This window comes from Clarias gariepinus, chromosome 27, assembly GCF_024256425.1.
Source record: "Clarias gariepinus isolate MV-2021 ecotype Netherlands chromosome 27, CGAR_prim_01v2, whole genome shotgun sequence".
In the NCBI taxonomy this organism is placed as follows: domain Eukaryota; kingdom Metazoa; phylum Chordata; class Actinopteri; order Siluriformes; family Clariidae; genus Clarias; species Clarias gariepinus.
Window position 1 is genome coordinate 14,541,148 of NC_071126.1, and position 144,179 is coordinate 14,685,326.

Consider the following 144,179-nt stretch of genomic DNA (forward strand, 5'->3'; position numbering starts at 1 on the left):
ATTACTCAGGTAATCAAAGACTATGCTAATCTGTGCCTCTATTTGTTTTGCTTTGTTTTATTTGGAGATTGTCCATTATTGATATCTTAACATTTGTTGTGGAAGGGTTAATGCAGGGTTATGAAAAGAATGAGTAACTACTTCATGTGATTCTATAGTGTTTAAATAGTGAGAGCAGTTTACACTTTCTTGGTATTAAGACGAAACAAATTCCAGAGATAGAGATTAGAGAGTTGTCCAGTATGAGGGGCTAGAGCCTACTTAAATTTTTTTTTTTTTTTTTTTTGGCACTACAGAAAGTGGAGCACCAACATACACAACATAAAAAACAACCGTCACTGCACCATGGCTCTTAAGCAGCAGCTGTAGTGTCCAGAGGAAATGTAGACATCTACAATAAGTGGTCCTTTCCTCACCCATGGTGGGTTGTGAGTAAGAAAAAAAAGATGAACGTATAGGCAGTAGAAAATACGTAGTTTCCTCAGCAAGCTTACTCTCGGTAATGGAATAGGATGAGGAGCTCAGCTACTGTACAGAGACTCTTTTTCCAGCAGCATCTGTTTAGATTTGCAAAAGTCCAAAAGTCTTATTATTTGACTCCTTAATTAATATTTATCCATGAGTGTCTTGATTCTGCTGTAATCAGTCCAATCCTGGACTGTTGCTGCACACAGGGACTATTTCAGCTAATCCTGGGTTTAGATGGAGCTCTAGCTGTGCATATTCTTGGGATTAGCAGTGCACAGGGATGCTCAGGTCTTTTCAGCCCATGTGTGGATTCAGTAATTCAGATGGAAGTGCAGTAAGGATATATGAATATAGCGAGATAGTATTTGTATCCTTTTAGAAATGTAGATATTTTCATCAGGTGTATACCCAGATGTTGCTATGCACAATGACCCCCTTGCATCACCACACTCTGCCTTTGTCTCTATATGGAATAGGACTGCCATAATACCAACAATAATCAAATATTACTTGTGTTGCATTCCTTTCAAGAAAACCACAAGTAATACCTTACTTATATTACTGCCAGTCCTATGTCAGACCTATTCAATATACAGACAAGGTAGTGGGTCGAGTATCTCTATACTTGGTTCTTAAAAAGTTCATGCAAACTTAAATGTGGATATGCTACTGGCTCACATAGTAATTCCTTTTAACATGATGGAACCGGTAATGAGGTAGCGTGTCATAAACACGTATATTAAAAAAATACATCAGTGTGTGCACCAGATCTTAGAAAAGCTAAGCTATCTGTCTGTCCAAAAAGCCAGTCCTGGGAATGATTTTTGTTCCAGTAAAATTTCAGTTGTCCAGGGACATCCGTTCACAAGTATATCTCGCTCGAATGAGAGGCCTCTTATTGCTGTACTCTACCCACAGCATCTGCCTCCTATCCAAACATACTGAGAGAGAAAGAGAGAGAGAGAGAGAGAGAGAGAGAGAGAGAGATTGTCTGCGCAAATCAGGCTGGTTAAACATGACACACTTTAACTGCCCCTTCTGTAAATATCTGCTCGGCTCTGCAGTGAAAGCACCTGGAAAATCAATCAGCTTTATTTGCTCTTGTTCTAAAGACCTGAAAGGTGACCAACACTGGGGCAGGAGGGAAGTGAAAATAAATTCCCTTTCAAAACAATTTAAAAATCTTTTTTTTTTCCTGTAGTGATTATAAATATATTCATGTGATTTTACAAGCACAAAGAAAATACAACTGTACATTCCACATACAAGATGCGTTCAAGATGAACTGAGACTTGCAATGACATTTGTCATGATTGAAGGCATAAAACCGATTGACATTTACAAACGACTTCAAGCTCAGTATGGTGATGAGACTCTTAGCCGCAGCGAAACATTTGAATGGTGCAAACGTTTTAAAGAAGGCTGAATGTCTGTGAATGATGATCGCGGCCAAGGTGGCTCAGAGCCCACTGCAGTCATTCCCATGAACATTTGGTGGAACATCTGATGCTTGAAAAACTTGCAGAAGAGGTGCATCTGTCTGTGGGAACTGTACACACAATCATTCACAAACACCACTTGCGTATTATAGGAATTTGTCAGTTTATACAGATTCATACAGGGGATTATATAGAAAAATAAAAATAGTTTTTACTCTCATATTAGTGTTCTGTTATTCCACCCAGTCACACATCCTGGTTTAACTTAAAAGACCTTCATACAATGATTATGCAATTTAGAAATTCCCCAAACCTTATATACCTTAATGATTTCTCTAAAGAAACTGTATTATAAGGCTTGGATTAGAACCTACTGTAGTTATCTGTTATACACTTTGAACAACACACACAAACAGAATCACTTCTATTCACTTTGATTCATTGACTGAAGAAAATCTTTAGTTTTTTCTAATGTGATAACCAGCTCACATACATTGTGTGAAACAAGTAAATTATTTTGACTTGTATTTTGACCATATAGTTAAAATGAGATGGCAAAAAGTAAAGGCTTACTACTTTTTTACTCATCGTCTATACCGTGTTATCCTGTATACGGGGTCAGGTTTGGCCAGGAGCCGATCTTAGGAGACTTAGGGCACAAGGCGGCGTACACCTGGATGGGATGCCAATCTATTGCAGGGCACACACATAACACACTTATTTACACACTACAGGCAATCTGGGAAATCCAATTAGCCTAATCTGCAGGTCTTTGGACAGTGGGAGGAAACAAGAGTACCCAGAGGAAACCCACCAAGCATGGGGAGATCATGCAAACTCCATGCACACAGACCTCATGGCGAGAATCAAACCCGGACCCTGAAGGGTTATTCGGTTTATTTAAATAACTTTTGAATGGCACAATAGATGGACTTATGCTTGAAGCAACCAATCACACAGGAAAAAAGAAGTGCTGATTGTGTGCTGATTTCCTTGTGCCGTTCCATGTCCAGCTTATAGAGAAACAAAAACGACCACTGTGTCTATAACCTATTCCAACTAGTCCATACTAAATGTCCACCCGGTGTCTCAGGATAAGGTCGTGACTTTGTTGGTGTCTGTGACAGGAGGTATGAAAATTCATGTCCCCGGGCGTGTCCATTATCCATCATTCACATCTGCAGCTCGCTTTGAAGCAGCAAATTCATTCATTTTGTTTTGTCCTCTATTAAAAGCTCCTTCCTTAGAGAAATATGAGTGAATTGGGTGAAGGAGCGCACGGAGGCCAGCTGGCCTGGCGCAGACGCCGAGTGCTAATGGTTAATGAATAGGTGTCACCTGCTTCCTTCCCACACAAACCGAGCAGGTTCACATGGGCCCGGGCGAGCCAGCAGTTCTTTGCCAAGGCTGTACAGAGCGCTGCCAGTGTGTGCGCAAGGTGGGACAAATCAAAATGTGTGCAGGCAGTAAGGACTGATCATGTGGTAATAAAGCAGGTAATTGAACTGCCATTATGTTTCTCCCTCAGCCACGGTTTCAAATAGGAGACAAGTGTTGTATGACAAACGGAGCCATTTAGGGTGGCCTGTAGCCAAGCATGTAGAGCCAGTGCCAAACACGAGGGCGAGCTTTACACACACACAGAGAGAGCAGACCTTTGGAGACAGATCCTGAGACAATGTCCATCCAGGTCAAGTTGAAATGCTAAGCATAACACATCCTATAATATGATTGTGGTAACGTATTTAAGGTTATATTGCTGAAAGAGGTGTGGACTCAGAGGGAACACAGGGTTTCATATTATATTCATTGTTATATATGGTCTTATATCACTTACTTTATCTATTGTATTGCGCCTTTTGTATTATATTGCTTTTTTTTCTCACCTAATCACAGTTGCCCTGATTTGAGGAATATCTTACCGGTCTAAGGAAAAAGCATAGATAATAGATAAGCATCTTGTTTGTATGAGTATCGAGACGCAGCCAATTGCGCCACAATAAATAATCACACGCCTAGACATTGCTTATTGTTAAACAATAAATTGCTCTGAGTTTCATATGATCACTGCAAATCAGTACAGTACTTTCAGGGGAGATAAGACAGATGAAAAACTGACACTTGTATGCCACCTAGTGTTGATAGAATGCTAACAGATCAGTGGATTTCTGGCACTTGGAAAGTGAACAGTTTGGAACAAATGTAAAATACCCATGAAACCCAGACAAAGGTGATGATATGGATTGTAGGAAACCATAGGTCACCCTTTGCCATCTCTTTTTAGTGACAATTTCCCCAAGTGCTTTCTGCATGCATGATATAGTGCTACAGTATATCTATCAGATAAGTAGTGTTAAATTACATACGCTACAACATAACACTAAGTTTTTGGTGCTTATGCTCTGTACACACCTAAATACTAGGCCATTAAGACATTTTGATTAAAGTGACAAGAAAGCTAGCATAATGAGTAGCAGTGCACACACCAAAGCATGTGCTCACACCGATATACATGCTGGCTTAACAAAATGACGTTGGACTGCAACTACACTCAACTTTATAACTAGCAAAATGTTCCTTCAATGACACACTTTATTGGCAGTAAAAGTTTATTTTAATGTATAAAAATGCTTTTTTTTTCACTCCTAAATCTCAGATCTTAGGTGTTATTATTTTACTGTTTTATATTTTTATAGTACCAATTTTGAATAAATTCAATTGTATTTATGGACAAAAGAAACACTGAACTTACTCTTACGTAAACTTGAAATCTGATTCAAAGTTTTGTTTACCTTCTTACATTAATAACACAGGTAGGGTACAATAACTGCCATGCCCAATAGAGTGTTACGTTCTCATGGATAACCTGACTCACAATATTTTAAGACATGCCGAGCACTTGCATGAAATTTGGTTGAGATTACTTTCATCTGACATATCTTGGTAACAAAAGTAAAGAAAAAAAAAAAAAACTCTGATAGTCTGAGGACAAAATGCACAATCATGCCACATTTAGACAACGCTAACAGAAAGAGGGTCATCGGAATCTTCAACTTGGTGCAATGCAGACAGACCTTGCCAAACAGGTTGGAGTTACCAGGAATACCATTTCCAGGCTATGGAATAGCTCCCGAACAACTGGTTCCACAGCTGATTAAGTGACAACAACAAGACCAACAGACTAATTCGATATGTAATTTTAAAAATTATAAAGAAAATGCTACTGCTGCTATTCCAGGGTTACACACAATAAATTGTTGGACTACTGTATTCAACAACATTTGGTTGCAGCTGCACTTGCAGAAGGCCGTATCATCCCATAGCAAAATTTTGTTGCTCATGAGACTGAATTAAGCGGTCTCATTACAAGCATGACTTTGTCTTTTCTGTTTTTCCTAAACCACACTTAGGAGAAACAAAGAGACATAAATCAGACACAAAGCGAGACATACTTTTGAGAAACATTTGATACATCTGAGATGTACATGAGAAACAGAACTGCATTTAAAGAAGAAGCAAATGGAGCCAAATATAAGACCATAATGAGATTAAAGTCTGATATAAATGAGATGCATAAACATATTAGAAATATTATATAGTTTTATTGAACATATCAAAAATCCTCAGTTAACAGCATACAGTGTAATACATTTACAATTCTCACAATAAAACAGACACCAGTAAAATCTAGCAAATCAAACACTAAATGTTAAAGTGTCACCCAACCTGACAAAGATATTAAGTGTCACACTGCTCAACTCAAAGTATGATTTATACAGGAGTTACACAAAGTCCACAACATTTTGATAAACTTCCAGTGAAAATTAGTCAAAAAGGAGATGAAAATTTTTAAAGGAAAAGTGTTGTTTGCTTGCTGTATGTAAGGGCTACAAGAACGAGCCAATGCCAGGAAAAGTTCTCTCTCACCGGCTACATCAGTCTTCTCTTATGGTGGATGTCCAACAAGTTTGTCCAAAGTCTGCAAATTAATGGGATTGCTTAGTGTCTAATGGAACAAAAATACATATATTAAAACATTTGAGATTTACCTAAACACCATTCAGCTACTCCATTCCCAACTTTTTGAAGGTAGAGAGATGGGCTTGAGCTTGCTCATGGGCTGGTGCTGACCTGACTGATGATGTGGTGCTGATGGAGACTCCGGAACATTCTCCTGCATTCTTTATCTCCTGAGATGACATGATTCTGAAAATAACCCAGTTAAAGTAAAATGTATATAATTACCGAGATAACAATTTCACAAATAAACATATTGGTCTTTATTTACAGAATATAATTAACGGATGTCTCTAAAGTTACATGTTCTGGTAACTACTGTTAAACCCTGAACACTCTGTAATAAAACTACTGGTTTTCAAAAACTTATCATGAAGAACAAACGTACGCTGTGTAAATTTGAGTTGAGTATACCACAGTTGTTTTTGTTTTGTTTTCACCACAAACTCATTTTTACTCCATGTCAACACTAATTAATTTTAAATTCGGCGCGAAAATGTAAACCGCTTTGACTTCTTGGGCTTTTCTTCATTTTTATCTGCGACAGGCAAAGTACGTGGTGCGCTACCGCCACCTAAAGGTCTGGATAACGTGGTCTTTGCTGTCTTGACACCGAGGCCTGACGATGCGCTGCACATTTCTATTGAGGCCCGTGCAGGGCTTAAATCAAACTTCACTCATGCACACACACATGAAACACTTGCATACACATATATGAAACGGTCACACATACATATATACTACTAACTGCTCAAACAGCTACATATGATATGAGCGCGCGCACACACACACAAACTCTCCGTGAACACACCTATAAGATGCGCGCACATACACAAAAACAAAGGGGAATGTAGCGGTGTAGGGAACGAGTGAACAACGGTTGGAGTGTAAAAAAAATAACTCGAAAAATGATTTATATATTTATTATAATTATTATCGAGGACGACATCATATAAATATGACACAATACTTTAAATCCTTATTATTATATAGGCTACTAATCTGTAAAAAAAACAACAAAAAAAACAATAATAAATACATCGTACATCTTGTAAATCAATCGAATCATTCATTCATAAGTTATAAACGTTTTAATACGTTATATATTTTATACTGAAATCATTTTTTGTTTTAATAAATATTCTATATTTAATGTTTGTAGCGTGAAATTTCCACAGCAGCAGCGACAGGTATCCGATGTGCTTATGTTACCATGGTAACGCATGGAGGAAGTGACGTTGCAGGGTGTTCTGAATGGTGGAATTTTGTAGAGTGAAGTTCCCTTAACAGACATTCCCTGCACATGGAGTAGGGAGTAGTGATTCCAATGTATGTGGATTTTCCGATTCACTCTTCCTGATTAGTAATAGCGTTTTTAAAATATACATTGTTATTTAGGAAATGTATTTAACAGATGATGTGAAAATTGCTTTGGGTTTGAGCTCAATGCTAAATGTTTTGTTGGTTTAAGGACAGTCCACACTCTGAGCACTGACCTTCGCTCCTTTTGCACTTGTTATTGATTAAACACTTCTACAGCTGTAACACATTCTGACTGCGGAATCTTCACCTACACTGCATGCAAGGAAATTACTATTTCAAGCAGGAAATTACAAATAATATTATATTCCAATATAGGTAATTAGAAATCTAAAAATTGCTATCATAGGACTGTAAGGCAGAAGCTTTTCCACAAGCCCAATGGTAAGTTCATTTATAAACCTTACGCCTCTTTAGCATTAAAAGTTTGTGCTAAATTGCTGTAATTGAAAATAGTTATTATAAAAGTTATTTTGAAGCGTACAGTTTCATATAGTTAGTCATTGACAAAAAGTGCAAATGGAGAATACCATGTAAGAAAGAGTGCATTAATATACAGTAAACCTGTGCTTTGCTTCCAGATGGAGCTGCTGTTATGGAAAATTTAAATCTGAATTAAAAATTTATGTAAGCGTACGTTTATATACTGTAGGTCCTGTTGTACTCATATGAGCTGTGAAAGTGTTTCACACTGGAGGTTTTACTGTGAATATTTTATCAGTAAATTCTTCAAGCAGTATGGCAGAAGTATGGTCTGAGGTAAAAAATAAAATAAAATAAATCTGGGCTAGAGACTGGTCTGAGGTAAAAATAATAATAATAATAATTAATTAATTAATCTGGGCTAGGACTGGTCTGAGGTTAAAAAAAATTTGGTCTAGGAACTGGTCTGAGGTAAAGGGTCTGGGCTAGGGACCGGTCTGAGGTAAAGGGTCTGGGCTAGGGACCGGTCTGAGGTAAAGGGTCTGGGCTAGGGACCGGTCTGAGGTAAAGGGTCTGGGCTAGGGACTGGACTGAGGTAAACGGTCTGGGCTAGGGACTGGTCTGAGGTAAAGGGTCTGGGCTAGGGACTGGTCTGAGGTAAACGGTCTGGGCTAGGGACCGGACTGAGGTAAAGGGTCTGGGCTGGGGATCGGTCTGAGGTAAAGGGTCTGGGCTAGGGACCGGTCTGAGGTAAACGGTCTGGGCTAGGGACTGGACTGAGGTAAAGGGTCTGGGCTAGGGACTGGACTGAGGTAAACGGTCTGGGCTAGGGACTGGTCTGAGGTAAAGGGTCTGGGCTAGGGACTGGTCTGAGGTAAACGGTCTGGGCTAGGGACCGGACTGAGGTAAAGGGTCTGGGCTAGGGACCGGTCTGAGGTAAAGGGTCTGGGCTAGGGACTGGACTGAGGTAAACGGTCTGGGCTAGGGACTGGTCTGAGGTAAAGGGTCTGGGCTAGGGACTGGTCTGAGGTAAACGGTCTGGGCTAGGGACCGGACTGAGGTAAAGGGTCTGGGCTAGGGACCGGTCTGAGGTAAAGGGTCTGGGCTAGGGACCGGTCTGAGGTAAAGGGTCTGGGCTAGGGACTGGACTGAGGTCTAGGGTCTAGAGACAATGAAAAAAATGTGATAGATGTACACAGAGTATGAAGAATCATAAAAGATCTAGGGTTTTCATAAAAGAAGGGAAATAGCAGAGGGAAAACTGCAAATGTATATTAAGAACACAATTGCATTGTGGTTACACAATGACAAAGTTTTTGCATCTTCGACCTTGTTGTGTTCTGCAGTCTACAAGTACATAAGTAGATTCTGACATACTCTTATCTATAAAAAAAAATATGCAAAGCTACACAGCAGAGGTAAAAGCCATATAATCAACATGCACATGCTGTACTTTATAATGTAACCTAATATATATAAAAATAGCTTTTTTCAGATATTGCAAGATACTTTAACTATTAGAGAAAATTGTGTGTATTTAATTTCTGATTAAACAATTCTTCTTCACCTGGGATACTGTTTAAATTTAAAATGCTCCAGCTGGCTACTCAGGAGGCCCAGGCCTAAAAAAAAAAAAAAAACGCCCCTCACAGAGCCTACAGGTGTCCACTGTGCCCCTTTGAGCCCCATGAAGAGTTCATTGAAACAGAGAGATAGAGACAGACACAGAAAGACGGTGGTTGTTTGCGCAGCCTATACAGCCAGAGAAACCAGTACGCAGGAGAAATAGAATTAGAGACAAATAAAGACGGGGGAGAGAAAGACACGCTGAATGGATGCGCTGACCCGTGGAATACAAAACACAAACTGTGCGAATGCTCTAGTGGATTCACAGCATGTGGTGTGTAATGAGAAAAGGACACACTGCAGACACCTACTTCTGCTAAAAAATTTCTTTAGCGACGTGTTTGAGTAATTCCAGATCCTCAGCTGCTCCTGTCCAGGATTTACACCTCCCACTGTCTCACTCACTGTCTCACTACAGCTGTGACCCATTCAATAATTAGACTCAATAGACCAGATGTACAGTACCCACACAGGAAGGCACAGCATAAAACATGCTCACAATGTAGCTCATATTTATTTTCAAATAACTAACTAAGGGTTGCTGATTACTTGTTTAACTGCACTTCCAGGTTTGCATTTCTTGTTTCCTATCTTGTCCCTTTGAGGACACAGTAAAAAAGATAGGAGAAGACAACAAAAAGCATACAATATTTTGTTAAATGGGATGTGCTTGCTTAAAGAAATATCACTCGTTAATGACATTGTGGATTCTATTTAAGTTATTGCACATTTAATAAGCATCAGTTAAAGCATTACTGTACATGGACATTACATCTAATACACCATCTTAAATGCAGTTATACATATTATATTTTACTTCAATTCACTTCAACTCAGCTGAATAACCAGGTTATCACATCTTTTGATTTTTTTTCTTCCCTGATGGCACACGCATAAGAACAATTTGCATTTACGTGTCCATCAGCAAACAATTAATAACGTCCATTCAATTCAGTAGTTAAAATTAAAAACAATTCAGAAATTATGCTGATGCTCTCACAAACTGAAACAGATTTATATACACTATGTAATGTTATCTTTCATTTCTGGTGTCAAGCAATATCCTAATGCTTCACAGTTAGGATGGTGTTCCTTGGTCGAACAGTTAAATTATTTTGTATATGGGAACATTCATCCATTTAGTACTCAGTGCGTTCAATTTCCTCCACTGTTATACTGTTCAGTTCAGTTAAAAACTTTTAGACTCTTATTCATTCATACCTTCTTAAATGAAATAGAATTGTTAGATTTGCTCGAAGGGTAGCTTGGTGGTGCAGTGGTTAGCACTGTCACTTTGCACCTCCAGGTGTTCGATTGCCGGCCAGGATCGGTTTTGGCACATTAACCACTTTTATGCATCTTTTACTGAATCTACAGACCACGGCCACGTTACCCCTCTGTGTCTTTCTTTGTTTTTGTGTGTAGACTGCACCAGGCTCATCTCTGAGTGTGTTTGCCCTGCGTCTGGGTCCAGGACAGGAGTTGCTCTCGGCTCTGCAGGCATTTGTGAAGGAGAAGCAGCTCAAAGCCCCGTTTGTCATCACATGTGTGGGCAGCGTGACAAAAGCAACACTACGACTGGCCAACGCAACAGCAGACAACACCAATCAGGTCTATATCAGTCACATGCTTGTTTAACTTTACTTAACATACGAACACAGTTAATCAGTCAGAATGGTGTAAATTCTGTAGCACTGTGCGTATCTAAATCCATAGAAATGTAGTGTAAATTAGTGAGTTTTACATTGTATTAAAATTGTTTGTGTGTTTAGGTGATTCAGCTGCAAGAACGCTTTGAGATAGTGTCTTTAGTTGGCACCCTAAACCCAGAAGCTCATCTGCACATCTGTCTGGCTGATAAGGAAGGCCGGACCGTTGGCGGTCACGTCCTGGGTGACCTGGAAATCTTCACTACAGCAGAAGTTATTATAGGGGAAGCCACAGATCTGTACTTTTCCAGAGAGATGGACAGCAGAACCGGCTTTCCTGAGCTGGTTATTGATAAACGTCAGGAGAAGACATAATGCCTATTAGTGCATGGCTAAGAATGTTGTGTGTACAAAATGTTTAGATATACTTCTTTGAAATGAAAGGACTTCTAGTATTATCAATATCAAACAATAGCTGAAGAATAAACAGTTGCATGAATTAAACTTTAAAAGCTGGACGCATTTGTTTTTAAGAATGGCATTGGGTTTTTTAGTGTGAACAGAAAATTGAGTCTGAATCCTAACAATGATTTCTCAAAAACGAATAGTTTAAGATAATGAATAGGGCAACAGGTGAAAGTTTGATTGGGTGCCATGAGGTATTATGAATGAAGCAGTTAGTGCACTTCTGAGAGCTAAAAAGAGAAAATGCCAGGATGAATCAATACAGTATTAGACAGTATAATATTGTATTACTGAAATGCAATAAAGACGTGATTGTATAATGAGTTGTGTTCAAACTGAGTTCACTCTCCAGCGAGCCCTAAGCAGAACACAGGTACTTCAATCAGGACAGCTTATAAATGAGTGGGTTTCATTAAATGCATCAGGAATTCTGAGCTCTCCATGCACGAATCTTCGCCGTTTCACAATTATGTAATAAGAGAAACCTGTTGGTAATTTCCTGCTCAGTGTGCAAAAGGTAGATCTGTCAAAAACGACCTTGAAATCAGCGAGACTATTATACTGATTATATACATGAGTTCTCCAAAAGAACTGACACTTGTCTTTTAGGCAGCATGATTATGTGACTATCAGATGCCCTGAGTAAAAACAGAGGAGTAAATTTATGGGGGATTAGTTAAAGTCCTGGCTGATTTGCGACTGTTGTCCCGTTGGGATCGTTTAAATGTAAGTGCTCCTTCAGCAGTAACAATGGAAAAATTTAGCTTTTTCTTTATATCGTGCTAAAAATAGCAGCGTAATGACATGATGCCAAAGCCATTCATCAGGCTACAGTTGGTAACTCCAGAAGTATTTGCACTCTTATAATAAAAAAAAAAAATCACAAATTTAAACCGTAGACCAGTTTTATTGTCATAGTACAGTATTTATAACCAATTAAACTAAAAAAGTGGAATAACTTATGTAAAAGAGGTATGTACAAAAATTATAAGCAAAATGAACAAAAAACAGTGCAAAGCAAAATAAAGGAGGGGTATCTCTACAAACATGCTGTGCTTTAACATACAGTATTGTGCTTCATCATGAAGCTGTAACTACTTTTTCCAAATCCAGATATCTGTTGCTTTCTGTAAAAATTGTCTTTAATGTCAGAAACCAAAAAGGTCATCAACATTAAAAAAAAACCCTGTGATATACTGTAAAAAAAATATGTAGTATACGCAAACATTTAGATAAACATCTAAGAATTTTTTTTATTCATTTTTAAGAATACTATCGTTTAATTGTGATGCAAAGCTAAAAGAATAGATCTTATAATGAAAGTGTTCACAAGAACTGGGACTGAGCCACACTCTCCTTACCCAGTGTGCAATGTGGGATGCACAATTTGCCCCCCCCCCCCCAATTTTCCAAAAGCATTTACATATCCCACAATTTTTTATATATATAAGTATATTGTATACCCCCCGATCCGGCCATCCTGCACAGTAAGATGGATGTTAAAGGAATTCCTCTTGTGGTTTGAATACAACAGCTTCCATCTCTCACAATCTCTTTGCTATAAAATCCAACAACAAAACTAGACACTCAGCTTATCTGCGGATCCTTTTCAGACCTTGATCAAGCGTTACGTCTCCCTGCAGACTGGCTCCAGAATCCTTGTTCAATTTTCCTCGCTGATCTCCAGGATCACTGGGAATGTAGAGGATAATCAGTCCCAAAGGGTTAGCGGGGTCAACACTCTCCACCACCAGACTGAGCAAACACACCAAAACAAAAGGCCAAAGATGTCTGCAAAAATGAGCTTTGTGTTGAAACACTTGTGGCCAGCTCCATTGAAGCCTGCATTCGGCAGAATCCTGTTGTTCCCTCAACACACTTCCCTTAATGAGATATTGTGCTCATTAGAAATGTTTGCTTACAAACTATCTCTATGTGACGTTAACTGAGGGCAGATGTTCAGAGTGCAGGACGCCAGGGGTCATGTTAAGCAAAAGTATTTATATACGTGCATGTACAGTAATGGTTATGAGGCAAAAGTGATATATTGTCCTTTTTAATTAATGACAATCAAGATAATAAGAATAATTTGCTATTTTATGCAATTAAATTTCTATACAATAATAAATAACAAAACATAAATAAATAAAAACATCTGCGGTACGTTAGTGTCACTTGCTTGATTGCTTCTTGAAGATAACGCAAGATGAAGATGGTTTCTTGACTGTTACTGACTTCTTCGGAATTGTCCAACAATTGTTTTCTATTGGGTTTAGATTTATTTAGGGTTTATTTTGAAGTGGCTTAAATATGATCATTTTACTCTAACGTGACACAGACCTGGTTTTATTCCAGACCTGTCTGAATCCATAAATCTCAGAAAGCTCATAGTCACTTTTGTACGTGGTCCTAAATCAAATATACACAAAAAGGTCACCATCTCAAAAGGCTCAATTTATTGACCTGCATTAAGTAGCAAAGTAGCAGATTTGAAATTACTGGAATAAGGTTAGGAGGTCAAGGCCTGTGCTGAACCATCAACTTCATGAAAGAAATGTGGTGAGAAAGAAAACATGAATGGAAATCACTTAAACACTTAAAGGTGCATGGTAGAAAACTGACAGTAGAAAGTGCATTTCTACATGCACAATTTGACAAGAACTTAATTGAGACTTTCATGTTAAAAATAACACTTGTTAGTGAAACTAAACAGGAGAAAAAACACTTCATTTTGATCAGCAGCATAAAAATTGGCCTTTGAAGCAATAGAAAAAAGTCATGTGGTCTGATGAGTCCAGATTGGCTATATTCCTGGGAATGGGTTCATTATAGTAAGAAGGAAAACCCATGAAGCAATGCATAGTGCCCACTGTAAAAGTCTCTTGAGGCAGTGTTATGATCTGGGGTTACTTAAGTTGCTCAGGTCTAGTCTCAGCAACATTATGTGGCAAGAAAATGAAGTCAGCTGATGATCCGAATGTCCTGAATGAGCAGGCTATCACATCAGTGGCGTGTTTCTTTTATGATGGCATAGGTATATTACAAAACTCAGCTTGTGAAAGTGTTTCTGGGAGGATGAAGAATAATTTTCACACTTGAATTCACTACCACACTGTGCACCATCATCAAAACTAAGGGCAGTCAATGAAATCTTGGATTGTGCAATTTACTTGCCAGGCAGTGTATATCTGAGGTGTAGTCATGCGACTTGAAGGTCAGATTAAAATTCATACGACTTTTTGCTTTCCTGCATGCATAGGGAACTGACATCATCAGTCTCAACAACATCGGCAGCGCAGTGATTTCACAGTAGTGCTAACAACAGCTGGTAAGACGGCTAAAGCGAGCCATCTGACTTTCTTCCTTTTCAAATATAGCCGATCAGCAATAAACTGCTTGCCATCCTCCAGAGCAAAATTCCAAAAATTTTATTGGTCAAATTGTATCCATTGTTTGAAATGAATGACTCATTCTATATATTTTTGGGTGTTTAGGTGTTCTTTTCTTCTTGGCCATGTCCTCTTTTTGAGTTTGAGCCCCAAAATGATCATATTTAGACAAATCAATTAAACATGACTGACTGAAAGCTTTCCTTCTAACTGAGAGAGCGCCTTCCTGTTTTCTCTTAGAACAATCAGTCAAGTTTAGAATTAGTGATGGAGCTTTGCATGTGGAGGATTGTGCCTATCCGCTCACCTCTTGTGCTGTCTGATTCGTAGGTTTCTCCCTATATTTTCATTCCAGACACCCCTTCAAATCCCTCTCAGCATTGAGAGTCAACTTGTGCCGACTTGTGTTATGAAACTGCGTTTTAAATATGAAGACGTGTCGTCCTCTTTATTTGATGGATCTTCACCAATCTGTGTGGGAGTGCTCTCAAGAAGTTTCATCATTTAACAAAGTCAAAGGTTATTTAAAAGAACAACTTCAGATTAAGTGTGGTGAAAAAAAGCAAGATCATGGGTTCCTTATATACAGTATGGTGTTAATGTAGCTGAAGGAATTAATATGGAAATACACCATTATGTAAATATCAAGATAAACAATGTCAACCTGCGTAAACAGGGTTTTCTTATTTTATATTTACTATGCATTATGGTTACGTTCTTATAACTAACCCTCTAGGTCCATACAGCATGTATTTAATGGAAGATGCACTCTTTTAAGCAAAATAAGGGGGAGGTTTTGGCCACCAAGGTCACCCAGCTGTACAAAGAGGCCATTATGGGTTCTGTATGTAGGTATATTTAATGGACAGAAGAAGGTCAGCTTCACAATTGTTGTTCCATGTAAGCCTTAGGAATAGTTGCTGATGTATAGGAGGAGTTTAGCCTGGTCAGGGGTCATGGTGGATCTGGAAGTGGGTGTAAGGCAGGAATATACCTAGGATGAGATGCATAGGATTAAAACCGTAACTCTGGAGCATAGTTGCCAGTTCCGTTTATTATGCGCAAATTGGAGCTTTTTTTTTTTTTTTCGAAAAGCACCTGAAAATATCACCGGTCTCAGGTCTCATTTTTTGGGGGTTTTAAAAATATGTTTACTTAATAGAAAAATCTGTAAAGCACTAATCAGCACTGTAGTGATGGGTCGTTTATGATCGATTTGTTCTTTTTGAACGAGTCTTTAACATGACTCAGAGGAACGGGTCATCTCATAGAGTGATTCGTTAATTTTTTTGGGGATGTGCATGCGTAAAGCATCACAAACCCTACGTAGGTTATGTGCAGGAAACAGAATTGAGTAGTTATCTTTAAGTCTTCTGGTCCAAGTCATTAGTTCTTTTGTCATGTGACTTCCATAGACGCTACGCAGTGCAATAGAATAAAAAGAACGAACAACTCGGACTAGAAAACTCATGAGAAGAATCTCTCAATTCTGCTCCCTGTGTAATGCACTGCATAGCGTTTATGGGAGTCAGGTGACAAAAGCACAAATTTACCCATGCCATCATGGAAGAAAAAGCTCTGTGGATGTGATAATCTGGTCATTCAATGCATCTAAGGTCATCAGGGGATATAATTTTATAGATCTGATCAACCCAAAGCAACTGCGGATCAAAGATCATAGCACTGCCTCGAGAGGCTTTACAGTGGTCACTCTGTGTGATGGGTACATCGCTGCCTAGGCTTCTTCTCCTACCTTGACACGTTCATCATTCTGGAGTCCAGTCAATCTGGACTCATCACACCACATAACCTTTTTGGAAAGGTTTTAACGTCCAAACTGAAAAGCAAACTGAAGCCTTTTTATGATTAGGCTCAAGTGGTTTTCTTATGGCCACACTAGTTTAGTGTTCTCATCACAACTGTGTGTGCGGAAATGCTCTTACTGTACTTTTGCTGTTAAACATAACTTAGATTTTTGCTGTTTTTTTTTTGTGGCATGCAATATTTTAGTCATCTCTGACTACAGTTGTTCATGCTTTTTCCTAACCACATTTTTTTATGCGAAGTTGACAGTCCATTACTCTGCATCCCGTTTTTAAATTGTAGACAGCTTTTAATCCAATTCCAGTCATTTTAATGTTTTCTTTGCTTGATGCAGGCCAACAATTTATCCCTTCTAAAATAGTGACTTTGTAAAATAGTAAATAAAGCAAGTGATCACTGATCCAGAAAATCACATACGACTGGATGGTATTGTAGCTCCATTATGCCGCTTTTTGTTTAAAGACCAGACCGGTAGTATAAGAATTTTTAAAAGAAGAATAAAAGAATAACATATCACCATTACTAATACCCTTTCATTTGGACTGTCATGTCTTTTGACCAGGCTTCTCCCTTCTTTCTCAGAAACACCACCATAACTCACAGGGTAGCAACAAAACACCAAAGAGCTAAAGTGTAAATTGACACATAACCCTCTCGAAATTATAGGTTTCAGGTTGCAATTGTGATGGCCAGGACCCTCTCATTTGAGGCACTCCTGCTGAAATAGAAAAAGAAAGTCCTAATGGATTTGCTCTCCTTGATCTGCTGTATTCCCCAAGGTTACAACATTGTGAGACGCTGAACTGGTCCACCGGTTCTTGCTGCTCAGCCACAAAAGCCCAGTTGAGCAAATGAGATTTTTTTTTTTGGAGTGGACTGCTGCACTCATCTTTCTGTCCTCACTTGCAGTGCTTCATTTTTGGCTAGAAAAGAGCAGCAAAAGGATGAGCAAATAAATGTGACAATAAGCCAACTTGTTAACATATTTATCGCTAATTCCAAAATTTTAAATGCTTCCACTTTGGAAAACATGAAATTCAATTCCATGCTTATAGATCTTTTTGGGGTAGAAAGAGTGGTTTCAGGTCTTTCATGAATAAGAACCACGCATCATCAGAATCTATGAACAGAACCATAATCTGTAAAATAAATGTGCAATAAAAACATTCATAACTCCAGAAAAAGCATAGCTTGAAAAAAAGGAATGTGCTATTCTTGGAGTAGTTGGAGGTTCCTGGATGGATGGAGATTTGCAACATCACTGCTGTCTGAGTTGCCAATTAAGAACCACAATCCAGAATTCAGTGAGGCATTGATGAATTGGGAGCTGTTAAAATGCAAGACTTCAAATGTGTCTTACATGGTCAAGTACATTCATGGGAAAAGAAAAACTACTTGTTTTTACCAATGCTAACTTTCTATTTCATGTCTGTGGTAGAGTACTGTGTTCCAAAGATCTAAAAGATACAAGTACTCAGTACTCGAAAGTGCTAGAACGAAAGGACAGCAGCTGCCACCAAAACCTACATTCAATTCCAGTTACAGTAGCACTTTCAGCAAGAGAACAAATTTGCTAATGGTACTATATGTTCTTAAACAACATATTGTCTCCTTAAAAATTGATTCTAAGTAATTTACAATTGCTTCTGAAATGTTCATCTTGTGTTTAAATTTTATGGGGTTTGCATGTTCTCCCTGTGCTTGGTGGATTTTATCCAGGTACTCCTGTTCTAATCCTAAATTGCCTGTAGTGAGTGTGCCCTGCTATGATTGGCACCCTGTGTAGAGTGTACCCTGCCTCGTGCTTTAAGCGACCCTGTATACAGGATTAAGCGGTATAGACAATTGTGAGTTCCGATTTTTATATGCTGACAGGTTCATGACTCAAGTCACCGCTTTTTTGAAAGCTAACACAAGGTTAAATCCCAAATCCCGCTCTAACCCCTGAACAAACCCTGGTGTGGAACAAAATATTCCACACGCTACATACTGTAGCACACTAGTTTTCCTTTTTTGCGCTATTTTGGATTCAACCCCGGAAAAGTTTGTTATTTGAGTCTATTCTAAAGCTAAATAATTAGAGACATAAAGAGAAACGTAGGAGACTTACAGGACCTTCATGTTTTTTTTTCCAAAACCTTTTGGCTATACAGTACCAGAAAGAATTAAAAATTACTTTAACCCCTCATATAAGAAAAAGTTACATAGAATGAAAATTTAACCATACCCAGCTAATAAAATTCATTCAAACTGGAATGTAATACCAACCGACGTTTTTTTTTTTTTAAATATATATATAAAAGGTGCTGTAATCGGCATGGCGGCTTAGTGGTTAGCACTGTCGCCTTGCCCCTCCAGGGTTCAGGTTCGATTCCTTGGGGTCTGTAAGTTCTCATGTTCTCCCCGTGCTTGGTAGGTTTCCTTCGGGTACTCCAATTTCCTCCCACAGTCAAAAGACATGCAGATTAGACTAATTGGCATTCCCAAATAGTCTGTAGTGTGTGTGTATGTATGTGCGCCATGTAATAGGATGCCACCCTGTCCAGGGTGTACCCCACCACATGCCAGGGATAGGCTCCAGGCCCCCCTGACCTTTTATGCAGGATAAAGTGGTATAGATAATGAGTGAGTGAGTGATTGACTGAGTGAAATCATAATAAAATCTATATGACCTACAGTATTTGGACCCCTGTTCATCATATCAACTGTATATGTGGTTCTTCCCCAAACTGTTGCAAACTGATGGAAGCCATAATCGTAGAATGGGTTTGCATCCTGTAGCTTTACAGCTTTACAGCTCACAGGAACTAAAAGGCCCAAATTTGTTCCACATAGACAATATCCCAGGGATTTTTTAGCAGGTTACAGAGTCCCAAGATCATAAAAATGGACAAAAATGACCCATGAATGTTTAATAATGACTTTATCCAAATCCAGATCCTAGGAACACTAAATGTGAGGTAGGAATATTCCCTGCATGGGACTTCGTACATACCACAGAACAGCATGTACACACTAGGGGCAAGTTAGCTACTGTTTACTGTCTACTGCAATTTTTTAGATTTTTATTCACTTGAATTTGTTTATCGTCTTTATTTGTTAAATAAAAAAAATAAAAAAAGTATCAGTGCATGCATGTATAAATATGCAGGGCAAAAATAGTAATCACACAATAGTAATAGTAATCATTATTAGTTAATCCATGGCCATGATTTTCTGGTTAGCATGCTCTGAGTGGTAGTTTCACAAAACAATCATAGCCATGAATACAAGGTTAATGTTGCCTATCTATTGAGAGCTCTGCTAAGTTAAATCTGTCCTTTCATAAGTGATACATTTTAGCCAAAGTCTGATCCATTCCTTCCAAAACAAGGGGAAATTGGCTCTCGTACACAGCGCAAATGCCAACGATCGGCCTCAGAAAATAACTGAATCCCACTCCAGCTTGAGGCTAACGGGAGGAAGCACGTTTGTTATTAAAATCCTTTATGCCGGATGCTCATTCTCTGCATTTCCATGCTAATGGGAGGCTAAGGGCCCTCACGCTCTCATATTACGGGCTATATCAGGCCACCCGCCAGCGCGTTGTCTTGCTTTTTACAGAGTGCTTTCAATTCACATCAATTTAGGCCAATTAAACCATGCCGCATCCACCGAGAGTGCTTTAGCGCTGTGTTTCAACCCACTCCTTTCAATTAGGCCAAAGGAAAAAGATCCCAGTTTCCATGATGCAATGAAATTTTGAGACTTTTTTTCTGTTATTTAGATTCTTGAATCTCATTTTAGCTTTCAGTGAGAAGGTCCTGGCATAAAAACAATGGTGGAATTCCTTTCATATGCTCTGTGCGATTTACTTACACTAAGTCTGATGGGTGATCCGAGATGCCTGTTGACAACAGTAGACATGCTTATACTGCTGAAGCATCATCCTATGATACAAGCCTCTAATTATAGTCATGCTTATTAATATCAAGCTAATCAACAATCTTTACCCTGCATGGATTGATTTACAATAATATTTCCACATTCAACCACTTGAGTTTTAGATATTCTAAAAACAATAATTTTGGATATGGACATACACATATGTAAAGATAGACAAACAACCCAAAAACATAATAACAACAACATATTAGAATCAGCGCTTTAATATCACCTGAGATTTGCCCTGCAGTTAGAACTACATGCCAAAGCTGCTATAGAAAATATACTGTACATTACAATATACTATGTACATTCTGACCAACCAGATTTAAGATTTCAACAAGTCTGTATAAGCTAATATACTGTATATTGGGTATAGTCCGTAGCTTCAGCCACCCCGCTCCTCCATGAAAACCTGAATGTTATTCCTGTTCTGTTCTTCAGATGACTGTTCTACATGGTCCCATTATCAGATATTAAATGATCAGATTAATGGACCATAAAAGCCATTTTTGTAGCAAATTGTGGCCGGTTCAGTCTAAGTCAATTACTGGTATTAGTGTACTATTATGTGAAGCACCATAACCATTAGTGGCCATCAAAACAATTTTTTTCATGTCCAGTTTTAGGATTACTCGCATGATGCTGGGTTTGTCTGGATTCCCAAAATATGCTTTTAAATGGAAAATCTTCATTTAATGTGGAACATGGTTCAAACATACAACAACAACAACAACAACAACAATAATAATAATAATAATAATATAGGCAGCCAGTGGCTTAGAAGTTGGTACCATCACTTCACACCTTTTTGTGCATGAAGTTTACATGATCTACATGTGCTTGGTAAAAATTCCTTAAGGTATTCCAACTTCCTCCCACAATTCAAAAATATGCAGTGTAGGTTAGTTGGTGTTTCTAAATTAATAATAATAATAATAATAATAATAATAATAATAATAGTAGTAGTAGTAGTAGTATTTCACTGTCATATTCCATATATTACCTCAGATGTTCTGTGTTGCAATTTTTACCTTACCAAGTGGGTAATTACCAAGGAGTGAGATACTTATGTAAAAGACACTAATTATAACAAGTATAGCAATGATATTTAGCCAAACTTTTACATAATCTCTTCAGCCTTCCTATGGGACTTTTTTGTCTCTCGTTTGTGACAAAATTTTGTCTCTCATTTTCAGCTCAGTCTCTGTACCTGACCAAAGAAAGTTTTTAAGTTTGTTGGGCAGCACATAAAAAACATCTTTAACCCACTTATGGCATAAACCAGTAAGAAACAGGTGCAGATGATAACAGATGGTCAGGCTAGTGATAAGTATCCTGGTGATGCTGAATGATGAGTTTTTGGAATAGACAATAGGGGGAATAAGGTTGCTGCTGAGGTTGTTACATAAATTCTATCTTTTGGCACCTTGCAGCCTGTTGCTGTAAAACATTTGTTCCTGTTTATTTAATTTAATCCACATCGTTGAATATTATTTGATTGAATAGGAATAATAGAGGGTTGACTCAAGACGTTTACACAGTAGTGAAAATGTTCAATATACAATAAAATGTGAAAAGGTTTAAGGGGTGTAAATGCAACACACAAATCACATTTACATCACAGCGCTTTTCAGATCTCATCTAGTTGGTTGGAATATGTTGTTGATTTTATTTTTCAATAAAGACAAGAATGTCAACTGTAAATCACAGGCTTTTACTGGTGCGCTCTGGTACATTATCTATTTATAGTATAAACATGCACAGGAATTTGCCTATTAATACTATACTCTGAAGTTATTTAAAATTAAGCTGTTCCCTTGTGCCAAGAAAACAATAGGTTTCTTGGGAACAAAACTTCATTCTTACTTTCTTTGTCTTTTTGTCAAGACAGATATATAAATAAAAAATACTTAAAGGCTGGGGAGGGAATAAACTTCCCTCATGGATGTTCCATCATAATTTAGCCACAGTGTTACGATGAGGTCAACACCGAATTTCATTGGAAAGGTTTCAGTCAGTTAGGAGTACCTAGCATAGGGTTCCCAAACAAAGGAACATGACCCCATGTGAGGTCTTCAAAATGGGATTGTGAGAGACACTCGTGCCCCTCTTTTTGGTTTTTATTATTATACAAATAAATAATATGAATTAGGGCTGTCTGATTCTTGCTAAAATGTAAATCTCTATTTTTTCTAAAGGAATTGAGTTTTTTTGGCTTTAGTTATATCAATCTCACACTACATTACATAATTTTAATCCATTACAACCCATGAAAAATCGCCAACCAATAAAAGTCTGCAAATGTTTCACATTTTCTTTCAGCTTGATCTATTTCAATTATAATTTTTTTTTTTTTATAATAACTCTCCCATAACATGAGAAACGAGGAATCGTGGACCTTCTTTTCCTATGATGAGATAATGCAGAATCTCTGAGACTGTCAACTAAGCCAACTGTGATTGTATATGAATTTCAGCCCTGGTAGATAATAGTGCTCATTCTCTTTACTCAACAAAGCAGGCTTAAAGAAGGTGCTCTTCAAAGAGGCCCACGGTTCATGACCCTGGCCGAGCTTCGGAGGTGTAAATCGATCTTTTGTGCTATTTGAATTCATCTTAAGCTTTTCATGTTGGGCTTTTCATGCATCCCAAACTGTCACTAATCACAACATAGAAAGAAGGAACATGAAGAACGGTTGGTGTGGATTTTCTGCAAATGAATGAATTTATTTGTTGATTAAAGCAAACGTAATACTGTTTCACGCCTGTTAAACTCATCAACAACCCTTAGAGCTCATCTTTGCTTTGTTTCTTCTTAACATGAAACCAAAAGACACACTGCTGTACTGTACACAAATGAAACAACCCCATTTCCATTAGTCACTTTCTTCAATTAGTAATGAATTTATTCCTTCGTCTATTCATCAGCAGGAATGCTCCCTCAATTGGAAGTGAATACATCACAGGGCATGACACGCCTCGCACACTCATTCATAACTGGAATTTATAATTCATAAAATATTTTTTAATTCACTATGATTACTTTTTGAGCTTTTGTCATGTTAATTCCACACATTATCAATGAACTATATAAATAGCAATAGATTTTTAAAATTCTGCTATACTGCACACTGTACTGTACACTGTTTTAAATACTGGAAGCATTACATTGACATTTACATTAAATTCCTACAAACAACATACTGTATATAGTATTTTAGGTACACTATAATTTCCAAACCAAATGAGGAAGAAAATTAAATGGATTTTATACACAATTAAGATTTAGAAAAAATAAATGATAGGCTAAGGATAAATTATTAATGTAAACTGTTTCCAGTGTAATACAGAATGACCTTGTAAAAGACCTTGTATTCCCTGTATGGAGTAGCAAGAGATTCAGTGCTGTGACCCGAAATAACAAATTCAATTGTTCAGAAAGGTGCTGATTGACAGTACTGTAGTATTAGTTTGTACTAATACCTTATTTGCTTCTGTATGTCACATTCATTGTGGACATTAGCATGATAAAGAATGACACAAACATCTCTTCATGTCACATGTAGTCATGATATTAAGGCCGTGGGTTACTGGGTTACTGATCAGAAGGTCGGGGGTTTCATTTGCTACTGTTGAGACGTTGAGCAAGGCTAACCCTATCTGTTCCAGGGGCGCTGTATCCTGGCTGACCCTGCACTCTGACCCCAGCTCCTTACTAGGATATGTGAAAAGATCATTTCACTGTACATGTGCCAAATAATTTCAAGGTACATATGACAAATAAGTGAATAATAATAATATTAATTTATTTGTGAATAGTATTAATAATAATAATAATTATTATTATTATTATTATTATTATTATTATTATTATTATTATTAATGTTCCCAGTCACACACATGGACATAATAGCCCACCACCCACATTTCTTTTTGTAGACAACATAATCTAATCATTTAAGCAATGTTTGAGGGGCATTCGAGTCAAACCAGGACTTTTGTTTGTACCCAATAACAGAACACAGTTGCAAGAGTAAAAACTGCATTTATTTCTCTATATAATCCCCTCCTATGTTGATGCATTTATCCCAGTGTTTTACTAGTGCCTAGATACAATCAAGTTAGAACGTTTCCATAGTTCACCGTAGCCATAATCTGACTGCCTGCTTGTAAAGCATGTAAAACCCTAGCCTCCCAGGAACTCCTTTAATGGTGCAAACATGTGGAAATGACTGGGAGCAAGGTCAGGACTTTATAAGTTCCTGTAATGTGCGAAGTGGTGTTTGTGAATGATTGTGTGTACAATTCCTACAGACAGATATGTCTTTTCTGCAAGTTGGCGATAAAGTATGTATTCAAGGATCAGGCGTTTCACTCACTAAGAATTCACAGATGTACAACATGCTTTAAAAAGTTTACAGAGTCGTTGTTTTAAAGGGGTCTATTAAAACCATTCAAGACTTTGTCTTAACTAAAGGTTATCTGATCCTGGTCTTGAACATAACTTGGGGTCGATGCTGATCTGAAATACAGTCTACTAATCAAAAGCACCCACCTAACTGCAGACTAACTCACCAGACAACTGGGTCCAAGCATAAACATGCTAAAGGTGAAAATGTTCACTATTACATAAAGATACTTTTAATTTGCTTAGATAATATATTCAATTCCTGTGGATATTTCTACAGTTCACAACAAGAAGTGGACACAATAACGCTAGCCTGTGATGTTGAGCAAATGCATTTACATTCCTCTTTGTGTCATCTCATTATGTGCAAGGCTGATTCATTAAGTAATTGGTCCGTGGTTGTTTACAAGTATTAAGGTTGTCTATTCAGAAGCCTTTGTGAAACACATTCTCCTTGTGTTGCATGTTGTGAATACAAATGAGAGCTGGACCTGATGCTCACGGATATCACAATAGCAGGTATGTTGTCTTAAGATCAGCACCGCTTCTATACGCATATTGATAAAGACAATGTCTGATGGGGGCGTTCTGATCCAGGATCAGTGCTGTATGTGAATGCTGGATGAGCTTGGTGAAAGCTGATTGGTCAGAACTATTTCTCTATTGAATGGCCCTGGATGTGTATCAAGAGCTTGTTCATTGTATTCTCCCTGTACCTTAAAAGAGTGTAGCTTTAATGTATTCAGACTCAATAAAAAAGCGACCATGAGTACATTTATATGGGCTTATTTCCTGATTATTTTTCTGTTGTATTTAAGATCTGACTTAATTGAACATCATGAGCGTGGAGGAAATGGGTGAAAAGATGAATATATATATATATATAAAACTTCAAAGCGATGTTAAATTTGCAGCTTATATACATTATAACTACATATTATGAAAGACACGTTATTTGGGGAAAAAAAGCGAAAAAAATATTATTTATTTATTATCACACATTAACAAACACACAATGACATCTAGGGGAAATTTAGAGTAGAAAGTCAACCTACCTGTTGGATCTGGGAGGAAACCAGCAACCCAGAAGAAACCCATACACACAGAAATGCATAAAGACAGTAACACAAACTCACAATTCAAACACAAACTGTGAAGCAATGAGGCAGAAATGCTACCTACCGCACCAACATGGCTTTCATAATAAACTATATATGCTCGGGCAGTTTTAGATTTATGCCGATCTTTTTCTTTCTGGCAAATTTTAAAATTATTCAAATATTTAAATGCCCTTTTTCTTCAATTCCATTTGGTATTTATATTATGTACAAATGTGTATTTGTAATTGGTATTTTAATACAAATGAATAAAAAATATTTGTTAAAGTTTCTGTTTCAATTTATTTAACTGTTCTCCTAGTAATAGCTAACAAAAAAATACTTGTGTGATTGCTTGCATTTCTTTTAATTCTTCATTCGTCCATATCAATCATTTTGCTAAATTTAGTTCATCAGAAAAAAATCTACTTTCTAATATAAAATTTAATTAAAGTGCTAATGAAAAATTATTTTAGTAAAAAGGTAAGTAGTTTTGCACAGACAAAATTATCACCCTTATGGTAAATACACATAATTTATTGTAGCACATTTACTTTACATTAACTTGCTATTGATTTAATTAGAAGGAACATTTGCACCTATTGTACTTGTCTGCTAAATTTGTGCAAAATTAGAATTTAAGAAACATTTTATATCCTCTCACTTTGATGTCTTGTCCAGCATTATATTGGATATTGTTTAATGCTGAGCTGTAATACATCAAGTTATCATCTGTGCTGTTGTGTGACCCAGTACATGACATATGCAACCAGTTACAGAAACGCAGCACCTTTTTAGTGGATTGTGAACACTGTTTTTGAGATTGAGATCAGCCCAGAGAGCAGATTCTTTATATGATGGTCTGAGGTTTCAATTCAGCTGAATCCTCATGCAGTCTGCTATCAACCATCGACCCTAAAAATTCTCTATGCCACTTTTCTCACTATGATCATGATTGTTTCACTGCTTTCTCTGATGAAAAAATTATTATGGCTACAGATACATGAAAACAGACTTCCATGGAATTGAATTTGCATTGAGAACATTAACGAAAAAAAAATGATGTCTTATGCCAGAATGCATGGCTGATATTTTTTTTGGGGGTATGAGGAGAATGCTTCTTTTACAGATGGAGTTTTCATGCACAAGATATATTTACCTTTTAAAATTTTTGGACTTCTTTCATATGTCCAAAATAAAATAAAATAAGACACATAGGATTATTGGGACAATAAAGGTAACAATCAGGTCAAGATAAAGGTTGCAGACATATAAAAGTTAAGTTTTTATTTTTGTGGAGAAAATATGCATTACTGCATTTGGACAAAACCAGAAGTACTGATGAACAATAATTTATGCAAAATAATGTGAAGTGTATTAAACTCATCTGATCACGACCTTTCAAACCGCTGCTCAACATGAATGCTACTTTAAATTAAAAGGGTTTTCATTCCACTTTATTTCTCTTCTTTGCTAAATCTGCAACTGTTTGTTTGTTGTTTTTTTCATGTTTGTTTTTTTTCAGATATAAGAAAATGTTTCATTAGATCCAGATGTGCATACTGCACAGTATTATTATTATTATTATTATTATTATTATTATTATTACTACTACTACTACTACTACTACAATAACAACAACAACAATAATAATAATAATAATAATAATAATAACCCATAGAGCTGTTATTTTACTTAAGTGGTTAAATATTGTTACTGTAATAAGCACTAATAGCAGTCCAGCAAAACAGCACTTGATGCAAACAAAAAAAGGCAACTCTAAAATCAGATATTGTGTCTATGATATACTGAACCATTTTTATTGTAAGTTCTATTGTAATTGTAGTGGGGGAAAGAGGAAAATTATGAATCTAGAAAAATAATCTATTAAAAATAAATATAAAATAAATATTAAAAAAATGTTTGGACATCAGATGTGTGTGTGTGTTACAGTATCCTTGTTTCCCATGGAAAGGCTCAATGTTTTGAGTTACTTTTTGTGTTTGAAACTTGCTTTTCTGACCCAAACCCTAATTCTAAAACTACCCCAATCTGGCATAATAATTAATAACTAAAAAAGCAGCAGCCAATGTATTCCTTAATTAATTGATTTATTGTCTACTTTTTTAACCACATACTAAAAAAAAAAGCACTGGAAAAAATTATTATTGTATTTTTTAACTCAATAATAATGTATGATTGTAACAAAAATGTGTGCTCGTGCGGATTCCAGCTGGTTAAAAATAAAAACAGCAACAATATGCATTAATGAATACAGTCTTTGGTTAGTGAAAGTAATGTGAGAACAGTGCACAATGTTCAGTTTTAAAGAGAGCATGAAGATAAGAACTGCTCTACTGCATATGTATTAGGCTACATCAAAGCCTCAGCCAAGAGACGAGAACTCTGTATATCACCCAATGCCTGTTATTAGCAAAAGAACAGAAAAAGCAGCCTACTAATATAAGTGCAATTAAAACACATTAACCCCTTGCTGAATGCATAATCATAGCACTGACCTACAGGTGAACTGTTCGTCTGCCTTAATTGGTTTAAGTGTGCAATGAACTCAGCAGCTGAATCATAAATGACAAAACCTCCTTCAGAATAAGATATTCTGCCTTTTTCACACTCTATTAGTCTATACATGTTAAAATAATGCTTCAATACAAAATAGGACTCTTATTTCTTTTCATACTGGAAGGTGAGTGGGCAGAAGCTTTAAAGACAAGCGACCTGTCCATAACCTCACGTACATGTCATGTGATTACGTGAAAATCATGTGAAGGTACATTTTGTGTTTTATCATGTTATGATCAGAAATGACATATTTGGAATTCAAGTATCACTCACTTACTCATCTTCTATACCGTTTTATCCTGTATTCAGAGTCGCGGGGACCTGGAGCCTATCCCAGGAGGCTTAGGGCACGAGGTGGGGTACACCCTGGCCATTTTTTCCATATATAAAAAATGTATCCTAGACGAAAAAAAATTAATATATCCGTTAATCATGCAAAAAAGGATGTGAAAAAATGCATAAAATCCATCCATCAAAAAAAATCCATCAATTTATTAAATATGCCCAGATACACACATACAGAACAGAGCTACAGTAACCACTTACTAAAAACTACCATAAAAACATTCACAATTTCCTTATTTTAGTTCATTTACACATTGCTGTTAAACAGATCAAACTATTTTGCTTAAAATCAATCTGTAAAATAATATGTTACAAAGCTTCTTAATGTAAACAAATTGGTATTTTTTTCCTACTCCATCAACTCAAAATAAGACATTTCTTATCATTTACTCAGTACTCACATGAACCTTCCTTTATATCACTTCCTAATGGCAACTGGCCCAACGGCTAATCCATTAACCCTTTCCCAAGAGTTTCAAAAGTCAACCTGTATGTTCCTAGCTCACTCACTTATCGTCTATACCGCTTTATCCTGTATTCAGGGTCATGCAGGGCCTGGAGCCTATCCCAGGATATTTAAAGCATGAGGCATGGTACACCCTGGGCAGGTTGCCAATCCATCACAGTGCCCATTCACACACTATGGGCAATTTGGGAACGCCAATTAGCCTAATTTTAATGTCTTTGGACTGTAGGAGAAAACCTCCTGGAAGAAAATGCATCAAGCACTGGGAGAACATGCAAGCTCCATGCACACAGAGACAGGAATCAAATCTGGCCAGGAATCGAACCCAGACCTCGGAGGTGCAAAGCGACAGTGCTAACCACCCATGCCGCCTATATTCCCAGCTTTAATCATTAAATTGTTGCATCTTAATGAAGTACATGGAGCAATTCAAGGATTATGGATGGGATCTTTAAACCCATATTTATTTGCAAAATGGTCAGGGGTGTGTACGGAATGGCTGCATGCAGCATGTATGGTACCATGTGCAGAGCGAATCACATCAGCAAGCGTCCATCATTGTTTTTTCTCAGAAAACCATGGACCTAGCCTTCCTTGGAAAAAAAATAATAATTTAAAAAGAAAATATAACCAATTACAGAATATCACTGCTTTCATGAAGATTTACAAACACTATAGTGTATATATATATATTGATATACAATAAAATAAATAGTTAAACTTTTGTTTCCCCAACCCCCCCGAAAATAATACTCTACTGACCTTCCACTAAGAAGAATAATTTTTTATTTTAAAAATGCCTTACCTTATGTAATAGCAATTGCTTTTTCAAAGTTATTAATCAGTATTTCAAAATAATGCAAAATCTCTCTCTCTCTCTCTCTCTCTCTCTCTCTCTCTCCCTGTTTGATACAAACTAAGTGCTGACTTAGTGCCCCAGGATGGTCTCATGTGGATGGCTGAAACATTCCCACTTCCCAAATATGTTTATTATGTTAAAAAAAAATTGTATCCCCATCACTAAACCGCGCTTCATTGAGTAATCTTACCTGGATAGTGTACCAAAGAACAGCTGCTGCAATCATAGAGACTGTCCTGTGCTCATCCCACAATCTGCTCAAACTGAACATTCTTTCCACACATTTCATACAGACTGCCTTTACTCTTCTAAACATATACAGTATAAAGATATACCACATGAGAAACTTTAATATATGCATTAATCATGTAAACATAGCAGGGTACAGGGCTTTGTGCTGAAACTGAACATCATATTGTACAGATTGCCTTTATGTTTTTAAACCTGTATATTGTAATAATTTATCATATTCCTTGCCAACATTGCCTCTAAACCTAAATCTAGATAAATCAATCAATATTTTGCAATAAACCAACTTTTTTTTATTACTGTTATTACCGTAATTTCATATTACTGTTACCTACTGCACCTTCTGTACATCAGTCCCACCCCTGTACACATGGACCCATACCACATTTGTTATTCATTGTAAATAGGCCACTTGTTTATGCACCTCTTGTTACAGTAGATGCTAACTGTATTTCATTGGATCTGTACATGTACTTTGCACAACAACAAAAAAGTTGTATCTAATCTAAGTGAATGTAATCTAATGATTTATGACCTTATGTGCAGTCATTCGATATTCATTTATGAAATACATAACCACGGGCTGCTGCTTTCCCTCTCAGCACTTGTTTAGGCTGAAAGGGGAAGCTTTTAGTTTTATAACACAATTTTGATTTGTATAGATTATTGTATACATGGTACAGGTGTGTTGCAGGAACAGTCTTTGCATGGGTTACTTCCTTTTAATGTCCAAACCCAACAGTTGGGTGTTCTGACTACATAAATTGCCTCTAGTTGTGAATATGTGTGTGCACAGTGCACTACAAATCAACAGCGTCCCATCTGAGGTGAATTCTCCTGCCATATGCGCAGTGTTTACGAGACAGACATTGAAAAAGAGAAAAAAAAAACTCAATGAGGATGGTCGAAAGAACAAACATCGAAAATCATTTTAATTGCTTATGCTCGGCGAAAGAGTGGCTTAGTGGTTAGCACTGTCGCCTTGCACCTCCAGGATCCGGGTTCGAATCCCGTCTGTGTGCATGTGAACGTGATTTGCAAGTGTTTCCCTCTGCTTCCTCCTAAATCATGTCCAAAAACATGCAGGTTAAGTTAATTGGTGTTCCCAGATTGCCACAGTGTGTGAATAAGCATGCAAGTGTGTGTATATGTGTGTGCCCTGTGATGAATCGGCACCTCTTGCCCCAAGTCTCCTGGGATAGGTTAGGCAACCCTGTACACAGAATGAAGCAGTATAGGTGATGATGAGTGAGTAATAAGTGTTCAAGCTAAGTCATGGAAGGGCAGCATGTTGGCTTAATTCAAAGATTCAAATAATTTTATTAATCCCAGAGAGAAATTGCTTATGCTCGGTTACAGGTGCTCACAGTTGTTAACTAAGAAAGGTAATAAAGAATAAAGGTAATAAATAATAATAATAATAATAATCTTAAAAAAAAAAAAAAAGGTCCTAAAACAGTAAGTACCATAAGAATATGACTCAGGGCCACTTGTAAGTATTGCACAGTAATCTATTATTGTTTATGTAGTATTGTATTATTGTATGTAATCTTGTATTACATATTTTATTGGGAAGTAGTATTGCAGTAATTATATTATTAATATGGTAAGGATTAATGTCCTGTTGTGTAACAGTTAGTGAAAAATCCACATACATGTGTGTATGAGTTACAGAGAAGAGTTGTAAATTTTTATGGCCGTTGGGAGAAAGGATCTTCTGTGGCGCTCTGTGGAACACTTGATAGTAATCAGTCTCTGGCTGAAACTGCTCCTCTGTTCAGCGAATACACTGTATAGCGGGTGAGAAGGATTGTTCAAAATGGATTGTACTTTGGATAGAATCCAAATGGTTAGTACTGTCACCTTGCACCTCCAGGGTCCGGGTTTAATTCCCGCGTTGGGGTCTGTATGTGCATGGAAGTTCCATGTTCTCCCTGTGTTTGTTCAGTTTCCTCCCACAGTCCAAAAATATGCAATTCAGCCTAATTGGTGTTCTGGAATTGCCCGTAGCATGTGAATGTTGACCAGAAGTCCTACCATGGTCGTAAAATGGAAATATTTATTTCCATTATATATATATATATACTTATGCTTTGGGAATGCAGTAATATTATTTCCGCCTGTAGGGGGCGCTCGTTTCTTTCCCCTGACTTTTTCAACCTCATCGTGAACCCGGACATGAATCTTGGCAATGCTATAAACGTAGCCGACGCGCTAACCTAATAAACGCATTGCCATTTATTTGTCGTAACGCTGCTTTTTCTTCTTCTTGGGATTGTTAATTGTTTTTAAAGCTTAATCTTTTTTTAAAGGCGTATTTTAACTGAAGATGGGTGTCCCGGCGTTTTTCCGCTGGCTAAGTCGAAAGTATCCGTCCATTATTGTACACTGCGTGGAGGAAAAGGTATGCTAACAGGCTAGCCCAGCTAGCTAGCTCAACAAACACAAACACGATGCGTACGGTCTTACGCCACATACACCTAGACGCTGTTCATTTAACGAGTTATATAACAAAACAGCCTCGCTATCTTATTAGCCTATCCTTTTTCCCCTTCAAAACAGGGATTGAAGCCTTTTTGAGCTCGAGTCTAAAATGACCCTAACTGGGTTTTAACTCGTTTCATGTGCTCTCCGTTATTCTCCTTCATGCTAATGCCAAAATAGTCCTAGTCTAGTCTTATCACAGTTGCTGCCTCTTTCTCTGGGAGAAAGTTGCCAAAGCAACGCTTAAAATGCCGTTAGAAGATGCCCGAATGACGTCACGTTGTAACGTGCACATCAAAAGATTTTCCTGTGAGACTTAGAATAGCGTTTTATCACCATAGCAACATTTGAAAGTCATGATTATAACGTATCACTACGAGCTAATTCAAATATTTTCTATATAAAGAAGCTGTAGTAGGGACTAGGATGTGAAGGAAAACATTTTATTCTGGATTTATTCTATTATACAGACATTCATGAACATAACTTTATTTGAGCATGTTTTTTAACAGGTCTTATTTACTGCACAATGTACTTTAAATTACCATATATAATCAGCGTTCCCCCACAGGTCTGAAATATACTTGCGGGGGTAACCAGCGGAACAGACCAGCATTGGTCTAAAAGTGGTCTACTACATACAACAAACTAATACATATGACACTATTTTGGTTTATTTGATATTTCCATTATTTTCACATTTCAGAGATCAAAGCTACTATTCATTCTCTCTATCTATCCATATGTGAAGACTTGTGATTTGCTAGTCATTCAGCTGCTACTGTCGAGGGGTCGCCACATCGCACCACCCGATCCACACATAACTTGGCCCCAAGTTTTACATTGGATGCCAACCCTCCCATTTTATCCGGGCTTGGGAAAGGGATGCCGAAGTGTCCTGTTAAAAACATGGCACTGTTTATTGGAGCACATAGCCATAAACCCGTAGAGTTCAAGCCGTACGGATTAATGCAGCAACACGCCATTAGCCCCTGACCAATTTAGAAGTCCTACCTGTGTGTTGACATGGGAGGCTTCGGATATCGAACTGCAAATTTGGGTTTTCTTATCCGTCATGATAATGTTATTTCTTTTAAAACATGTCAATTTTAATGCTACTGGGATATGAGAATGTCGCAAAAATATAGAACTCTTACAATGTGCACATTCATATTATTGGACACAGAAACAACCTAAAACAAACATAAGAAATTTATGGAAATGTGTACGAAAAGTGAGAATGAGTATGAGTCAAAATGATCAGATTGTCCCTGATAAGCAACCCGTGGCAATAGGCAAAAACTTTTAGAGGAACCAGACTCAACAGGGAACCCATCCTCATTTGGGTAATGATGGGTAGCAGGAATTTATCCATATTAATGCAAAAAAGTGGCTAAAATGCTCTGGCTAAAATCCTGTCCGATACTAGTCAATCGAACCCCTTTATCGTTGTTCTTCCGGACAGAATTTTAAAAAGGTTGAGCTGTGTGAGAAATGCTGCTGCACTACCTACTGCACTTAATTGAATCTAATTTAAAAGAAGGGAGTAACACAATTATAACACTATAAATATAACCAGGAAGAGAGTTTAAAATAATGCAGAAATGCATAGATTTGTCACTTGAATATTGAAGCATTGAAGACCACGCATAACTAATGAGAACTAATTGTCTGCATTAATACAGACTAAATGAAACGCAGTTGTATGATTATCCTCTCATCCTGTATAGTGTAATGTATGCTTATGAAGCTAATTTTTCCGGCCCTGACTGAAATCGAGGAATCTTCATAAATTTTTTGTGTTTCTTTCAGTCTAAAGAGTGCAATGGGGTCCGGATACCTGTTGATACGACTAAACCCAACCCAAACGAGGTGGAGTTTGATAACCTTTATTTGGACATGAATGGAATCATCCACCCTTGCACACATCCTGAAGACAAGTAAGTATTTTTTTGTACTAGATGTGCCTGCGACTTCCTCAAGTGGAATTTAAATGCACACTCATAAGCGTGTTTTAAAAAATGTCCAGCACCATGTTAAATTTTGGAATGAACTAAAGTTTTACGTGTTACCGTAAAATGCGCGGAATGAAGGTTCTTTGATCTCGGTTATTAAGTAGATTTTAATAACACACCCATATGTACAAAGTAATCTGTTAAATTTTGAGATGAACTTTTTTTTAAATGATGTAAGAGCTTTTTCCGTTTAAAGTAGCTTGTCCTCTCTTTCCGTGGGTCTTCCCCAATGTAATGAAACGAAGCCTATATGTTACCTAAAGCTCGGCCCAATACGCCTGTAAAAACCCAATTAAAATTTGTTCAGTAGTTTTTACATGATGCATGCACAAACAGACAAAAATTCAAAAAGTCATCTTGATGTATTCTATTACTCCTCTTGCATCTCCCCAAATTATTTTTCTGCAAATATCAACATACGGACATGCCAACATTAGTTGTGTTATATGTTTAGATTTTATAATTTTATTTATGTATTATCTAAATTATTGATGCCCCGTAATTTTATTTGCATGAAATAAAATTGCACAGTCATATGCACATTTTAAATAATGTACAGTGCCATCTGTTGAGTTTTAAAATGAACTAAAAAAAATTTAGGTGTTACTGTGGAGTACTCGCAATGAAGGTGTGATATTGTAAAGTTAATTGCACACCTTCACAGTTATAATATATATATATATGGATAGATACTCTAAAGCCATATTTCTCGAGAGTAATTCTATTTTTTTTCCCTTCTTTTCTCCTTCCTCCCCCCTCCCCAGACCTGCACCCAAGAATGAGGATGAAATGATGGTTGCAATTTTTGAGTACATCGACCGGCTTTTCAACATCGTTCGTCCGAGAAGAGTCCTTTACATGGCAATCGATGGAGTTGTAAGTAATCTGGCTCAGCACCATTCAGACAGCTGGGTCAGTTATGTTTAATCAAACTGTTTATATTGTTGTGGGTTGTATGGGGTTGTTGTTTGGGTTTATATTTGGTGGTGGAGGTGGGGTGGACTAGGGTTATTCCAGATTCAACTAATTAGGATTTTAAAATTGACAAGAAAAAAAATTCTATTTTAAACAGATTTCTTAGGTTTCTTGCTTAACCTTTTAGTATTTTGCCAAATTAATGTAGGTTTGTTTTGTATCGAATTGATGTCTTGCAGCATATTTCATGGTAAACAGTACTTCTGGGATTAAATAATTATTATTTTAAAACATATAAAGTGTGTATTGTGCCTGTCATTGCTTATTTTTGAGTTCTGTTCTTTTTCCTTAGGCTCCTCGTGCCAAAATGAACCAGCAGCGATCCAGACGTTTCCGGGCCTCTAAAGAAGGAGTGGAACTTGCAGACGAAAAAAAGAAAATAAGGGAGGAAATTTTTCAGAGAGGTACCGGCCTTGTTTGGTTGCGCCTTATCATTTTGGAGCATCCTTGTGGCTGCTCTTAGTTTGGTCTGTAGTGTGCTTGTCCTTGTTCTTTGTTTGTTACAGTTGTATGTTTGAAATGTATTCAGAGAGAGAGAGAACAAGCTTCATGGATAGAATAAATGTTTTATTTATTTGTTAACTTAATATTGCTTTTCATTTTAACTAGGTGGTTACCTGCCCCCTGACGAAATAAAAGAGCGTTTTGACAGCAACTGCATCACTCCGGTAAGTGTGCTAGTCTAATAATTTAATTATATTTTTGTTTATTCATACATGTTTTATGTTGCTGTAAGACATAACACTTAAACACACATGGGGAAATTTTCTTATTAATCTTTCCTAAAGACAAGGTGTAATACCTTTTTGGAGATAAATCTAGATAAACATCAATATGTGTCTGACTTGTTTCATAATTTGGAGGTACACCTCACGAAAGTAAAAAGGTAAAAAAATCACCGTTCTTTCTCAGTAAAACAAAGTGGTTCACGTTAGTAATTTCCTTTAGTGCAACATGTTTGCAAGCTGCAAAGTTTAACCAGTCAGCATTATTATATTTTTAATATTCATATACACTACTGGATAACATAGTTGAACATTTTCTTAGTTTAACCTATAAATTCAGTGGTAAGACTTTTCTCATTTTTATGAACTTTCACATTACGGTTTTAACTCCATTATTTATTCTAATATAAAGTACAGCGGTATCTCAACATATAAATTTGATTAGTTCTTAAGATGGAAATTTGGATTAAGTAATAAATTATTTGAGTAATTCAATCTCAAATCAACCAGTAGAAGAGAAATTTTCCACCATTTCTTCTCAGATTTTGCAGATTTTTTCACTAATTGTTGGTATTGGCATGAGAACAAAAATCCCCAATTTTTTTGTCCCACATCCCGCTTGTTAAAAAATGGCAGCCATCTTGATTTTTGCCCTCAACGCGAATAAATAAAAACCAGGGGTGTTATGCCCTGTTTTATAGAAATCATCAAAAATTAATTGTCCAGGTTTTGCAACATTTTATGATTTGACACACATATGTACAGCAATATCTGTAGAATACTCATAAAGTCTGCTCTTTCCAAAGTGGAAGTTACCTCAAATTCCTCTGTAATGCATATTTAGTTAAAGACTGATAATGAAGTTATTCATCTCTCTACACTGAAAGGACATCTTAGACTAAAGGGTCTGGTAGCAAAAATCACCAATCACAGTTTTTGTTTCATCACCCTGGGTATCTGATTCTGAATGAACAAAGCCCACAAAATGATTTCATGGAATAAGACCAAAAGGATACATGTAGGAGACCTGTCCAGTTTCAGTGACAAATAATACCAACTAGGAAAGGCATGCACTTTGTAGCTACCAAAGTCATTTTGTTAGGAAATGCCTCCACAAATGCTTGACCACTAAGTGGTTTTAGTCATCTTTGCCTGAAAGTTTTCAAAGCATGCTTCAACGTTCTTGATATCCTCAGCTGGCAATCTGTATTGTTGTCCCATTCCACCTGAGACAGCAGGAACAAAAACTACCGTCAGTATATGGATGAATGGAATTCAGCATTCTTTTTTGCTTTCTGGCCAAAACAGATTGTTCCCAAATGCCCCGCGATGCATAAACCTGACAAAAATGTCCTGATTTTTATCAGATCTTTGGTCAATACAAACAATGTACCACTTGTCATCATAGACTTGTCGTTTAACAGTACCACCTATCCCGTCACAAGGACTCTTTCCATGACTGGTAACAAAAAAATTCCAAGCAGCACTAAGGCCAAAGTTATCAACATGGTCAGCCAAATTTGTATTTTTTTTATACTGGCTGGCTGCACCATCTGAGAAGTAATGCACATGATTTAAATTAGGTAGAAGAACTTTCAGTGGATTCATGAGAATCTCAATAAGCTTGTGAACAATAGCATTGTGTTTCCTTTCTTTACTGACAACACAAAAACTTTTGCAACTTAGTGAACCATCGTTTTCACTACCACCCCTATAGTAAACCACGAAGGGATGCAGAGTGATCTGGGATGTATCCCAATGAAAACCTTGAACTGCATCCTGACAAATGAAAAAATAGTTTTCGGCAAAATCCATGAGGATAACAGCCTCCTCTCCAATGGGAAGTTTCTCTTTCAGTTCTTTCAAATAAGCGGCCTGAGCCTTGGCTGTATAGTGATGAGCTGTGCAGGAGTCACATTTTTCACAAAGTCTCATAATGAAATCAGACACTGACAAAGACGTGTCAGAAATTTTGCCATGGCTTTCATGATTCCACTGCTTAAACTGAACAGTGTCATCTGGGTCCAAATCAGCATTTTCAAATATACCATCAAGATAATCAGATAGTTTTGATTTAGGGGGCACTGCTCACACCTGTGCAACATACAGTCACAAGAATCCAAAGAACAGACAAGCTTTGCCATCAAGTCTTTGTAATCCGATTGTGATTAAGACAACAAACTACTTTGGAAAGATATGATTCATAAATGAAACACACTCACTCATGGAGTTGGAGATAATTCAACTTTCTGATCAGTATGAACCTGAATGGTTCAGTTACGGGATACTGTTTGACAGTGATACATGTATCTTACATGTACCACCATAAAATGACACATTTACTGGTAGATAAGGTGTATTGTGTAGATCCATGTACATTCTCTGTATATAAAATGTGTATCAAATCGTAAAACATTTGCAAAACCTGGACATTAAATTTTTGATTTCTATAAAACAGTGCATAAAACACCCCTGGTTTTTATTTATTTTTTAAGGTGAGGTGATGTGAAGTTACCCCTATTTTTTTGAGTAACATATATACATGCAGACCTTGGGTTCTGGGGGGTTGAAAATGTTTTTTTAGAAATATATCCATAACCGCAAGAGATTTGCAAAATCTGAATCTACATGAGAAATTACATAAATACACCAGGTTATATCTCCATATGGCGTATAGCAAGTGAGTTATCAAAGAAAACAGGGTTTTCAAAAAGGGGAATGGCATGTCTTGAGACGCGTCGAGGCCAAAAATTAAGATGGCTGCCATTTTTTAACGAGCGGGAGTTGGGACAAAAAAAATTAGGGGGTTTTATTCCCATGCCAATACCAACAATTGGTGAAAAAATCAGCAAAATCTGTGATCATGTGGTGGCACCCACTGGTTGATTTGAGATGGAATCACCCATCTGCATTTACATTATTTCCGTAAGAAATAATGTAAATGCGGATAATCTGTTTCACCCAGCCACAAATGTTACCAACATAAAAAAAAAAGGCAACATTTTGTTAACTTTCACGGCAAATAAAACACTTAGGCTCTACATAATGTTTGTGTGATGTAATTTTTTTTCCCCCTCCTCCATTAATGAGTAAATAGGATATTTAGAATATAAATGCTGGCATGGACTTTACCTCAATTAATAGAATTACGTGCATATTTGCTCTTGTCAAAAAAAAGTAGAGTAGTGACTAACCAACTACAACAAATATTCTGATGAATATGTTCGATATACAGTAACCGAAAAGCCATACAAGTTAACAGGGTTGTGTTATTTTGCATTAAAGACAAATATCTTACACAGACAATAGTTAACTCAGGTAGGGGGTGCCTAAAGGGAAGATGACTGAGTAATTAGACATCGATTTCCACTTGATTCTTACTAGGTGTAACCTCTGGTGGCAGATTTCGGCGAGCTATGCTTGCGACACTGTTTTTTATGTAAATTTAAAATACCCCACTTTGTTGCATCACTGTTACTGAAAATTCCATGGTCTTGATGGTTCCAGTGGAGTAGCATTGGTGTAATGGTCGGTCCTCTTTATCGCAGATGCACTTATGCTCTCGTCCAATCAAGTTGAGAACACATCAGCACAGCACGCAAAAAAAGAAAAGAAATTGAGATTACTCTTACTGCACCTCTATTTTTAAAATTAGGACAATTTTGCTTTAGTAAAAATGGATTGGTTTTATTGATTTCTGCTGTTAAATGCACCTTCATATTTTCTGCTCGATTTATTTGAGATCCTCCCATCACAAATAAACTCATTCTAGTGTAGTAAAAAAATTGCTTTTAATTCTTCCAAACATGAATGGATATTATCAATAGAATAAAAGAAATCTGATAAACGTTTTGTGTTTTCACACAGGGCACAGAGTTCATGGACAACTTGGCCAAATGTTTGCGCTACTACGTTGCAGACAGACTGAGCAATGATCCTGGATGGAGGAATGTCACAGTAGGTTACCTTCTGTATTCAGGCTTTAACACTATGCTTTCAGCTCTAGTGTGTCTAAAGTGCCGCCTTTACACATTCTTCTGTAGAATTCAATGAAAGAGGTCTTTGCAGTCACGATTAAACTGAAATACTTGATTTGCAGGTCTTTCTCTCTGATGCTAGTGTTCCCGGAGAAGGTGAACATAAGATTATGGATTTCATCAGGAGACAGAGGGGTAAGTTCCTGCACCGAGCCCTGACTCAAATGCCATAATTATGATCTGATCTACACTTAAGCAATATCACATGAGAGAGAGAGAGCGCTCTTGTACTGAATATCCGCACAGTGTAATGCGGCTGTGGACACAACCATGCTCGTACTGAATACTATAACTCGACCTTGAATGCAGTGTTTTTGTTTTTTTTAAACGACAGTTCCACAAACGCCATCTATCAACAGCAGATTGATTTTGTTTGTAAATAAATCAATTGAAAGTGAATTCAAAAATGCCTACTAAAAAACAGATGTGCAGTGGCTTTTTTTCCTGCTGCTGTTTAAAATTTTCATTTTTGTTCATCAACTTTTCAGTTTCACTGCCTTTTTTTTTTCAGTTACCTTACTTGTCCAATTTTGCTGCTGAATTTTACATTTTCACTTTTGACTAAAAATAAGTATTATATTCTTGTTATATAATTTAATAAGGTTACAGGATTGCATATTAATTGGCCAGCTCATTACATCTCCACTACATTCTCAGGTCAAGTTAACTGGCAGGCTTCTTTTTTTTTTTCTGGATGAAAAATATATAATTTTAGTATTTACTATAAATAGATTTGTTTCTCATCCCCCATATTAAAAAAAAAAGAAAAGGTTTTATAGGATAACTATATTTGTGTATCATTCAATACTTATTTATATGGTATTCATTTATATGGTAAATAATTAAAACAAAATATAAAGTAAAAATATAACCTTTGAAAAGAATCAGCTGTAGTTATTGAGACCAGAGAGAGGAGAGGAGAAAGGGGGCGCTGTGTAGGATGACTTTCTCACACGCATGTGCGAGCACACCAGTTTACCGATAGAGATTCTTACTCAACCAAGCGCATACACGCGCACACACAGACACATGGACCCACATGCACGAATGTTGACTATACGTATGATGCCCGCGCACAGACGTGTGGGCGACAATTAACCACAATTCCGCAGCGCGAGAGAGAATGACCATTATCACAGATGTGATCATGTGATGCTTGGGTGTCAAAACAAGAAGCATATGCGTGCTACATAATGCTTGATTATGTTCGATGATACTTGGTACTCATGTATCAAGGCTTGTTCGTTTTTCAAGTCAAATTATTATTATTATTTTTTTTAAGTTTTGCGTCTGTTAATGATTTTTCAGGATGGAATTAATTTAGTTCATTAAGTCTATACTGATGGACATTTCCTTTCTTAAGCACTTAGCAGCGATGATGGCCTAACTATCCAGATTCAGAGTAATTGTAATTCATTTATTTACTTTTTTTTTTTTTTTTTTGTTCTATGCACAGATTATTAACTCGAAAATAAAAACAACAATAATCTCGTCCTGAGAATGTAGTAAAGATTTAAATTTTTGGCCAATGAGAATGCAGTCCTGTAACTCTTACCCTCAGTACATTTGTTAGAAATGGAAATGTCAAATTCAGAAATGAAACTCAAAAGATAAGGTACGAATGAAAAAAATTTAGCAGCAAGTCTGTAAAACCTTTATAAGCCATGGTGGTGGTGGACAATCATGTAAGTCTCATATTTTAAGTTTTCTCATGAGGTTTTATTCCTTTTAGCCTTAGCTAACTATAGGTTCCCAGGGTTGAATCCCAAATAGCATAAAATGGGTAGCTAGTGCCCTACACAGGCTGTACAATCCCTTGTTCCACGCTCCAAGTAGTGCCCTTGATCTATGGTTAATGATTACAGCAGTGTGAAGCTGTGGAGTGGTGCGTGTGTCTGTATAGTTAAACTTCTATATGGTATTATGCTTTATATCAACAATTGTCCACTGTGGTCACACTGGTAAATTCAATTCGGGTAAATTATATTTGTATAGCACTTTTAACAATTGACATTGTCACAAGACAGCTTTACACAATCAAAAGAATTATTGAAGTTTTTATGAAATGTGTATGACTTAAAATGGTTGCAAAGTAAACGGTAAAGAAACATACAATTTGTTTGCTGCTGTTGTCTTGGTTTAACCATCCTTTGTTTTTGCACTTCAAGTTGACATGACTACCATTTTAATTAATATTGAATTAGACTGTTATCATGGCAAACACTATAATTTTGTCATAGTAAATAGCCTTTTAAAACATCCACTACATTGCAATATTCTTAAACGGTGCACAGTAAATGTTTCCTGCAGTTTTGCTTTGCTCTGTTGCTAAATCAGGCATCAGTAAAATGTTGGATTTTTTTAAAAACCTTTTCTTTTTTTGCTCAGCTCAGCCCAATCACGACCCTAATACACACCACTGTCTCTGCGGTGCTGATGGTAAGTGAATGTTTAATTTTATTTATTTTATTCCCTTAACTATGACACTTGTCAAAGAGAGATGAGCTTTATACAGCGACGTATTGAATTTCCCCCCAGTGTTTGTGTCTACTGCGCCGGACAGAAATTGCTGTAATAAGCTTGTTGGCGCTTGAGAGGACCAAACCATCTAGTGATGCCTAGAACCTGTTATGAATAGAAGCAATTAGCAGCCGTGCAATATAACAATAAGGACTGTAACAATTGGTGGTGTATGATGCTTTTGGAGGACGACAGCGGGAAAAAAATATTGCACCTAGTTAGATGTAAAAAGAACTTGTTGTCTGTTCCTTTTAGCAGCACTAGAGTGTCCCTGTTGCTGCTGTGTTGTGTAAGAACCCCAATTATCAGGTCCGTATGTGACCCATAATTTGGACTAATAAAAATTCAAGTCGGTGAAATGGTTTTATGTACATTTCACTGGCAGTTAAATGGATTCATCCATCTTTGTAGTCTGGCTCTGATGCCTTAATGAATATAATCCTGATAAACACATAACATTTACACGTGATTAAACAAAAGACTCAACCGTGTGGTAAAACTTGACTCATTTATCTGATTGGCAGAAAAAGTTTAATTATAATATAAAATGTTGAACCTTGGGAAAGAAGAGAAATGTGTGATAATGTGTGCAAATGTAGACCTTTACCACTTAAAAAAAAAAAAAAAAAAAAAAAGTGTTTTTTTTTTTCCTTTTGAATTAGATGTTTGTAATTTTGCCTTGACACTTTTTATCTATAATTTTTTAGCCCTTTATTTTTTTTGTTCTTAATAAGTCGAGTCTTCTTTTCACTAGCCGATTTAATTATGCTGGGTCTGGCAACACACGAGCCCAACTTCACCATCATCCGAGAGGAATTCAAGCCTAACAAGCCCAGACCCTGTGCCCTGTGTGGACAGATTGGACATGATATTAAAGAGTGTCAGGGTGTAGCCAGGGAGAAGAAAGGAGAGGTAATGCAGCCACATCTCTGTACTTCAAACGCAGTGTCCTTTTATTCAGCTAATCTGATTGCTTTATTGAAATTCTTCCCCTCAGCACGATGAATTTGCTGACACAGTGCCAGTATCTGAGCAGGAGTTTATATTTATTCGATTGTCAGTACTGCGTGAGGTGAGTATCCATCTGCCGAACAGATGCTGACACAATCACACTTGAGTTTGCAGAAGCTAATCATTATGCATAACTGACTTATTTATTTATTTTGTATTTACTTATTTGGATTATAAAAAAAGCCATCTTGCGGCTTTTCACTGTGTTGCTCATTTTTCCATGAGTTTCAGTATCAGTTCAGGTGTTAAAGATTGTAATTTCTCTGCAGTATCTGGAGCGAGAGCTGACCATGGCCAGTCTGCCTTTTCCCTTTAATTTTGAAAGAAGTGTCGATGACTGGGTTTTCATGTGCTTCTTTGTGGGAAATGATTTTTTGCCCCACTTGCCTTCTTTAGAAATCAGGTATGTCAAGACGGCCTCAAGCCATTTTCTCCATCCTTTACTAGTACAAATGATCACCTATGTGGTTGCGTGACAATCAAGCCATCGTATGCTGAAAATGTTGGAAGTCAAAAATGCGTTTAATGTTGCACTCCTAACGTCCCAAACATCAGCTTAGCGTAACCTACCTTAAATGTGCACTTGCGTTAGAATACACAGTTTATCTTATAATAAAATATATTGTATATTTAAAAATAGTTTTTTAGAAAGGAAACGTGGTACACCGTAAAGTATCGATTTGTTACCAGTGGCAAGGATCACTGGAAGCTATGGCTGACTGTTGCCACCTAGCATTACGAGGTAGTATTACACCATGTCACCCTCATCGTATCTAATTTAATGTGTACAGTCGACCCCAATACTATAATTTAATTTTTTTGTTTAAACCCTAAATATGCCCCAAAACACTTTTTCATTTCAAACTGGGCTTAATGGATTACCCTTATACCTGTATGTACTGTACTGCTGTATCTCCCGCAGTGCTAAAATGTAAAATACATTTGATGTTACCCCTATCCTATATGTACTGCAAGCACTTGCTGCAGGCTAAGTACAGTAATAATTTACCACCCAAGCCGCATTTTTCTCTACGGTTGCCTTGTGTTCTCTCTACAGTGCGAAAACATTTGTACAATGTTTTGTACATTTTATATGGAAATTTACCTGAATTTAACATTTGTGTTACAACATTAATAAATTATGTTCTTAATAGTGTAGCACTAAAACGCATGGAAAACTATATATTGCCTGGAAAACAGCCATAAAAAATTTACAGTTTCCGCAAAATTCCAGGACATTCTGCGAACAATTTTTGTTTAGGTTTTATGGAAAAATCTATTAGCTATTGAACTTTCCAGTGTGTAAACAGTTGCTTAATTTACTTTAAGATCTCATCATGATTTGTATGTGTTACTTTCAGAGAGGGCGCCATTGACCGGCTTGTGGGTATTTACAAAGACGTTGTGCACAAGACTGGGGTAAAAAAAAAAATCCATTATACTTTGGAATCATGATTGTTCCAGGTTTAATAGCTTGTGAGAGAGGTTTTAAAATGGTGGCTTTTTTTTTTTTTCATATAGGGATACCTGACGGAGAATGGTTATGTCAACCTGGAGAGAGTAGAGCTCATCATGCAGGCTGTGGGAGTTGCTGAGGACAACATATTCAAGAAGCGCAAAGAGGATGAGGTACAGTATTCCGCTCTGATGAAGACAAATGACCAAGTCATGATGGCATCACGCCCCCTGCTTGTTTTTCTAGTTGCTTAGTCCTTTCACATGTACTCATGACGTGGTGTTTATGTCGATATGTGATGGTTCGTTTTGTTTCTTGTAGGAAAATTTCAAAAGGAGAACAAAGGAAAAGAAGAAAAGAATGAGGGTGAGTAAAATGCAATTGTTCATTCTTAAATTTACTAGGATTCACATGTTCACTCTTGCTGGTATAGTCCTCTTGCACTCAAGACATGGCCTTAATCATTTCTCACTGTAATGATCACTTATGTGGTGGAATATACATTTGCCTGTGCATTTATTGCTCATGACTTCAATCTCTTTACTCCATGAGTAAAAAGTCTCTTGCCGCTGCTCAATATTGTACAAATTACCAGGAATGGTTATTTGTTTCGCTTTTTCTCTAAACGAACTGTAGGCACATTTCCTAATGAACATGGTCAAACCTAATTTGTCCCATTAAACTATAAATTTCTGTAATGCTTCACATATTGTACTAACAATTATTCAGGTGAGAAGGTTAGTTGGTTATGCTGCCTAACCACAAGTTTTTTTTTTTTTTTGTTTTTTTCCTGTCCTTGTCACCAGTGGAGTATAAAGACCTTTTATATACTTTTCCCTATAATAAGTTTAGTTTTAATATTTCTACATCTAAGGTTTTGCCTGCCCTTTTGTTGGCACAATGATTCAAAGTTCTTTGTACATTTGTAATTTCTTTCTGTGGTGCTTGACTGGGCGTCCAGGCATTTTTTTTTTTTTTTTCTTTTGTGTGGGCAGTAAGTTCACATAGCGATGTTAAAGCACGCAGAGATGCGACATCTATTGAATAATATAATTCTCTTTTTCTTTTTTTTCCCCCAGAAAGAAAAGAGCATGATTCAGTCTTTTGTTTCCATCACTAATGTCTTCCTGCATTGCATTAAAGTTTACTTTATTGACTTTGATTGGTTTGTTTTTGCTGTCTGTTTATAATTTTAGTGAGAAGCCTGTATGATGGGCATGAAATAATTTCTTCTGTTCCCTTGTGAAAAGAAGAATCTTTTTTGCAGTAACTGAGAACATGTACAGCATGATGTGCTCCAGTAGCTGCTAATGTTGTCAGCTTCATTACCAAGTTACATTCTATAAAATAACGTCTATGGACCTTTTTGGCTTTTACCTCACCTTTATTAAACATTATGCATGATTGCACCAGATTTCAAAAAAGGCATTAGATAAATAGCAGGAAAAGTTTGTTTGAGACCAGTTCATTTGGGTAGTTTTACAAATCTCTTAATCGTGTGGCTGGATGTCTTTGTGCATTATAGGCAGAACGGGGTCCGGCATTTGTCACAGGGGGTCAGTTTGCCCCTCATGCGCTGGGAGGAAGAGACCGGCCCATGCCTGTACACAATGCTCGTCATACAGCCTATGATATGAGGATGCAGGGCAACAACTACCAACAGAACAAGGTACATCCCCGTGCATTTACACTGGAGATGACTTGCACATGTACAGTATCTATCTAGTGGTGATCTTAATTATTTCAAACTGTGGTTTGTCATTTTAATAAATTTGTCATTTGTTTCCTGTTATGATTTATTGCTCTTTTACCACCACCCACAGGATGCTGCCAATTCTTTAAAAGCCATGTTGAAGAATGGAGGAAAAGTAAGTAGATCAAGTTTCCTTTTTATCTGCAGTAATTTTTTTTTTTTTATGCAGCTATTATATGATAAAGGTGTTTTTTCTTAAATGTATGTAGTCTTTAGTTGCATGCAGTTTACTAGTCTGTTAAACATTGCAATACTTTTATTTATTGAAACTGACGTGATTTAACACTACCAACCAGTTTTATTTTGCAATCATACTGATCAGTTTTAAAAATGTTGATCTTTTAACGCTACACTACAAACAGCTATTTTTAGCTATTGCTAAACACATTTTTGCTGTTCAGGATTCTGCCGGGCCCAGTGACAGTGCAGACCCTCACGGTGTAAAGAGGAAAGCAGGGGATAGCGACAGCGAGCCCGAGCCTGAGGATAACGTCAGGTGATGATCTGATTGGGGCCCACTATTACGCCTCATTAATCCCCCCCCCCCTCTTCAACCCTCCACCCCCACCCCCCTGCTCAACTCTGGTGGTGGCCTCTTCCACAAGTGCCAGTGATTAATATGGAAAGGGGAATATGCACTGAATATTCCTTTGTGATGCACTTGTCAAAACTGTTAAATCCGTTGGGCTAAATTGGTATTCATAGCAGTATTTCTTGCCCCACTGGGGACACGTTGAGGATCGGCTCGACAGATGCTGCTCATCCTTGATTACATGAGTGGAGTGCTGCTGCATTTTTAGAGTCTACCAAATTTGTGTTTCTGGTCCAGCAGTAATATTTATGAGGGCTTGAATATGCATGGAAGAAACATAATGTTTTTGACACACAAATCCAGTCTAGCTGTGATGAAAATAAAAATACATTAATTCAGTTTTGTTCCCATTATAATTATTCTATTGATCATTGACTTTGTTTTAAGCCTGGTTTTTGTGCATGTAGGTTGGGTGTAGTTTTTCCCCTTTTTTTTTTTTTTCCTCTCTTTAAGGTTGACTGGTAGATGCTTATTTTTTTCCGTCTTGCAGGTTGTGGGAGGCAGGCTGGAAGCAGCGGTACTACAAAACCAAATTTGACGTGGATGAGACTGATCATGAATTTCGTAAGAAAGTGGTCAAGTCTTATGTGGAGGGCCTCTGCTGGGTTCTTAGATACTATTACCAGGTAGGTGACTGAATATGAACCCACTATGATACTGTTATGTTTGTTGCTTGCTGCAATGTTTTATTAATTGCCATATATATTTTCTCCAAGAAATTCAGAAAAAAATTGTATAATATAAATTATATTAATGTATTTGTTTATCTGTGTTTAATAAATGGCCTAACAAATAAAAAATTAAAAGCTCTTTTAAGTAAGCCACCATATAGTGTGAGCAGGGGTATGCTTTGTGTACTGGGGTAGGAATTGGAGTGTGGACATTTTACCCATATACACAAAGGTGAAGAAGAGCTCCGATCTTGATTAACACTGACTTATACTGAAACGGATGGACTTGATGATGATGATGATGATGATGATTATGATAAAATTTATTATTATTATAATAAAAAGGTAATTGTTAAAATTAGTGACAGTAGGATAAACTGCCAACTGGTGAATGGAATAAAACTTTTTAAAACTTTGGTAAAATAAATAATAAAAAAAGTTGTTCAAGTATTGTAATTTGTTTTTGTCATGACCAGAACCTTACGACTCACTTTACAAAGGAGTTTGTTTACATCACCTTAAATTTTCGTAGTCTGATCAATGATTAGTGCCAAGGTGGTGATATTATGGATGTGGTACACTACCATTAAGACAGGAGTTTAATGACATTGAATTAAAAATTTAAACGTGCACGTCTAGTATATGCAGTAGTCCTAAAAACGCATTACCAAAATTCGCTACTCTTTCATTCTTTATTGTTAATGCAGCAAACCAAACAAGCAATCTCATTATTTTGCTAAAAGGTAGATAATTGGTTTCCCGCTGATACCGAGACATAGATTGCCTCTAATCTCTCTGTTCACCTCTTGTATTATATTGCCTTGTCCTTCAAAGACCGTATTATGTAGTCAAATCTAAACCCAGGTCATGATCTTTTAGCTGTAAATTGTATAATTATTTCTTTGCCATCTCCAGCAGATCCCAGTTTGATTAGGGTTCTAGATGAGGGGATTTGTGTGTGTGTGTGTAGTGAATAAGAGCTCATGTACATGCTGTGGCTTGTTTGCCTCCACGTGTCTCACCCCCATGGGACTTGCCGAATAGATTTATTTCGAGTTCCCACTTTTACTGCGCGCGCACACCACACACAGGGCACTGGAAGGTGTATGAGGAATAAATATGGAGGGTAAATATGTACATGGCTTATATTTAACCTTCCACACGTGGAGTTCAGGAGGTTGTACGCTTTTAAAACCTTGGGTTTATTGGTACTTCACGCAATAATTTATTATGCATCGAAACGGTTCGTGGCAGTGTTGGATTTATTTTCCTTTTTTGTGGAATAAGGTAGTCTGTTACAGAGATCAAATCAGCAGGCAATTACATATCCCATATCCTTTAACCTTCTATATTATGAAAAATAACACCTGGTACTATTATCACGGCCATTTTAAAAGCGTTTGGTATAACCTATTGGAAAAGAGACGTCACTTTTTTACATCAAGGTAAAGACACTCTTCTTCAGAATCTTGTTCTTTTCAAAGCAAGTCAATCGTTTCTTCTAACCGTTTTGTCCTTCAAGAAGTTGCCACGGTGTGGGTAATTAACTTCCTGAACCTTTCACAGGGCTGCGCATCCTGGAAGTGGTACTTTCCATTCCACTATGCACCGTTTGCATCCGACTTCAAAGACATCCAGGGCATGTTCACAGACTTCGAAAAAGGGACCAAGCCGGTAAGTTGAACAGGTGTAGTTTTTTGGGGAAAATTTTAATGTTTTTAAAATAAAGCTTTGTTGAGTAATAAGTGCCTGGTGAGATCCTAAAACAAAAAGACTAATGGTTTTGTGTATGGCTACGTTTTTGCCTTTAGTTCAAACCTCTGGAGCAGCTAATGGGAGTGTTTCCTGCTGCCAGTGGGAACTTCCTGCCACAAACATGGAGGGAACTGATGTCCGATCCAGTGAGTCCACTTTAAATGGAATGCTTATGTAGTTTTTACAGTGTCATGGAAAACACCAAAGCTGTTTACTGTTTTGTTTATATTGAATAATTAAACTTGGTATAATTTGTGTTAAACAGGACTCTCCCATCATTGACTTCTATCCTGAAGACTTTGCGATTGATTTGAATGGAAAGAAATATGCCTGGCAGGGTAACCAAAGTTTATTTCCAAATCCATCTACAATTGCCCTTAGTTTATAAAGAAAATCAATAAATGTTTTTAATAATGGCACTTGTCTTGTTGAAGGTGTCGCTTTGTTGCCGTTTGTTGATGAACGCAGGCTGCGGGCAGCCTTAGAAAAGGTTTACCCAGACTTGAGTCCAGATGAAGGTGAGTGCTTGGAGACAGTTTATTCCATTTTGTTTACAAGCCACTAATTTCTAGTGCCATTTATGGGAAACATGGTGACTGAGGGGTGGACAAATCGCAAATTCTTTAACTAGTCCATATAAAAGTTGCAAATGCTCTGAAACGCTATAAAACTAGTCTAAAAAAAATAATTTTTCTGATTTGGTGATTAGTCATAAATGTGTTGCTGGTTTAGTACTTAAAATTGATTTATTACAAGGAACTTAATTTCTTAGGAAATGGCTTTAAAAGGTTATTCGTGTTAATAGTTTCTGTGTTGATGCGTGAGCATGTTGCAAATTGCTATTAATGGACACTTGGTCTCACTTGAGTTAAAGATAAAATGGAGTCAATCTAGGTGGCACGGTGATGTAGTGGTTAGCACTGTCGCCTTGCACCTCCAGGGTCCGTGTTTGACTCCTGGCCATACTCGATCCCCGTCTCTGTGTGCATGGAGTTTGCATGTTCTCCTCGTGCTAGGCGGGTTTCCTCCAGGTACACCGGTTTCCTCCCACAGTCCAAAGATATGCAGGTTAGGCTAATTGGCGTTGTGCCCGTTGCCCGCGGACCTTGACCTTGGATAGGCTCCAGGTCAAGGTGCGCGACCTTTATTCAAGGTCCGCGACTTTGAATAAAAGGGGTATAGATGTGTAAGTGGAATCAATCAAAATGTGATTTAGTGATTTTTACCTGTGCTTTTGTGTTTCCCTTTTAGCCAGAAGGAATAGTCTGGGCAGCGACATGGTTTTTGTGTCGAAGTCCCACCCTCTGTGTGACTTTATACAAGAACTCTATGGATCAGCATCTCAGGATGTATGTCATTTTGAAGTTGGTTATTTTAAAATTGGGCTAGGAAAAAAAAATGGTTGCATGAAGAAAAATTTTGAAAGCAAGTAAAAAAAGCTCAATCTAGAGAACCTGTATAGCTGTATTCTTGTTGCTCTTAAGCCTGAATACAGAGCTAAGCTTAATGTTTATCAATGTGTGCTGTAAGGTATACAGTCCTGATGAGGTTTTTTCTTATTTATTTTTTCTAAATCTTTACTCAGAGCACTGAAATTCCTCCTGAGCTGTGCTTTGGGATTCAAGGTGCATTATCTCTTGATGAAGATCCTATTCTACCTGACAGGTAATCAGCAGATGCTTTATCCTCAATTTCCAACACCTTTTTTTTTTTTTTTTTTTGGTAAATTGAATCAAATGGGCCCCCCCATTCTGTCTTTTTCAGACCCGTGGAATCTCCAATTCCCATGCTAAGGGATATTCCATGCAGCAGTGCAGTCGGGTAAGCTTGTCTGTTTAATTAAGCACTGTAGGATATTTGTGTGCACACTACAGATCTGTACAAGTCTGTCTGGGTCACTTAAAAATGCTAGTAGTGTATTTAGGGCTGTGTATGTGTTTTCTAAGATGGGTAGATGGAGTACTATGCTCCAAGTTTTAGGCAGGTTTGGAAAAATGCTATAATGTAGTACTGCTTTTAAAATAGGAGTGTTCAATAGTTGTTTGCACTAGCTTATTTTTATCAATTAATAAAGTTAAGTGTTTGGTGTGACCACCCTTTGTCTGCAAAACCAGATTTCCTATCAATTCCTCCAGGTACACTTGCACACAGTTTTTGAAACCAACTCTTTGAAAACTAACGGATGTTTTGTGGATGCAGGCTACCTCTATCTTTATGTAATCCAAGAAGGAATTGACGGTTTGGCCCACACAGAGCCCTGATCCAATCACTTCCAGGCATTCTTGTTCTTTTCTACGCTGAAGATGATTCTTAATGGCATTGGCTGTATTTTGGGGTCGTCATGCTGCAGAATAAATTTGATGCCAATCAGACACTTGTCTGATGGATAAGTATCTGCCTGTATTTCTCAGCATTGAGGACACCATTAATCTTGACCAAGTCACCAACACCATTTGCAGAAATGCAGCCCCAAATTTGTAAGGAATTTCCACCATGACACACTGTCGCTTGCAGACATTGATCATTGTCTTCAACCCTTCAGCAAACAACCTGCCTCCTGCTACAGTACAGTATTTAAAATTTTTACTCATCAGTCCAGAGCACCTGCTGCCATTTTCCCGGTTCCTTCTGCCTTATTTTCATGTTGAAGGTTTGGCTTTTGGGTTGCAATTCTTCCATGAAAACCATTTCTGGCTAGTCTTCTCTGGAAATTAGATGGGTGCAGCTTGGTTCAACTGATTCTTGTTGGACATCTTTTGATGTCGAAGAGAAGTAAGCATAATGTGCATTTCTTCTGCTGCATTACGTTTCCTTGGCCAAACCCTGTGTCTTCAGTCCTCAATGCTGATTGTTTTTTTGTGCTTCTTCAAAATAGCCTGAAAAGCACATCCTGAAACCCAAGTCTGCTTTGAAATCAATGCCTGGAAGAGACCATGCTGATACTGTATAACTACATTTTATCTTGTTGCTGTGACAGTCTTGCCATGGTGTATGACCTGTGATGTGAAACCATCTTCCACACTCACATTAGTTGCAGAGTTTTGCTGTTCCTCATTCAGTCTTAAGCCTCCTATACAATTGTGTAAAGTTTGACGGTGTTTTAAAAAAAAAAATGTAAACTGTATTTTGATGCTTTTGTATTTTGAGTAGGTTTCAGTAGAGTTGCATGAGTGGGATCAAATCCATGGTGCTTGGTTTACATGGAATAATTGCCCAGTTGCATTCAGTCCTTCTAAATTTAACCTGATTTTTATCTTTAGTCTTATTGATTTGGTTTTGCATTCTAACCAAGTGGTAGTGACCATTTATTTCAGCACACAATATAATTAAATAAATGAATAATAAACAAAGTTAGATCAATAAAATTATCAGCTGTCTCTACAGGTAAAAAGTATTTAAACTGTGTGTTTCCCCAAGGAATTTATCTGAATGCCTTTTCAGTTTTTGTGAAGTCTAGTCTAGGTTGTTTGTTTTTTGCAACATAAAAATATCAAAATATTTAATCATGTATTTCTGTTTTTCAGAATTAAATTCAAAGATCCGCAGTATGAAGACGATTATGTGTTCAAGGCTGTCGTCCTTCCTGGGGCAAAGTATGTACAGACTTTCATCTAAAGAAATTATAGATAACCTTAAGATATATATTTAAAACTTTGCAGGGTTTTTTTACGTTTTGTACATTACATGTCCTTTGCTTTAGTTACTTTCCTTGTCCCCTTGTACATTTTTACAAAGGTATTTTTGAAGTTAAAATGATGCAGACAGTATTGACTGTCTGCTCTTGATTGAGACTTGTGTTGTGGTGATACCAAAACGGACACCATTTATAGTATTGTAGTAGTCATATTTATTTTTCTGCAACATTGCTATGTTTTAGTGAATGTCTTTTTATTGTATTGTAAGTTTGTACCGCTTGTCTATGGCTCCTTGCAAATAGCAAAACAAACAAAAAAAAAAAAAGGACTCTTTTATAGCAAGTCGACCATAATAATTTTCATTTTTCCCTTCGCAAATCTATTTATTTCCAGGATTCCCCAAAAAGTGTTAAAGCCTGGTGACTGGGAAAGGTCTAACCATCAACCATGGAGACCCCAGCTGGGCTTTAATCCCAACCGCCAACAGATGCGCATGGACCAGTCTGCCTTCAGGACACTGGGGTAGGTGTGATGCACTACAGAATATTGCATTAACAGATTTATATTTTTAAAAAGTCCTGTATGTAACAGAGCAGTCTGGTTATAGGAAAGTAGTTTTCTATAACAGCATGTCTGTGACAGCATTGCAGCCTGAAATTTGTAATTAAATTTTCATTAATTTAATAATACTCTAATATAATATGTAATAATAATTTTGTGTGTTTTGTGGTGACCACATATTTATAGGGACTTTAGTGAAATCTAAAATTTATTTAAAAAAATAAATAAATAAAAACATTTCTTGTTGACTTTTCCAAATGCTTTTGAGGAAAATGGGTTTCCAGTTTCTTTAATCAAAAGAGATTACTATGAGGGAGTAACTGTTTATAGCTGCTAAAAATGTGAAACTACTATGAAATATAATTAGAACTTTATTGTATACTTGGATACTTTACGGCATTTGACATTTTGTAATATACACCAAGTACAGTATGGCACGCAGAGAAATGCTTTTATGTTCATTATCTAAAATAGTTACTCTTTAAAAAGGAATTGACCTAGGAATTTTTACAGTAGAAAATACAATGAAACAAAAAATTTAACCTGCTAATGAAGTTCTTAAATTAAATGGAAATAAAGAAGAAATTTTATTGGACAGCAACAAGATCTACAATGTGCAATCTATGTAGTGTCGAATATTGAAAGCAGTATGATTTGAGACTGGAAATATTAAATGATGCATATCAGCCGCACTGATGTGGTGTGGCTTAAACTGCCAGACAGTTTTCTTTAATATACAGTTAAACAGCATAACAAGGTTTTTATTAATATAAAATGAATATATTTGCTGTAGTCTGTGTGGTATATGAGGAATAAGCAGACCTGCTGTTTATAATAAAATCATCTCCATTTCTCAATGGGCCACGTATCACTACTTTTTATTTATTTATTTATTTTTTTAATTAACAGCATATGCATTGTTCTTACTTTTATGCCAAAATAATTGATCAGCTGTTACATTTTATTTACCTATGTATTTTTTTCCTTTCTACCTTAAATGTTTAGGCAAAAAAATACTTGTGTTGCTAAGAAACAAATATATAGCAACAATATTGTACTTATTGGAAGTTGATCGTGTTTGCATTTATACATGGAATCATGGAATATGGGTGTGTGTGTATATATAAAAAATAATAGAGATCGAGTTTTTGTGCCCTGCTTTAGTATGATCATTCAGATCAATTTTCGCCCTGTTTCAGGGAAACTAGAACGGCTGCTTAAAAACTTAATTGAACATCTGGCAGATTCATCAGGCCTGTGTGCGAAATGATGAATTATGCATCACGTCAAGCAAGCATGGTTCAGGCAGTTTTTTGCTTGCCGAAGCTTTAATCTCTTAATGAAAGCCATCATTAGGTTTGATTAGACCAAGCAGACAGGTGCTCACGGCGTTTTATTGCAGAACAAGGAGCGAGAGTTTTAAATCCTGCTGCTGAACATGTTTTGTGTGTAGAAGGTTGTGTAGGAATGCTTGTTGAACTTGTTTTTTCCTCCCTGCCTTCAATCAGCCATCATATCAACAGTCATCAAGGAGGTGGGCAGCGTGACCACAGGCCCCCCCGAGCTGCCCCGAATATGGGTGGGATGTACAGCAATGCTCCACCCCCTTCCACGTATCACCAGGGGAACTATCGGCCACCTCTGCTAGACCACCAGCGTGAGTTACACACACTTTACCTACATGTGGAACAGTATTTTAGTCAAAAACTGAGGTCTGAATACAGAATTGCTTCAAGGTATGTGGCAGTGTAAACTGTTTTTGGCCCATTATTTTGTAATTTTCATAACTTGAAATGTTGAAGTCAGAAGGGTCATATGAAGTTTAAATCACTACTAAAAACAACCTATAAATTACTGTCTTAGTGGTTTAGTTTGTTTAAACCTGCAACTCTAAAGAAGCAAACATTTTATAGAGTTTAAATGTGCTTTGAATTTTTCGTCGAGTCAGTCAATCAAAGGGGGAAAAAATTAAAGAAGGATGCAGCTAGAATAAGTATAGAAGGATAAAGCATGTGTAAGTATTTTTGTCAGCATACTTGGTTGGGACGATAGTGATTTTCGAATCGGCATGCAGTGAGTTATGTGTCGATTCGAAGCAAGTCCAAAATCTCTTATTATTGCTACATAGAAAAAGGTCAAATGCATCATACAGCACCCATAATTATTGTACAGATGAATTAAAGCAGCTGATGGTAACCGTATGTTACATAATACTGAATTCTGAATATCACTTGATGTCGCAGTGTCTGAGAAGCTGCCACAAAGTCAGTGCGCGCCATTAAGTGACCTGGGTTCGAGGAAGTAATGTGGCTTGAGCACAGTAACAGGCCCTGCTCTGGTCTTGCCTTAGTCTTTCTTCTCCCTACTCACGATGTTGCATTATTTGCAAGTTGATGAATAATCTCATCTAGTGGCTGATATATTCTGTGCAAGCCGAGATCTAGCACTTAATGCAAATGCGGTTATGTCGAGTTGTAGGTGTATAGAGAGACCTACGTCTTTCCTTGACCTTTTGTTTCTGCTTCTCATTGGCAACTGCTCAGTGCACCATCCACCACATTTTATTACTATAAGGCATAGCAATTGAAGGGGCTACTGTCCGTTTCCCCTACCACCCTACACCCATTCCCCCACCCCATTTGTTGCAATTGATATCGCTGATGAAGTTCCAGTTTGATTAGCATTTTTAAAATGGCACGCTTCTGCTAATTTATTAAGCCAAGATAATGTGTATTAAGATTAGTGTCAGATTAAGGTTTTCAGTTTGCTCAGTTCCTAACTAAAGGCTACAGGCTTTGCTTCATTATCCTTGTAAGTGCAGTGTAAAATTTTGTACGCTTTAGACGGGTGGATAAAACGCTAACCCAAGCACTATAATGCAACCCCAATGCATGTCTGGGCCATGAGGTGTTTTTGTGTTGCCTGCCTGCGAGGAATAGGCCAAACATGGTGATCATGATCTGTTGGCTCTTGGCATTTGTCACACTTTTATTCTATTAACAACTCTTAAACTATTTATGGGAATTTAACCATACCTTCACATAGCTTTTACTAAGACGGATAGACGTGCATTAGCGATCTTTTTCAGAAGTAGCACATTCACTGGGCAGGTGTGATGAATGCCTTCCTTGGAAAATCCTTGATATCTTTTATTGATTTTTGCCTCGATTAGCAGATATGTTGCTCAGTGTTTTGTAGGTATAATTAATAGTGGGTATACTTTGAAGTAAGGGAAGTAAAAAAGAAGAAAATGGATATATTATACATAAAGTACAAATTGCCTTTTTTCCCCCCTCCCATAACTCCTCCTGTGCATGCACCCTGGTCATCATTTTAAGAAAAATACTAAGTAATTTGATGCAAAATGCAAAACCAGCTATTTCAACTATTGTGGAGAGGGATGGGGCCATGATTTCATTATACTAATTTTTAGTAGGTTTTTATGCATTTTCTAAATATCTAGCTTCTGTGACATTTTCTTCCCTGCTGGAAAAAAATCTAGGGTAATTTTTAACTGCATTTAGTCTAACTGGGATCATGTCCACACTTGACTACTTTTTACTTGATTTATTGGTTTAATTAAACAGTTTTGGCACAAACATACAATATAGTGGCGGGGAAGGGGATGAGTTTCTATTTTATTATCAGTAACGTCAGGTTTTAAACATACAAAATGTGAATTATCATTAGACATAGCAGGGGCTTTTAAGTACGCGTTTCTCAAGCCTTGACCTCCGACTCAATCAGCAGGGCTTTAAGCTTCCTCACTTCTGAGAGCAGCCATTATCTTTGTGAACCATCATTGCACACAGCGGGTGTGTGGGGGATGCCGTGTCTCTGATGGAGCATGTTTGAGTACTGCTATGAGAGGGGTAAAACCCTAGTTAACTTTCCCTTTTCACTGGACCGTCACCTCCTGTGGAGCCGGCTCAGTGTGGAGTTTCAGACCGACTGCCGGCTTTTACTGAATTTAATTGAAACAGCTGGTGGTAAAGTACTGACTTACAGTCGGTTGGTTCTGTCATAATCATATAATGTTATGCTGATAGTAGCATTATTTATTATCATTCTGTGCTGAACTGGACCTTGGGTTTAATATGTTTGATATTGACATTTGATATGTGAAAGAACGTTGACAGAACAGTGGTGAGATGTATGATGCACTGTAAGGTTTGCATAGATTTTTATAATATTGGGTCACAGCAGCCATAAAACCAGGATTCTAAACATCCGAATGTGGATTTAAAAAATTTTTTTGCCAAATAATAACAGTGGTTAACTCATCAAGCCAGTCCTGTTATCTGCTAATGTGTACAAATTTCACCAAATTTTAATGGTTGTCAAGTTGCATTGGCATACACTGAAAAGGTGGCTTTGTTCAGGTTAATTATTTTATTGGAAAGTCTGCGGTGTGTTCAAAAGCATGTCGTAGTTTCATCTTTTGGATGACCATAAGCGCTAGCTTAACTGTATCATCTGTGGGGGAAAATGGTTAGGATGCGAAGTAGATAAGATTCATGAAGTTAATTATAAAAAGTTCTAGCGAAATCTTATAAAACAGTTGTGTATTGGTAGGGTTATATAGGATTATTCTTGCTTCATGATTGATTGACTGCCGGTGGTTTTGTGCCATTTGTTAAAATAAATTAACACATCTGCTACCATCATCAGTATTTTGTTTTATGTTTTGTTTTTTAACCTCCTCACGTCAGCTTGAGGGGCGTATCCCTTTATATTGTGGAAGAATTAAGTTTTTGTATGACTACTTGCTTTTATTTGACTTTTTTTTTTTTTGATGATTTCTTCTTCTTAAATGAATCAGCAATCAGAAATTGTGAAACTGTTTCCTTCAGTGTGTAACTGAGACACTAGAAGAGGTCTTGCCATGGTGTGGGTCTATTAAAAAGCAGGCAGTATGTCAGTATTTACAAGATGTGCATTGGGACAGTGTAATCCCTGTGTTAATGCAAAGACAGTTTACAGAGGATTGCTGATGTAATCCTATTTGTCACCTCGCGTTCAGATCCTTTCTTGCTCGTCTGTCCCAAGTCTAGTCGGGGTTTATTATGGGTGAATTGATTAACACCGTCTTTAGGATGTATACAGAGCTCAGCCGGCGACCCAGGGGAAACAAGATAATTGGGCTAAAAGTGGGTGGTCTCTTTTGTTTTTCCCCTCCTTCTGGTCAGTATACGTGAGAATCGGATGGCATCTTTGCTATTTTGGATGCAAATGACAGCGTTAAGACTATAGCAAACGGTCCATTTGCAGGTGTAACTGATTACAAATTATTTTTTTCTCCTTCCCTCCTCCTTCCCCCAGAACAGATTGTAGCCCATGTTTATAAATGACAGCTGAAGTTCTTGTCTTTCCTCCCTACTTCCCCCTACACCTCTCTCTCGATCGATGTCCGTCTTGCACACAGTCTCTCTCACACATGCACTCTCTTCCTTCTCTGTCCATCTCTGCCACTCACCAAGCCTTCCACTATAAAACAAACAAGTCTGAGCTCTGCAGCTGGTTATTGCCTTGGCAACGGGAGATTGGGTCGAAGCCACTCGCTACTTTTTTTTGAAAGTGTGCCTTTGTCGAGGGGTTTGCCTCGCTGGAACTAGAGCACTTGAGCCCGGCACAATGTCGCCAGATGAATGCTTAGTTCATTTTGTTAGGGAAGAAATGCAAATGCAAAACGCACACCCCCCACCCCCCCTTCCCCACTTCTAGTTTCTCCCCTCCACCACCTCAGGTACCGCCGTCATTCGAATCGCTCCTGCTTAATTGCATCACTGAAACCATTTTGTTTTCACTATTTCGATTGCATCTGGTAAATCTAAACCTAACTGCCCCATTCAGATTAAGTAGAATAGGAAGATTATTTCTTGTATACCATTATATAGGAAACAATCATTCATGACCTTGTGCTTCCTATAAATAATACACATTTTTCTTCCTTAATAGACTCCAGGCAGCAGGGGTTTCCGAGAAATGCCGTGCCACCTCATCCACAGCAGTACCCACGGTAAGTTTACAGCTTTTGTCTAAATGTTCTGTTTAACATATTTACACAAACCCTGTACTGTAGCCAGTTGTATACTTTTTTTTTTTTAGTTTTTTTAGTCTCTAGTTTTTTTTTTTTATCTTGTACATTATTTAGCATGCATGTGATCTCTGTGCATGTTGCTTTTACATATGCAGTAGGCACTTCATGAATTGATCAGAATGTCTTGCAAAGAGATTTTCTTTTAAATCTAGAATTTTTTTTTTCTTTTCCTGGAATGACTCTTTCTACTGTTCCTATCTGCTGTGGGAGGGCTTAGCATGGAATTGGTTATTTTGCACAGGCTAAATAAATTTTCTCCTGAAGAGGTTTGCAGGACTTAATGAGGCAGCACTAATTCTGTTGGTCCAATATCGCCTCAGAGGTTGGGCCACTGCGGTCACACAGACCAGCCATTGATTCTGGCTCCAGACCTCTTCAGGCACTAATCAGCTTCTTTTGGGTTCAACTTTTTAGGCCTGCCAGGCCTATTGTAGGCCTGTGTCACCTTAGGTCAGTAGTTATTAGTGGCGACTGTGCGCATTTCCTTTAAGCACTCACGGCAGACACGAATGAAATGCATAAAGGAACCTGGAGGAGGGATTATGGATTCCACAGTTGTTTGCTAAGGCAGGCGTTGGGAAGGCTGTGACATGGTTGAGTAATGAGGGATGGTTAGGATTCCTCTTTTCTTTCTCTGCCCTTATAGAACTTGGATTAGGGGTAGCATGGGTGTCCCGCTTCATGGATTGCCACATGTTGCAGATCTGCTGTTCATAGAAACCACTGTTTTGAGCTCAGCAGGAAATGACTAGAGTGTTTGGGAATTAAATGAATCTGGCTTTTTGTTTTTTATCTTTATTTTATTGTGCACCCACTTTTATGCGTCGTCACAAGTCATTGTCTAGTTCCTCACTCTAAACATATATTTTTTAGCTTTATTATGCACATTATGTTTTACTATCCTCCATGTATGTTTTGCCAGCTATGGAAAACAAAAACAAAAAATTTAATTGGGAAATGACACATTTTGTGACTTATGTTTCACTTGGTTTGTAAGTCATTTTTGCTCACATGGTCAGTTTTGACCTTGTCTGTTTGTTTGAGTATGGGCTTTGTAGTCCTCCTGCCAGTGTTGCAGATCATGAAAAGAAAAATGCTTTTCTTTTAAAGCTGTTATAATGTTTGAACAAGAGGAACCAAAAAGCTGTGAATATGCTTTTGGATGTTCCTCAATTTTATTGTTTTATTTTGTTGTTTATCGAACGAACTGCTTGGAATAAAAAGAATTTTTTCGTTCCCCAACTCTGTTCAGGTTCTTGCTAGGGCCATGTCTACTCAGCAATGACATTTATTGCGGTCAGGATTGATTAACCCATACAACTGTTAGCACAAGTCTAATGATGACTGAAGTTAGAACCAGCTATGGACATGTCCAAAATTCAGCAACAATATCCCAAAAGAGCTTTTTAGAGTTCCACTCCAGCAGTTCTTTAACTTGGCTTGTTTTATGTCCTTTAAGAATTGACCTCGTTACTAACACGTTTTTCTAATTATCTATATCACATTTTTTTATTATAGTACATTCCAAGACTAAACTTGTTCAATAATCAATTATTTTATTAATTAATTATTAGTTTCATAATTCAGAATGTGTACTGTAGCTTCAACTATTGCTTGGAGTTTTTTTTTTTTCTTTTTTTTTTTTTTTCCACACAATATACCTGAAACAATTTTAAGAAACCCATCTTTAAATGAATTTTAATACTTCTTTTTTTGTTTATATAATAACATTTGCAACATATTAATATTTCAGTTTTAAAGAAGAAAACGAATTGAGAACTTCATGTCCACAAACTCTTATTCATTAACTTCCAATAGACTTAAAAACGTCAGAAAATGTCTGGCTTGCATCTGCACATCAGTCTACAGCTATTAATTGTATATTGCATGTCACATGAATTTCTTTTTTTTTTTTTTTTTTTGCCCCCCATAAAATTTACCACCCAACGATGTTTAAGCTATGAGCTATGGACAAATCACAAAACGTGCACACTTGCATAATATTTTCCTTGACCAAAACTCCAGTTTTTACACCAAAATGTATATGTTTATAAAAGTATTTTGTTTTATTAAAAAAAAAATGCTGGCAAGTTGTCTTCTTTGTAAAAGTACTTTTCCTCAAACTTTTCCTTTTGTTTTCTATTTATCTTCTTCCTGCTCTAATATCTGATTTGTTGTTTTTGGCTTGCGTTGCATCAGTGCCATCTCAAGATAAAATTATTGTAGAATAAAAAGAAATTAAAATAAAGGGGGCTCCCCACCCCATCGAAGCATTTCTAAAATGGCACACTTAAATATTGTAGTATGTATGCACATCATGCATTAGTGTCTGTTAATGTAAAGTTTGTTTCATCACATTATGGCTCATGTTTGCTCTGAATATTCACTACAAATATTATAATCCGGGCTTAAATTATTAATTTTTATTGGATTCATTTCCTTGGGTGTGAGAGAACTTGGTTCTTTGTGTTTCTTCATCCAGGCCTCCACACAGTGCTCATGGATGGAATCGGGCGATGCAGTCTCAAGCCTCTGCGTATCAGCATAACATGCAGAGAGGTCATGGAGGAGCAGGTGGTTTTCAGCAGCACATGCAACGTCGTGATGATCGCCAACCACAGGAGGTACACACATTCATTTATTTGTTTCAGTTCTTAGTCTAGGTGGTCTGTCTTTTTGCATTATAAATGTGATGGCACTTTTAAAGCTGAATTTGAAGTGTTTAAATTCCACCACCTAAACAGAAACTTATTTTTCCACCCCAGGGTTATAATTCATCAAGGAGTTATGGCTTGCCTCCACCTGCTAGGCGCTACAACTGGAACTGAATCAATGGCCCTATTTAAAGGAGATCTGTCTGTCTTCTTTTTTTCTTTTTTTTCCCAAACTTGTCTTTGGTGGGCTGTTCATTTGTTTTAGCGAAAAAAAGAAGGGGGGGGGGGAACTCTGGTTTTACTCAGCATAAAACTTTTTATGTACTGATTTTGTAATTCCTGTTAAATTTATGAAATACACAAGAATCAAATGCATATTACTTGTTTGTGGTTTGTATTTTTATATACAAGTATTCCAGGTTAATCTGAATATTTTAGATCCAGATTAAAAAAATATTTCGACCGATGCCAGTGTGTCTGGAAAAATTTGATCTAAGCAGATTTTCACTTGAGGGCTTTTACAATATGTTTATCCAAATTCAAAGCTGAATATTCATAAGTTTCACATAATGGACAATTACAAATGTAGATATATGAGCCAAAACACTCTCTTAAATGAGAAGAGAATAATTTGGTTATTGGACAATAGTCTTGATCTGAATTCAGAGGCGTCTCCACATTCAGCTGTCAAAATCACTTAATTTCTCTTAACTTCAACAATTGACTTAATTGTCTTTCAAATAGGGATTTTTTTTAAATAAGATTTTAAATGTTTAATTACTTTATTACCATGCCCTCAAATATGTTAAGTCTAATATCCTAGTTTTCCCCTATAAACTATTTACCTTATACACAACTTGTTGGATAAATGTTAGAATTTTTTAATAACGCAATAGTGGAATGGTACATTTGTCAGATATCCTACAGTGCAATTAGTGTTTCTTGTAGAAATCAGTTTATTTATTTATATATATATATATATATATATATATAATATATATATAATGGAGCCAAATGCTGCAGTTCCTCAATCTATGGACCAAGACTGAGCCAAAGAAATCTGTGATTCACCGAACAGTTAATTCTTTGTTTTTGTTTACTTACATGGAAAATAATTATAAACATAAAAATTTCAGCCCATTTGAAATTTTGTATGCACAAGCTAGGAGAAGAGCAAACAACTGAAGAACTGTACCCAAAGCAGCAATATACATTTTAACCTCAAAAATATTAACAAATTCAAAATGTAATAAATCGGTTGCATAATGAACATTTATTGAAACCTGTACTATAAATCTTAAACTAGATAAATCTTCCAAAATAATAGATCGATTTTCTTGGTGCCTTGTAAAAAGCAGTAAATTTTTCAGGAGGTTTAATTGGTACATTTTTAATTTTTAAAAGTTTCAGAAGACTTTTCTTAAATTACAAAAACAAATTGCCAACAGCATAAAATCTGGTCAGATGTGTCCTTTTAATACTTTGCATCATTGAGTCCATCTAAAAAGTTGAAGAAAATTTTACAAAAAAAAAAAAAGCTTTATGAGTAGTAGCGGATGTGGAAAACGAGTAGCTTTTCTTCCCCTCATCCAAACCATTCAACAGTTACAAACTCCGAGCGTCAGGTTTTCTTTCTGGGTGGATATCATCGGATAAAATCCCCGCGTCTGTACATGTTTGTTTCAGTTCGCTTTCTTTCCTAAAACCAAACGTTTACCAAGTTCTGCCGTACAGCAGGTTCGAGCCTGCCATGTTGTACTCCAGGAGGGCGGAGTCCAGGTGAGACAGACCGCTCAGGTGAGCTCCGTGCAGCGCGTGCGGGCTCGGCGCCATGTCGTCCAGCTCGTCCACTGCGTTTGCTAAAGACTCCACGGTCTGGCTTCGCTGCTGAGGCGGAACCGCAGCCATGGCGACGACGTTTTGGCCTGAAGTCTGTGTGTCCGTTCCGTTCTGACACGGTTTGCCGTCTTTGACGAGCACAGGCACGCTGACGCGCCGCGGTGAGTGCTGCTGACACGACTCGCCTCCGTCCTGCTGTTGCGGCTCGCGCACCGACTTGTCCTTGGCCTGCCGTTTCATTTTGTAGCGGTGGTTCTGAAACCAGATCTTCACCTGGTTTGGCGTCAGGTGGATGAGACTGGCCAGGTGCTCGCGCTCGGGCGCGGACAGGTAGCGCTGCTGCTTAAACCTGCGCTCGAGCTCGTACACCTGCGCCTGAGAGAAAAGCACGCGACGCTTGCGGCGAGGAGCCGCGTGCAGAGTAACCATGGACTTGGCGTCCATTCCTGCGAGCGCGCCCATGTTCATGTTCATAGCAGTGGTGGAGCCCATGAATCTGGGAACTGCAAAAAGAGACACACAAATGTGTTTATTGGTTTAACGTTAAATAAATTAAGACAAATTTTTGATTGGTAAAAAAAAAGTACATATCAGTCATTTTTTTTTTTTTTTACAAATGCTAATCTGATGTTAAAACGATTAAAAGAAATTAATTTTAAGTCAAATCCCACTCACGGTCATTTAGATATAGCCTACTGTATTCCCCTTCTGGAAAGAATATAATTGTTGGTAGTTTAATTTGCTTACTTTAAGCTCGCGTATTAAATACATTTTATGTATAATCCTTTTGAGACCCGAATGTTCTCATTGGTAGAAAATGTCATGTCCTTCTATTTCATCGACTGTTTTGGACGGTTGGGTATAATTTTTTTTCTACAAACTTTTTCCTGGTTGAAGACATTTAATTATCTGCCAGAATATAGACATTTAATTATTTACCAGGATATATACAGTATATCCTGGTAAATAATTAAATGTATATGACTGGTACATATGCTACTATTCTGTTTAGTTTTAATAAATCTTTTACACCACAACGAATAAAAACTGTTCAGAATTTGTTTTTGTTTATTAGGTTTGTAAAACAAGATAGAGAATGTGTATCGCCTGCCATGCTGTAGTTCTGCACAGGCCCACTGAACACAAAACTAAAACTTGTAGTCACAAATGTCAAATTGTAGTTGTGAACTAGCCATACATATAAATATGCGGAATATTTAAGCATGTTTTTAAACATAAAAAAAAGTTACTTTTTCATGTAAAGTTACTTTTTCATGTATTAATTGTTTTTAAATGTTTACGTGTTACGCGAACATGCACTTTGTAATAAAAGCTATAAATACAACGTGCATCTCTGTGCAAAAATAGGATGTGTTGGGACATATTTTATAATATTTACATATTATTATTATTATTATTATTATTATTGTGCTGATGAAATAGCTGTTTGCGCGTTTTCCAGAGGTAGTTTAACAACCAATGTAGAATAATCCTGCATTGCTTTTTCTATTAAACAGCAGTGCTAAGATGAACTCACGTGCTGCGTAACGCGGTTCCGGGTTTGCTCCGTACCAAGTCGCTGTGGCTGCGCTGCTCCTGACGCTCTCCTGGTAAGTGGGCAGTTCCGCCACGCCGCCCAGGCTCCCGTTACAGTATCCCGCAACGGCCGCGTGGGAAAACTGTGACATGCCGTGCGGCACGTGATACGCTCCGTGGCTCACTCCGTGCTGCTGCTGCGGTTGCTGTTGGTGCTGGTGGTGCTGATGCTGGTGCTGATGCTGCGCGCTCTGCGCAGAAGGATGTGGCTGCCGATAAGCGCCCTCCATGCACGCAAACTTCTTAAAGCAGCTTTCCTCCAGCGGGCTCAGGATGTCGCTCACGGAGAAAGGCGTGGAGTGTTTCGGGCTCAGGGACATGATGCAGCCCCTGCGCGCGCAGAGATTAGGATGCGCGCCGACAGCTCGGCACAACAATAAATAAATAATAATAAAAATAAAACAAATTAAAAGAAAATTCTCTCAGCGATGGAGATGTTGGCGCTCTGTGTTGTCACTCGACTGCGCGATTTAAAAAATGCTCCAAGAGAATCTGCGCGCGGAGAAAAACACCCGTCTTTATCCCACTGCTGTAGGTTCGTAACTGCGCGCGAGCCTTACGACAAACACAGGAGGCGGAGCAACAGGAAGTGTAAAAAAAAAAAAAGGGGGGGGGGGGGACTGGAACTATCCTGCAAACCCCCAGCTGCATCATCAACCCCCAAGAATTGTGTGCGTCCTAGTTCGTGCAGTTTGTTAAATTTAGGCCATATTCTTTTATGTTTGGTAAGGTTGCCGTACCAAAGTTTTTTAATTTATTTTTTTTATTCTGGCTGTTCTTTAACACGCTCGGAGTTTACTGCTCACCCTCATCTGATATACATTGCAGATCTAACCAAACTTTCAGAGTTCAGTCTTCTTTACAAAATTATTGACATGTTTACTATTTACTTCACATATTAGTAAAAATTATATTTACTCAATATGTAAGTTACATGTTTAAGCGTGTAACTAGCGTTGAGTAAATAATATTTGCTCCAGTTACATGCTTATTTACTCCACGTTACTTATTTTATACTCATCGTTAGTTACACGCTTATTTACTCCACACGTTAGTTACTTGCTTATTATTTACTCCACATGTTAGTTACGTGCTTTTTATTTACTCCATATGTTAGTTACATGCTTATTATTTACCATGATTAATAGTGTTAAATCATACATTCTTAAATCAGAGATGGTTTTGATGCTAAAGCAAGTCTATCAATCTTTCTCCTATTAAAAGTTTCTGTGGCTTTTTATTTTATACGTCTAAAAATTTTTTTTTTTTTTGTCTACAAATTACTGCTTCAAAAATAACTTCAGTGTATAGTGCAAATAATCTTCGCTTCATCCCTGAAAAAAATAAGTGGTCTACTTAATAATAATAATAATAATAATAATAATAATGTTTTAACAAACGGTTTGACATTTTACACTATATTCCACTGCAATCCTAATTTCTATAGATCAGAAAATGTAATAGGTTAAAGATGCTTCTTAATAACTATTCATTCCATTTTATTTTCGTATTTTTATAAGGTGTAACAATTGTAAACATCGTTAGGCAAATAAATAATAATGTAGTTAATTCATTAATCACGGCTGACCTTTTTAATTGGTAAAATGTACAGGACAGTAAATAAGATCTTGTTATTTGGTGTCAAATAAAATATGAAACATTGATGCTTTGAGTTTTCTGGAGTGGTTCTTTTTTAACTAAGCCACAGTTTAAGTGTATTTTAATATTATACAAACACTACAAATTAAAGAAATGGTTAAATAAATAAGTTTAAATGTTTAGTGCATTGTAGCGTATTTATGTAATAACTTGCTTGACTCATAAGTCACTTGCTTGAAAGAATGCAAGCTTTTAAGTTGTAGGCTATGGAAATGTTTGAGACGGTTAAGTGTAGTGTTGGGCGGTGCGCTCTACCGAACACGCACACGCACGCACGCGCGCGCACCGCACTGCCCGACGGCGTGGCATTTAGGTCTTCATACACTGCGCAACAAAACCATGACGAATTTGAGTGTTTGTTGGTGTGTTATATATCGTTAGTCCGCAGGAAAGACGCTGGGTGGATTGGAAAAAAAAAAAATCTGTCAGGTACTTACGCCTTTTACTCATGTCTTGCTAGTTCTGAGCTGTTGATAAGGAAAGGAATTCGATTTTTAAAACTTAATTTACAACCCATATGCCTATAAAACAGTCTTAATGTATGCCAAACTTAAGGTGTAATTAAAAAACATAGCTAGTGGAATTGTTGAGCCATTTATAGTTTGTATTGTGTCCTGCTGGATAAACTAATGCACGTAATTCAACCCTCAAAAAATGCTCTGGCTGGGCTTTTAAATAGTTCGCTTTTCTCGTTGCAATAAATTGCGCAAATTTGTTCTAGCCCATAAAATATTGGAAACTACTATTCTGACATCTTGTGTATTTAATCACACTCGAGGTTGTTGGCCATCTGAACGAATCCTGGAAATAACTAAATGTGTTTCTGTTAGAAGAAAATAAATGCTTTCAATTCTTAATACTTGATTTTTCCCCCTTTTAACTAAGCGTGTATGCATATCGAGTATTTATTTATCTGCCGATGAATTAATTGATTTTTATGTTAATCAGCAACTCTAGCGTAACAGTTTGGTTACTGATAAAATATCGTACTCCCTTCAGAATACTATTAAATTCTCATTGACCATGCAGCATTACAGGACTGCATGCGTTGTAATTGTAATTAAATATATTAGATTTACCATTATGATTGCAAACAGTAGGTTGGTGAAGTGCAGAGTAAGAAATACTAATAATAATGTATATAGTAAAACAATATGTAGTGCGATAGATGGGCGTATAGCGATGTACCTTATAGATGTGTATATAAATGTCTAAAATAGTGCAAAGTGCAATTGTGGCGACTGTAGGCCTACTGGAATTTCACACTAAACGCAGATTTCGTTATCTAACGTTTTTAATAGAATATATATGCATATTATATTAACGTTAGATAACGAAATAAATATATATATAAAACAGTATGATGTATAATGCTACAGATGTATAGTAGGGATAGAGGTTGAATAATAAAAATAAGTTTAAGAAGTAAAATTTGTGGGGGGAAGGTAAAAGTTTTGCTTGATGTTAAAAAATTTTTTAAAAAAAAAGAGAAACAATATAAATGTTACGCAGATTCTTGTTTCATAAATAGGGGAATTAATTTTTTCTACTGTGTATATGGATATTGTATTAGCCTGTTAAGGCAATATTTGTTTGTTTTAACGTTTTATTGGCTTTATCATCTCTTTTGTCTTGATTAGCGACTTAAAGAATATGGTACCTGTAAGATCTTTTTCCAGAAGGGGATCGTCTAGATATTTTTAATTATTTGCACGAACCATTTGATTTGTTTATGTTTAAGTTAGCAAATTACAGTATATAGATTATATTATCGTTACAGATTTCCTTTAGTCTGACGTAGTGTTAGATTAAAAACTAACTGATTCTTGTAGTTTTTTTTATGAATTCAATTTTTGAAAATGAAATTTAGTTTGATTACAGATTTTAAATGGATCATTTGGACACTAGCATATGATGGGGGTTAAACTGAGCTAGATTTTCGTTCTTGAGCTCCATTAGATCATTTAATTGCTGATGGATATGTGTGTCCTTGTGCTCCATACACCATACACTTCAAATGTCTTTTTTGCCCTTTTTTCCGTGTGTGTGTGTGTGTGTGTGTGTGTGTGTGTGTTTGTTGTGAAAGTGCCCAGGTGGGCTTCATCTCTCTCTGATGGGGGTGAAAAGGTCGAGCGCGCGCATGTCCGCCACTTCAGAGCGCCTTTTTTATCTTTTCCTTTCTCCTCCTTTTCTCCAGCAGTTAATGTGATTTAAGGATCGAGTCTGATGCTAATGGAATCGCAAAAAAACGAGATTTTTTTGGATTTTGGGGGTTTCTGGTCTCTGGGATTTTAGTATCGAAATTTTAGCAACATTTTATAGATACAGGATTTACACCTATCAGAGTGTAAGATAAAATGATTTTCTTTTAAAAAAAAAATCGCCAAACGTACTGTTCATTACTTATCCGGGTTATTATATTGTCTAGCCAAGCTATATTCATCCATAAAATGTGTAAATACTTATTTTAGTCTTCATATATATATATATAATTGAATTGTTTGATAAGGCTCATAACATTGAAATATAACACAGAAACACACCAATAAGCCTGTTTTTGATTATTTATCATTTTGAATTTAATGTACTTGACACATGTGCCTGTCGTTAAATAAACATTTAGAAACATACATTAAAAAATACATCGTAGACTTCCTATTTGCAAGAATTTTTCAAGTCTGGTCAAGATTGTGCAAATTTGCAAAAAATGTTTTATAAGTTATCATTTACTTTTTGTATATAAACAAAACACCACTTGTGCACAAATCTTTTCACTCCTTTTAGATTTAATCATCATTTCCACTAACCACTTTGAATGACCACAGTCTACAAAACAAATAGGAACTAGCCAACAGATTAATCCCCAGTTTTCTATAGGAACTATACTGCCAGGCCAACAAAAGTCTAAATCCATGATTTTGCTTGGCGGCCATCAGCTTTGATTATGGCATATGCTTCCACAATCGTTTTTGGGTCCTGGAACATGGCCATTAGGGAAGAAAAACAAAAATTGATTTGATAACCTGGTCATTGAGTACATTCAGATGACTCAGTTTTATTGCCACATACCATTGCTGAGCCTATACCTGGCCAGCTGAAGCAACCCCAGATCATAACACTACCTTAAGAGGCTTAGTGGGCACTATACATTTAGACATTTGGCAGACGCCCTTAGCCAGAGCGACTTACATTTTTCATTATGCATTTGAGGGTCAAAGACCTTGCTCAAGGGCCCAACAGGGGCAACTTGTTAGTCATGGAATTTGAACTTTAGACCTTCCAAACCATAGTCCAATGTCCATGTACCCAGCTACATGATGGGTACATCACTTCATGTGCTTCCCTTCTTACCCTGACACAAAATAGCTCTGGAATAGGGTCAATCCGGCCTCATCAGAGCTTGTACAAATGCTGCAATACTCCAATATTTATGCTCCCTAGCAAATTGAAACCTTTTTTTCCCTATTACTCTCACTAACAAATGATTGTATCGTGAATTGTTATTCATGTTTTTTTCTGGTCATATTTTTTTCCAGGTTTTAATATTTACAGCCCTTCACCCAATTTCAATAATTTTATGCATGATGGTGGATCACGTCAGGCATTTCTCTTCTCCCTAGTGTGCATATCTGGACTCATCAGACTACATGCTCCTTAGAAGCTTTTTCCTGATCACTTTCTCTAATAAGAACTTTTCCTATGAGCACCTTTTTATTCCCAATCTTGTGATTTCTTGTCACTGTATGTGTGCGCACACGTGAAAATGCTCTTATTTTTACTAGTAAACAGAGCCATGATTTCTACTGTAAAGTTTTTTTGTGATGCAGCTTCACCAAGTATTTAAGATATTTCTATTCAGAATTTTATTTCTGGCCAAAATTCTTCCACAAAGTTGATGGGTTAACACTATCCCAGCATTCAGGCATTTCAAATCTCTTTAATTGTTTTCTTTGCTTGATGCAGGCCAATAATTTGGCTCTTTTATAATGGCCAGTTGAGCACTACGTCTGCTTATCCAGCTGTTATTGAACTTATTTTTTTGTGCAGTATATCCTCCTAATGGGTTTATATGGGTAAAATGGAATTTTGAGACAAGTTTCTGAGAAGCAGCAATGTTTTTTTTTCCCCTAACATTTTTTATAGAAATGTTTCATTAAGTGAATGTTTAGAACTTGCTTGACAACAAACCCTGAGCCATAAGTGTTTGCCACCCCATTTGGCTAAATCCTGAATTAATTTCTTAAACCCCAATAACCACCTGAACAATGTATACACAGAAAGTCCACAGATGACTTAAAAGGGCTAATATAATTAGCCTATTTAATGGATTGCATTGAATACTAAATATGATCATCTTAATATTCAAAATAATTGTAATGTACAATTAAATAAATATTGAAATGTAGTAGGGTTTGTATGGTTCATATGGCTTTTCTTCCTTATTTTGGCTAATGAATTATTATTCTATCCTACTTCTTTAAAAACACATTGCATTGTAATAAATGTTCAGTGTTTCTAACAGCATTGTAGATATGCTCAACATAACATTAAAATTGTTTCCTGTCCATGTAAACATAGCTTATATATTATGTATCTAATTAAATGTTATTAATGAAAACTGTTTAAGACTTGATTAAAGAGCAGGTAGTAATATTACAACTATTTTAGAAAGAAATTAAAGTGAACATTTACTGTTAATTATGTTTGTAGGTTTAATGTTACCCATTTAAGCTTGCTTTATCTTTGATTGTCTATATTTAATAGAGGCCGGATCTTTGCTCCAATAAATGTATTATTTAATTTTTGATACATCTGTCACTTTTATTTTGCTCTTTTTTTTCCTGCCTCAGTCACTAATTAATCTCTCTCTCTCTCTCTCTCTCTCTCTCTCTCTCTCTCTCTCGCTTTTTCTCTCCCTCTTCTATCTGTTTTCCCCGTTACTGGCCCCCATGCTGAAAGTTTAATCCAGCGCACTTGTGAAGTGCACTAGGCCAAGCAGCTGTGTTTCCCTTGAACCCACTCAGTCCTTTTTAGAGTTGAGACCACCTGTTTGCCCGCAGATGACAAAAATAACTAATTTATTTACTTGGGGATTAGACTGAAAAAATGTCAAAAATCAAATGGAAAAAACAGTTTGGCTTACTTGTTAATTTTGGCGAGGAATTCTAAATCAGTGGTTAAGCCTATGTGTGGAAGGTTTTGCATTTAAATCCTACAACCATGTACTAGTATAAAAAAAAATAATCAATGACAGTGGACAGAGTAATAAGTGCTGGGATACAGTTACTATACCAAGGTAATTTTTTTTCCAATAACCAACACTCCTAAAGTTTTTTTTTTTTTTTTTTACATAATACAGCAGTTTGCCATCAGTTAATTGAAGACACATCATAATTTAATGTGTAACAAAACAAGGTATTGTATGAATTATAGCCAAGAACAGCCACTCCCTCATCGTTTTTCTTTATAAAGTAATAAATAATAGTCATGTTATTGTAAAACTTGTCTGGAACATTCTTTATGGCTATTACAAAGCACTGACACTGGAGACGCCTTTTAAAATGTGAATATTAATTGTTACTTAATAAAAATGTTAATATAAAAATGTTAAACATGCAGCAGCCTGGTGGTATAGTGGCCTTGCACCACCAGGGTTGAAGGCCCGTCTTTGGACTGTGTGCATGGAGTTTGCATGTTTTCCCCCAAACTTGGTGGGCTTTCTCTGGGTACTCAGGTTTCCTCCCACAGTGCAAAGACATGCAGATTGGGTTACTTTTAGATTAGGCATTCCCAATTTGTATGTGGCATTCCCAATTTGTATTCCAATCTGCGATGGAATGTCACCCTGTCCATGGTGTATCCTGCCCTGTGCCCAAAGTCTCCTGGTATAGGTCGCAGGCCCCCGTGACAGGATAAGTTGTATAAAAGATGAATAAATGCATAAATTATTCTATCAACATTTGTTCATTGCTCATGTAAAATATACAACACAGCAGGAGATGGTGTTAAAAAAAATGTCAATTAAAGGTTGTTGTGATGCAGCCTACCTTAAAGCAGTGGAAGCATCCAAATGTTTATTATTTTCAAAAATTAAATTGTCAAGTATTTTATTCCACTTATATCCCAGCAGTTTGCAAACTATTCTAATTACATTATTTAATGTTGTGAAGTGTCCAAGACACAAGTTAGTTTCTGTTGTCATGTACATTCAGCTATTAACAGTATACTCTTAACATCCGTTTCACCTTTTATGATTTTTCTATATTTGTTTGATTCTAACTATTGGTTGTTTCAGGAAGCCAGAAAGATTTTCCCGTTGCTTTTTTGACATATGCAATTAATAAATGTATCTGTATCTATGTAGAACTGTTTGTTTTTTAACATGAATGTCTGTATTAATTACTGTACTATTATAGTCATTTATAATTTTATTATTGTTGTTGTTGTGCCTTTAAATATAAATGTCCCAGAGTCACATCATAAAACACAAGTAGAATCACATCATAAAACACTTATGTAAGAAATTGTGCTTTAATGCAATTCTGAAGTATTTTACAGAGATAAATATTTACTCTGTAATCCATAAACCAGCATTCTTGATGTGATGCCTCTTTAGAGAACGTGTGGAAAGTAAAATGGTGCTGCATGTAGATTATTAGTAATAATGTTTAGCAAACATCTACACTGAAATAAACATGCTTATCAAGATATGTAAATTTAAGATTTAGAACAACAATAAATAATTATTAAGTAAAGTATAAACTAACTCTATAATAAAATTAAGTATTGTGTCCTAAAACACAATATTATGCTATAATATTATTATATGATAATAAAGAAATCAGATTTTGTGCAAAGTTTCTACAATATTGTACTTATCTTGCTAAGGAGCAAGAATATGAGAAAATGGTATACACTGTTTTGATAAACTGAAAGCCTGGAATAATCCTCTTTGTTAGCATTTTAACCCTTATTTAAATACTTGGAAATTCAAAATTTCAATATTTTTCAAATAATTTTTATATTTTTAAAAATCGTATAATATTAAATGCACCTTTATTTAATTTATTCTTAAAAAATAGATATTAAGATCAGATATAGTGATTTTCGGTTGGATTTTTATTGTGGTACACCCCATATGTTGTCGTTGGTCTTTAGGCTGCTTCCAGCAAGTGGTCGCCTCAGCGGACTATCTGGTCTGCACACGAGCTTGGCATAGGTTTTTACACCGGATGCTCTTCCTAACACAACCCTCCCATTTTATCCGGGCTTGAGACCGGCACTGCATCCAGTGGCTGGGAATCTAACCCGGGCCTTCCCCATGGCAGGTGAAACACCTACCACTGAGCCACCAATGTCTTTAGAAAACGCTTTTTAAGCTTAAATGGTTTTTCTGTGTGTTTGTTTGGGGAAGCTTTAAAGTTTAATGTGGAATTGTATATAGTTTTAATGCAGGATTGTATTTATATTATATTTCAGTACAGTATGTTTATTTATATTAATATAATTGCTATAAAGAAAAAGCTTATTTGATGGAGTGTCCACATTTATGGAGAATGAATTTAAGGCTGTTTGTGAGAAAATATAAGATGTAAATGATCTCCAAACCACTTAATATCACCATTTGAGATTACTGTAATATAACAATTATGTAATTATTTAATAATTAATTATGCTCATTCTATTGCTCTCTAAAATATTTACCCTTTTATTAACTCTTTTGGTTCCTATTTGTGTACATTTGTATTTAAAACTGTTCATTTATTTATCACTTATATCTTAATAAAAATGTTTTAAAAAATTATTTGTCCATGACAGGATCAAAAACACAAAAGAAAATTTCCTCTTTTTACTTATTCAAGAAACAACATATTTGATTATGCAACGTGTCAGTTGGAAAAAAATCTCAACATAGAGAAATCAAATTCTTGCGCTTTCAAAAGAAAATGTACCAACCTGTTATTTTCTTTGTTGCTGGGGTGGTACAATCGATTTGTTGTATCTTTCTGCTAGAAATGTGGATATAATGTATGACATGTCTTGGATGATTTGTTGTTTATACATGGACAATGCTTTTTAAATTAATTTAAAGATGTACTATATATCCAATATATCTTTTAAAGACACATACTAAAGGTAAAAAAAATGTATGGTACCACACCTTTTTTTGTACAGAGTGTATGCATATACAAAGCTTTAAACGTTTAATAAAGAAAATTATAATATTCCAATCAATTAATATTCCAAAATGTATATACACTCTTCACGACTTTTTACGACGTTAGTGTCTCTCTAACTTGAATACACCCGTATCGTTTTACAGCACGTATATAATGTGGAGTGTTATAGTGAAGAAAGTCTGGTGGCGATTCTTGCTCTACACGGAACAATCTGAATATTAAACTTTGCTTCCATCACGTGGTGAGTCTTAGTATTGACAGATATATTTTCCTGTCTGGATTATATTTCCTGTCTGGATTATTATATTCAGGCTAATTTAATTTCATATATTTGCAAAGTGACCTGTCCTAAAGATCATCAAATTTATAATATAATATAATATAATATAATATAATATAATATAATATAATATAATATAATATAATATAATATAATATAATATAATATAATATAATATAATAAGATTGCCAATTGTTGGCCTGTGATGTGTTGGGACCCCATCCAAGATGTAGAGTTGAGAGAATAGCCCCCACCAAATCTACACAGAATAAGTTGTAAGTAAGAATAATAAGTTATAGACAATGCAATACAATATACAGTAGATACTGTGCTTGCATTGTATTTAATCATATAGATAGTATTACCATAAATTTACCCAGATTTCATATATAGCAATATCAACATTTAGATGCATACTTTGTATAATTTCAATATATTTGTAATTTCTAAGAAATGCAAGAACAGCTTAATTGAAATTAAATTCTTGTTATGCCTTGTAATACAGTATATGACAGTCTAGTCAGTCTTTGATGTTTCTTAATAAAAACATTCATTTTTAAAATGCAGACATAATTAAATAAAAAACATTTATTTAATCAGTCACTGGCTTCTTATAGAGTTATTTTTATTCATATTTAATCCATATATCATATTCATATCTTTTTGCAAAGATATTGGTAATAAAAATTGTGCACATTTTCCTAAGCCTTATCTCACAACATGTACAGGATATATGCCGGAAGAGGTTTAAGTGGATGGATGGATGGATGGATGGAGGGAGGGATGGATGGAGTTTATTTCTACAATAACCTCCACTCTTCTGGGAAGGCTTTACATTGGACAGAGCTGAAAGGATTTGTGAGGTCAGGCATTGAAGTCAGAGGTCTGGGGCTCAGCTGGCGTTCCAGTTCATCCCAAAGGTGTTCAATGGATTTGAGGTCAGGGTCTGTTCAGGCCATTTAAGTTTTTCCACTTCAGCCTTAGCAAATCTTTTCAGGCAAATCTTTTCTTTGTGCATAGAAGCATTGTCATGCTGAGACAGGTTTATGCTTTTTAGTTTAAGTGATGGGAAATTGTAATTATACAGCATACAAAGATGTTATAAATAATTGTTTGGTTCTAACAGTTTGGGGAGGCCCCACATATGAGTGTAATGATCAGGTGTCAACAGACTTTCGACCATATATACTGTATTTCTAGATCTAATCTTGAATCCAGAAGCCTGGCTTGTGTTCAATCTGAAGGTCATCCTTGTTGTTTTGCAGTTGTTTTCTCTCAAATAAATTCCTAAAGCTGCCTTTTAGTAATGTTAAAGCTATACTTGTCTACCAAAACAAAACATTGACCAGCTCCTTACACATTATACCAGTTTATACAGCAGCCAGTTTATTCAGTTTTTTTTTTTTTTTTTTTTTGTTAAAACTTAAATTTGATAGGGGAACAGCATATCAATACTAGGGCCCTTGCCCCATTTAAAGGGGTCTATGCAACTCTATGCCCTGACTCACCCTGACTGACAAAGACAACACAAGCGTCCAGAATTTTCTCTACTCTCACCAGGTGGTGGATTGAACAACTGAAGCTACTTTGAATGCAATACCGATGTGTACCACTAATCAAAATTGCTTAAAAATGCAGTCTAATGGGTCTAATAACTTTAGACTAGTTTTACCAAATTTGGACAATTATCTCTCAGTCTCTCTTTCTGGTCAAGTGTGTTAAATTTAATCTGGCCCCTTTCTGTGAAACAGCACAACAACAAAAATGCACGACATCAATCTATCCACACGAGGGCGCAGTTGGATAAGGCAGGGCCTCGTCGTGTTTGTTCAAGCATGATCGGTTACTATGTAAACACTGTGTAGTGCGAATGCACACACAGCGCCCTGGCTAAACTAAAGTATTCCAAGACCAAGGCCAGATGACTTTAGCATATACATATGCACAAAAGACATATAGACTTTTTTTTAATCTCTGTTGAGGCTTTTGTTGCTCAAAGATTAGGTCATGAATCTTGAACACACCTTAATCCCCACCAGTAAACACATAAATGCATACTGTACATTTACATTTACATTTAGGCATTTGGCAGACGCTCTTATCCAGAGCGACTTACATTTTGATCTCATTACACATCTGAGCAGTTGAGGGTTAAGGGCCTTGCTCAAGAGCCCAACAGCGGCAACTTGGTGGTTGTGGGGTTTGAACCTGGGATTTTCTGAACCGTAGTCCAATGCCTTAACCACTGAGCTACACCTGGCCCCTGGCTACTGTACGAATGGTGGCTGTAAGAAAAGGTATGTGTATTGCTCAAAGTGGTGCACAAACAAGGAAACATGGCCCTCATCAACTGTGCAGCGCAAAGTGCTTTCACGGTTCTGCATTAGTAAGAGACAGTGCTTTTTAGATCTTTATCATCCCCTATATAAGGATAAACATACATACAACAAACGATAAATAAATAGATTTTAGATTTTTAATGTATATTTAATCAATAACCAACAACCTGGAGATTCAAGTTTGTCTATTTGTTCCCAAAATGTAATCGACCTTTTGTAGAGAATGAAACGTGATATCTTGTCCAAAATGAATTAAAGCTGTCTATACAACGGGGACAGGCGTCACATCAAAAGCAGGGATACATCAGGAATTCATATCGCAGAGAGGTGTAAGGGGTTTTCTTTAAAGTGCACTTTATCTGAAACAACTAACTAAATGCTTGATGTGCATACTAAATGCAGCCCATTTCTAGCAATGATATAAAATATTTTTTATGATATTTAATTCATATATTGACACATATTGTTGGTTTTAATTAAACATATTATATATATATATATATATGAAAAAATACGAATTACCCCATACCTCTTATTTAAGTATATAAGACTTTAATGTCTTATACTGTCCAATATTTTCCCTGATTTATGTATGAATATAATAAGAGCGTTGATATAAGCTATGGAATTAAAATAAAGGCTGGTTTATATGGTTTATATTACCACGTCGTTTTGTATTTAATAATGAATTATCACAACAACAACAACAATATTAATTAAAAAATATATTATGATTATTATGATTATTATAGTAGTAGTAGTAGTAACTTCATCAAATTGTGTGAAAATTGTAACAAGATATTAAAATTGTAGAAATCAAAACTGTATAACAAATATGTATTATTAACATGAACGCAAGCAACCCGACACCCCCACCCCTGCCACCCACACCCCACCTCTACCCCCACAAAAAGATTAAAGTTTCTTGAATAAAAAAATGCTAATAAACATAATAAAACGTAAAAAAATAAAAAATAAAAAAAATAAATAACGGCTAACATCGGCCTTGTTAATATGAATTAGTCTGGAACGTGTAGCATTTAAATGGTGGTCTGTCTCCTTATCGTCTATAGACAAACTGTACAATATTTGATATTATATTCGCATTATTTTAGTGAAAACAGTATCTAAATAAATAGTGCGATTTAATAAATTAAAGAACTGGATATTTATTTTTTTTTATTAAAGATAAATTGTAGTTCCGCTTTCTGTCAGAGGGAGGCAAAAACCTAACAACTACACAACTTTTAGTAAAACAAGTTTTCTATAATTCTGCCTCGCTTTTCATACAATTTCAATATTACAACATGGTCAATCAATACTTCAAGTTTAAGCAATCAACACTCCGACAAGTTTCTTATTTGCAGGATAAGGACAGCATTTTGTGAGCCACGCATGCGCACTAGACGAATTCGCGACAGGTATTCTGGTTTATGTGCGTATGGCCTCTGTATTAACTGGCTGCACTATCGAGTTTGATGATAAAAAAAAAAACACTGATTTAATATAAAACAAAAACAGATATGTTACATGTTAAAGTTACTATTTGTAAAGGTTTAAAGCGTATTAATATTGAGTATAATGGTCAACAACTTTACCATTTACAACAAGAGCAGAAAAATGAATCTGATTAAACCAGTTAATCAGAACGTTGTCTCATATAAAAAAAAAAAGAATGATTAAGATGCTTTGTCTAATTGGAAAAAAAATTACAAACAAGGCCTAATTACCAAGCATGAATAATTTCTCTATTTTTATTTGAGGAAAAAAATCTTTCGTCCCTTCCCTTACTGCTGCTGATGTATGAACCTATGCTTTTTTGGAGCAGCAGGAGTGTAAAAGGAAGTGAGATGATGGGCTTAAGTTAAGGGAGGAGTTTAATCCACCACGCGAACACACACCGGCCATTGTGCTAGGAGATGTGTTCAGTTCCTCTGTACTCTGATTAAAGTTTCAGTGGAAAGTAGACGTCAGCTTTAAACAGGAGACAAGGAGAAGCTGCTTTTCCAATGTGGACAAGGTCAGAATAAAGAGTGAATACCGTAAAGCCTCTGCAAATGGGTAAGTGTGTCTTATATTTCATTCAAAATGTAGAGATGAAAATGAAAAGTATCACAAAAGTATTTTAGCTGAGACTGTTTACAACAGACAATGCAAGTTGTTAATAATAATAATAATAATAATAATAATAATAATAATAATGCTACACATTCTGTGTTATACAGTTCAGTTTACATATATGCTTCAGTTTAGATATATGCTAACAGTGCTGACAGGCTTTCTGTTTCGTTAAACTGCAAAGTATTTTTTTAACAGAACAAAATTTGCTTGCTGAATATATCACTTTCATTTTTTCATTTTTTTAATAAAGAAAAGTGCATATTTTTGTGCAGCGTAGTCTTCCATTAAAAATATTATTGTAAATAAATGATGGTTTCAGTTTTTCCGTGTTTGTAAATATGAAAATGCATTATTTTCTACTTTTAAGGCATATGATTATTATAGTCACTCTACTAATTTGCAACTTAAGATAGTATAATAGGTACTGAACTAATTATATTCATATATTAGTATAGTAATAATCTACAGTATCAAGTTGATTTCTAAATGAAGTATGAAGCCAATGTTGATTATTATTATTATTATTATTATTACAGAGCAGCCATCATACGGTGAGGTGAATCAGCTAGGCGGGGTGTTTGTGAACGGGCGGCCTCTTCCCAACGCCATCCGAGTGCGCATCGTGGAGCTCGCGCAGCTCGGTATTCGCCCGTGCGACATCAGCCGCCAGCTGCGCGTGTCTCACGGCTGCGTGAGTAAGATCCTGGCGCGCTACCACGAGACGGGCTCCGTGCTTCCAGGCGCCATCGGCGGCAGCAAGCCGCGCGTGACAACACCAAACGTGGTGAAAAGCATACGGGAGTATAAGCGCGCGGACCCGGGCATGTTCGCGTGGGAGATTCGGGACCGGCTGCTGGCTGACGGTGTCTGCGACAAGTATAACGTGCCGTCGGTGAGCTCCATCAGTCGCATTTTGAGGAATAAGATTGGGAACCTGTCACAGCCTGGACACCACGAGACCGGCGGCATTAAGTCTCCCGCGCCGCCAATTCCGTACAGTCCGGTGTGTGCTTACTCGTACCCCAACGCCATCTCACCGACCGGAGCTAAACTCAGCGGGCCTCCTGGCGTCGGAGTCGGTCTGTCCCGGGCCTGGCCATCTGTACACACTGTCAGCAACATCTTAGGGATTCGAGCTTTCATGGACCCCTCAGGTAAGCTGGCCTAACCCACCTAGTTTTTATGTTGATTCATTTTTTAAACAGGGATTAAACCTGTTAGACGGAAGCAAAATGCAGAAAATCTAAACACATTTGCCCAAAAAAGGACAAATACAAAAGAAATGGACAAATATGTAAATGTAATACAATATAAAACAAAGTTAAGAGAATATGATAATTGACACATTTTCATTGACAAATTTGTAAAATTTAATGTAGGCTTTTATTATTATTATTATTATTATTATTATTATTATTATTAACAGTAGTAGTAGTAGTAGTAGTAGTAGCTCTTAAACTATCACTCTGCAGTATTGTAAAAAGGAAGTTATGTAAAAAGGAAGGGTATGTTGTAAAAAGCTATTTTAATCAGTATGTTAAACTAATTTGGAACAGTGGCTAGTAATAATTGCAAGAACATGTACGATTAATAGTAGAGAGTGTTGATTAGCTATTGGCAATGTAATAATAGGAAAAGCGTGTAATAGTGTAGGGAAGTTCTAGAGAACAGTGTATTTGGTTATAAGAGACTGTGGTAATTTGTTATACGCTTGTTAAAACATACAGTAAGTTAATATAGGACACTGTGTATAAGCAATTAATTGGTAATACAGTAATTAAATTAATATAACGTGCAGTAATGTGTTGAAGTAACAGGGCAAATTCCGTAGGTGTGTGTGGTGTTCTTCAACAGATTAGCGCTGTACCTATTTCCACCTCATGCCCACTGTTTCCGGGTGGGCTTCATGATCCACAACTATGACCCGGATACACCGCTTAATGATGATGACTGAGTAAATGTTAGTTAGTTAGTTCTGTTAAAAAAAAAAGGACCGTGTGTTCGATAGCTACGTAGACAGTGCGTTAAATCAAATATGGAAATATATTCCACTCACAAGAACATTTTATTATGTTATTATTTCCTTTCATAATTGTTTCATTTAGGCCCACCCTTATTACCCTGCTTTGTTTAAAAGTAAAAACTAATAAGCGTCAAAGAAAACTTCAAAGAAAAACGTCAGAGAAACTAAAGCTTCTTGCTCTTGGATTTATCTGATGGTAAATAATAGCTCGTAATCAAGTCACCCTTAAACGGTTTAAGTAATTATGCTTATCTCATAATAATAATAATAATAATAATAATAATAATAATAATAATAATGAGTAAATGATTTAATATTTTTTCTTTTGATAAACAAAATTTATTTTTCTTTTCTTTTCTTTGAAAATTTTCTACAATTCATGCAATAAATATAATAAATGTACCAAAATAATTTTAATATAAATAATACTGTTAATAAGAGTAACACCTATTAAAATAATGTGATGACATTATTATTATTATTATTATTATTATTATTATTATTAATAGTAGTAGTAGTATCGTAATTAATTATTACCTATTAATCTTATCAATGATTACTATGTTTTTCTTAGAACTAGTTTATGTTAATGTATATATTTAAACGGTTTTATTCATTTTTTTATTAGTAGCAAATACGTGTATCATTAATATTGTTATTTGTTGTTGCTTTCGTTGTTGTCTCCGCCAGTAACAGGTACCAAAATGAATAAGAAATAGGTTACAATAATATGTTTTCTCTAATTACATATCGCTGGCTATGTATGATTTAATTAAACTTGTTTCCCGATTCTCCCTATAGCCATCGCTGGACCTGATGGATACCAGCAGAAAATGGAGGAGTGGCCATGTGTGAACAGAACTTCCTTTTCCTCCCATGCGGTTAATGGTATTGACAGATCATCTATAGACACGGATATCAAATACAATCAGGTAATTCATGCACTGGATTATGCCTTCATCTTTCTATTCTCTATTTGTTTGATTGTCCTGTGCATAGAGGAACAACCCCAAGCCAAGTTTACGGCAAAGAATTGCGAGACTCTTAAGAAAATAAAGGTCTGAACGTAGAATGTTGGCTGTAAAAACATTGCGGTATGGAAATTGCAAAAAAAAAAGAAAAAAAAAAGAAAAAAAGGAGTCAACAATAAAAATTATTACTGTTAGTTTTGCTGTTTAAAGAAGAATTTCAATGTAAGGTTAAAATGTGTCATTCTAATCTTCATATTCAGAGAATTTGTTTAAATAAAATAAATAAAACTATGAGGGTTATAATTTAGAAATCACATGCTCATTTGTTTTTTCATGAATCTTGTGACAGAAAGGAAGTAAGCTGTAGAGAAAAAAATTACACGCACAGATTGTGTTGATCCCTGTATTGCTGATTTGGGTCAAAACTTAAATTCAATTAGGTATTAATTGAGTAAATGTTAATCCAGTACTATAAACGTTCCAGGATCCAGTTACAAATGTTTGGTTTGTGTTGTAAAATTAAGACGGGAAACGATATACGCTTATTCGTGTTGTCCTCACGTATAAGCCATGATACAAGTTATTACTGAAGTGTAGTAGTAATAAATCAAGGTTTGATTTGGGGAAAATCCAGATGATTGTCTTACTAGACCTGTAGACTTGTATAAACATAAATGCATGCCCCAACTTTACACATATCTAGACCTATCATCATTTTCATTTTCTTTAACCCATTAGTGTAGTGTGTCAGTAGGCTACTTAGGCTAAATTGCTAAACTCTCTAATAGTTTCTCCTTCTCACCTACATTCATGATCACGTCTAGATTTTTTTAAGTTTCTAAACTCGAACTAATGGTATATTCATGTCCTCTGACAGTCTCCTTCGAGTCTTAGCGGATATATGCCCCCCTGCCCCTATTCTTCCCCCAGTCAGTGCGGGGTGTACGGGGGAAACTATGGGCATCACTGGCAGCCTCAGGGAACAGGCCTGACGCACAACGAGTCACATCTTCACACTGCCATGAACTTCAAACATCCATCAGATGGTAAGTTCTTACACCACTGGTTTGTTTGGACAGCATTTAGTGTTAAATGTACTTCTTGATTTTAAAATGGAATAAAATATATTGTCAAAAATATTGTGCTTGGTTTAGACAAAAATGAAAATTATAAAATTAAAGGCTTATTTATTTCTCTAACTTCACCCTCTTTTGACTTTCAGTGGCAGATAGAAAACCTCCCAGTCCTCTGATCAAGCAGCAGCAGCAGCATGAGGCACTGAGCGGCGTTCACAACCTGGCCTTACCCACCTCAGCATCATAAAGCTCGCACAGGGCAAATCAGCTGTCACATCTGCTGTTTTGATAATTTAAATAGACAGTAAAACTGTGCCGATCTCCAGTGAAACTCTAAAATCTTACATATGAACACGAGCGCTGGTGATTGTAAAAGCTAATACGCGCAATCCACTTCTCCTGAAATGACAAACGAGCACCATGACCATGCTCACCTCACTCATTTCTATTTGTATACCGGGGGAAACAAGCATGTACATTATTTAAATGCTATTACGTCATCCAAGTTAAATAGTACCGTATATTGCGAACATGGAATGCTTTGAGAAAATGCGCAATGCGTAGAACAAAATGAGTAAATTTATCGAGTTATCTACGTCAGTTTATCTTAATGTTTAGAATGGCCTTACTTGGAAACCTTGTGATACGCAACAAAACGTTAGCTAACTAGGTATTTCTCTACAGTATTCATTTGAGCTAGTTGCTGCTAATCACTTGTCCCAAAATGAAAACAAGCCAAGCTTTTAAAAAGGCATACGATACTAGAGAACAGACTATCCTTTTCAGCCGTGTAAAAGAAGCGTGACGTTTCATGTCTGTCTGGTGTCTGGTGTATATTGGACATAACAAACAGGTTTTGACAACCTAAAGTGTTATTGTTAGAATGTGGAATGTGTTAAACCTTCTGGAGAAGCAGACAATTTGCAAGGTTGTCAAATTCACCTCCAACCAACTGGCATCGCTTTTAAATAACGTTGGGTTTGCAAGAAACCGCAGTAACACTGCAGCTACAGTTTAATTGCTTTAATTGATTATTCATGGTTTTTGCACTTGTCTCTTTGGATGCTATCGAACATTCAAACATTTGGTTTATTTTACCATGGAACCCCTGTTTCTGTCTTTATCAAGGAAATTTTCAGGATATCATCAGAAAGTGGATTATTATAGCCCAATCATACTGGTGTTAAATGCGTAAAATCGGTAATTAATTTAATTTTCATAGCTTGAACTGTGGACCACAGGTGATTTCTGCAATATTTGCAGCAAATTTTGTTTCTTTGGACATTGTAATGACATTTAATTTTATAATGACAATAATGAAATATGAATGATAAACATAATAAATACAGTGAGGGGGTAATTAATTTGGTAAATGTATGAAAGTTTTGTCTTGTAAATATGGATAGTTTTCTTGATTTGTATGAAACAAAATATTATTAATTATACAATTGATCATAATTATACATACCGCTAATAGTTGAAGGCTGAATAGAATGATGTGATAAAAAAGTGAAACTTTTTATTGTGATGGCCACAACGAAATCCTAGTCATATTATTTATAGTCAAAATTCATTTGTGTCTAATAAACGCATGTTCAAAAGAAATTGACCTGTGTGTGTGTGTGTGTGTGTGTGCGTGTGTGTGTGTGTGTGTGTGTTTTGTTTTGTCCACTTTGGAAATTATCCATGGAAAAAGTTTGTACCAGGACACTATTTAGTTTAAAAAACAAAAAACTAAATAGTAAAATTGCTACAAACGTATTTTATGCAGTACAAGTAGTCTAGTATTCAGCATAATATTTACTATTTAAGATAATAATAATAATAATAATAATAATAATAATAATAATAATAATTAATGTTTTTTTTAAGAAATGACAACTTACCTTGATTTTTGGTAAGCAGTGGAATCCTTATATTTAAAATATATAGATATCTTACCCAATAAAGATGTTAAGTGTTAAGTTAAAAATGTAAAATATCTTTAATACCAGACAGAAAAAGTTAGCCAAATGTATAATGTATATTTATTAAGTCGTTTATAATAATAATAATAATAATAATAATAATAATAATAATAGTAATAATAATACGAGGAAGTAATAGAATTTGTTTTACATTTGTTTGTTCGGCTTTTTTTCGAGTTATTAATTTTAAAAACTTGCACTAATAATAGGTTGTTTTATCGTGTCTTTCCCACTAGAACATATAAATAGTTGAATAGTTTGTTGATTTATTAATGTATTTGATTTTGTAAAATGTAGAAATTCATGGCGTGCTCTTCAGGATCCCCTTTTTTGTCGCTTTTGGGAAATTGTTTTTCTTCGATCTGACTATGTTTAAATAAGAATCAGTTGTTTTACAAATGGTCATGCAAGTGCTTTTACACACAGAGAGGAATGAGATGAGTGGAGGATTTAATAGTGAGAACACACGCACATACACACATATTCAGGCACGCAAGCGCACTCACACGCACTCTCAAATTGTGCGTCGAAAAACATAAATAGAGAGACAGTGTATGCAGGCTTTATTTAGCAAATCTGATAAGAAGCCTTCAATTAGGCTTAAACACTTGTAAACACTAGGCTTTAATCTTGGAATTGTCTTGACTTCACACAGCAAATACATTCCTAGCATAAATTATTTAAATGGTTACATTCAGAATAACTAAACAGAACATTAAATAGAACTATTTAGAATTGAAAATAAATATTGAGTTTATATAAATAAGAAAAAATAAAGTCATACAATTTAACGTATAAATATTTTGACATATGCTTAAGTACACGTGGTAAAACGTAAAAACATATTTTGTACAGTAATGTGAATAAAATGTGTAATAAATACAATACCAGTTAAAAGTTTTAACACACCTTCCAATTCAAGGGTTTTTCTTTATTTTCACTTTTTTCAACAAAACAAAACCAAAGACAGCAATACTGTGAAATAACACATCTGGAATTATGTTGTAAACAAAAAAATGTTTTAAATGTTTCATTATTTTAGATTCTTCAAAGTAGCCACTGTTTACTTTGATGACAGCTTTTCACACTACTGGTAGCCAACAAGTGCTGAACATATATGGGCACTCCCTCCTTTAAGCCTGTTGGAAAATCACTACCTCATGAAGCTGAATGATAGAATACAAAAAGTCTCCAACCTGTCATCACAACCAAAGGCTTCAATAAAAAAAGAAGAGAAATATAAAACATTTTGATTCATTTTATGACATTTTTATTTTATTTATTATTATTTTTTCACTTGCTACATGAGTTGAGGTGTGTCATTTCAAAGTGTTGATGCATTCAGTACAGTTCTACAATGTAATGGAAAGTAAAATATAATAATAAAAAATTTAATTAGGAGCTGTGACTAAACTTTTGACTGGTCAGCTTTACTGATCAGTCATAGCATTAAATCCCACCGCCTAATACTGCATAGTGTAGCTCCCTCTTGTGCCACCAATATAGCTCTGGCCCAGACTTCACAAAACTCATTAAGGTTTTCTGTGGCATCACGCACTAATATCTTAGCATCAGCTCCTGTAAGTTAAAAGGTGGGGCAGTATTAGACTTGTTTATCAAGTACTTTCCACAGATGTTAGACCAGATTGATATCTGAGGAATTTAAAGGCCAAATCAACTCCGTGAACTCTTTGTCATGTTCCTCAAACCAGTCCTTAACATTTTTTGCAGCGTGGCATGACATATCATCTGCTAAAAGAGCCTACTGCCATTCTGGTACCATAAAGAGGAGAGCTTAGTCTGCAATAATATTTAGGTAGGCTGTCTCCTTCTCATAGTGCACCCTGGTGCCATCTCCACCCCTGGTAAGAGGTGCACACACCCAGACATCCACATGATGTAAACAAAAACATGATTCAACAGACCAGACATTTTCTTCCCTTACTCCATGATACAGGTCTGATGCTCATGAAGTAGGCACTTTTGACAGTGGACAGGAGTCAGCATGTATATTCTTACACCTTTCTATCATAGACAGCCATAACTTTTTGTACAACAATCGGTCTTTTATGAGATTTGATCAGAAGAGCTAACTTTCACTTGACACACAGATCAATGTGTGATGGGTGCCCATACCCTGTAAACATATGGTTGCCCTTTCTTGAACCACTTAATAGGTACTTATTGTCGCATACAAGAAACAACCCAAAAGTTCTGCTGTTTTAGGGGTGCTCTGACCCAATCATCTAGTCATCAAAATTAAGGGTCTTTGCAAAGTTGCTCAGATTCTAGCATTGCCCATTTTTTTTTTAATTCCAATACATCAACTTCAAAGACTGATTTTTCACTTTCTTCTTAATATATTCCATGTCTTGACAGGTGGTATTATACCAATCTTATTCATATAAAAAAATGCACTGTTTTAGAAGGGTCAACTTTTTAGCCTGCATCAAGCAAAGAAACTGTAAAAATAAAATATTTGTCAGAGAAAAAAAATAATAACCATGATAAGAGACACTTAAATATGTGGTCAAATTGCATCATAAAAAAAATTAAAAGTGAAATTAGTACTTACTAAACAGCTCTATTGTCATAATGTTTTTAGTGTATCTAATGAGGGGGAAAAGGCTCCAATTTGCTAGGGATCATAAATATCGGACTTTGGAGCAATGGAAAAGGGTTGTGCGGCCCGATGAATCCAGATTGACCCTATTCCACAGAGATGGATGCGTCATGGGAAGAACGAAATAACATGAAGCGATGCATGACCATTATGCATAGTGCCCACTGTACAATCCTCTGGAGGCAGTGTTATGATCTGGGGTTGCTTCAGTTGGTCAGGACTAGGCTCAGCAACATTAGGTTGCAATAAAATAAAGTCAGCTGATGACCTACATGTAGTGAATGATCAGGCATTTACATCAGTAGAGGTTTTGTACTCCTTAATGGCACAGCCATATTCTGAGAAAATGTGAAAGAGTGGTTCTAGGGGCATGAGGAGTCATTTTCACATATGAATTGGCCACCACACTGCTTTATCATTAAACTAAAGGCTGTCAAACTAAACATTTGAGTGTGCAACTTTTGTTAAGTCAGGCAATGTACAATTTATATAGTGAAGTAAATATGTAATATGCATTTAATGTTTGTGACATTATTGAAATACCAGCAATATTTGCCTTCTTACATGTATAGTCCTCACGTTTAGTCTAAACATTATAAGCATTAGTCAAATTGAACAGCACTACTGAAAGGTCATATATCATAATATGACATGAAAAACACTTTAGACTGAGTTTGTTTACCTGCACAGGAGGAAGTATGTCTGCAAGTCCTATTCTTCAGGTTCTTAAAGGTCAACTGTGTGTTTGTTCTGACATCTCTGGTAGCCTATAGCTAATGGAAGGTGTAAACTGACCCAAGAGTAAACAGCTCTAACTGAACAGGGGGACATGCCTTCACAGGGCAAAGTAAGCTCAGGTAAATAAACTTAAAATAGGAAAAAAGCACAATGGCTTACAACCAAGGCAGATTATGCTTTTTTTTTTAGTCACAATGCTAATAACTGCAGAGTGGCTTAGAATGCAGAGCATGATACACCTTATAATATAGTATTATCAGAAGGTTTGTCTCTATTTGGTGCTTGAAAGCACCCACAACGTTTAAAATTCTGTATATTCCGCAATGTGTAAAATATTATTAATGCAGTGGTTTTGCTTCATTATTTTTTAATCAGGGTTTGTCTGCAAAAGCTAAAGCACCCTTCAGGAAAATGTTTAGTGTTGAAGAAGTGATCAACAAGTGCTGTTGCATCTTGACATATAAAACATGAAGTTTGCCTGAATTGTTTAGACTTTTCATGCATTTTTTTTTCATGCATGTAACTTTCTAAGAGTGTAGGTGTGCTCTTTTTCCTGGAAGTATTATGTCACTTACAAAAAACTCATATTTTCAAAACAAGTCCTAAGTGACTTTAAAATTTAGTCAGGAGCCTCATCTTGACCTGGAATATATCTATTAATTATTATTATTATTATTATTATTATTATTATTATTATTATTATTTTTACTATTTTAATGCTATTTTCATGCTTCATTTCAAACAGTGTATAAATTATAAATACACATAATTCTGTTCCTGTGTAATTTATATATCTCTATTTAAATTCTACTTTATTTTGTAACTTAAATTTCAGCCTAATATTTTATAGCAAATTCTATATTTAGTTTAATTATATTTTCTAGTGCAATGTTTTCAATGTAGTGCACAACTGATAGTATATAGTACAAGTCAAAAAAAGTCATCATTATAGTCAAAGTTAATTAAATTTCAGCTACAATGCTAACAAGCGAAATTAATCAGTCAGGATCGATTCGAGAGATATAGCCAGTCAGCTACACATTGTTGGAAAGTGCTGGAGATTTACTGTAGCAGAAAAATAAAAGGTAGATCTGGGTTTTATGAGGTGCATAATTCTGCTGTTTTCGAATATTGTTTTATAATTTTGTCATTTATTATTTAACAGAAAGTATAAAATCATTTTGAAAATGTTTTTTGAAAACACTGCTTTAAGGATAAATTGATTACATAAAAATAAGTTCAGAGTTTAGATAAATAGACATTCAAATATCTGTTTCCCTATGGATACATTTCCTGAGTATGGTTAAAAGAATGTTATCGCAAATTAAAATGCAGAAGTTTTAGAGTCCTGTAAAATACAAAAATCAGTACACTTATTTGTATAATTTGTATGACCATAAATATGACATTAAGGCTTTTTATTTACAAGCATCAGTGCTGTTTGTATATAATGTTTGAATGATATGATCATAACATTGAGCAATAAAGTGATATAATCACAACATTGGGCCTCATTTATTAAGCTGGATATGACCAAATATAAATATCAAAGGAGCATTGTACTTACTTAAAAAGCTTACATAGCCTACTTAAAAATCCTGTAATTGCAGAAAAAAAATCATATCCTGGTTGTGCTCCTAAATGTTTTTAAATGTTAGATTTAGTAAAATAGCCAATGTAAACATGGCTAATTGGCTTTAAAAATATCATTATAATAGACTCTTGTCATTTTTTTTTATAAATCACACTGTCAAAATTAAATAGCTTGTGTATTTCATTTGTACACAATATTAAATTAATATTTTGTCAAAGTCATTTCATATGAATCATATTAACTGAAACATTATTAAGTATGTGAAAAAAAATAAAGCAAGGTAAAATACATTCAAAAATCAAACTATTTAATTAAGAAGAAATGCCACAATATAAAACTAACATAAGCTGCAATAGCGTAGTGTGTGAGTGAGTTCTGTTTACCCTGACATCTTTTTTAATGCTGATCAAAGCATCATTAGACCCACAGGCATGGTACTCACGGGGACATGCCATCACATGACAAAGAAAAAATAATAAGGTAAATAATGACCTTCTATATAGGAAACAGCACATGTTTAGTGTTGACCAAGTGATCAACAAGTATTGTTGCATCTTGACATATAAAACATGCAGTTTGCCTGAATTGTTTGGCTTTTTCATGCATTTTTTTTCATGCATGTAACTTTCTAAGAGTGTAAGTGTGTCCCTTTTCTTGGAAGTATTATGTCATTTGCAAAAAAAAATACGATATTTTCAAAACAAGTCCTGACTGACTTTTAAATGTAGTCACGAGTCTGTCTCTTGACCTGGCACATCAATTTAATAATATCATATATATATATATATATATATATATATATATATATATATATATATATATATATGATTCTGCTATTTTTTCATACAGTTACAATTACAAAATTCATACAGATTTTAATGATCATTCTTTAATGATCAATTTTAATAAAAAAAAATACCTCAAGAGAATTTATCATTGCCTTTGTCTGGTATCTGGTATACTGTGTGTTCTTACAAGATTTTCAGTCCTGTAAGGTAATGCTAAAAACCTAATGGAATTACCTCCACCCCATTAAACCATTTTAAGAAAAACTCGAACATAAAAACACTTTCGCAAGCAAAGTCAGCCAAGGGTATGATTAACTCCATAATAATGCCCATGCTTGTAGAAAGAGATGTACTGTGGTCAGATGTTTGTCAGGATTTTTGTCCATAAATTGTAGCTAGAGATCATGTGTTTTGCATCCATGTGCTCATTCAAGAGAATTCAAACTTCTCTTTATGGTTTTCGTAATGGTGGACTATGTCGAACGAAAAGAAAAATTAGGAAAACTACCACACCTATTTTTACTGTCTGGCTTTTGCCCCAAATCCATGAGCATGTCACATTTATCAGTTTTAATAGTACTGATCATGTGGTGAATCTATTTAGCATATTTCCTCATCCCTTTATGTAAATAAATTCTAGCTATTTCATGGTTGGTCACACAGTGCCTATGCACACTGCTGAAAAACGCGTTTTTAGTAGAATGGTTCCATTTTGCTAAATGTCATTTTTCAACTGAAACATTTTGACACTTTCTTGCATGCTTGTTTTTACTTAAGGACTAAACAATAATTAAATTTTCCTGTTATACTCCAACCCTGAGGTTGCCCTATCTTCCTATTCAGTTCAACACGATTCTACACAAATTCCACAACAGTCACGATTTCATCAATGGATTGAGAAAACAGGTTGAAGGTTAAGAACTGCAGCCAGTGTGAAAGCGTTGATCTCCTTAATACCAGTTTTGTAGTGAACTGGTTTAGTCTTAGTCGGTCTGAAAGAGAGCTGTCATTTTTACACCCAGTAATGATTAATGATCAACAATAGAACGAGCTGACGGTGCATCAACAAGGATGATGTGCCACTGAAAGACAGATAAATTGTGGGGTATTACAGCATGCATGCTGTTGTTGATGACTGCCCACACCATTGAAGTTGCATGTGTTTAATCATAGCCAATTCAAACATGATTAAATGTAACAAACAGTGTCATTTACGGACGTGTGAAGGCAGTGTGTCAGACAGAGGGGAGCAGACTGTGGGCGCCGTGTGATACACAACAGACAGAACGTGAAACCACAGGGTCATTTCCCCACCCCACCGCTCATCCTGTGGATTCAGCTATCATACACACACTTGCGTTTAACTTTCCCCAAATGAATGCATGTATACCTGTAGAACATTTGACATGGAAGATTATTTCTGCTGCTACACCAACAAGGATACTACACTAAACTCCCGTATCACCGGTGAAAAGAAAAAAAGAATAAGTATATTGTCGGATTTCAGACACTAATATGAAGAGAACAAATAGTATGATACTTACGGCCGCACAGAAGCATTCCATTTCTGAATGGAACAAGGAACTCTTCTTGACTGCAACCCTACTCAATCCAAGCTAACTAATGTAGCTAGCTAATGCGCTTCTTTTAAAATCAACTATAGCTAAAACACTTGAACATGTATGTGTCGGCCGTTTTATTGCCATCTACGAATTTGCATGCAGCAGACCATGCTGTTTATCATTCATGCTCATTTGCACTTTCTCTTCCACATAAAACACCCATGCACCATTTAAGGTGGTTTTCTATGACAACTATATGCTCTTTTCTAAACATATAAGACATAAAACATATTTAAAAAAAATACAGCATTTGACTGAATGCAATGTAATAAGTGGGAATCATTAGTGGAAAAGCAGCGCAGGTATCTTGCCTACATAAGTCTGGGTGGCAGGTGTGTGTTTGTGTGTTTCTGTGTGTGTGAGTAAGTAACTAAGTGTGAGAAGGGGAGGTAGAGTTAGTTGGAAGAGTTGTCAACAGTAACAAGATTATTTTCATTCAAATAAAAATAAGAATTCTGTGTAATTGAATTCAATAGAAATGAACTGTTTTGTGTTTGAAAGAAACAGCAAAAGTGCATGTGGGTGCATCTTGGATAAACCTGGCGTGACTAAACGCAGTGTTCCAGCTTAATGCATGAGTTCTCGACAGGTTTGCAGCAACTGACACACACACACACACACACACACACACACACACACGCACAAAGGAATAATAATTGAAAGCCAAAGTGAAATGACAAAAAAAGTTTCACAACTACTATACTTTAGTAACATGCCATTGTAATGTGTAGTTGTGTAGTTACAAAGGGAACTACACACTATCATGGGTCACGGTCTGTCTCCACTTCTATTTTCTTTTTCTTTATTTCTATGCAATAGTATCTTAAAAAGGTGTTTGACTACTTTATGCAATCATAAATGGCTTCAGAGCTCCTTGGGAATGTGTAAGTTTCTTGACCTGTTCCAGAGGGACCATTCTTCCGAAAGATGTTTGACGATGGCATAGAGAACAGGAAATGAAAAAAAAAAATGTTGTAGGCAATTTATTCTGAATTTAGCTTATTTGGGGTTATTTAATGACTAACAATGTTACACATTTCCATACGAGAGGGTATAGAGAATAAGTTAGCAATTTCTCCCTGACATTCTTTCCTTTGCATTTAACATGAATTCACTTGAAAAGAAATGTGCAAATATAACCTGTAAACAGATCAGCTTCTGTGTAGTCACAGTAGGCCCGTGGGATGGTAAACAAATTAATAAACAGTTTTGAACCTAATTTCTTCATAGTTGTTCTTTCTTCTGAAACAAAGCAACATCTTTTTTCACAAATTGTTGCCAGTATAACAATCACTGTTTAAGTATTTGTATGTATCAGTCCATATCAACAGACAGTCACCAGCATGTTTAAAGGAAGTGGGTTTAAAAAAAAAGAAAAGAAAAGAGGGAAAACCAGCTGCTTGCCCAATCCCACATTCACATCCAGTGAGTAGCACTTAACACAGTAAGAAAACACATCTGATAATTCCATGCCATTTTAAACAACACTTCTTGTTGTCTCCTTAGTAATCACTTCTAAGTCGTTCCATGTATGCCTAAGTTGAGCTACAAAGCTAACTAGCTTCTAACTCAAGGTTGAACCCCAAATCCCTCTCTAAACCCTAATCAAGGGCACTACTTGTGGTGTGGATCAAGGGATTTTACAGTTTTTCAGTTAATACTGATTTGTATTTCACCTTGCAACCTGGAAGTTGATATTCAAAATAAATAACATATAAAATGAAACCAACGAAAAAGTTCAACTACTTTAACCTCTGCTAGTTACACTGACTGAATGTCGCTCAGTGCCAGTCACCAGTCGTGGTTAGTTACTTCTGCCAGTTGCAGAGCATATGAGTTGGCGGAGCAAAATAACTGGTTAAACAAGAAATAAATCATAATTGGAGTTTGTGGAACTGTTGTATAAAAGCAGTTTAATACACAAGGTCTGCACCCATATGCCTACGGCCGCATCACAGCCGTGATAAAATCCATCCAAGACAACAGCACTCCCTGTCGTGTGATATCGCTTGAATGTAAAACATCTAATATGTAGTTTAGCAGGAAAATGATCCTTCACTTGACTCGGCAATTACTCCATTTCAGTTAAAGGATATTTGATTTCTCCTAGCGTCAAAAGTTCTTGGAATAAAATTACAACGCACCTGGCAGTTTGGAAACGTTACACAGACAACAATAATCATAGTAAGGATTTATTATTTTATAGACATAGGCAAAGTCAAAACAAGTTTGTGTCAGCAGAAAAAAGTCAGCAAGAAGGAAGTTTGCTTTATTTACATACAAATACAGAAGATTTTTTTCCATGATAGCCAACTCAACGAGTCAGTCACATGAGCGCCGATGAGTTTCCTCCTCATCCACGGTACTGACTTCTCCCTGACCTTTTGGAAGTGTTTGACTAGCTCAGCAGCTGTTTCAGATGCTCAGCAGCTGCCATCACGACCAAGTCAGACTAGTTTTTCCTCCACAATGACATCAGGAAGTCTCATGTCTCTTTGTTCGCTCAGCTCTTCCCCCTCGTCTGCAGAAAGAAAGAGAAGAAAAAGTGAGGAGTCTGAAAGGACTGAGACGTTCGACTCATTGATCTTGTCGTGGTGAATGCTGCTGAAAGAGATGTGCGAATGCCGCTGGCAGTCGATAACATCTTTATTGAATAGCTGCATGTTGCTGACTGATTGTCATCATCCAGAGCTGCGAGAGAGTTCAAGTCCTGACGGCAATCTCAAATTCCATCTCGAACTTCTGGTTCTCGGGCAAAATGCTTGACTAAGGTGGCCAATATAGAATAGTTTCAGAGAACCACCCAGGTTGTGTAGGAGTCAGAGGACCAGCACGCAAAGAATCAATGGGCCAATTAACACACACACACACACACACACACATACACACACACACACACACACACACACAAACAGATGCTGCAGTCAACCCACGCTCTAGCCAAAGGCAGATAAACCTGACAGCATCCCCTAAACCGAAACGTTAATAAGAATGTATTTGTAATGATCCAAATAAACCGAGGTGAATGTGTGTGGGAGGGATTGAGCTTGTGTCTTGCCTTGCCTTTTCTGCTTTACAGACTTGCAATACTGATGGCAAAGAGTGATAGCATGCAGTACTTTGTGAAAGCCTGGCCCCCCAGGAAAAAGATCGCAGATCCATGGCTGTTATATACACACACCAATCTGCTGCTGACAAAGCACACACACTATTTTCCCAGCGGACTCTAAGAAAAGGACTGTGGACAATTACCTAAAACACTAAAACTAGCTCAATTAGCTTTGCATCAGCATTCCCAAATCCTGTGCTGGGCAGGTTTGCCAAAACATTAGTGTTGTAATCAATACAAAGATCAGCGTTGGCTAGCACCAGCAGTTCTTTATTTACCTGTGCATTTGCAAAAGCTGCATGCTTATCTCCATGCTTCCTTGCAAAAACACACTGTAGCTTTTTTTTTTTCACAGAAAGCAGAGATAATTATCTGCGTGTCTTATCCTTTTCATCTGTGTTGAACTGAAGGCTGATTTAGTCTTAAACACATAGGCGTGTGAAGTCTGGGATGATGTGGAGAAGTGGTTTCCTCCAGAAGAACATGTGAATGCAGAGAAGGTGTTCGGTGCCAGATGCCGAGGAAAAACAACATGACAGCGAGTAATGGTTAATGTAAAAATTATAATGTACAAATCAGATATAAATCAATCAAAAATAATGAGCACACAATGTTCCCTTTACACATTAGAGTCAGTTAGCCAAAACATTTGCTTGGCATTTTAGTTTTGCAATGGATGGAATAATAAAATACCTTTCTGCAAATACTTGTCTCAAACTGCAACTAAATATTGACAACGGGCATGTTTGAATCAGATTCAGAATGCATATACAGTAAGAGCATATGCATTACAGTAAGTTGATGCACCTATAGTAATTGTACTGAAAAAGTAAAAGAAAGGTGATTACAATGTACATTATTAGAATATACTTTATATTAGGCAAATAAGGCTTTATCATTTCAAGCTTTCACAAGCTTTCAGATTGTTTGCTACTTAAAAAACAACTGTTTTGCTTTTCAACAGATTGAATTTATCCACCAAGAAGGTCCAGGCTTCATGTCATTCACCCCGTCTGATTTTCTCCTTAATACTTCCTTCCTCTGATGACTGCATTTTTGATAAATGCACTATCCGCCCATCCACTTGCATGATCACAGACGCCCATGAACGCTAGTTTTGCTATGATTGATGTGTGAGTTTAAGTATGCCGTCTCTAGCCCCCTGAGAGAGCTTGGCCAACCTGTTCTTTCTAGGCTGCCGGCTGTAGTATCACCTGGAAATCAAACTTGTGATCTCTGGATGATAGGGTGAACAAACTTGGAATTTGATACTGTTTTTTGTTTGTTTATTTGTTTGTTTGTTTTGACAAGAAGAAGTTTGCTCTTCACTTAATACATTAGATTTTTACTTACTATATTAAAAACATTTACCAACTATGCCTGGAAGTACAGCCTCTGTGTATGTGGACAGTCATGCTGATTAGGGTTTTAGAGGCTGGCTCACAGGAACTCGGTTGCTTTTTAAACTACTAGTAAAGATGTCAGCTTTAAGCATGTCATCAGATTGATTTGGGTATGATAGATTTACCATCACCAAGCACATGAGCATTCCCATCCAGGTCTTAACAGCCACAGCAGTGCTGAATAGTAGGAGCGGAACTGAATGCTGCACACATTAGGGTTCAATTTAAATAATAGTTTGTGGTTTTATGCTAAAAATGACTTTTTAAGAAATTTGTGATGACAACAAATTTGTGGCCACAAGAAATTGTCTTAAAATGCAATCCCACTTTGTTGTAATGTTAGCTCCACTGTTCCCAAAAAGTTTTCCACTAGATTTTAGATTGTGGCTGTAAAGTTTTCTGCATACAGGCCATACAAGAGCATTAGTGAGATCAGGCACTGCTGTTGAGTGATGTGTAGTGGTTATTCAAACATATCCTAAAGGTGTTCAGAGAGGTTGAGGTCAGGGCTCGGTGCAGGCCACTTGAGGTCTTCCACTCCACTCTTGACAGACCATGTCTTAATGGAGTTTGTTTTTTGCACAAGGACATTATCTGAAACAGGTTTGGGTTAGATCCAGTGATGGGAAATGCCAAAGCTACAACATAAAAAGGTAAATAAAAGACAGTTACTGTACATGCATCCAACTTGACAATAGTTTGGAGAAGGCCCACATATGGGTGTGATGTACAGGTCTCCACATACATTTGACCATATCATATACATTATTTTCATTCTCATCAAACTATTCTTATATTCTGACATGGATGATTTCATCCTAAAAAAAAAACTATTCACTTGAGGATAGAAATGTTTCACTTTGGTGATAATTTTGGTATTGATTTCCAGTGACTGCTTTCCTAGGGGACCCAGATCTTGGAAAAATCCCTCCTTTTGACCTTTTCCCTTTTTTTGTCATGTGGCCAATTTAAATAAAAATAAATAAATAAAAAAACATCAAGGATCAGGGGTTTAATTCCCACTTTGGGTCTGCGTGCATGGAGTTTGCATGTTCTCCCCATGCTTGGTGGGTTACCTCTAGGGGTTCCGGTTTCCTCCCACAGTCCAAAGACATATGGATTAGGCAATAGTCTGTGAATAAGTATGTAAATGAATTGTGAATGTGAATGAATTGGCGCCCTGTCCAGGATGTACCCCGCCTTGTGCCCTAAGTCCCCTGCGATAGGCTCCAGGCCCCTTGCAACCCTGTATACAGATTAAAGCGGTAAAGACAATGAATGAGTGAAAATTGTTTGATTTTTGTTGAACTATGCATTGAAGATCCCGTTATATAAGGCAAACAAAAGTACTTCTAACGCATTTTTATAGCAAATGATAAAGTTGACCCTTTTGTGTGTAGTTGGTGTCTCTCCAATGTTTTTACAACAAGCATGTACAGACTACCACATTGCACTGGTTAACTAGTTTCCATATCTCTCATAGAGCACTGTTAAAAATCATGATTATTTGCATTTGAAGAGGAAAGAACCCATATAAAGCTATGTAACCTGAGATGATTGTTTTAATGGAACAAGTAGTGTAAGTAAGCCACTCTTGCTTTTCAGAGTAACTTTAAAAGTCTCTCATTAAGCCTAAAACAAATACTCTTATAAGATTATTTTGTCTGTTGATGCATGTGGAGCTCAGGCTCTCTGAACACTGTAACAGATCAGCAGTCTCACGTGTGTAGTGTTAAAAAGGTCAAGAAGGCTATTATACACGTTGTATCTAGAGAAAAAGCAGGAGCTTTACACTAAGTTAGTGATTTCCCTTGAAGTTAACTAGTTCTGGGTAACGTTTGCTTTCTCCCAAAGCATATTTATTTTATGACCATATTTTTATACCTATATGAGATATTAAAAGCTGTGTTTGATAAGTTGGTGTTTTTAGTGACAGCTTGTCTCCACTGGCCATGTGTTTACATTTAGGGATATGAATCACAACTGAAAAAAAAAAAAAAAAAAAAACAGAGTGAGCGATATCCAGAATTCACCATCCACGCTGATGGTGCTGTCATTTTCCCCCCAGGGTGAAAAGTACAGGTAAAGTTAACACCATGACATGCAAGTCAAGCATTAGCTCTCAAATCCCACCTTTTTTTTACTGGGTTCCTCCTAGGCCAAGGATCAAGACAAATTCCTGATACAGTAAGGGATTGAACCCATTATGGCTCGGCACCTGGAATTTTCCTTAGGTCTTTTACAATTGGTAAATATTTATAGTAACGTTCAATATGCAGTCCAAAGATGTGCTTATGCAATTAAACGTGGTCATCACTAGGATAAAAATTCCAAATCAGCCGCTCCGAGAGATTGCGAAATTGCAACAAGAGCATTATTGATGATTTGACTGCTGATAGAAGTAGCAGGATAAAATTTAAAGTGTATCAAACAGTACTTCAGTTAAATGCTGCAAAACTGATAGGCCAGTGCTGCACAAAATAAATGTATAATGGTCAAAAATACCTCGCAAAAATAACCCAAAACAATGGATTGGAGGAGGCTCATTGGTCAAAGGTGTTTACCTGACATCAGCTCAACTGAGCATGCTTTTCACTTACAAGGGACAAAACTGCAGGACAGAAAGAACAAAAACAAGCAGCTACTCAAGGTGGAGGCAGTACAGACCTGGCAAAGCATCTCAAAGGAAGGAAACGCAACATTTAGTGATGTCCATCACTATGGGATCTAGATTTCAGGCAGTGACTGGCTGCAAGGTTTTTGCCTCTTTTGCAAATTTACATTAAAACGGCTTTCATTTTAACACATTGTGATGGTGTACTTAGACATAAACACAAAGTTTTGTCGCTGGTAAAATACTTATAGGCCTACATATATTTATGTGGACACATCCACTGCAGGTGTAATAGTGAATACAAATATAGATAATTGTATACTAGAGATACAAACAGTGGCACTGTGTTACAACCTTAGTATTGGAGGAACATCTTGTTTAAGAGAAAAGTTTCAGGTTGGTCACACTAACTCAGCTTTTTGTTCAGCCGTATCAAACCATGGCATTATTTATTGTGTTCTAAAATAAGCATTTGATGTGTTTTATTCCTTACATCACTGCTTAAAATATAGTTTTTACTATAGCTTAGCATTAGCATAAAAAGTATAACACTATTTTAACAAGATGGCACGTAGAACAAAAAAATTGCCGTGTTTTTATTTAATAAATTGTTAGTTTGAGCATAACTTGTAGGTGGCATGCTGACTTAGTGGTTAGCACTGTTGCCTTATACCTCCAGAATCCAGGTTCGATTCCCATCCCTGTGTGTGCCTGGAATTGCAGGTTCTCCCCGTCCTTGTTGGGTTTACTTTGGTTTCTTTCTACAGTCTATAATGTTTAACCCTCAGCAGCAACCTCATTTCCCCTCTCGTCTGTTCCAACCACTCAGCATTCAGCATTAACAGTTTTCTAATCAGCGGCCTGATCATCTGCATCTGTTTCTCACTAGCTCAGTTAAATGTTCTTAAACAATTCATAGGTCACTGTGTGGCTTAACAAACAAACAAAAAAAGTCTGTCTCGTTTGATGCAAAATATGCATGAGGAAATAAAGGATCGCTCAAGACTTTTGCCCAGTACTGTATACATGACGTTCATTGGTTTCCCCACACAGGTCTATACAGAACACATAGTGACCTTCACATTGATGATTGGTATCGCTTTTGCCATTCCTGACTCGTCCCACAGTCCCACAAGCAATCACGGACAAGCATGCGAAATGAAAAGGGTTTGAAGTAAGCAGCAATATATTTTTAAATGTGACCAAGCAGCAAGACTAAGAGTATGAGAGAAAGCTCAGGAGATGAAGTGGAAATAACCACAACAGCAATCATGGTGAAGAAATCAGGAAATGGAGGCAAGGCTGGCAGGAGCACAAAGGCTTATTTCCTGTTAATTCTGCAAGTCTGAAGTCTCTCCTCCGACATTTATAGTTCGAAAAATCTCTTACATTTGTGTTTCTGCATAATTTAGGTCTGAGTTTATTTGTGTAGTGTATGCACTGTTGCATTAACTAGACAACACATTTCAAGGAATAAAAGTGTTTTGAGAAGTGCAGCGATTCTGGGATATTGAAAACTGGTATGTACGAGACATTACTCAAGCTATTTGTACAAGTATATCATAGCTTCTGTGAATAGATAATGATCTATGTGGGTACAACAAACATTGCTAAATCATCTCTTAAATAACTGGCTCCACCCAGCCAGGGCTATTTTCTGAGGGAAATTAGTACATAAGCCTTTTTAGGTGAATAAAGCTTTTTTTTGTGACAGAAAATAAGCTCTCATCTACTGTGTGTGTTAATAACCAGGAAGGACAAAACTGACTGTAGATAAGATGTGTTATGGGCTTGAAAAGGCTTTGTGTGCACACTGGCATGAGGAAGATTTATCTTAATGTTGGTGCATTCATAACGTGCAGTGGAGGAGGACACTTGCAGCCCCATGCCAGCCCTTCTGGGTGGCACAGTGAGAAAGCTCTGATATGATAGCATTGTTCTCCTGAACAGAAAGTGTGTTAATAAAAAGCCAGAAGGAAGTGGGAGAGAGAGTGTGGGCCGGAGAAATGTGGGCTGGCAAGAACTGGTACTAAGATTAGTCCTGAACTTACTAAAAAGATAGATATTAAGACTAAAAACATTCTTGCATTTTAAATAGGATGCTACTATTGGTATAGTACTGAATATTGTAAATTATGTAGATGGAATGATGCAAAGTGCCTAAAGATACAAGAATTTATAAATTGGTTGTTTACGTAACATTACCCCTCTTGTCTGTTCCAACCACTCAGCATTCAGCATCAATCACCGGCCTGATCATCTATCATCATCTAAACCTGTTTCTCACCGATTCGTGTCTTAAGATAGATGAGTTTTTTTATGCTTAAAGGATTTATAGGTCACTGAGCCCTAACGTACAAAAATATTCCTCTGAAACTAGTCAGGTATCAGGACTGGACTAAAAATGAGAGCCAAAAAAGTCCTTCAGCAAGCCTGGAGAACTCTATATCAAGACTACTTAAAAAAGACAAAATGTTTTTAATGTCTATTTAAAAGCAAAATGTAGGATTTAAGGAGTGGTTTAAGACTTTTGCACAGTACTGTACAACTGTGCTTTCTGTTTTTTTACGTCTTTACTAGCATTGTTTAAAATTTAATAAAATAACATTTAAAATGTATTTAATAATTTTCATTGGTTCATTCTTATATCTCCTGTTGTGGTATTGTGCTATTGTACATATTTCAAGTATTGTAACTGGTAAAAAACCATTCATAAAATAAGGATTAAAATTAGGATTACTCAAATGAAATTATTAGTTATTGGATCTATTAAAAGACTTAGTGTTTTTTTTTTTTTTTTTACATATGGTGATTTGTCTTATTTCCTTGCCATTTTACACAGTTTTTATAATTATGGACTTTCAAGATAAATAATTTTATTGCTTTGTTGCTCGACTTTACAATAGATTTATTTTTCTACGTTTTCAAATGTTACTAATTAGATTCTAAGTGCCTACTTATTCTGAATGCCTATTATTTCTTGTGCCTATTTATGTCCTTAATATGAAATTAAATAATGCCATATCTTGCCAAACTATAAATAATTCAAAGCAAGTGTTCTTTTCAAATTGTTGTATCTGTCAATCATCTCCTTAATTTGAACACTTGTCAATCACCACCCACTGGTCAGGCCATCCCTACTGTATACCATCTATCACCTGGGGATGAATCACACATGCGTCCTCTGACAGGTTTTCTGTCCAGTTGATATGAACTCCTGGCTATATGGCTGTCACTAGGTCAGCACCATCATGTTTTTGACACCTCCAACTTTGCTTGAAAGAAGAAAAAAAGAAGAACTCTAAGCCAAATGCAAATGTTTGTGGACCAAAACGAACCAGTGTAATCACATTCATCTCTTCAGCAAACTTTATACAGGTTCCTCAAGCTCTAGTAATCCCTGATTTGCAGCTTACGACAGACTTAACCAGCTGCAGATGTTTACTGTAAACGCCCCAACGACCCACAATGCCTCTGCTAGTGCCAGCAGGCAAGCAGGGACAGGCAAATCCTTCTCAACCACACTGGGGATAAAATTCATGCTCTGAGTGATATATAGCATGAGCGGGCACTTCATGACTGTTATATGTGAAGGCAATGTCCAAATAAACCATTGAATGTGCCTGTGTTTTGGTTTAGCATTCAAAACTAGGAATAGCATTATTTTTGTTTTCCTTCTGCTCCCTTCTTCCCTGGTCTGTGGTCTACCAAAATAAGACTAATCCATCAACACACATCCATAAACATGATATGTACTGTATGTGCTGTTTGGATTTTTTTTTTTTAAACAAGGAAGTAATGCATTGATAAATCTTTAATTATTTATTCGGAGATTTCCATAGCAATGATGACATGCTTTGGGTTTTGGATGTTTTCAATTAGTAATTAATATTAGCTTGGTGGCAATGTAGAAAATCACATTTTAGATTTTTTAAATTTAATCAATTGTTAGTTTTTCCACAAGTAGGAGAAAAACATAATTTTATAAGGTTTTTTAATTTTTATAATTTTTGTACATTCAAAATTTTTGTACATTGTTTTTCTATTATACAATAAAAAGATATAAATTATAATATTCCTCTGATTTTTTTTTTATTATTATTTATTTTTAATCAGGTCTAATCACTATGGTAAGAGGAGGAGTGGGTGTCTGATGTTGCATGTTGTAGCCAAAATTTTAAGCCAATTCAGCATCTGTGCCAAATAATGTATGACTGAACTAAAATGAAAACATTTCCCCTCTAACAGGCCTTTTAAAATGTGCCTCCATTAGCAGTTGGATCAAGACACCAAGCTGCTATATAAAGCTTTGTGTGTACAGTTTGTGGAGAGATTTTTTTCTACCTGAATCTTCCTCAAGCTGTCAAATTATGTGTTTAATTTATTATGTCAATCTCCTTCATCAAATTATGTAATTGCTTTTGGAAACATGTAAGCTGAGTATGCAATTTTATTTATAAAGAATGCACCATTGGAATTTTTACTTATACGATATTTTATATTTTTCTTTTTACATTGCCTTATATATGACAATACACACACAATGTGTTGTATTGTGGGTAACATTTGTTTACATCCCTTTCCGTTAGTCAGTTGGAGGCAGTGGTTAGATTTTCTGATGTGATTCTGAAAACCATTGCCACGGTAGGTCAGTGCTACTGCATGTCACTGGTTTTGTGGCACAACTGGATATGCAAATGGAATGGGCTCTACCCAGAAGTGGGCAAAGTACACAAATCCTGTACTTGACTAAAATTTACATCTGTACTTAAGTAAAAGTACAAAAGTACTCACCTTTAAACCTACTCACCTACCAAAAATACAGGTCTTGTACTAGCTTACATTAGCCTTTTTCATAGTCTCTCTCTCTCTCTCTCTCTCTCCCTCTCTTTCTCTGCATCCTGATTGTAAATGTTCTTATGTTGTTTTCATTGCTGCCTTCAACCAGCTCTGCTTCTGATTGCAAACAGCACAATAGTTATGTAACGCAATGCCATGCAGAAATGTAATCAAGTAGGAGTACAGACTTTTGCTGTAGTGGAGTAAAAGTAAGTATCCTCTAATAAAACTAATTAAATACAGTAACAAATTAAATGTACACAGTTATCTCCCATCTCTGTTTTTTGCATGACATTTGATATTTTATATTGCATTCAAGTCGAGCCAGGACGTTTGATTGTGCAGAATAACAAAACAAAATTATGAGAGTAAAAACTACCTTTATTTTTCTATGTAATCGCCTGCTATGGCAAAAATAATTTGATCACAAGTCCCGGTTTGATTTAAACACCCCTCGTATACTGACAAGTCATACCATTACTTAAGGTGAAAACTGGAGAGTGGATTTTTATTAGAATTTTATTAGAATGCATTATACATTATTAGAAGCAAAAAGGGAAAGCAAATTCCTTTAAACTTGTATACATGCTGTTTTAACAAAGTACAAAATGGCTGATGATTGCAGATTTGTATTATTTAAATAAAGTATACATTTTGTCAAAATACAATATAATATTTTGGCTCTATAACTATGGAGTGTATAAAGAGAATGTTTTCTATGTGAACTGCATCTATAATTAGCTAAACAGGCCAATTTCATATACAGTATAACACACTAGATACCTGCTTTTTCAATGCAAGGCTGATAACTGTTTTGGGGCGTGAAAGAGACTAATATTTAGCATTCTACGATGGGAAGATTGCAGCAATCCGCCAGTTATTCGCTCCCAACCAAACTCCTACGGCAGAACCTCAGGACCTTCCCTTCCCTCCCTTAGCAGAATTCTCCAACCTGTCATCTGATGAGATTCAGCAGATCATCTCGTCATCTAACCCCACCACCTGTTCATTAGACCCAATCCCTTCCACAATGCTCCAGGCCATCTCACGAGACCTTCTTCCCTTCACCACAACCATCATCAACCATTCCATATCATTTGGTCATGTTCCTGCTGCTTTTAAGAAGGCAAGGGTTATCCCCATCCTCAAGAAACCCTGCCTGGACCCATAAGAAGTTAACAACTATCGCCCGGTATCATTTCTCTCTTTTATTTCCAAAATTCTTGAAAGAACTGTTTATAACCAAATGTCTCTTTATCTCTCACAGAACAACCTTAATGATCCCAACCAATCTGGATTCAAAGTGGCACATTCTACAGAAACTGCCCTTCTGTCAGTCACTGAGAAGCTCCATGCTACTAGATCTGCTAAACTGTCATCTGTCCTCATCCTCCTGGACCTGTCAGCTGCATTTGACACGGTAAACCACAAGATTCTATTATCTATTCTTACAAGCCTTGGAATTTGTGGAACAGCGTGGCAATGGTTTGCTTCTTACCTAGAAGATAGGTCATATGAGGTAACATGGAGGGGATCTACATCTGCCCCACGTAGACTCTCTACTGGTGTCCAGCAACCACTTACCTCTCTGCTCTAATCGCACCACGTTCCCTCCGATCCTCCAGCACTGCTCGCCTCATTCCACCATCTCTCAGGGATCGAGGGCGGCATTCATCCAGGCTCTTTTCTGTTCTGGCACCTAGGTGGTGGAATGAACTTCCTCTAGATGTCCGTACAGCAGAGACTTTGACTATCTTTAAACGACGACTTAAGACACATCTGTTTCTCCAGTACTTATTTATTGCTATCAAATGCAAATAATTTCTAATATATTACAAATGTATTTAGCTGAAAGTATAAAATTACTTTAATGAATTTAGTTAAAAGAAGAAAAATACATCTAGGTAACATTAGTATTCTCATGGCTTTTTAATGAGAGTTCCAAAGTTGCATCATAGACTTAAAAGGGTTTAAAATAAACCTATTGGCCACAGTCTGTCCATCAAAAGTTCTGAAAAGATAATAAAAATGTCTTAGCTACAATAAAAAGCTACAGTTACGCTCATTAGTTAAAATGAAACAGAAAATTCAAGAAAAAGTGACCTGGTGGTTTATTCATTTTCTTTCATTGAACTTCCTTTTTTTCCATTCCAAGTTAATCAGCATTTGCTCTTTCAGGAGGTTCATGGTTGACCAAAAGCAGTCACTTAATTGGTTTGGACAGTTTGTGTAAATGCTCTATTGTATAATATGGAAACTGCAGGAAATACAAAAGTAATATTTGAGGATATTTCTTTGAGACTCTTGTATCTACAGTAGTGCACCACTGATGATGTTATTAGTAATGCATTTTATTCTAAATAAAATATGTTGTGTCATTTTTTTGGTTTCGGGATTACTCTTTTGTTGTTATCCAGTTTAAACTTATGTATAAAAACAACTTGGTACTATTTTGATGAAGGTACAAGAATAAAGAGTTACTTATTAGAGTAATAATTACCACAAAAGAGCCATAAAAAATATTTAAATGAGTTAAACATGAGTACAAAATCATTCCAAATATGCTTAAGACTACTAACAATATTAGATGAACAATTTTAAGCAAATTTTCAATGATATAAAATATTCAAGTATGAAGATAAAGACATTACTTAGACTCCAGTTTCCCAGTTGTCCAACTGTCAACAAGAAAACTAACTAGTTCTTTTGCCATATTGCTACTTCTAGACAAACTGGATATAAAAAAAACATGCCCCTTTTAAAATTCCTTGTTGCAAAACACTTTGTTTAAACACCTTTTGTTTGTAATGCTGTGCTTGGTCTTTTGTGGGTAAGAGTCTACCAATTTAGCATATTTTGATTTGACAATTTGAATCCGCTCCTCCTTGCAAAAATGCTCCAAATCTGTTACAGTGTGATTGGATCTCTTGTATAGGGCACTCTTCAAGTAATTGTAAAAGGTTTTTAACTGGATTTATATGTGGGCTTTGACCGGATAATTTCTAATCTGGGTCGTTATTGTGCTTCATGGTGATTTTTTCCCCCTCATTTCCATCAGTAATAGAAGCCTGTATGTGTTTTGCTAAAATAGAGTGATATATAGCTATTCATGCTCCCTTCTTATTCATGATGTTGACTAGAGCCCCAGTTTTTAGCTGAAGGAAAGTAGCTGCTGCCATCACCATATTTCACCGTAGGTATGATGTATTTTTGGTAATAAGCAGTCTTGAAATGGGTGGTTTTTTGTTTTGTTTTGTTTTTTGTTTAGGGTTTTTTATCCACCCTAGCAAATATAGAAGCCCAGACATTTAAAAGGTACAAGGAAAAACTAAACAATACTAAAAACTTTGGCAAGCTAAAGTGGTTACAGTATGTCTAAAATGGTCATATGTTCAAGTAACATCATCAACCAGCTCATTCTGCACACTTAGGCCTAGAGCTTAACTGACTGTCAGATGAACTGCAGTCGACCCATTCAGAGGTGTAGGTAGTAATATCTCTGGATAGGTTTTAAACACAGAGGCTGATCAACTGCAGCTGAGATAAATAACACTTTTTGTATGTACAGTACAGTGGCTTTGGCTTTATACAGGCCTGAGAAATGGCGCCACTGTACATATAAAACAGTACTTTACATACCTAATATTGCATTTACACTAGAACAATGGCAAGGCATTTCCAAAAAGAGAGAGATGCTATAGCTGTCATATTTTTATGGTTTGTATTTGTATTTAGATTTCACTTTAGGAGAAGATATTTTGAACCTTGAAACATCAGTAAAATGTATAATTCACAATAATGAAAGCATGGCAATGTTTTAGAAAACTTTAATTATCCAGTGGTATACAGTACAACAGTCTGTTTAACAGATACATACCATGATCATAGAAACTAAAGGTAGCATGACAAGTTTGTCCTCACAGGCAAAATATTCTGAATTACCTAATATTATAAATATACCCTTAGTTGGATGAATTCATGATTGAGCAGCAATTTGTGTCGCACAGATATTACACTTATAAAAATAATAATAACAATAATAATAATAATAATAATAATAATAATAATAATAATACATTTGTAAATCATTAGAATGTCCTTAATGCTTTTGTGTCACTTGGATGCTGGCTAATTAAATATTATTTAGCATTTACATAAAAAAAAAACAATGTGCTTATTTGTACAAAAGTATGACACTAATTTTAAGTGAATTTTGAAGAAAAATTCATTACAGTATTGCCATGACTATTGCATTAATGGTCTAAAAGAACATAAAATGACAATTTGCAAGAAATCATGGAGAATTTTACACTGACCCGTCATTATTCATATATTTTTTGTTTATTTATGTGTCATTTATGACCTCTTATATAATCTATTATACTCATTCTATAAATACATCAATTACAATATGTTTTTGCCATTACTAATCTTTGCTACAAGGCTTGTTATCTTCTTTGCCCATTTATAGGACACACAGCCCTGTAATGTCTTAGATTCAAAGGCGGACCACCCACCCCTCCACTGTTGGAATAGAGTCCATAGAGGGCAATTAAGCTGTTTCCCCAGGTCACTCTAGGCTCACTCGTTAAATCCGCATGAAGGCAGGGGAGAAGAGGAGAGGGGGTCTTACCCATCTGGCATGTAGCCAAAAGCATTAGCTCGATACTGACAAAGTTTCTGCACCAACACTATGTCTGTTGAGAAATGAAGCCAGCACAGATCACAGAGTGATTCACTAATGGGCTACAGCTCATTAATCAGTCCTCTACCATGTGTGTAGGTTCATGTGTGAAAAATCGTCTGTCATAGTGTGAATTGCATTAAGGAGATGTTTCACATGTGAACCTATGTTTCATCAGAAATAAGATATTTACAGTAATAGACCCCAAAAGGAGAATCATACTGTCTATACTTGTTACATGTTACAGATTTAGGCCAGGTCTCATACCAGGTTTTGTGGTATGTTATATAAGCAAATGAAATGAATTTTTTATCATGATATTTTGGGGGAAAGAAAACTGTTATAAGAATAAAAGCTACCTTTAGTTTCTATATAATCCCCTTCTACATTAATGTACTTATCCCAGAGTTTCACTTGTGCTTGGATGTCATCAAGGTAGAAAATTTTTCAGTATGCATCTGCTTTATGTCTGAAATCTTGGCTTCCCAGGAACTCTGTTGATAAAAAATGTGTCCACAAAACGTGGAAATTACTTGGCGTGAAGTCAGAACTGTACAGGGGATGTGGCAAAAACTCTCAAATGAGTTTCTACATGGTGAAAGTGGTGCAGTGGGCAGTAGGAGTTCATGCAGTCCTGCAGAAACAGAATACATTTGGTGATCAAACCAGGCTGTTTTTGCCTGAAAGCATTCAACTAGATGAATGTCCATGTGAACACCTCTAGACACTCTGAGCCACCTCAGCTGGGATCGTCATTCAAGGACATATGGCCTTCTTTAAAATGTTTGCACCATTTCATGAGTCTCATCACTTGACTGTACTTAAAGCCTTCTTTGATGTCAATTAGTTTTATGGCTTTATTAATAAGCAATTTTATAAGTAATAAAAAAAAAATTCCTGGTCTGACTTGAACGGCCTTCATATAGAAAAGTGATATACTTTCAAGTAGCAAAACAACAAAGTCATAGTTTAGAACTAGATATTACACAAAAAGAGCATAGCAAGGTTTTATATATGTTTTTGTAGGAAAAAGTTCTGATGTCACACAAAAGGCTGTTTAAATTATACAATAACTGCACACAATAATAATTACACAATAATACAATAATTGCACACAAATAATAATTAAATATTTATTCTCTATAAGAAATTGCCACAAATAGCTGGACACTAAATCTCTTTTAGCCCCATTTTACCTGAAATGCTCAGTTCACCTAAATATAAATACTCTTGAGCTAGATTTAGAGGTTTATCCTCACTCTTATTGTAACACAGCAAAAATGTCTAGGTAATGCCAACTACAAATTGCAAGTCATTTAGAGTGTTTAGAACACCCTTAAACCAAACCTGACAGGGGTTTTACCTTTCCATAAATAATTTTTTTCAACTTTTATTGTTAATTTTCAAAATTCAAAAGTAGACTCAAGACGCATCTCTTTAATCTGGCATACGCGTAACTCATCCCATAACCTCATACTTCAGTACACCTATCCTGAATGGCAACTACGCTAATTCTCTCCATCTTTTTTGTATTTTTCTACCCATCCTGAGACATCTGGAGATTGTGCCAGCTTCAGTAGACAAAGGCCAACCCTGCAAGGTTTCTAAGGCATCTTGAGAAGGACCTGCTCCAGCTAGATTCTGCTTTATGATGGCTGGAGCTACACATCCTGCTCCTGTGCTTCCAGTGATCTGACCCCATCTGCCCTCTGCACCTACTGCTGAACTGAATCTACACAACTTCTGATATATTGAACTTTCACCTGCACAACACACTTGATGTTATTTCTATCTGTTATCACCCAGATGAGGATGGGTTCCCTGTTGAGTCTGGTTCCTCTCAAGGTTTCTTCCTATTGCCATCTCAGGGAGTTTTTCCTTGCCACTGTCGCCGTCACCCTTGGCTTGCTCATCAGAGACATTTCATTCATCATTAATTCATTTAATTATTATCCAGACACATTTTTCTCACACATACACACTTCCAAATATTTTCCTTTCTTAAAAAAAAATTTTTTTTTACAATCTTTAATTTTTTTTTTTTTTTGTGAAGCTGCTTTGGGACAATGACCATTGTTAAAAGCGCTATATAAATAAAATTGAATTGAATTGAATTGAATTTCTTTTACTGGGTTGGACGAGGCTAATAAGCGTATAGCCTCTAATTTAATTATCTGCTTATTCATGAATGATGGAAGACACAAGCATGAGACAGGTATCGAGTTACAGGCAGTGGTCTGAAATATTATCACAATTTGTGAATGAAGTTGTATGTTTACTAGTCAGTCTGCACCTCTAACTACATCTGTAGTCATGTGTTATGGGTAGCAACTGAAAGATTGTGGTCTTAAATGCAGTTGTTAGAGATTGCTAGGTTTAATCTATGTAATAGGGTACAGAGCTTGACAATACAGGAAAGCACCAAAGTCAAGCCTTCAAGTCCTTCAAATCGTGATGAACCAACTTACAAATTGCTTTCCTGGTTGGCTCCTTCTGCTTGAAGTAGGTCCGACTGTGTGGAGACCCCCCACTGGAGAGATTGTATCTTGTAGTTAGCTTGGGAATATGTGGGAGAATCCCCTGGTACGAGCTAAAATCTGTGGCTGTGGATAGAGACGTCTGGGCCAAACTTCCATGCCACTTTGACCCCCACCGGGAAAAGTGGAAGAAAAATAAATGAATGAATGATTTTGGCTATGTCTTAGATAACCATTTGTCCATTTTAGGTTATACAGAGCTCCAGTGTGTACACAGATGTACACATAGATGTACTCAATGTTGTAATGTGACTTTTCATCACATTAAGTGGAACGTTTCACCTCAAGTGTCAGAAGATGCATGCAGTAGTACCTGCTGAGTTCTGGAAGGACATTCTTGCATTCTCATCTTACAGAATGTTTACTCCTTTCAACTCCTTGTGTGTTCGCATTTCTTTATTTAGATGGATTTATATAAGGTTACATACCCTTTTAACTTCTTTTTGGGGTAAATTAAGTACTATATCTCATCTGTCCTACGTGATTCATGACAACAAAAACATCTCTATTCTCTCACTCTCTCATTAAAGCTGCACTCTTTCTAAATAGTTCAATTATCAGGTTATATAACATGAGATTGCCAGATTTTTCTTTAGCTTTCTTTTGATACATTTATGGCTAAAAGCTTCACAATTTTCAAAGCTTCAGTTGAATTAAATTTTTGGATCATATAAAGTAGTTTGGCTTTCATTAAGCACAAAAAATTTTGGAATTGTAGAATTTTGACAACTGCGTTTCCTCCAGTGTTTCCGGAATAGGTTCTGACCAGGATAAAATGGTTACAGAAGATAAATAAATGAAGAAATTAATGAGTATTTTTTCTCATCATTATATGATTGCATATAGTACGGACCACTAACGTTCATCTCATCAAATGGAACAAAGTCTATGCAGCATTTAACTGGGGTAGGGTTACTTGGCGGACACTTGCATGTCCAGACATTTTCCTCCATTTATGTGGTATAGGATCCATCATCAGTTGTCTGCTAGTGCCCCTGAATACTATACTATTCCCATGGGAGTAAGGTAGTTAGGATATCGGCTTTTTTTACTGATACATTTTGTTATAATAAAATGAACACCTAAATTTCCTTTTTGTCGGATTTCACACTTTTGCTTAGGCCGTATTAGCAGAACTGGATGCTAACTGGAGATGTTAGATGACTTGTAGTACGCGGTTGTTTCACATTAAGTGTTAAAATGTAATTTTAAAAAGTGAGAGAGACAATGCTGTCAGTATAAATACAGTGAATCAAATCTGTAAGGTTAAACGTCTACAAAGGTGATGACAACTTCTGTCAATGAGTTCATGTGGCTAACAAGAAATCAAGTGAAAGATTAAGGGATATAGATTTTCACATCCTGTTTAATTTTCACACCAGTTTCCCCTAAATGCAAGAGTGATTTCTTATCGTTCCTCTGTGGAAAGAAAATGAGACAGATGCTCAGGATTACAGAATATCTGGCCGTGTTTCCTCACTTGTCCAGTGGAATAAAAATACGTGGGTGGTTTTGGAAATGATCTTTATGACAGAGACACAGAACGATTTTACAGATGAAAACGTCTTTTGGCAACACATAATTGTATATAATTTCTTGCATGATATTTTCCAGCCATATGCTGCGACTGGTGTATTTGCAATTGACTGTGCTGTTTGGCAGGCAAGTATTATTAGATGCTGAAATGACCCAAGATGAAAGATGGTACACAAAACCTGACAGTTAAAATGTAAAAACCTCAATGACCCCATCTTTCCACTTAAACAACATGCTCATATCATGTCATCATCAATGCAAAGCAAGGTCAAGTGTGTTAGCTGCTGAACTGTAGGAGCTGTCACGTTGAGTGTCAGCACTTAAAAGGAAACATGTGGATCATCTGCATATATTTGCTTGTAGCAAACATATTATACACTGTTATTCAACTGTTTTGGCCTGCTAATTTAATTGCATGTGCAGCATTCTAACAGGATCTTTCATTGTTTGTCATCTGCTGCATAAAATATTAAATCTCCTAGGTCAAGCCAGACATTTGCTATATAAATTTTTATGAATATAACTTTTCACTTAAAATACAAAAGCTTTACAGTTAAAAAAATAATAATAATAAAGAAGAAGAAAAAAACTCCAATTTCACCAGAAGCACCTTAAACCAGAATGTGATAAAAGATCATCGTGATCTAGCTAGCCAACATGCTGTAAAATGAGTGTGGTTTCTTTGGGAGCTGGGAGAAAATATAAACAAGAGATTGATCCACCCTGTGTTGAAAATATAATTTTGTTGACATTAAATTTTTTTATTATTATTCAATACAATGGCACTTTTTTATTGTATCGGTAGTCCATGGTTTGAATGGTCAGCTTTTCCAAGCATCCCAACCTCAATGTGTCCAGACATTGCCCTCTCTACATCATTCGCTTGGATAATTCTTTTACATCAGTGGGTCCTGCTTCACCTTGTGACACTTATATGGGCATCTGGTTAAGGGCCTTGCCCAAAGGCCCAACAGTTGCAACCCAGCAGTGATGAGGCTCAAACCCCCTTCGATCAGCAATGAAGAGCCTCAATCAATGGCATGCAGGCAATATTACTTAATTAATACTGTGAATTAATTATGTTCTAAACAATATTTTACATATAAGAAGAGGTTTAAAAAATACTATACTCCATGCATAACAACATTTTGTTTAATTTATTAATTATCGTGTCTAATTTTGTCTCATTTGTCTATTTTTTTCTGCCATTGCTTTCTTAATCATGAGATTCTCACTACAGACATTCACTTTATACTTCTTACTTTTGTTAATTTTAAAAGACTCATTACAAATCTCAAAGTTATCTTTGCTCATCTACACAGTGACGGTAAGCTGTATATAAGTAAAAAAAAATAAAAAAGCCCAGTTTAGCAATTAAACATTTAGCATTCAAACAGATCAAAAATATCTAATTTTTTAATTTTTTAAAGAAGCTGTACAGCACTGAAACTAACCATGTAAATTTTGAATACAGAAAGCCAATGGACTGCTGCGTGGAGCTTGAGGAGGATTTTTCAATATGCTGGAGTAAGAAATGAGAGTGAGATGTCCCCTTTGTCTAACTGGAACACTTTCTGTAACTATGATTTGTACTGAAGGTGTGTTGAGGTAAGATGCAAATTTGCTTACAATAACTGGTTATTTTTAATGAGGTTAGCCTGTTTTATTTGCTAATGCCAGCCTTGACTGGCAATAATTTAGTAACCAACGTAACCAGCTACAGTAGGTTCTATCTAGGCAGTTGTTAAAAGTGATTTTTCTTTTTGATGATTTAATTAATAAATTTATTCCCCTATTCTAATGTTCATAGTAAAAGTCTTTACCTGAGTCTACATGATTTAATTAAGTGATGCCAAAAGATTGGCTGACTGAATAATATGCATATACATCATATGCATGTGCAGGTCTTAAGTAAAGTCGATAAATAAATAGTCGTTAATTGTATCTGGTCTTCATATAAAGTCTTGCATAATTATTTGTCTTTAAATAATACATGATCGTACAAATATTTCCAATATTTTTATGCTTTTTTTTTGGACAGTGTTCACAGTTAACTTTGCTGTTTGGGCAAAGAGTGCAAACTGAAATTTAAACCACTACCACTACCACCACCACACCTAAAAAAAAAAAAAAAAAAAACAATAAATGGAGTTATGCAGGAACTGAGGGTTTAGCCGCTTCTCAATATGTGTGTTTTTTTAAGACGCAGCCCGCAGCTAACAAAGAGGTGATGACATGATGTAACTCTGCTCCTCCTCCTGGTGAGATGGTGAGAAAACCCAATGCCCTCATTCTGTTGCCATGTCTGAGAGATTATCAGGCCATGAGAGCTGAGGGTCTTCATACATTATTTAGACATGTGGGTGATAAAGCCTGTCATAACTACCTCTAGTCCAGCATCTGGGTTTAACAAAGTTTAATGCACATGAGTTTGTCTTATCAGAACAGATCTGGATTTGGTTGATTTCAAGGTAAAGATTTTTTTTTAATTGTTCATTTTGAATGTTGAAACTCAGGAAATAACATGTGCATGCATGTTTGTTTATGTGCTACTACCCAGGTACTGCATGAAAATTTTAAAATATGTTTAAAAAAATAAAACACACCTGTAGAATAAAAGTCTGAATGTCAGAATTAATTACTATGTATGTACTACTACAGCACAACATTGTGCACAGCTATTAAGTACAGTACTTGATAAATGGCACCTAAAACTGTCCAAATCCAAAAGCAACTCCACCCAAAGCAGAAAGTACTTTATCTTCCTTTTAACTCATTGCAGATCTTTAAACAAAATGGTACCCCCTAGAAAGACTGCTGATACAGATAGAAAAACAGCTTACTCAGATTTTTCTAACTGCTTTAGTGTAATAGCTGGAGACTGAGTGATAGCATCTCACCTCACTCAAGAAAAAAACAAGACTCAGGCTTTGAATAATTTTGCTATCAGGATCAGGTCAAACTAAATCTGATGTTGGTTTAGAGAGATTCTAATATAGCTTGCTGGAAAGTGTTGGGACTTTAACACTAAATTCATAAATGCTCCTGTAAAGGACATGAACATTTGTTTGGTTTTAAAGCATGCATATAATGTAAAGATGCCTTATATGTAATATATACTGTAGATACTTATATACGTAAAATTTCTTTAATTCAAGTAATGGCATGAATATGACAAATTACAAACTAATAATAATGATAATTTTAAAACAAATTTTAAACTTTTACTTTAGTTAGTATGTATGCAATGCATTCTTGTACTAGGACAAGATAATATTATTATATCATATGTAGAGACTAATTATAAAAAAAAAACATTCCTACAGTACATTCCTAGGGGCGTATGCAGTTTTATTTCACCTCCAAGCACAAAATTGTTAAGCCTGTAGTGTGCAGAGCTGTTAACATTCATTTTAAATCTGAGACACCAACCATTTAATGGCGATGTAATAATTTTATATAAGGCACACCAGGTCTGGGGTTGGTTTGGAAATTCTGCATGTGATCACTTTCACCCACATTGTGAAGAATGCATGGCATATAACACATCAAGAGATATGAAAGACTGAGGCAGGAGATTGAGAGAGATAAAAGGGAATTTCTATCCTTTTGGGAATTCTTGCCATTTTGGAGACACACCACATGTTGATTTTACCCTAGAGTTTTTTGTTTGACCTTCACCCAAGGTCTTTTAAGTTCACCTGGATTTCCTCTAGGTTCTCCAATTGCATACCACATCCCAAAATCATGCTGGTAGGTGGATTGGCTACTCTGAATTGTCCCTAGGTGTGAATGACACAGCAGAATGTGTGTTCCTGCCTTAAGGCTATGCTCCAGCTCTGAATTGCCTACCAGAATAAAGCTGGTGCTCACAATAAATGAATTAATTTGATGGATAAAAATGTAAAAAAAAAAAACAATTTAAATACTAAGCCTTTTAATTTTTTTATTTATTTCACACATAAATCCTGTCGCCGTCACCCTTGGCTTGCTCATCAGAGAAATTTTATTCATTCATCTCATTATTATTACTAGACACATTACATTTTTACTAGACACATTTTTCTCACACATACACAATTTATTATTATTATTATTATTATTATTTTATTATTATATATATATATTATTATTAACTATTATTTTTTAATGAATTTCTTTCATTTTTGTGAAGCTGCTTTGAGACAATAACCATTGTTAAAAGCGCTATATAAATAAAATTGAATTGAATTGAATAAATGTTTTTTTTTCTACAAACTGACTTTTTTTCAATCGTTACATTTAACATGTTAATTTCATTTTTTAAATAGGATAGTTGGTGAAATTCAACTGTATTCAATATATTTTTTAGCCTAAGGATATTAGGTTTACTAGTTATTCTAGCTGGTCAATACAATTCCATATGTACAGTATGTAAAGAAGTAATTACAGAATAATACATGTTTTCTTTAATGTAAAAATTGTTATAGAATTACATTTACCACACCAGAAGTGATTATTTATTATTCTTAAACCACTTGCCAACTATCACTCACTTGCTCACTCACTTATCATCTATCCTGCTTCATCCTGTATGCAGGGTTGCAGGGGGGCCTGGTGTCTATCCCAGGAGACGTAGGGCACGAGGCAGGGTGCACCCTGGACAGGGTGCCAATCTGTTCCCGGGCATATTTGCCAACTATCTTTTTTTTTAATGAAAGAATGACCCATATTTTTGTAGTTGCATTTAATATTGTATCACTTACAGCAATTAAGCAATCTTGTTATCAGTGATGTTACTGCAACTATAAAAAGTCATTCCCTCACCAGTCCTTTGAATTTAATTACACAATTCAGCATTTTATGTAACTGAAAGCCACGACGCCTGTCTTCCTGAAACCTTTCCTGTGGATAAAAACTTAAACAGCCTTACTAGTGACTGTTACAAGGCTCAAATATCAGACACTCCTTCCATAATTGCTGAAGACGCATCATCTTAGAAAAAATTTCACCATACAGTATAAATGATTACACAAATTCTTTTTATGTGTAGTGTCTATCATACAAGTTCCTGTAAATGAGCTGATACTTAACCTGTGATTTGCCTTACTGTTAGAAACAATGTCTAAGTTGTGCTGTAGTAAAAAAAAAACAAAAAAAAAAACTGTTTAAACTTGACAAGACTTAATGAGCTCTGGTGCATTTTGAAGAACACAGAAAGAAAATAATTTCAGTAAGTTTATACAAAATCGTGTATAAATGAAGTATCATGTATCATAAAATTGTAACTTTGTTGTAACTCATATCTTTACATTTCTCCAAAATGGGCTAGTATACGTTGAAAGCTTTTTTTTCACCAGCCATCAAAGCAAAGCCATGCTCCTCTTTTGTTTGTCCATCTGATGTTAGACCAGTCACCATCAGTAAATACAGGCTTATCAAAAACCATCCAGGAAATTCCCAATTTTACATCTGAGGCCCATCTCCAAGTATGGTTGTTGAGCTTGGCTGAGCGGACGTGAATTCCCAGTAGCCATAGACCGTTGGAGAGGCAGTGATGCACACCACTAGAATACATCATTTGCTCTTGAGCTCACACACAGATGGGGAAATGACAGGATGAGTCAAACTAGGGGGAATAATGGGTTTCCTGAAGGCTGAAAGGATCTGATCTACTTTGCTACTGTTTCTCCACTTAAAGTGATGGTTCAGGCAGAAACTGAAATGCACACAGCTTTTCCCTAGCCCAAATGTGGTTAATCAGCCAAGGCACGTATAGGCACGTATGGTTACCAAAGTTTACTTCTAGCTGGAACGTCATTTCAGCCAACAACCTTTTCCGTGAAGAAAGACTCAAATGTGCAATCTTTGATTAAAATTTGAATTATATTATGTTCAGAATCACTTCTTTGCAAATCACCTTAACTTTGAGACACTCCTCCAACCTAGGACTGATGCTGGTGTGGATCAAACCAAAATTCAATTCGTGGTGAGAAAAAAAGTGCTTTTGGCTTCATCTATTAAAGTAAAAAGGAAAGGGGCAAAAAGCACCAAAGCAGATCTGTTTGAGGTACTGCATAACTCATTTGAGAAAAGTTTAGGATTCTGGGAGGAATTTCAGCAAGCAGGCTACAAGCTTCCTACCTAGAGTAAAAATGTGGACACCAAGCTTTCATCAGGTAACTTTCTGTTCCAGCTAAAGATGGAAGTGCTTGTTCATGATGGTCCATGATGGTTGGTGGTTCCAAAATGTTAATTCATGTTAAATATTTAAGTAAATCTGTGCAGAAAAAGAGCAATTTTCTCCTCATTTTATTATCAGATGGGACAAAAAATAGAGCACTTGATGTTTATTAGTGTAAAAGTCTACATCTGTGATCTGGAGTCCTGGGTCTCCTGGGACTTACTCCAGCTACTGTACCGAATGCTGCAGGGGCTTTCCAGTTGTTTTGGCCTTGTTTACTTAACCTCGGCAACCATTAGTTTAGTAGCCAGCCTGTTGGTTACAGCACTTTAGCAATGTAGTCCTTTTAATTTAATCGTGTTAATGGGAGGCTGTTTGAAGGTTCTGTTTGCTTTAAGTAAAGCCTTATCAAAAGCTTTGAGAGTAATTATGGTCTGATGTAGATTTGAAACAACTGCAGCAATTAGGAAACATACCAAAGGGTTGAACTGGTTTTCATAACCCTGGGTGGCACAATTTTAAAAGTTGAAACCACAGCAAGAGGTTCTGTAGAAGTAGTCTTATTCTTTTATAAGATTAAATGTAATAACATTTGGGGTATTTTATGCTTTCTGACATTATCAACTTTTTTTTAATTGACATATAAATAACAGAAGTTCAAAGAACAGTGATCATAAATGTGCCTCTATTTTTATTTTTTTTATTTTATATATATATATATATATATATATATATATATATATATATATATATATATATATATATATATATATATATATATATATCTGAAAGCAGTGCTTGGTCTGGTGCTGATTTAGAGATTCTGTTTGAGATTAGCTTCACCCACCTGCACAAAATATACACCATACACACTATGTATGTACATGAGCTCAAATCAGGAATTTAGGACCATGATTTAAGACATTATTTAGTTTCAAATAAGTAATCTGATTGGACGAGAGGTATTTCACGAGCGATGATATAGAGTGGAACAGGATTAGGATGTTTAACCATATGTATCACTTCTCGTCACAGGTGTTCTAACAATCTTAAAATGACACCAACTGTCAGTCGCCAGCATGGGTAAAAGTAGGTCAGTACAGTCTGCAGTACTAGAAAGAGGAGAAAAGGCGGATGACTGTCAAAACCCACATTCAAAACTGGTCACAGAAGCACCTTCCAAGTTGCTTTTAACACAAGGCTGAATTCTAAATTTATTTCTAACCCCTGATCAAACGCAACACTTGGTATGTGGAACAAGGGACTGTACACCTTAGCATACTAGCTTTCCATTTTACACTATGTGATTTAATCCCAAAATTCCAGAAGTTAGCTAATACTTTAAAACTACATTAATGGTAATATAAAGTATATCTTGTGAAGTTCTTAGGACTGTCCACCACCTCCCAGGTTTATTTGATTCACCATTTGGCTGCATAATACTGTGAGAATTTAAAGCTACTTTCACGCCTGTTACTTACACTTACTGGTTGCTAAAGCTAGTTTTTCCAGTTGCAAAAACATACATGGTGTGGAGTGAAATGTTATTTGTCTGATGTTCAATACAATTCAAAACAGCATGACCTTGAATATGATATTTCTCAAATATAACATGTTTCCTTTATTTTAATATATTGCTGTGTGAATGCAAGCATCTATAAAACAACTGTTTTTAACAAAAGCATATAGTTTCCTAAACATGATCACATGCTTACCTCAAAATATTTTTGGGGGGTCAGGAATATCATTTGTACAGAGAAAATTAGATAAAATCACAGAACAGTTTTGTATAAAATAAAATTGACCAATTTAGTCAGATATGTGGCCTAGATTATTACAATGCTTGTACTCTATTTCTTTATTAAAAAAAACTTTTTAGAAACCATTTAATCCATTCATGTCTGTCTGGGGCTGTAAGCATCCCATATTTGTTAGTATATTAGCGTCATACCAAGAAGCAGAAAGAAGAAGCAAAAAGAAAAGAATCAAGCATCTGACACAAATATGACTTGGCTGTAAAATAAAAAGTGTAATAAAATGTGTAAGTACTGTACATGTACCTTTGTTTTCACTTAACTATTGCTAAAATATGAAATGTATACTGTATGTAATACTGTATGTAGGAAATGGTCTAAATGTAACTGTTGAATAAAGCTCAGTTATCAGGGTGAATATTAATGTTTATTTGTATTTTTATACAAGAGTATTTACACAATAAATGAAATAATAATAATAATAATAATAATAATAATAATAATAATAATAATTGGTGGGTTTCCTCCAGGTACTCTGGTTTCCTTGCACAGTCCAAAGACATGTAGATTAGGCTAATTAACATTCCCAAATTTACCTGTAGTGTGTAAATGAGTGTGTGAATTGGCACCCAATCCAGAGGGTACCCTTGTCCACTAAGTCTCCTGAGATAAGCTCCAGGCCCCCTGCAACCTGTATACAGGATAAAGTGTTATAGGCAATGAGTAAGTAATTGTATCAAGAGCTTTTAAAAAAGTTTAGATATACTGTAAGGAGTCGGATTCATGTATACCTTCACTAATAATTATAATTGGGAATAAGTTTCTGCAAATATATCCACAAATTATCTTATAAGCATGAGTGTTTTGGGATTGAGTGGTATATCGGTTTCACTGTATACCATGGTATGAAAATTGATGGTTATCATACCGTGTATATTTGCTTATTATTATTATTATTATTATTATTATTATTATTATTATTATTATTATTATTGTTGAAAAAAAAGCAACAGAACATGCCACCTGCCCATGTGCATCTCCTTACCTCCTCAGGTGCCTGTTAGACTCAGTGACTGGCCCCAGACAGACAGCGATAATAGCAGGGAGACTTGCAGCAGAGATAATGGCAGGGAGACATGTCTCTTAGAGAGTAAAAACTAAACAAATATGTCTCCCAATCATAGAGAACACCATCGCTTCATGCAAATAACACTATAGGACTCGTTAACTTTAATCCCTAACAACAACAAAAAAAAGGGGGGGGGTTATCTTTAACATGCACTGCTGAAATAATTTTCTACATTCCCTTGGCTGTCCCTTCAAATAAGATCTGACTAGTGTGTAGGCTTGCAAGTTTCGCACTTTTTTCAGACTTTATATGACACATTGATGATCATTAGTTGCTAAATCATTTATAACTAATGATAACCAGACACACATTTTTTTTTTTTTAGTTTTATTTAACTAGTTTTAGCCGGCAATCTTTTTTTTTTCATGACAGAGCTCTTGGTAAAATAAAGATGATAAAAGGGGAACAGGACTGTAAGATGGAAACAACAATCTGGAGTCCACGAAAAAAATAACGGCAACCTAAGTTATTAGTAAGCATGTAAGGGGCCTGGCTAATTAGGAAAGGTAAGCTAGCGTTATCATACAGCGGGGTTGTCAAGGTCAGACTATGAAGTTCCCACTGCGTCCTACAAATATTAAAGAACAAATATTGGGGTCAAAATGGTAAAAAGTTCATTTATCAAGTTCATACACTTTCCAGGTCACATTCCTGTCAGGTTCCAAATGCGTCCATCATGTTGCCACTAATTTCCTATCACACACATGATCATATGCTTACCAAGTCTGATGAAATCAAACGAAGTTATTACTATGTCCGATAAGATCGCAACCACGCTCTTACCGCTCTTATCAGGCTTTAACTCCAGGGGGTTGGAGTAAATACCATGACACACAGTGTTTTTCATCGCAAAGTGATGGAGTGAGGAATTGGATCCAGTATTTATATTACATTCTCTGACCAGGACATAGACTGATGACCTTTAGCCACGAATGTGGTAAACACTACTAAAACATAATATGACCTTAATGTACGTTGGACAGTACAACGTGGCATGGACCTACCATGGTCACAGCACAAGCCTGAAAAGGTTGTTGACATAGCAACAATGTAGCGACATCCTAACTTAGTCAGAAGACCATGCAATAATTCACATCTGTGACATCATTGTAGTTACTTTTATAAGTCTTTGGTGTTAGTTACAATGTTATCTCCTGGATACCTCGATTACTTGTTCCTTATTAGTTCTTACTATGTCTTGCTTAAACCACGTCCTCACATGACCTTTTCGCAGATGTATTGGAACGTGGGTTGATAAGCCTTAAGCACCCTGCACATAGCTGCTGATCCTGCACAAGTAGACACTGTATCTCACCTCAGAATTCAAGACTGAGCCCTGAAAATGTCAACATGCTTACATTTCCTTATCGTAACCTGTCTTGAAAAGAAATTAAGAAAGACGCACAGCTATTTTTTTTATTTCTTCTGCCTATGTTGTTCATTTATTCCTGAAAATTATTTTTTTTCTTTTGCTCCTTCTGAATAAGAAGCTTTCTTTCGATTTTATTTATTTTTAGAAGGGAAACTTTTGATATATACTAGTAAGTTCTGGCTCATTAGAGCTTACTAGTTTATTTAAAGAACTATCTAGTAAAAAGACATATTGCTATGCCAGCATTTCTGGCTTAAAATTCATATGAGATTTATTGTTATGCAGTATATTTTAACTGTGTTTCATGAGACTTCATGAAGCAGTTCAAATTTTCAAAGGCAAAAGAATTTCCAAGTTTTAGTAAAACTGTGCTCTTTATGATCATCATATGGGTTGGCTGCACTTTTAAGGCAGTTTTAAATGTGAAAAGAGATCTGGAATTGTATTCCCATTGTGCAGTATGAGAAAAGCATAGGAACAAAGAGTAAAAAGTAGGAAGAAGAATGGCTTTGTGCAGTCAGCTGAATTAGAACAAATAAGGCATTTCAGCAATTTCATTAGTCTTTAAAGTTGCAGAGGCTCTAATGATTTCCTCTTTAAGATTTGTGGATAGAAAAAGACAGATATAGGGAGAGAAATAATTTTCTTTATTGGCTTAGTTCATATTAATTTATTTTCTCATACTTTTTATATAATAATATATATAAGTTGCCCCTGCAACTTTATTCAAGTAGCAGTATGAACCCCAAAATTCTACAACCAAATAAAAATGATTATGTAATTTGTTATAGTGTTATATTAAGATGAAAAAGGGAAATGAAAAAGTGAATTTATTTCACCTAAATAATGTATTTGTTAATATTATTGTACTATTGTATTGTGTCTGATTGTTATATCACCTAAGTTTATGAAAGAGCACCAATTTTAGTAGGATATCATTCAGGATACATTATATGTTTTATAGAGGAATACACATAATGACATTATTAATTTTTATACATTATACATTTTACATTGCTATTTTACATTGTTTATGAATTAGATAATACCGTACCTAATTACATGTAACTTACAAGGTTAGTGAAATCCTACTACATTAGTTCACTTCTTTTAGTTGTGCTTGGTTATTATTATTTTGCAATATTTACTGTTTGCCTTAAAGTATTAATGATTGTCCATTGGTGTCAAATAATGTTTATTGTATAAATTGACTCTGTTAAATTTTTGAATGTAAAAAGTGCAACCTTTCTCAGAGTTCTCAGGATGTGTCAAGGGAGCTTCTTGAAGTGTTTGAGGAAAATAAAGTTTAGAATATTTAATTTTACCAAACCTATTTACAACTTATTGTTACAGAGGCAAAGCTCACAGTGGCAGTGATGGTGTTCTCAAATCAGGCCTAAACATAAGGAAGGTAGTGAAAAAAAAACACCAAAAGATGCTGCTGTTTAACTAACGTAACTTTCCTATGATACTTCCTTATATTGCATGTCATGAAAGATCCTCAAAACAGTGGTCTTGGCCCACCTCGGACTTCATGTAAGCTTTTTTTTTAACTCTTTGCAGTTTTCTTATTAATCACAGGTCTAGTATTTTATTCTTCATAAGTAATTTATTCATAGCAAAAGGCCCAATCCTATTTATATCACCAACAAAACCATGAGAACTATTCGAGTTCTCAAGTACATTCAACACCACCCTAATGTTCTTGCAAGGTGACAAGATGGATAGAATGTAAGCCAACACATACAAGATCCTGACTCACATACAGACCTCAGTTCTGGAGAGCCCCCTTTTTGGGCAGCTACAGAGCAGCCCCGGAGCCCAGAGGGAAATGTGCTAACCCTCCAGATTTCCCTACAGACTTTCAGTATAATTAAGATCTCTTGTCACTTTTTCTGCAGAAATGATTCTGTAATGGTTATATGCATAAGGAAGAGGAGTATGGGGACCGTCATAGACAAAATTGGTTAGTGGTATAGAAAGAACTGTCTACTCTTTAATGAGGCCAAGACTAAGAAAATGATGGTCTTACAAACCAATAAACATCATTTAACAGACTGACAACAGTCTGAAGTGTAAAGTTATCAGGCAGGGTGGAAACAGAGAAAGATGCTGCTGTTTAACCAAGGTAACTTTCCTATGAAATGCCCTGATACTGCATGTGATAAAGGTCCTTGAAAGACTGGTCTTGAGTGCAAGATTACCAGGCAGGGTATAAAGCAGGAAAGCTCAACAAGCTGAGTAGGAAGGCTGACTCTGTCCTGGGAAGTTCCCTGGACAGTGCTGATGTGGTCATGGGAAGGAGGACAATGTACAGTGTCATATTCCCTCACTGATTTTGTTGGTCCTACAGTGGAGCACATTCAGCAACAGAGACATTCACATCTCTGCATTAAGGAACAGGACAGGAGGCCTTCCTTTGCAGCAGTGAGCACTCTGTATAGCAGTTTATCCCTGAGCTGGGACAGTATGGTGCATTGGAGCCTATTCTTGGAAATAAGCTAATCTGGAATCTGTTTGTGTTTTTGCACATGGTGGCATTCTGTTTTGTACATTTCTGCTAAATCACAATATAATTACACTAAACAACTTACTGAAGTTGCTGATCATATCAACTGCGTCTGCCATGACTACTCTCATTTACTTTATTTTTCTACTATTTACTGTATCATCTTACTGAATATGTTTATTTTATTACTTTTTACTGCAAACACTATGCTTTGCAGTAAAAAAAATACTCTCTGATGCTGCTATGTTTATCTATCTGTCTATCTATCTATCTATCTATCTATCTATCTATCTATCTATCTATCTATCTATTAGGATAGGTAATGATCAATGCATTAGCATTTTTATAAGTTTTGCTGATTGTTTTTTTTCTTTTTCCTCTAACAGAAGTCACAAGTTTGGGAAGTTAAAAAACTAATTAAAATGCTACAAAATAAAGACAGATAATCTAATACCAATGAAGCATGAAATGTTTAAAAAAGAATAAGTGAGTGAAGAAATTATTAATTAGCTGATTTGCAGCAAAATAGAATACTAGGTTGTGTAGTAAACTGTTCATAAGATAGTAATATATAGTTTACAAGTTAATGATTGAACAAAATCTTTCTTAATATATTACTAACCTTAATATATTACTAACCTTTATATATATGTTGAGAAGCCTTAAATCATTAAAGGTTGAGGTTTAAATAATAATAATAATAATAATAATAATAATAATAATAATAATAATAATAATAATAATAAACCATTATGTCCATTCTGTAGGCTTATGTCTGTTTATTCCTTAACACTGATTGTTCAGATAGTAATTTCAATCAACAGAAGTTCTGAAAATAGTGCTACCAGCAAGACAAATCATGGGTTCATATTAAAGCAATAATTTTAACTGATTCTTATTCATATAGTAATAATGTACGCTGAGGCTTAGATTCTTTATAGCCATGCTCCACAAAGTCTGGTAAAATAATGGCTGCTTATATCTGACATAAATTATAAAAGAAACAAATATATATGTTTACTGGATATTACATAACATTAAATCAAACTTTATAATGGACATACTTATATAACTTTTAATTATATAATGGACACACTTATATAACTTTTAACTTAAAATAAAAAAAAAATATGTTGTTTCTATAAATAAATCTAAAATTACGAAGTTGATGGTCAATGTCTGTGTAAGAGCAGTAAAATGGGAATACATTAAAATATATATCCATATATACGGTCCTAACTCCTTATATAGCAGACTGACATATTTTACTCCTTAATTAATAATTTATACTTTAATCAGTAATAAATAAAATAGCTACTATAAAAATGATTGAACTTGCTGTACTTCTTGTCTCAAGGATTAAAATTGCTGACACTGTCCTACAACAACATCGCCCCCTACTGACTAAGACTTTGTTGTGAGTCTTTGAACTTTGTAAAGGGCTGAAGAAGATGTACTTATGAACATTTTGTGTGTGTGTGTGTGTGTGTGTGTCTGTGTGCATATGCATACTGTGTTATGCCATATTGTTCATATTCATCGCTTATACTGTACATGGTATAATAGCGACGCACAGGAGGTTCACTCAGGAGAGCTACCCAGGTGAGCACTGATTTGTTCAGACACAGCAAATTTCCTCACAGACCTCACAGTTCTAGAGAGCGTATTGCTGCTGCTTTACCAAAGCATCTCGTAAGTTCACAAGATAACCATCAGCAGAATTATGACAAAAAGGAAGTTGAGCACAATTTAGACACATTAATGGATGACTTTAGTGGATTATTTCACCTGGATTCTGTAGATTTGTACCAAAAACCTTCATCTGTAATAATAAAGTCTTTTCTGTAGGTTTTTCAGAAATTGTTTAAAAACGATTCGCTCATTCTTTATTGTCTTTTCATCATCATTTCTTCTCCCTGTTTCTTCTGGTCTAATGGTTTATAAATGTATGAATGTATATCTACAGGATATATATTTGTAAATCTGCCTACTGTATACAAATACCGTTCAATTGAATTGATTTAATAGAGCACAAAAGTCTGTATTTCTCATATATTAAATGTTAATAATAGTAATATGAATATTTTAGGTTGTATATGTATCTTGTGTGACTTTTTTTGTTTAAAATCTCAAAAATATTTTTCTTTGTAAAACAAAAAGATATTTGTGCATGTTTTTGTTATTTTATGAATTCAATGATAATATGTTTTAATTATTATTATTTAACTGCTTTTCTCTTTAAATTTATTGTTATGACTGTAGTAACCTATTTTTTATTTTACTTTTTATTATTTGCTTATTTATTGCTCCTGTTTTGCATTTAAATGCAGCTGCAGTTTTACTGTATAAAAAGTGCCAAATCATTGATGCTGTCCTCAAAGATCCTCACAAAAAAAAAGTTCACCCTCAAAGAGAATTTTTTTTAAAGGTAAAATGGCAATAAAACTACAAATCTGTCCATCACACTGTGTTGGAAAGCACCTGTGGTAATGGCAGGAGTGTTTGTGTTTTTTTTGCAGAAGATCATCTTGTGAGGCCGGTATAGCCTTTCTTCACATGGAGCTAAACGATTGGTAAGGGAATTAAATGGAAGTTGTAAAAATAGATGGGAGAAAAAAGAATCAGCTGTGACGGTGGTCTGCTCTCAGTCCCACGTGTATATTCTACAGCTGAAATCACTAAAGATGTTTGTGTTTAGAGGGAAAATTTCACATCTATCATTCAGCTGAGGGCTAACAGTTGACATACCCTTCGATTGAGAATGAGGAAAAGGTAGTAGACCTTTAGATGCTTGGTTTTGAATTGGCTTTTTTTCAGCCCAGACTCATTCACTCAGTATTGCTTTTACTGACATTTCGGTCATTTGATTTTATTCCACTAAAGTGGCCACAGCAGTGACTAAACCCCAACCTGTGGAACACAGGATTAAACAGATGTTAAAAGGGGAACCCCCAGTCCAAAGCATTGTAAAGTGTGTTAGCACTCACTTTGGGAATAGACAGTAATACTGAGAGATAAAATGCAAATGACTTCATGTTCTACATTATTGAAATGCCAACCCTAACAATGACATCATATAATTATGATCCATTCCCTTTTTGCTGCCTAGGTGGTTTGGGTGCTGTGGATTTAATGAATGGGTTCAGCTCCTATAAACGAGGTGATTAATCTTAAGATGTTCACGCCAAAGTATTAATCATTTGATCCAAAGTGAGATAAACTTTGTCGTACTGTTTCGGACTGAAATACTGATGACCATTTCCTGTACTATAGATATCCTTTATCAGATTTTCACAGCTGGTTGGACATCTCTCTGGTTGCTCTCATTTCGGTATCAGGATTGAGTTATGCCTCATTTGCACACTTCATTTAAATGACTTTTGTAAATGTAGAACAAACATTTAAAGATTGATGAAAAATAAACATAAACATTTTAATAACTGGACTTGAGAGTTTTACTCTGGGAGCATGTTTGAATAGACAAAATAATCTTAAAAATGAAACAAAACAGAAAATGCCTATTCAGTCCTTCAGTAAATATTAATAAAAACAATGACAAGTATTTACAACTCTGATATGAAACCTGATACAGAACTCAGTATTCTCAGTGCTTTTTTTTTTTTTTAACATGGAGTCACTTTACTAGCACATATACCGTATATTCTGTCTGTCACTCTGCTTTGATACACATATGGTAGTAAATTCATTTAATGTTTAAAGCTAGTCTTTATACAGTTTAGTTTTTTGTTTGTGCAAAAAATAAAAAAAACAGTTAATTAATAAATTAATCTGATTTTGAGCTAAAATTCAGGCTACCAGATAAGGCTATCAGATTAATATTTAATCTTAAATGTCATAGTTTGATAATAATAATAATAATAATAATAATAATAATAATAATAATAATAATAATAATAATAATAATAATAATAATATGGTGGCAAATTAACTCCAAAAGTTTGCTTAATTTCTTTTAAGCCAACAAATCTGTTCGCTAGGAAGTTTCCAACATCTATATCCACCATTTCCGACAACATCCACTCTAATCCATGTGGCTTGCCTCACTCAGTGTCTAATTACAAATAAATGCTTTGAGATCTCACAGGGAAAACACGCAGCCATGCACACAAATAACTCGCCTGCAACCCAGGCGACTCCATTTGTATATTTTGGTTGGCGGCATACAGAGCCTCCAGTCAAATCCATGTGTCTTTTAGTACCATTTAATGTAGAGACTCCAAAACCCACAAATGCAGTATAACCCAGTGGAATGTTCTGAATACATACCGATATGCCAAATGTGTGATATATCCTCGCTTCTCCTGAAGCAATGATGGAGCGCTCTGGATTGATGGGTATATCCAGGCCCTGTGTTTCAGCTGGAGATTGCTTCACTTCCTCCTGTTTTTCTGTGTGTTGGTGGCCCGAGCCCTAATCGGCCCAAGATCCCTCAGTGGCTATAAATTGCTCAGATGCGATGAAGTCCTTGTGTTCCTTCCTCAAGCTGCTGGATGAAATCCGCAGAGCCGTGTTTTGACAGCCTGAGGCCTTAAATCACTGTTTTATGATGGACGGAGAAAAAGAAAATGTGTCCATGTTTCTAGTGCTGATTTATGCTCATTGGAGTCTGGAGAGTTTGATCATTTGGCCCAAGCAGATGGATAGAGAGATACCACAGGGCTTCTCTGTCCTCTGTGTTCTCACCACACAGAGCACAAATGGGGTCCACATGCTGGAGGAAGGGCTCCTTTCTGCAACATCTCTGTTCACTTCTTTGCATGACACACAAGCAGCTGGCAACATCTTCTTCTCACTCAGTGATATCAGCTTTCAAAGATATCTTGCACTGAACCACAGCAAACGCTGTAAATGCAGTCATTAAAAGAAAAAGGAAAACAACGCCTGACAAAACACCAACTTATACTTCTTTTTTTTACAGGCTTGTACAGATAAAATTTGACTGTACAAAGAAAAAAACAACATGGGTAAAGCCTTCCTGACTTTACTTAAGTTAAACAAATCAGCACAAGAAAGGTCTCTGTGTTTGTTTCTTGTCAAGAGTTATTTTTTGTGTGTGATTTTTTTTGTTCACATTTTCTTAAATATTTAAAATAATAATAATAATAATAATAATAATAAAAATAATAATAAAAATAATAATATAAATATATAAATAATAAAATAAATAAATAAAAAAGACACAACTATGACTATAAAAATGTACCAAAGATTGTCTTAATAAATGAATGAATGGATAGATAAATTTATATGTGAATTTGCACATTATATGGTGTACTGCTTTTAAGAGTTGGTGTCGCCACAAGTCAGCTTAAGCAAGATGGAGTAAAGTATCCTGACAGTCTCCTCAATAAATGTACAATACATATTCTATAAGAAAGTAAGAAAGAAAGAAAGAAAGAAAGAAAGAAAGAAAGAAAGAAAGAACTAGTATCTGTTAATCCACCAGGGGGCAAAATTGAATAATAAACCCAGGGTGCTGTGACCATGACATCTAATAATCCTAAATAATAAAAGATATACGATAATCTCCTTTGAACAGTTGATATTGAGATGTGTCTGCTTTTTATGCTTTATAAAGCCTTTATAACGGCTCTGTGAGTGTGTGTGTGTGTGTGTGTACTGGTAGAACTGTATTTTGCACCCTGTCTCAAGAATAACATAAATAGTCGATTGAAGACAATAGGAGACATAACTTATGGTGTGTTTTAATAAATGGCATTACGGTGTAGAAAGCCTTTTGCATGCTGGTAGTGGATGAAAGCTGCATGCTCCGTAGCAATGATATAAGCACATTCCTCTCCAACCTGCATACAGAGATGATTTACACGGGGTGAGAAGTTGGCAGTCAGCTGCATCATCATTTCCATTCTCTTTTATTCCTTTTCATAACTACCAGGAAAATTGTTTGATTTAGGTCTAGACACAAATATGGAGCAACTTTTATCACCTTTCAAAACATCAGTGCCTGCTAGGCATTTGCAAAATATATTCACCTAAATGTAGTCTTAAGAGGTTAAGAACTTGTTGAGCTGTAATTGCTGCTTCTTCCATGCACTAGATGATTATGCACAGAACGGAGACTCATGTGGATGTAACGTGTCGGAGGTCACGGCCCATCTCTCGGACAGTGGTGGTCTGACCTCAGGGACACAGGATGCCTAAACCACACTGACATTTTACTTTTCCAGAAAGCTCAGCTTCGCAGGAAGCCAAGAAAACTAAACAATGTTTCGGGTCATAAGTTAGCAGATGGTAAATTGAAAAAGAATTGATTCCTGGGTTTTTTAACAGCAATGACAGTTTTTTACCCTGTGGGAAATTCATCTTAAATTGTTCTTGGTGTTTATTATATTGCATAGATTTTCATTGGAAGACCTAAACATGAAATCAGTTCAATTATGATAAGAATGGCCTTGCCCTGTTCCAGTGAAGATATTTAGAGTTATGAAAATATGTTTCGAGGGGCACTGGTGGAACCTCTTGATTCCAAGCAGAGGTAAAGTTACTAGTAGCTTTGAATATTTACAGTACATTTAAAGTCAATATGATGTTCCTTGTAATATGAACAAAAACATGCATGGGCTAATTTGATACCATGCCTAATGGTTAATATTCTTGGTCCTCAGTTTAGCTCAGTGAGCAAGGTGTTAGATTAATGACTGGAAGGTCCAGGGTTAAACCCTGGGACTGCCAAGCTACCACTATATCTCAACTGCTCAAATGTATCACGAGATAAAACTGTAAGTTGCTCTGGATAAGGGGTCTACAGTACAAAAAGCATGGCATACCAAAAGTATCATCCTACTTATTTATCATTTATAGAATTATTTTCTCGGTTTTGTTACCACCAGGGGAGGGGGGGGGGGTATAAGGATCATGAAATGTACAAAATGAACAAAGAAGCTGTTGGATGCATCTACATGTTATTTTTCTCCCAGTTTTGTTTCCCTTCCCATTTTTCACTGTATTTTAGAATTTATTTTCTTGTTGAAATGTGCATCTTTTTCCAAGTTACCAATGAGATTAAATTCACATTTAATATGCACCAGTAACTTTCCCATTCATGTTTTTTTTAAAGCACCAGAGATGCAGCTCCGACATTTTCTCTTACACTCCTCATGATTACACCTTTCCTCTTTCTCTAAATTTCTATATTTGTTTCATCTGACCAGAGTACAGTATATTCTTCCAAAAGAGTTTTGAGTTGTCCTTATGCTTTTGGACATGCATCTCTTATCAGCAGAGGATTTTTGCATGATTTTGTTATAGTTTGTTTTAATAAGGAATACTCTTTTCAATGATGCATACAATAATATCCTTTAAAAACAATTATATTTATTTTATACTCCTTATTTCATGATCTCCAACGCCAAAATGCCTTCAGATATCAAGACATGAACAAAATATTAAATTCTCCTGATGCGGGAGCAGAAAGCACAGTAGCAAATCCAATATAGAAAACTACAGGCACATCAACTGTGGTCATAGTCAAAATAAATACTGAACCATATAGTTCTCGTGTGTATTGCTTATGACTTCGCAAGCACAGTTAAGAGAGATTCCATGTCTATCCTTGATTGTTAAAACTGTCCAAACAACCCACTGAAATGGAATTAAAGCTTTGTGCTGACTGAGCACTCACTGTGGTGCTTTTCATCACATGTGTGCAGCATTCCCTGGCGCTTTCCCACACTGCCTAGTGCACAAGACCACAGCATGGAAAACCATTTCAGAAGTAGACACGGCTTCGCTGGTGGTCACATATGTGGTCCTTTGAGCCCTTTACCTCTTTTCCTGCAGATGAGGATTCCTTTCCCAATAGCTTGCAGTTTCAATCTGACTGTTTAACACAAACATATAAACCAACTTTTCAAAAGTTGGCATAAGAATATGTTACTCATGTACAGTATCTAAATGTTATTTCATTTACTTAGCTATTATTGTTTAAAATATTATGAAGGGGAGCAACATTTCAACATCAAACAAGTTCCCTTTATCATGTCCTCTAACTTGTTAGCCTTCTTAAGCAAATGTATTTGAAATGATGTTTTTACATTCAGGTCCCCTAACATTTAAAGAACAGATGGATGATTAGCTAAGCCTACTCAATCAATGTTTTTACTCAATCCTAAACACTATGATTATGTAGGACAAACTACACAAAACACCTCAACTGCCAAAATCTTTTACCTCATACATTTTATTTACAGTATATAGTAAACAAATATATTTTTGTTAGTGTCAAATTATGTACTTTATATGGTGTCCCACAAGTTTCAGTTCTATGCCCCCTTTCGTTCCTAACATAAATTTTAGAATGCACAGAAGCATCCACTTTTCTGAATTATTCTGCATATTATCATTTAGGAACCATATTCAAAATATGATTTATGACATTTCTTATCCTATAGTATTGAATTATTATACCATGGATAAGCTGGGGTACTTCAGAATATAGCTAGTCCTCCAGTCCCACAGAAAAGCCAACGTAGCATAACCCACTGAAAACAGTGCTGGCTATGGTAGAAAGACACCAGAACAGAACACCCAGTTCACCAATCAGAACACCCAGTTCACCACAGCCTGCCACAGGGCCCATATACAGTATATATGATTTTGAATGACATCTCTTCTGGGCAGAAGGCCCCTGCCTTGCATTCAGCATTCCTGAGAATGGCTTGCAACCATCATAGATGTTCTGTATTTAGAAGATTCTCCTTTAATGTGGCTATTATAGTAATATTTGAATAACCAGTTAAAATTAACCATGAAAATAAAAATAAATAATAAAACATGATATTTGTATTTAAATGTAAAGTTAAATACTAGGCTGCATTTATTAAAATAAAATAAAAAGTCAACCACGGGTTGCCAGATTTTGAATATAACTTCAGCATTGTTTTATTAAATATATGATCAATGATCCCATTGATTGGATCTTTGGTTTGATCCTGTGTTTATAGAAACAGTCTCGATAATTCTTAAAATAGCATTTCTATATTGATATTTTAAATGATTCTCCGTATTAATTAAGGATATTGCCTGACAATTTAGTTTTATAATTGCACTTTTATACAAGCAAACATTACTTATTAGTGAGTTGTTTTGGTCTACCTTTTCCACAGTTTATCAATGGTTTATATACCAAAGACAGCTTACAGCTTCTAACCAGCAGGTGGAGCCACAGTATAAGAAAATAAAGCTGAAAACATACCCAGGGTAATATTTTGCAGTAGTAATAGTTATAATATGCATAGTATCTCACATTATTCTATTGTGATTAAATTTAGATAGATCAGTGTGTGTAGGATTGATATATGTATGCATGTACATGCATAGAAGCACTGGGTGTGTGTATGCATGATGGCCTATTTTGAGCCAGGGTCTATCCCAGGGTTCCTGGGGTTAATATTAGGACAAGCACTGTGCTCATGACCATGCTGTTAGAATAACTGAAGATGAATGAATGAATTAATGAATGAATAAATGAATTTATTCATTCATTCATTCATTCATTTATTCATTCCTTTATTGTTGTCTTTTATTTATCCGATTTGTTTTACTGATATATGAAATGATAATGATGATGATGATTATTATTATTTTAATTATTATTATTAATGTTGTTGTTGTTGTTATAAATATTATTATTATTATTATTATTATTATTATTATTGGAGAATTAGGTTTGTTTGCAAACCAATTCAGCTGACTGAGTAACAAACACAATGCATCAAGTAAACAGTACCAAAACACTTAAATCCACAAAACATTTTATAACACAATACCACTTTATTTTTGTCAGATATATAACATTTCATACGATTATTTTAAGCAAAGTCATCAAAACCTCAGCCTAGAGATCCAGACTATTTTAGCACATTTATCCATTTACACTTTGATCGCTGAGCCTCTTTACTTCACCTGTCGAGATAAAAGCCGAGTCTTGATAAGCATGCCTGAACCTGACAGAGAGAGAGAAATCAATTGTTTACAAACTGTAATTGCTGGGTTTTGTGTTAGTCTGTCCTTTCAGTTCGCTTTTTAATCATTGTCTGTTATGAACAGCTTTGTTCAGCTTTAATCATCAGCTGACCCTCAAGATACAAAAAAACACCCAATGTTTGCACAGGCTGTGTGTGTGTGAAGCTGATATGAAAAAGCAGCCTTTTCTTTAACCAAACACCCTGATTCAGTGCACACACACACACACACACACACACACACACACACATTATCTTTAATATTAGATTTTCTTTTTATATTTTGTGCATAAACAGTCTTTTTTGCAAAAAGTAAAAAGTATATATAGGTCTACACAAATTATTATAATTATTATTATTATTATTATTATTATCATTTTTAATAAAATAAAAATAACACATCTCTGTGTAAACTCTAGAGCTTGTTGGGCAAACATTTGCATCCTGCATCCTGCATCATTTAACATGCTTAAAACAAAACAGTGTTTCTGAAATAAGCAACTGACATCCTTCCTGGTAAACTCACTGAGATCAGATGGGTGCATTTAGCTTTGCTAAACTGTATCTGTCATATTTTTATGCATTGCATAGCTACCACATCACAAATCATCAGCCATTTACAGATATATAAAGTTTTTAATATTATACAATATAATAGATACATAACTTCCATCTATTAATATGTCCTTCACAAAATAAATTACAAATGTTTTAATGAGAGAAAGAGGATCTCCAGCTTCCAAGAAGTTGCCAATCTGAGTCTTCTGGTGTTGCACTTTCATTTCATACTTCTTCCGCCTGCAAATCACTCGGATGAAAATGGTAGCCCCTCCTCTCGCCTCTCAATCACCTTGCATACTTCTCCTTTTCGTTCCTCTTTCCTGTCTTTCACAGGAGACGTCACACTCGCTGTTTGCTTTGCACGAGTAAACAGATTGTAAAGCTGCTGATAATTTTTTGGCCCTGACCATGTCATTTACAGCTGTCACCTGCACCGCTCAGCTCTGTTTGCTCAATTAAATTATGAGGAGAATAGCCGTCAGTTTGCATATTAAAAATCATCTCAGTCCATTTCCAATTCCCGCTTATCTGAAATTCATAGGGAGGCAAACACAGGCTGCTCTGCCGTCACCATGTACAACTAGAGATGAAGAGAATGTAAAATTTCTACAAGAAGGAATCAAGGTTTATTATTAAAGTTCCTCAAAGTTTATTTGTGGTAGTATTACGATGTTCATTCGTAGATTTAGGCCTTTTTTTTAAACTTCCAATTAAAATGTGTTCATATTGAAATGATATCTATGCCTTTAGAATTTCATAAATTAACAGATTATTACTGATTCACAGAATATTGCTGTTGCTATTAGATCAGAGCATTTCAGTCAAGATGGAATCTGCTTAGACTGGTCATTAATATGGACTCACCCTTCCTATTTAATTTTCCAGCCTTGGGATAATTACATTTTAATTCTGAGGAAACCATTTTCCCATGTGTTTGTGTGTATTAAATGTTACATGACTTCTGTAATGTAATGTTTATTTCTGGCCAGAACATAGCCTCCATACAGGAAAACCGCAGAACTGTAACCCTTTTCACTTATAGGTTAGAAATATTTGTAACGGTAACTATATGTATGTAAAATAAATCATTTATGCCCAAAAGTACTTTTAGTTGAACTTATACTGTCACTGTAAAATTACCATATAATCCAGTGTTTCAGTTTTTAATACATACAGTAGGGTAATTATACAGTGACGGTATACGTTCAGCTAAAATTGCATTGTGGGCATTATTTTAGATACATATAGTTACTGTTACACATGGAAACATGTAGAGATAAACACACATATACACATACACACACATGTAATTAACAGTGATACCTTTGGGGAATGTCCATAAAACAAGTAATTACATATAACATTCACAAACATCTCTCTCTCTCCTTTCTTTCATCTGAATAAGGTAATGGATGGATGATGGATGGATGGAACACTTCTTTGTGATTCAGTGCTTAGATTTGTTTTAAAGCTTCCATGTTGACATTTACTTTTACATAACCTCAATAGAATTTCCATTTCCAATTATGTTATCAGATATTATTACTGTATATCATGAAATTCCTAACAGAATTCAAGTAAGGACAGTAATATCACCAGGAAGTTAATACTGTAATGTTGTTATGTACTGCATATTGAAAGAGAATGAAAGTTGCAGCTTTGTTGGACTAATCACTTAAGCGTCTGATGTCTGATGTCGCTCCCCGAAGACCTTGATGTGTTAAAGAACATGCAGGCACATGTGAAAGCGGCTGTGTATTGCTGCTTTATTTCGGCTTCCAAGAACCGGCTAAACCTAGTCCCATATAAAAGAAAATCATTTGTTGTTTTTGCGCACAGGTGGCAGAGGCTTTATGAAAACCACTGTCTGCTCATCACAGGACTTTATACATTGTGCTTTCACTAGTTCCGCTCCAGCAATACATCAATGTCCCAGTGTGTAAGTTGCTTTTATTGTGTTATCTTCCCCAGTTGAGCCTTTTTGTCAGGATCAACTGTAGCCTAGAGCCCTGTCATAGTAGACTTAGTGTGCTAAATGAAGGCTTAAGGGTGTTTGAGGGAGGGGGCATTACAAAAGCTAAGGCCACCCAGGCTTTCCTGGGGCTGTGCAATTGCATGATGCTTTGCAGCTTTGACTGATATAAGACCTGTTTAGTGGAGTGGCTTAAAAGGGTAAGTGTTAGGATTTGCTGAGAGAAAGCTGTTCTCAGATCAGATCAACATGAAAAAAGGTTCCAGGCTCAATGCAAATGAATGACAGAAATCTGGCTGAATGAATCCAGTCATAATGTACTGACTGGAACATGGTCTTGCATGAGAAGATATTAATTCAAATAGGAATAATTGAAAAAGTATTAATAAAGTGCAAGTTATACACTTAAAATGTAGCTTGATGTGTTTTACAATGCGAAGTACAAAAAAAAAGCTATAAAAAAACAAAATGGTAGTCAGTGAAGTTCACTACAATATTAATATATAGATATGTTTAATATAGGAAAGTTAATATTTCTCATTATTGACAACGATAATAATAATAATAATAATAATAATAATAATAATATTAATGCAAATAAAACAATTACAGAAAAAAAAACAGTGAAAAAATAGTGTAAAGTATAATTATATTACAGAAAGTACTGTACTTACTCACTTACTTAAAATACTGTTACGGTTATAATTCTAGCTCAGTGATCATGCTTGACAACATCTTAATTCTGTTTTTGTAAGATCAAATGACCAGATCTCTAAGGGCACACAGTGAAATTATGTTACATAACTACTTGTTATCGCAAACAAAATAAAACTTTTGTCATGGATACCTGCAAAATAATCGTCTTGCAAACGCATGGACCCACAGATCCACCAATAACAAAGGCTTATTGTGTTGCACCGATATTTTGTGCATCTACAAAAATGCAATTTATCTAAAAATAATAAATAAGCTGATGCTCGATTTTTATTATTATTGATGTTGAGCTTACAATGTCTGACCAGATCTCTGAGTGATTTGATTGACATATGTCAGGACACTGAGAGAGAGAGTTTTGTGGAAAGAACATATATAATATATAACAAAAATAAGAAAGTAACTGGACCAGTTTAAATGATGTTTGAGTTTTTAGCAAACCCTTCTTTGTATGAAACAGCACTGATTAATGATGTAAGCAGAACATAGTAATTTTCTTTAAAATCATTATGAAATATCTATTATATATTCTAATATACGTTTCCTGGCCAGATAAAAGGTCACACACTCTAATACTTTGGTTGCATCTTTAATAGCTTTGATAACGGTGCACAATGTGGTGGCCAATTCATAATACCTCATGCTCCTAGAACAATCTTTTTTTTTACCATTGGAATCTGCCAGTGCCATCAGGACAGATAAACTCCATAAATGTGATAACCTGGTCATTCAGTACATTCAGGTCTTCAGCTGACTTCGTTTTATTGCCACATAACGCCTAGACCTGACCAACAAGTAACCCCAGATCATAACATTCCCAATCCTGTAAGTTCTGCTCAAATTATTTTTGAGAATAATTTAAAATAATTTAAAAATGATTTAAAATGTTGTTCTTTTTTTAGGGGGATCCATTTTAGCTAAACTGGAGATGAGGTTATGCAAACACACGCAGAGGGGAGACTTTGCAGTGTTCATGTAATGTGTGATACACTCACTCAATGCCCATACCACTTTATTCTGTATTCAGGGTCACAGGGACCTGGAGCCTATCCCAGAAGCCTTGGAGCACGAGGCAGGGTACACCCTCGACGGGGTCCCAATCCATCTAAGGGCACACACACACATTCACACACTCTTTCAAACACGGTTAATTTGGAAACGCCAATTAGCCTAACCTGCATATCTTTGGACTGTGGGAGGAAACCGGAGTACCTGGAGGAAACCCACCAAGCACGAGGAGAACATGCTAACACCATGCACACAGAGACGGGAATTGAACCCAGACCCTGGAGGTGCAAGGTGACAGTGCTAACCACTACACCACCGTGCAGCCTGTGTGATACAGATGTATCAATAATTATGACATTTGCTGAACAAGAGTAATGGCAACTGTATTCTGTATTGTCTTTGAGGCATGAGATTCTTCCCTTCTTAGTCATCAAGTGTTTAAGATTTTCTGTGAGGTTTATTGAAGAATTCTTCCCTTGCGACATTCACAGGTGGAAATGCGCCTGGATAAGATTCCAGGCTAAAATACACGCACACACTTCCTGGAGCTGCAATGCACCATACCTAATTCTATTTCTATAGAACTCTTGGAAAAAGCTAACTGAAACTTGCCTTGTTTTCTGAGCATATATCTATCAGTTAAACTGTGTAAACCATGACATGTGGATGGTCGTGTTCCTTTTATTTACAGTGTACTTTATCAGAACCTGAAAGTCTTCCAGGACAAACTCTAAGGAAAGGAAAACATTTGGAAGGGAGTGTAAGCCAACAGACATTTAGCACGGATCTGTTTGTTAATGCGCACTTTTACACTGTAAAAAACTCTTATGTGCTATCTACTTAAAAAAAAAAATATGGTAACAATATTGTACATATTTTTAAGCAGTTTTTAAGGCTTGATTCTTTTAAAAGAAGAATTTACTTGAATAAATCATGTAAAACATCCTAAATTATTTAGCCAGACACATGATGATTTTAACATTAGTGGAATAATTTTTTTTGTTTAAGCAGATAAAACAAAAGGTACTCATGCATTAAGGAAAATTACTTAATATAAAAAAATATATATATATATAATGAAATAAATACAATGCATTTTGGTGTTAAAAATGCTTTTATTTCATGTTTTAAGGGTATCAAAATATTAAACACTGTAAAATAGTGTAACACTTACAGCCATTTTAATATCTAAAACAATTTGTAAAACTGTTTGTAACTGACAATTTGTCACGTTCCGCTAGGTGTTGGACTGTAGGCATGGTGTGGCAGGCATAGACGCAGAGGGGGATGATGTTGAAACAAAGTCTTTTAATAAACAAACCAAACAAGAACAAAGGGAGTTGGCTTGAACTTGGGAGCAT

General features: G+C 35.9%; 4 protein-coding genes across 8 annotated transcripts; 3 read left to right on the forward strand and 1 right to left on the reverse strand.

Moving 5' to 3' along the window:
• The first annotated feature begins 7,095 nt into the window (after window positions 1-7,095).
• On the forward strand, window positions 7,096-11,707 carry LOC128515338 (bifunctional protein GlmU-like). 2 transcript variants are annotated; one of them, XM_053489484.1, is made up of 4 exons: window positions 7,096-7,253; window positions 7,563-7,628; window positions 10,719-10,904; window positions 11,066-11,707. In XM_053489484.1, the coding sequence occupies exons 2-4, from the start codon at window positions 7,626-7,628 to the stop codon at window positions 11,315-11,317; spliced, it is 441 nt and encodes a 146-aa protein (XP_053345459.1). In that variant the 5' UTR covers window positions 7,096-7,253; window positions 7,563-7,625; the 3' UTR covers window positions 11,318-11,707. The 2 variants fall into 2 exon arrangements, with proteins under 2 accessions (XP_053345459.1, XP_053345458.1); XM_053489483.1 differs by lacking the exon at window positions 7,096-7,253 and having other exon boundaries at window positions 7,354-7,628.
• A 21,027-nt stretch (window positions 11,708-32,734) lies between these two features.
• xrn2 (5'-3' exoribonuclease 2) lies at window positions 32,735-63,869 on the forward strand. The gene is made up of 31 exons (XM_053489252.1): window positions 32,735-32,954; window positions 34,847-34,974; window positions 35,814-35,925; window positions 36,317-36,428; window positions 36,634-36,692; window positions 40,617-40,706; window positions 40,849-40,921; window positions 43,175-43,225; window positions 44,061-44,218; window positions 44,304-44,378; window positions 44,587-44,720; window positions 45,679-45,736; window positions 45,839-45,946; window positions 46,095-46,139; window positions 47,299-47,442; window positions 47,597-47,641; window positions 47,928-48,022; window positions 48,609-48,744; window positions 50,356-50,463; window positions 50,601-50,690; window positions 50,810-50,882; window positions 50,979-51,062; window positions 51,796-51,893; window positions 52,130-52,209; window positions 52,309-52,365; window positions 54,069-54,137; window positions 54,573-54,701; window positions 56,249-56,397; window positions 60,699-60,759; window positions 63,323-63,464; window positions 63,606-63,869. The coding sequence occupies exons 1-31, from the start codon at window positions 32,880-32,882 to the stop codon at window positions 63,666-63,668; spliced, it is 2,901 nt and encodes a 966-aa protein (XP_053345227.1). The 5' UTR covers window positions 32,735-32,879; the 3' UTR covers window positions 63,669-63,869.
• Window positions 63,870-64,928: 1,059 nt separating this feature from the next.
• On the reverse strand, window positions 64,929-67,320 carry nkx2.4b (NK2 homeobox 4b). The gene is made up of 2 exons (XM_053489227.1): window positions 66,871-67,320; window positions 64,929-65,836 (listed from the first exon to the last, which is right to left on the reverse strand). The coding sequence occupies exons 1-2, from the start codon at window positions 67,247-67,249 to the stop codon at window positions 65,208-65,210; spliced, it is 1,008 nt and encodes a 335-aa protein (XP_053345202.1). The 5' UTR covers window positions 67,250-67,320; the 3' UTR covers window positions 64,929-65,207.
• A 13,992-nt stretch (window positions 67,321-81,312) lies between these two features.
• pax1b (paired box 1b) lies at window positions 81,313-87,183 on the forward strand. 4 transcript variants are annotated; one of them, XM_053489170.1, is made up of 5 exons: window positions 81,313-81,448; window positions 82,045-82,662; window positions 84,333-84,463; window positions 85,380-85,548; window positions 85,725-87,183. In XM_053489170.1, the coding sequence occupies exons 1-5, from the start codon at window positions 81,445-81,447 to the stop codon at window positions 85,823-85,825; spliced, it is 1,023 nt and encodes a 340-aa protein (XP_053345145.1). In that variant the 5' UTR covers window positions 81,313-81,444; the 3' UTR covers window positions 85,826-87,183. The 4 variants fall into 4 exon arrangements, with proteins under 4 accessions (XP_053345145.1, XP_053345146.1, XP_053345147.1 ...); XM_053489171.1 differs by having other exon boundaries at window positions 85,380-85,546; window positions 85,715-87,183; XM_053489172.1 differs by having other exon boundaries at window positions 85,433-85,548; window positions 85,725-85,817.
• The last annotated feature ends 56,996 nt before the right edge of the window (window positions 87,184-144,179 follow it).

Excerpts from the sequence above, each read along its gene's own strand:
- LOC128515338 (XM_053489484.1), top strand. Across the intron at positions 10,905-11,065 it reads CAGCAGACAACACCAATCAG|GTGATTCAGCTGCAAGAACG; the intron begins GTCTATATCAGT and ends TTGTGTGTTTAG.
- xrn2 (XM_053489252.1), top strand. The coding sequence starts at position 32,880 with ATGGGTGTCCCGGCGTTTTTCCGCTGGCTAAGTCGAAAGTATCCGTCC. Across the intron at positions 40,707-40,848 it reads CTGGATGGAGGAATGTCACA|GTCTTTCTCTCTGATGCTAG; the intron begins GTAGGTTACCTT and ends CTTGATTTGCAG. Across the intron at positions 51,894-52,129 it reads ATGGATCAGCATCTCAGGAT|AGCACTGAAATTCCTCCTGA; the intron begins GTATGTCATTTT and ends ATCTTTACTCAG.
- nkx2.4b (XM_053489227.1), bottom strand. The coding sequence starts at position 67,249 with ATGTCCCTGAGCCCGAAACACTCCACGCCTTTCTCCGTGAGCGACATC. Across the intron at positions 65,837-66,870 it reads GGAACCGCGTTACGCAGCAC|TTCCCAGATTCATGGGCTCC; the intron begins GTGAGTTCATCT and ends CTCTTTTTGCAG.
- pax1b (XM_053489170.1), top strand. Across the intron at positions 82,663-84,332 it reads AGCTTTCATGGACCCCTCAG|CCATCGCTGGACCTGATGGA; the intron begins GTAAGCTGGCCT and ends TTCTCCCTATAG. Across the intron at positions 84,464-85,379 it reads CGGATATCAAATACAATCAG|TCTCCTTCGAGTCTTAGCGG; the intron begins GTAATTCATGCA and ends GTCCTCTGACAG.